At 41.4% G+C, this 144179-nt stretch overlaps 2 protein-coding genes, 2 long non-coding RNA genes and 1 pseudogene across 6 annotated transcripts; 3 read left to right on the top strand and 2 right to left on the bottom strand.

The window, feature by feature from the left end:
* The first annotated feature begins 24151 nt into the window (after positions 1–24151).
* Positions 24152–25867, top strand: LOC117718307 (transmembrane epididymal protein 1-like). Its single transcript, XM_034515899.2, has one exon. The coding sequence runs from the start codon at positions 24355–24357 to the stop codon at positions 25237–25239; it is 885 nt and encodes a 294-aa protein (XP_034371790.1). The 5' UTR covers positions 24152–24354; the 3' UTR covers positions 25240–25867.
* A 2022-nt stretch (positions 25868–27889) lies between these two features.
* Positions 27890–86668, bottom strand: LOC143444009 (uncharacterized). Of its 3 annotated transcripts, XR_013113471.1 has the most exons (5): positions 86413–86668; positions 71597–71767; positions 38070–38216; positions 33347–33502; positions 27890–28494 (listed from the first exon to the last, which is right to left on the bottom strand). It is a non-coding gene; the product is annotated as an uncharacterized LOC143444009 (long non-coding RNA). The 3 variants fall into 3 exon arrangements; XR_013113472.1 differs by lacking the exon at positions 71597–71767 and having other exon boundaries at positions 27891–28491; positions 86413–86662; XR_013113470.1 differs by lacking the exon at positions 71597–71767 and having other exon boundaries at positions 27891–28494; positions 86413–86662.
* LOC117718032 (G/T mismatch-specific thymine DNA glycosylase pseudogene) lies at positions 43001–46699 on the bottom strand (annotated as a pseudogene).
* Positions 86669–87248: 580 nt separating the features above from the next.
* Positions 87249–90558, top strand: LOC143444010 (uncharacterized). The gene is made up of 3 exons (XR_013113473.1): positions 87249–87349; positions 89687–89819; positions 89929–90558. It is a non-coding gene; the product is annotated as an uncharacterized LOC143444010 (long non-coding RNA).
* Positions 90559–123652: 33094 nt separating this feature from the next.
* LOC117717940 (transmembrane epididymal protein 1A-like) lies at positions 123653–125437 on the top strand. The gene has a single exon (XM_034515456.2). The coding sequence runs from the start codon at positions 123868–123870 to the stop codon at positions 124750–124752; it is 885 nt and encodes a 294-aa protein (XP_034371347.1). The 5' UTR covers positions 123653–123867; the 3' UTR covers positions 124753–125437.
* Positions 125438–144179: the final 18742 nt, after the last annotated feature.

The following is a 144179-nucleotide window of genomic DNA, read 5'->3' on the forward strand; positions in this document are numbered from 1 at the left end:
AATGTAGGAGAGGCAGTATCTACAGCCTACAAAACTCAGCTGACCCCACGAAACCCTGTACTTGGTACATGGTCTTAGGTGTCACGATGGCTACAATGTCTCTTTATGGGCTTGAGAAAGGCTTTTTGACTCCTGCCCCCTTGAGCTGGAAACCAAAGAATGTCACTTAATGTACACAGATCTGAGCCTTCTTGACTGAGACACTATACTCCAGTCCTTGCAGTGTTTCTGGAAGATACTTGGTTGCTTCCATTCAAGAGTCAACATCAATGTTAGCCAAAAGCAAATCATCCACATACTGGAGCAAAGAAATATGTGGCATAATCTGCCTGTACTTATGTAGGTGAAAAGCCTCATCAAAAATGTTGGGAGTTTTAATATCCATGTGGCAGTATCTGTATCCATTCTCCAGGTCTTGCCATTCAAAGGCAAAAAGTGTCTAGCTGTCCTTATCTAGGGGGATGCTGAAGAAAGCACCATTCAAGTCCACGACTATATAAATTTGTGCATCAGGTGGTAGGGATCTCAAGAGTGTATATGGGTTTGGAACTGCTGGGTGGATATCATCCACCCTTTTGTTTACCTCTCTCAGGTCTTGCATTTATCTATAATTTTATCTTCCAAGTTTTTTAATTGACAGCACAGGTATGTTCCAGGGAGAAGGAGAGGGAATCAGGAACCCATGATCGTGAAGGCTATTAATGTGGGGCCTGATTCCCTGGATGGCCTCATTCTGATAGGGCTTAGTAGTAGTTTTCAGACCTACCAGAACAGGAGGCAAGTGAGAGGCCAGACATGGAGGATTATTTTTCAGCCCATGCCTAAGGTATCAAGTTTATGTGTTCTTTTAGGAAGCACAATGGAAGACAGTTATTTCCACAGCAGCTAGGAGTGGTACGGTTTGAACTGCCCTCTTGTTATGTTGGGGCTGGTATTGAATCTATAACCAGAATTGGTAGAGACTCTTCTCCATAGATTACATGCAATTTAGGGAAAAGGAACACCAATGTACAAACTTGGCCATCTGGCAAGTAGATGATGATATACTTGAGTACCAAAGAGAATTGACATGTTTTGGGCTGCAGGGCACTGTGGCAGAGATGAGATATCAAGGGTTATGCTTCTGTTGCAGTCTAGGGAGCGTAGTATTCCTACAGAATATCTTAAAACAATCTGCTATGCCAAAAAAAGAGTGATAGAGGAAAGGTATGGGGTTGTGGCAATACCAGAGGTGGGCAGCTGATGAAATGTGAATGAAGTTACTTGGCTGGGTCACTAGAAATGTGGTAAGTGGCAATTGTGAGTTAGTTTCAGGGGGCACACATGGCTAGCAATATTTAAAGTGGTCAGGTTGGGTGACATTAAAGAGGGGGTAGGCTGAGGTCAGGGTCTCAAGATGAAGACGAAATGACAGATTAGTACCATTTATGAAGGGGGATGTCAAGAAGTAAGGACTTTGAAGGAGTGTTTGATTATGTCTCTTGTTTTTCCAATTCCTAGAGATTGGGTAATGAGACATGCTTTATCTGGATGTCAGTAGCCCTCAGTGGGGATCTGGGTTGGTTTTTAAGATAGAGCTTATTAACAATCATATTTCCCACCTGGGATTCCATTGGGTCTTGAATACAGAAGAAGGGCATCTTGCATTGTTGATAGAAGAGGTGATTGGTCTATGAGCCTAGCATATATATCTGGCAAGACCAATATGGGCAGCTCTCATATTCATCTGGCCATTTTTTACAATCATTTTTTTCTCTGATCAAAGAGGTGGTAATATTTGGATAAAGTGGTGGATATAGGGGTGACAGCAATTTGGATTGGCTTCTGCCCTCTGGCTATGGAACAGTTTCCTGACCCTATTTGGAAAGACTGTTATCAGTGGGGGTTTTTAAAACCTTGGATGTCCAGATAAACGGGTTACCCTGGATGGAAATGAACAGCAGGGGGAGGATGAGAAGCTCATGTCTAATTCTGTGAGGTGGAGCACAGCTGCTGAAGTGGAGTCTCATTTTTCTGGGATTGGAGACAATGTGGCTGGTTCTGACATGTTCCTAAGATAGCAGGGTCCTGTTGGGGGTGGATGTGTAGGAAGAAGAGTCATTTTGAGGTGGAGGGATAAAAGGTTTGAAGTGAGAAAAATGGATCTCATGAGGAATACCTTAAAAGGTTTCTTTCATTTAAGAGAGACATATTTGGGTCGATTATCTGAAGGGGAGAGAAGAACTTAGTCTCCAATGTTGACAGGCAGGAGCAGGGAACAGCATGCCATCTTGTAAGATGGTGGTCAAAAAAGTTCCATAGGAAAAAGTTGAGGTGACACAGTAATGGGGTAAGTATGTGATCAGGGATGTGGGAGCATTTTGATGAAAGACCAGGAGTTAGGATGGGATGTCTACATATGACTTTGAAAGGTGAAATAGAAAGAGGTCATTTGGGGTGAGCCCATAGCATAAGAAGGGTCAAAGGTTAGAGTTTTAACCAATCATGATGAAGCTCCTGTGACAGTTTGACAAAAGAAGTTTTTAAGGAACAATTAGTTCTTTCTCCCTTTCCTGAAGTTGGGGGGTGATAGGGAATATGAATATGCCAGGGGTTTCTGAGAGCTTTAGATAGAGTATGAGAAACTTGGGAGGTGAATTTGGGACCATTGTCTGACTGGAGGGAGGCTGGGACTCCAAATTGGGCAATGATGTCACAAAGGAGGAAATGAGAGACTGTCTGAGCTAGTTTGTTGTTGGGGAATGCCTCTACCCATCCTAAGGTGTGCATTAAAACCAGGGTACTTGGCACCTTTGACCATGGGCATGTGGGAAAAGTCAAGTTGCCAGTCAATTTTAGGAAGGGAATCTCTAGCCTGATGGGTAGGAATAGGGTATGATACCTTGAGTTGGAGTCTGACATCTGATAGATTTTGCAAGAGGCAGTAATCGATTTTAAAAAATGTATATTCTCAGGAGTAGGCTGTCGATTTTTTTTTTAACAGATTAAGACTGGCTGTTAGAATGAAAGAGCTAGTAAAGATAGGACAGAGTTTGACCAGTGTCAGGGGCTGAGTGTTTCACCAATGTCAGTGAGTAGAGAGGAAATGTAGATTGTAGCAAGAGAATATCTTGGGCAGGGTGAGACTAGTCTAGGCCCCTAAGGGCTGCAGCTCTAGCTGTGTCATTGGCTCAGTTATTTCCTTTGGAGACAATAGATGCATCTGTCTTATGGGACCTGCAGTGGACAATCCCAATAGCTGTGAGAAGATGGGAGGACTTTTGCATAGGCATAATTTGGTTTGCATTCATTACTGACCATCCTTTTGTTATAACTACCCAAGCTCCTCACTGAGAGAACAGGACCCTAGAGGGAGGTAGAGTCTGTAAGCCTTTGTAAGTTAGGAGCTGTGAGAGGTTATGACAAGAGAAGATTCTGATAGGTGACCCAAAGATTAGTCTTTTGGACTTTCAAATAAGGAGTTCAGTGGCTGCTAAAGTACATATACAAGGTGCCCAGACTTGGATGGTTAGGTCTAGTTGTGTTTTTTTGTTGTTTTGTTTTTTTGTTTTTATTGACAAGTATGTTAGAGGTGCAAACAAGGGTCCCAGTTGGTATCCCAGGACTGCAAGGGCAAATCTCTCTTTTTTTTTTTGATTACATAGAGGGAGAAGAGGCAGGTCAGGTCAGGGATGTGTAAGGCCAGGGTGTGAAGGAGAGCCTGTTGGAACCCTTGGAAAGGCTTGGTAACAGGTTTGAGACAAGGTTTGTGGGTAAAGCCTAATGCTGTTTCATATAAGGGGTGGGAAAGGAACATAAGGTAGGAACCTAGGAACGTAAAAATCTAGCTATTTCTAGGAATGATAAAATATCTTCCTTTGTATCGGGAACTGTTAGAGACTGAAATAGATTTTTTTCTACCTAAGGTAATGGCCTTCTGGATTGGGGTAATTGTTAGTTTCACATAGGTGTCCTGAGGATGGACAGTTAGACTTTAGAAGGTGAGATTCCGTAGCATCAACCGGACAGAAAATTTAGGAGAGCAGAGGTGTCAGCTTGGCTAATTTCTATAGAAGGACTGCAAAGAAGAATATCATCTACATAATGGGCAGTCTTAGATTTAGGGAAAGACAGAGAAAGTAAGTCAGAGGCAGGGCCTGGCCAATTAGGTGTGGGCTGTCCCAGAATCCCTGAGGTAGAACAGTCTAGGTGAGTTGGGTATAAAAGGGATTGCCAGGGTCAGTCCAAGCAAATGCAAAAATGTCCTGTGATTGGGCATCTAGAGGGATAGAGAAGAAAGCATCCTTGAGATCTATGACAAAGAAATGGGAAATTCCCAAGGGGATGGTCAAAAGAAGGGTGTAAAGATTAGCAAGACAGGATGGAGAGGAACCACTGAAAAATTAATGAGCTTGAGATCTTGAACCAGGCAATAGGTTCCAGTTCAGTATTTTTACTGCTATTATAGGTAGGGGTGTTAAAGGGGGAAAAGGTAGGATGGAAGAGGTTTTCTTTAGGAGGTCAGAGATGAAAGGTTTAAGTCTCCTGAGCCTCTGGAGAGAGGGGGGGGGGTTATTGGACTTGTGTAGTGTGCAATATTTAAATCTCTAATCCAAATATGACTGGTCAATGAAAACACAACTCAGTAATTATAAATATATTTTGTAAGCCTAGATTGGGCAGATACCCCTACTCTACTCTGTTTCCCAGCTATGAGACCCTTATAACTTGAGGATTTTCCAGACCCTGCACTTGTCCTTCTACCTCCTGCTTCCCAGTTATCCTCTTCTTCATCATCTTCCTCATTCATTGTCTTCTTCCAGTTTCCCTCTCTGCTCTCTTCCACCAACATTTATTTCTGCACCTCCCCTTCTTCTGCCCAGTCACTCACTCCAGCATTTATTTCAGAATTCACCTGTGTAATGACTCACACCTTCTCTGCAGCCCTTTACAGGAAAGGGGAGTTAGTATCAAAATACAAGACTGGGGCTATCCACAACAGACATCCCTTAAAGGAAGAACTGAAGATGGATTAGGCTGCAGACTCAGAGTGAGTGGTTGGAGGACTGAAAGTGGGTGCCAGTGTAGGATAGCTAGAGCAGCCTGTAGCTGGCAAAGGAGAGGAGGTGTCTGAGGAAGCAGAGTGAGAAGGCTCTGGAGAAGCCTGGTGAGAACAAGAAGCTGAGGATGCTGGGAAAGCAGCAGAGATTGTAGTGGCAGGTTGGGGATGGTCAGAGGGAGGTTCATTAGCTAGATCAAGAATAGTAGAAATTTCTTCTGATTGAGGTTTCATAGCTAATAGGAGTTGAGTTGAAGAACAAGAAGAGCAAAGAGAAGGTTTGGAGCAAAGATAAGGCCTGGGCATAGAGAACATTCTTCCATTTGTCAGATCTCTGGCAATAATTATAAAGATTCTTTAAAATGTTAGTTCCAAAAGTGCTGTTAGGCAAACACTTGGAGTGATTATCTAATGAGTAATGGGGCCAGACATGACTGAAGTGGTGGATAGGTTTGGAGGTCTTTGAGTCAGAGACTAGTTTTAGAGGTTTGAGGTTTCCCAGAGACATCCCAGTGAAGAGCCTGGAGACATGGTCACAGATGAGGCACCCACTGGGTGAGTAGAAGCTATCACTTTGACTGTTCTGGCATTCTGACGTGAAATGCAGTAGCTAGAAATGACAGACAAGCCAGGTCACAAGTTCATCACAAGGTAAACTGGGATACTGACCTTAGGCCAGCACCTGGGTGATGACAAGGAGAATGGCTCACCCAGGCATGGGGTTTCTCAGTAGTAAGAAAGGAATTGTTTCAGGGAAGAGAAAAAAAATCTCACCCAAGGGAAAGTAATAAGGAATCAGCAGGAAGGCCAGTCATAAAGACCCTGGATAACTCTATCCCTGGAACTACCAGAGGGTAGCTAGCTCTCTCTTGGGACCAGGGGCTCTGTATGCCAACTGGGTTGGGTAGCTTACCAAATTGCTGGTGTTTAGATGGAGGGAAGTAATCTGATGACCAGAAAGGGAGGCTGTGTAACAGGTCGACTTGTAAAGATGATATTAAGTCTTATGGGTGTAACCTACGTGGTGGCAGCTGCTCCATGAAGTGGCAGGTTCCACAACCCTCTGGACCTACATGGTCGGACTTCAAACACAGAGTGTCACAGCATCAATGTTAGAAATGGGCAGCTTGGTCCCAAGCAAACCACACCATGCAACAGGTCTCACATGGGAGGTTTGTTGGGAGGGGGTCAGAGGCAGCCTCTGGGAGAGGGTGGAGGGAAAGAGATCCAGGTCAAGGAAGATGAATCTTTTATCCTGGCTATAACACATGCACAAAGGAACATGCAGTAGGGGCCATTGTGCCCTTCCCCCAGGCTGGAGAGGGCCTGTGAGTCTTTTATCACAATAGACCAAGCAACAGTAGGACCTGAGATGCATTGCATTGCCAGCCTTAGCACCCTGCAGTCTGTTACCAGAGATGGAAGAGTGGACCACCTGCTGAGCTTGCCTTGACACCTTCCAGAGTACTATCTCCTTACCCAGCTCCTGGGCTGAACCGAGAAAAGACTCTGGGGGGTGGGGCTTACCCTTTATATGTGAAAGCAAAATATTAAAGTTCGGGCCTTGATCAGAATATGTTGTCTTGGTCCCACATTTCTCTCGCCCTCCATTTCCGTTCATTCCCAGGCTTCCTCTCAGGTGAACCTGGTTCCCATATCTGCTGGTGGCTACAGAATAGTGCCCACCCACCTGTGGAACCTGAGAAGAGAAGACCAGCTGAGGAACACTGTCTTGGTGGAGCTCCATGGAAAATGGAAGAAAAAGTAGAGTATCCGGAGCACTTGGTAAACAAGGAATGACACTGATGCTAGCTAAGTTATGGCTGTGTTTACAGGAAGTGTGATTAAGGTAGATACAGGTCTAGATTTGAGTGAGCATTGACCCTATGCAAGCTCTTCTAGGGAGGTGACAGTGAGTTGGGGATAGGAGAATATTTGGCAAGCCCAAGAGCAGCCTCAGGCGAGAGGAACAGGGTTTAAAAGAATTTGAAAACTAAAAAAGGCAGAGCACTGAGTAGTATTCATAATTCTGCCTTCTTTGTTTGCTTGTCCTTGGTTCGTCAATGTCCACATGTCTCAATGGTTTCTTGTTTTGTTGTGTGAATGATTGGTGGTCTATGTTTTGTGGTGTTCTATGTTTAATGTTCAAAAGATTGTTAAAATTGCTTGATTCAACCCTTGGTCTAGTTTAACTTGGTTTCAAAGGCAGTTTTAATATGCAGACCAGCGGCTGATAAGTTTTCTTAACACCTGTAGCTAAGAGTCAGAGCTGAGCTAGAAAGGCCTTTCTAACAGTTGATTGTCCATATAAGCTGCTTTAAAAGGGACCAGTAGGTTTTTTTAATTCAATAAGGAAGCTAAGAGTGGTTTGTCCTAGAAAAATCTCTGTGACAAGGTGCTTCTCTCTTGAAATTACAGCTAGAAAAAGCAAGAAATTTTGTTTGGTCTAAATATATAAGATATGTTGTCACTTCATTTTTGTTTCTAATTGGTTTTAAGGTATAAATATGTTCTGCATGTCTTGGTTATAGATTATCGGCCTATGATTAAAATGGGTATGATTAAAAATTTACAACCTTGATAACAAAAGTTGACTTAAGATTGGTAACTCAGGGGTGGAGTCATTCAGAAACCAGACGTATAAAGATAAGATTTAACAACAATGTCTCTTTAGTGAGATATTAAAAGCTACACTATCATGAATTCATATATAAGGATTGGCAACAAAACTTTGTAACATAAAGGTAATCTACTTGGTGTTGATTTTAGAGAAAATACATTGCTTACATCATTAAAAATTGGTTTTGTTTCTCAAAATTATGATTATACTCTAATGTTTCAAAAGAAGTTTAAAAACATAGTTAAACTGCCAATATTCCATTGGCTACAGTTGGCAGTTCAATTGAGAGTTTAAGATTTTTTGATTTGCCCATGTTTATGAAAAAAAAAAGATACAGCACGTAGAGTTAAAATTTTTAAAAAATTGCAGCACAGTTCAGGCCTACAAAAAGGTCCAGGCCTCAGGAAACAGGCCGAGATTAAGAATATTTACATTTGAATTAAGACAATTCAGACTGAGCTCTGCAGAAGCTCAGGTGCCAAGCACTCCTTTTGTCTTGGGTCTTCATGACCAGCTCCTAGAAATGGGTCCGGAATTTGTCTTTTGCCTTGCTTGTTTCTTGCGAGAGGAGGGGTAAACCCAAAGACATTCACAACAAAGAGTTTATGGGCCAGGAGTTATAACTGTACCTGCTGACAAAAATATTGTTCAATTTGTTTTTGTTCCTTTGTGTCTGTTTCCTTCCAAAGTCGTTAAAAATGAGATGCTTTTGGTTCCTCTAATGTATGTAACAATATTTAGAGGACAAGGTTGCCTTCAGCTTGGCCTTTATCTGATACTCTCACTCAGCTAAAAAAGATTGGTTATTAAATTAATCCAAAACAAAGTTTAGTTAAGATTTATACAGCCTGACTTGCCTATTCCAGCTGCCATTCCAGTAAATGCTTATAGAATTATTATAGATCTAAAAGATGTTTTTATACCATTCCTTTACATTTCTGGTAAAGGTGGGAGGTTTACATTCAGTAAATTTATTTGTAATTTTTAAGAGCCCATGAAGCGATATTGTTAGAAATGTTTGCCTCAAAGAATGGTTAATTGCTATTGTTGTTACTTTGATACTAGAAATTAAGAGTTTAAATCTTTTAGTGTATATTATTCATTGTGTGATACTTTATTAGCAGATTTCTCTAAAGGAGTTTTTCTGGAAGCCTTGCTCCAATATAACAAGCTTTAAAAATTTTGGAGTACTTGTTGCTCCAAAAATGATTCAAAGACAGTATCTTTTCAATATTTGAGACCTCAGTTATATCCTAAACAGATTGTGACACAGAAAATTTCAATAAAAATACATAGTTGGGGCTAGAGAGATGGCTCAGCCGTTAAAGGCTAGACTTATAATTAAAAATATAAAAATAGAATTTCCAGCAACCACATGGTGGCTTACAACCATTTGTGGTGGGATCTAGTACCCTCTTCTGGCTTGTAAGTGTACATGCAAAAAGAAAATCATTTGCCTTTAATTTGATTTGCATTTAATGATTTTTAAGAGTTATTAAGATATATTAATTGGCTAAAGTCTTATCTTAAGCTTACCATAGGAGGATTTAAACCTGTGTTTGATATTTTCAAAGGGATGCAAGTCCTAATTCCCCTTGACAATTAACTAATAAAGGAGAGATAGCTTTGCTAAAAATAGAATAAGCTGTTAGTTATCAACAGATACATTTTATAGACTATAAAAATTGTTGGCTGTTTGTGTTATTACTACTCATATGCCCACAGTAGCCCTTTGGAAAAAGAAACCATTAATGTGGATTTATCTTTCTTCATCTACAAGTAAAGTTTAAACATCCTATTATAAAAAATTCTTGTGTTAATACAAGATTATATGACAGAATCCTAAAAGCATTTTGGATAAAAAGTTTATTCCTTATTCCAAATAGCAATTAAATTGGTTATTAATAAATAATGATATTTGGCCTATTACATGACAAAATTTTTAGACAAATTTGATGATCATTATCCAAAAGACAAGTTGTTACAATTTTTATCTATGCATGCTTTTATATCTCCTAAAAATTTACTATGCATGCAGCCCATTGAAAAGATGTTTGCTATATTTACTATATTTACAGATGTCTCATCTATTGAGAAGACAGTATATGTAATTAAATCACATGTTTATTTTCTTGAGTTTCCCCTGCTTCAACACAAATAATTAAATTATGTGTTGTAGCCACTGTTTAAAATGCTGAGAAATCAAGCTTTCAATTTATATACTCATGGCCACTATATGGCTCATGATTTATAATTGCTTAAAATTGTTCCTTTCTTTAGATATAGCTAATTCTCAAATTTTATTTATAAAAATACAACTTAATTTAAGAAACATGTACTGTTTCTTAACTTTATAAGACATTTAAAAGCTCTTTAGATTGTCTGAACCCCAGGACAATGCCAGAGCAGATTGATATACTAGACATATTATAGGCCTTTCAAAAATAATTGGCCATACAGTCTTATTCTTTACAGCATCAAAATAATAATAACTTAAGATAACAATTTGATATTTCTAAAAAGTGTGCAAGTTAAATTGCAAAAACTTTTTCTCAATATCTTCAATTTTTTCATAATGGTGTTAAGCCTTGAGGACTTATATGTAATCAATTTTGACAAATAGATATTACTCATTTTTTATTTTAAAAAATTAAATTATGTATATGTGACTTGATGCCTTTTAGGCTTTCTAGTTGCAACTACTTTAACAAGAGAAGCAACTAAAAATATATTTAGTTATTGCCTATATTATTTTCCTGTGCTTGGTGTTCCATATCAGACTAAGATAGATAATGAAACTGGCTATTGCAGTTATTTGGCTGCAGTCAAACATTTGAGAATATTACTGATATTTCCTTATTATCCTCAAGGACAAAAAATTGTGAAAAAGAGATTATGAAACTTAAAATAATATTTTCATAACTCTCTAAATATGGGAAAAGCAACGAATGGTGCTTCTTCCCTGGTTTTGCAAGTAATTCTAAAAAAATGGCTTTTTTAAACTATAAAGGGGGAATTATACCCCACAAGGTCACCAAAAGCACACCTTGCTTTTGTTTTATTTGTTTTAAATTTTCTGCAAACTGATGCTAAGTGTCAGTCTGCAGCAGATTGCCACTGGCATCCAATTACTTCCAACTCATTTGCCAGGGTCTTGTGGAGAGACCCCTTAACTAATACTTGGTGTGATCCTGACCCTGTTTTAATTTGGGGCCATGGCTCAGTCTGTATTTTTTTAGACAAAGAGAACGAAGCCCGATGGCTGCCTAAAAGACTGGTCCTCAAGTGGACACAGATCTTGAGCCTAATAATTATGATTCTAGTGATAAAGATGGCTCAAAATCTTTATCAACCAGCTTATTTAACTTGGCATATAATCTCCACTCTTACTGGAGAGTGTTTTTTATCATTACTTAAAGCCACCCACTATATACCTGTTGGCTAAACTTGTGTCTGATCCCTGCTAATTAGCAGTTGGATTAGATACTGAAATACTTCTACTTCCAACCTTATTTTCTACATTGATTGGATGTTGCTTTTAACCTTTGAATCTTGTATTTTAAGCAGATTGATTGCCCTCACACAGGATTGCTCTCAGTAAGCTCAGCTATTCATCACGGCAGTTACACATCGCTGTGAAAAATTGCATCTAGTACATGCCCACAGGTCCTTTGGTCTGAATATGGTCTGGGTCTAAAGAGTGAGCCAAGGATGGCCAGTTAGTCGATGACGGGTAAGAGTGTTTTGAGCTCCTATAAACCTAAGACAGAGGCATACATCATTATGCTATGTATGTTTTCCTCAATGACGGGTAATTATAGGAGTAACTTTTAGCTCCTATAAACCTAAGGCAAAGGCATACATCAATATGCTATGTATGATTTACTCAATGATGGGTAATATAGGAGTAATATAAATGCCAACCTAAGCCAGGCACGGTCACCTGGCCACTCGAGACCCTAGACGGGATGAAATATTGTGCCCTGTCCAGATATTGGTACTGCCATCTTAAAAAATTAAGATTTTTAAGGGGGGGGGGGGGAACTGTGCCCTTCTCCCAGGCTGGAGCTGGCCTGTGAGTCTTTTACCACAATAGACCAAGCAACAGTAGGACCTGAGATGCATTGCATTGCCAGCCTTGGCACCCTGCAGTCTGTTACCAGAGATGGAAGAATGGACTACCTGCTGAGCTTGCCTTGACACCTTCCAGAGTACTATCTCCTTACCCAGACCTTGGGCTGAACCGAGAAGAGACTCTGGGGGTGGGGCCTACCCTTTATATGTGAAAACAAAATATTAAACTTCGAGCCTTGATCAGAACACATTGTCTTGGCCCTGTATTTCTCTTGCCCTCCATTCCCGTTCATTCCGAGGCTTCCACTCAGGTGAACCCGGTTCCTGTAGCTGCTGGCAGCTACAGGCCATGGCACATGTGCAAAGGGATGGACACAGGAGCGAGGCTGTCACCTAGAGTTGACTTATCTCATCACTGGGTCCCTCAGAGCTGGTTGTAAAGATGCCAGGTTGTTGTGAAATTACGTCTAGCTGTCCACAGATGTGCCTGATGCTAACAAGAACAGCAACTCTTGTTAAAGCCATGCAGCTCTCACAATATTTCCTGAAACATCAGCTACCAGGGAGGAATGCTTACCACAATCGTCATTATTCAACATTATTTTAAAGCTCAGTTGCACTGAGACAAGGGATGTGAATGATGGGTTTTCATATTGACAAGAATCTGAAAGAGAAAAAGTTCTGAATGTGGTCATTAGACCTATGTTCCCAACACTCAGGAATCTGAGGCAGGAGGATCAAGAATTTAAGATCACCCTACAGGAAGAACAATAACATCAACCAACCAGAACCCCCCAGAGCTCCCAGGAATTAAACCACCAACAAAGAAGTACATATGGAGAGACCCATGGCCCCAGCTACACATGTAGCAGAGATGGCCTTGTCAGGCATCAGTGAGAGGAGAGGCCCTTGGTCTTGTGAAGGCTCAATGCTCCACTGTAGAAGAATTCAAGGGCAGGGAGGTGGGAGTGGGTGGGTGGGGGAACACGCTCATAGAAGCAGGGAAGAGGGATAAGATAGGGAGTTTCAGGGGGGACTGGGAAAGGAGATAATATTTGAAATGTAAAGAATGAAAATTTCCAATTTATAAAAATACAAAAAAGAGTTTAAGATGAGGTTAGATTACAGAGTGACAGACCATCTCAAATAAAATAAGAATAATAAAAAACCCACGTACTGAAACAGAAATAAAATTAAATAAATATGCCAGATATTTAAGGATCATAGTAAACATTAAGCTGGAAATAATCAAATTGTAATTAGGCAAAAGCCAGAGTCTAGCTGGGCTGGGCCAGCAAGGCAAGCTGGAGGAATAAAACCCAAGCTACAGCCTGCAGCAGGGCAATGGCAATCCAGAGAGAGCAGGGTGTGTGTGTGTGTGTGTGTGTGTGTGTGTGTGTGTGTGTGTGTGAGAGAGAGAGAGAGAGAGAGAGAGAGAGAGGACACAGAGATATAGAAGACCAATTAAACAGCTAAGGCTATGGCCCAGCCAGGACTGTACCATGACGTGGCTTAAAGAACTCACTGGCATTGAAAGTGACTGGTTGGGGCTGGAGAGATGGCTCAGTGCTTAAGACCAGCTCTGATCCTCTGTAAGAGCAGACCATGCTCTTGACAGCTGACCCATCACAAAAGATCCAATCTTCTCTTTTTTAATGAGGGGAACGTAATCAATCTCTAGTAAGTGCAATCTGTGGTGGGCTTTGGTTTATTTTGCAGTGCCAGGAACTTGCAGAATAAACCACCCACTCAGTTATATCCATTTCCAGATCTCTTCTCTTCTCTTCTCTTCTCTTCTCTTCTCTTCTCTTCTCTTCTCTTCTCTTCTCTTCTCTTCCTCTGTCTCGCTCTCTCTTTCTTCCTCTCCCTCCCTCTCCCCACTGTGTCTCACCCCTCTTTCTCCCTACTTTTAAGATCATGATTTTCCTCCCATTCATTTTTTGCTTCTCTTTGACTTTGCTTTTTGTTCCTGGATCTTGAAGGGCCATTGGAGGTTGATGATTTGGAAATGGGTTTGTTTACTAGTTTTCCAGGGTCTGGGAGGAACCCATGGATGTATCTACACAGACTCCCAAGTCTGACCTCCTGGTTCCATCCTCCTGGTCTAGAAATTATCCAGGACTTAGGACCAATTTTAAATATTACCTTCAATCCCATCTACAGCCTGCCTTCCATTATTCCCTCACAAATCTTGTGGACAACTCTGTGTTTATTAGAAGTAGAGGATTTCCAGTAAGTGAAGCTGCTGGTGGCACAGCCTGGAAATTTTGTACCCTTGCATACCCTCAGGAGAGTGGAAAGGCCCAGCAGCAGGCTGTGTGGAAGGAGACAACTGACAGAGGGACAGCATGGCAGAGAGGACAGATATGACTTCAGGGTGTTCACAGCTGTGTCTGACTGAAGCCTGACTCCTGCAAGTCTGCCCCTGCCTCACTGAGCCCCAGTCTCCTGATCCACTGAGTTGAGGACCACCCAGTGAGATCCTCCAGCAGGGAGAAGACCTGTAGCAGAACTTCAGAGAAGTTAAAAATCTTCCCACTAGAGGGCACAGATGTGCTTCACAGAACCGAGAGACTTGGGAGGAGCTTCAGGTCTGAACCAGCAGCCTTCTGGGGTGAGGGGAAGGATCTGGTGCCCTTCTTCTTGGTGCAAAGACCCTCCAAGCACTTCCATAAACACAGCCATGCACCCTAGAGGCAGCAGGAGGCCAGACCCACAGGAGCTGAGTCAGCCCTTCAGATCGATGGGGTGACAGATGTCAGTCACCTTACCATCCTGCACTTGGTGTCTTTATGCCTCTCTAGTCTGCATTCTGAATGGTCCCTTTGGCTGAATGTTAACTCTTCTATTGAATTCTTTGTTGGCTGCTGCACTGTTTACAGTTCTATATCTAGGGAGCTCATTAAACACACACACAGACACACACACACTCCAATGTTGCTTTCTAATTTTCCATAACCTCACATTAAAATGTAAATTCAGCCTTTGTCACCATGGACACAGTCAGCATCAGTTCACTTAGCCAATATTGAATAAGCCGAACAGCTGCAATGCTCAGCCATGATTCTGTGGACCACAGCTTCTATTCATTTTGCCCCCCCCCCGTTTTTCTCACGTGCTTAATGTATCACATGCGTTCCAGCAGTTCATTTGGAATTACTATTTTGAGAACTAATTTGAGAGAGAATCTTTCTCTCTTCTCCCAACATGTGAGGGCTACATGGAATTGGCCTTGAGAATGTTCTGTAGAACTTTGGAATCAGTGCCACTCCCAAGCACAGAAGCAGCCCAGGTAAAGGGTTCACTTTGCTGGATGGCAAGGACTCCAGTCCTGTGGTTGCAGCAGCTTCTGTAAAGTGCAGCTCTTGACTTGTGGCAGGGGGCGAGCCAAGGCACTCCCCAGGGCACTCTGAAACTGAACCACAAGCTTGACCTTTCCCCCTTGTGGGGGATCTCACCACAGTAATGTTCCCCTCTTTCTGTTTTATTTTTCTGCTCCTCTTTTAAAAATGCCTCTGTTTTTGGACACTGTACACCTTTAATCGCAGCACTCAGGAGGCAGAGACAGGCAGATCTCTGTGAGTTCAAGGCCAGCCTGGTGTGCATAGTGAGTTCTATGACAGTCAGAACTCTGTGAATGACCCTGTCTCAAAGAACAAAAGAAGACACTATATTCTTCCCAGTATGTGTCTGTTGTCGGGCAATGAACTTGGTTATGACACCTTCATACATGTGCACAATGGATCTCAGTCACCTCCATACAGTACCTGCTTTTTTCCATTCCATTCCCCCTTTTTTTTTTCAACTGACCCCTGGTCCTCCTATGTGGCTTTTTAAAAACCAAAGTCCAGCTTATAGTGATATGTTTATATAAAGATAAAGGAAAAGAAGTATATGTTCTATTAGGGTGAAGTGAGGTATGGGGGAACGGGATGTCTTAGCTGGTCAATGACAAGGCATCTCTGCCACTTGGAGGACCAGCATTTATTCAGGACATGGGAAGGGGAGTTAAGAGGGTAGTAGATGCTTATAGAGGCAGAGAGAAAGTAGAGAAGTAGAGGCCAGCCATGAGCAGGTGGAGAGAGTGGGAAGGGAACGGGGAAGGGAAGAGCCCAGGATGGTAAGAAAGAGATCAAGAGAGAGGAGGGGTTATGCAACCCCTACTATAGTGGGTCAGGCCTACCTGGCTGTTGCCAGATAACTGTGGGGAGGAGCATACCTGATTGCTGCCAGGTAACTGTGGGGACGAGTTTGGACAGAATGCTAACATTCAGTGCCAAAACAAGGCTCTGTTGTCTCTAGCTTTTGTAGTAATCTTGGGAAGGACAGCTATTTCTAAGTTTCTAGTTGCAGGAAGCAGATGACAGGATCTCACACTGTGCAGGAATTGAAATTTGATCCCTTAAGTTGAAATGGATGGGATTGGTCATTTTATGAGTTATGGATATGTTGTCAGAGGCCAGATTCAGAGACTTCTCCGTTTCATTTTCTCTATACTACTTTCTTCCTTAGGATAGGGAAAAGGAGTTGAAAAGAAAATGGGGAGGATGTAAAAATATAAGAAATTAGACCAATAAGGGTAGATTATTGAATCTACTCTTAAACAACAACAACAACAACAAAAACCAAACCAAACCAAACCAAAACCAAAAAAAACATCTTATAGCCATAATCTTACAATGGTAGACTATAGCAGGATACTTATTCTACTTCACTGTATTTGCAGTAGAGCTCAGTGATGAGGCAGTAGAAGAGGAGGTGGAGCTGGGAGAGAAAGAGAGGAAGGGGAGAAAGAGAGGAAGGGGAGGGGAGAAAGAGAGGAATGTTTGGCCTTGGACGAGGTAACTCCATTTAACCTGTTACCTTCAGTCACGTAGGACACAGGTAGAGGGCGTGATTAAGAAGTCTCTACCTTCAGAGATTTAAATATTAATGAATTATCAAAAGGCCAGGGGTGTAGCTAATTAAGTTATTCCCTCCCCTTTTTCCTTCCCTATAAAATGAAACTCCCATGGCCTTTGGCGGGGGTGGGGGGGAAGTGTGTACCACTTACATCCATTAACCATGTCATGAACAATAAAGCTTTGGAAAACCGGACTCCACGTGTCGCATGGTCTCTCCGCCTGATTCCCAGCTTTTGGAACCCTGGAACCTCGCCGATGCAGCCGCTGGCCCACCCACCGACAGCTGAGTGAATGTGGGACCCTCCGCTGGCGATGCGGGAAGCCCACCCTGGACCCTGATGCTGGACCGCCCTGGGACCCTGCCGCTAGACTCCCTCCCCCCCCCCCCCTCGCCCACGAGATTTCTTCTCCACAGAGGAAGGGGAAGAGGAGAAGGAGGCTATCAGCCATGGAGAAACATGGATGAGTCAAAAGCTGTCCTAGGTAGAAACTTCTATCAAAAGGTTGGATATTGGGTAACAACTCTAATTGTGAGGGCTGTGAGTCCCTTGTTCCGGAGGGTATCTCCTGAAGATCTCCTGGCTGGGGCCAGGGTGAGAGCAGGGAGGATCCACTACTGTCTCTGCAGCTGCCTCCGCCCGCGTCCCCACTGTCTGTTGGTCATTCCCAGGTGCTGCACCTGTCTCTTCGTGCAGAGCTGGCCCAGGCTGGGCCAATAAGAAGCCAGCTAGCTGGCAAGGAGGCAACTTGGTGTTCCAGGAATATTCTGTTACAGCTCTCATGACAGAAACTCTCAAATACCAGGATGATTCTTGCACACCTTTTACTTCTCTTGAATAGAGCCCTTATATATAATTTCAGGGTGGGTTAGGGTCTGGCAGCAGATAATGCCTATTGGCTTGGTCTGAGAAGTTGGAGATACCTCATCTGCATGTGGGAGAGCCTGAGGCACTGTTCCTGATGACTGATGGCCATAGACCTCTCTGTGGAAGGGGCTGTGGAGGGCTGAAGCTAAATGAAAAGAACCAGGGCCTGGGAGCAGAGCTGAACACTTGCTGTCCAATAAGGGTCTGGGGTTCCAGGCCTATACTCGACCAAGCACCCAGCTGCTTCTCACAGCCCACTGTCCCACAGTGGGCATCTTGTTAATTGAGCATTTCTAAATATATAAATCTTTTAGATAATCATTAAGCTTTAAGAGTCCTCATTCTACTGGGTACTATGAGGACGGCAGATACTGTCTGGGGTTCAGCCGAGCTTTGTGGATGCAGCATGGTATATTGGCAAAGCCATCTCCCACTCTGGCATCTTGTGGGTGCCAGGGCCTGTGAACATAGTTGGCTGGAGCCCAGTCAGAGCTGAGGAGCAGCGGGAACATGGTGACTGCCCAGGACCAAGCCACACTGGGTGCTGTTTTCTAAGTATCACCCTTACAGTAGACACAATTGTATTTTAATGCACAATTGAGGGTATATTTTGTTACACTGATATAGAATTTAGTATATTGATACAGGTTTAAGGTTTTCATTGGCATAAGTCTTTGTATATTGATGCACATTTTAAGATTAATTTTGTTACAACATATATGTATGTTTCAACTCTTGTATAGGTATTATGCCTATGCAACTTACTTAAAATATAAGGTTTAGCCCAGTCCTGTTTAATAGCTGCTGCTACAATCTGTTTTGGACAATTAGGTCCTGCAAATTCATAGTCAGACAGTCAAACTCATGGTCATATTAGATACTTGCTTAGTTAATAATAATAAAATGTATTCAAAGTTATTCAGATAGTAAATTGCTAAGAATAAACAAAGTTTGACTATTCAAATATACTATAGATATATAGTTGGTCTTTTAAAAAACCTCAGAGAGCCACAGAACATGGCATTTGAAATTCTTTTTTTAAAAATTTTTTATTGGATATTTTATTTACATTTTGGATGCCATCCTCTTTCCCCTCCCTAGAAAACCTGTATCCCATCCCCCTTCTCCTTTTTGTTTTTATACATTTTTTAAAAACATTAATCAAAGGTTTTATAAGTTTGGTAATGCTCAATAACAAGATGCCCATACAATAAGAAGTGTAACCCAATATTCAACCTAGATATATCAACTACCTTTGACTGGCAGAGACATGTGAACATCTGCCTCCATGTCCACCCCCTCATCACCTAGCTCCTCCTCACCTTCTCATCCTCCTCTCCTTACTCCTCCTACCTTAGCTCATCCTACACATCACCCCTCCTTTTAAAATAAAACTTTTCTCCTAAAATACAATTAGAGTATAACTATACCAATTTGTGTCAGTAAGACACAAGATAGACCTAATAACCAGTCCATCATTTTGTTGACTAACCAGAACATCTGTTATCCCTCCTAACTAAAAGACCTAGTTCTGAACCTGGCTTTTTTTCTTGGTTTTTGAATGAATGTCAGATGAAAATCATCCTCGCAAATCTTTTCTCTCAAAGTAAATAGCTGGGATTAGCTATGAAACTATAAGTCTTCAACCCCGTTAGAAATCCAGAATGACTGAGTTAACTGAAAGTATGGGAAGCACAAAGCATAGCTTCTAAAACTTAGCCAATTAATAGAGAGCACTGAACACCTGGACAGATTCTATACTACAAAATGTTGGAGCATCCGATCTTCAGCCTTCTGGCCCAGAATCATCTGACAAACATAGTGATGCAGAATTATTAAGGGATGATTATTTGGTCTTGCCAGATATAATCAGTCAACTATTCCTCAAGTGTATCCTTTTCTGAACAATGATATGTCTGTAGATGAAAAGAGGCAATTCTTGCCTAGTGGCTAACTCACCACAACTGGAGTAACTCCAAAGATGCTCAGTTTCTTCTTAGAATCCAAGACAGGAAGCTGTCAGGAGCAGGTCTCTAAGCAAAATGAACATTTATATAGAAATGTTTGTAACATCAATTCTGTGTACTTCTGACATTTTGAAAACCAACTATCCATGTAAGGCAATCTGGACTGTTGTCTGTTAGCTCCTCTCAGCTATTTCTAAATAAAATATAGAAAACACCCTAACAATAAACTTTGAGCCATGAATTTGCTATAGGCCCTTAACTTACAGGCTAACCATCTCAAATCAGTTAGAAATGTTAAAGAAGGACTGGGTCTAAGCCTTGTATTCCTAAATGTGTTATACAGGCACAATGCCTATGAGAGTAACAATATTCATCTCACTTTTATATTAATAAAAAGTTCATACCAATGAAAACCTTAAATTTGAAATCAAAGTAAATTTTATACCATTTAAGAAATTATAACTTCATCTTAATAACAATTATACTTACTTCTACCAATAGGTTATGGCTATGAAATAAATCCTAGCTAATCCTCCCTGTTTCAACAAAACCACTACTTTCCCCTAGAAAAACAGCCCAATATTAACCACCTCAGTCCCCAAGCCCAGGGAATAGGGATGCCAACTCTTCATTAACTTATTCAAGCTGATTATGGGCATTGAGATATTAGAACAGGGGTTAGGGGAAAAGTAAATTGATAAGCCTCTGACGGTGTGTCTTCACTGCATCCAACTGGAATTCCAGGACATCAGAGGTTCAAGCAGGTCTGCTCAGCTTGCCTGATGAGTAGATACACCAAGGCTATGTATTCTGCAATATACAATTCTCAAAACAAATTTTAGTATCAAGATAATTGTTTGTTTGAATTCTGGAATCTAGTCTTCTGGCGGTCTGCCTCTGTCATGTCTAATCCATATAATTCTGGACATTTCTATGAGGGTGTGCTCCCATCATCCTCTCATTTTCGCCTCCCTGCTCTTGCATTTCCCCAACACTAGGGAATCCAAACTTTCAGGTACCAAGGCTGTCCACTTCCACTGATTCCTGGCAAGGCCACCCTCAACTACCTATACAGGTGGAACTATGAGTCCCTCCCTTTGTCTTCTTGAGCTGGAGAGTTTAGAATGGCAACTCCAGCTTGTTTCTTAGAACCATTTGCTTGAAAAATTGTTTTCTAGCCTTTTACTCTAAGGTAGAGTCTGTCTTTGCATTGAGGTGGGTTTCCTGTATGCAGCAAAGTGCTGGGTCCTGTTTACGTCTTTTAATTGGGGAATCAAGTCCAATGATGTTAAGAGATATTAAGGAACAGTGATTGTTGCTTCCTGTTATTTTTTTTTTTTTATTAGAGGCGGAATTATCTTTGTGTGGCTATCTTCTTTTGGATTTGTTGGAAGAGGATTTTTTTTTTTTTTTTGGTCTTTCTAGGGTATAATTTCCCTCCTTATATTGGAGCTTTCCTGCTATTATCCTTTGTAATGCTGGGTTTGTGGGAAGATATTGTTGTGTAAATTTGGGTTTGTCATGGAATATCTTGCTTATTCCCTGTATGGTAATTGAGAGTTTTGCTGGGTATAGTAGCCTGGGCTGTCATTTGTGATCTCTTAGGGTCTATATGACATCTGTCCAGCATCTTCTAGCTTTTATAGTATCTGGTGAGAAGTCTGGTGTAATTCTGATAGGTCTGCCTTTATATGTTACTTGGCCTTTTCCCCTTACTGCATTTAATATTCTTTCTTTGTTTTGTGAATTTGGTGTTTTGATTATTATATAACGGGAGGTATTTCTTTTCTGATCTAGTCTATTTGGCTTTCTATAGGCTTCTTGTACGTTTATGGGCATCTTGTTCTTTAGATTAGGGAAGTTTTGTTCTATAATTTTGTTGAAGATATTTATTGGCCCTTTAAGTTGGGAATCTTCACTCTTGTCTATACCAATTATCCTTAAGTTTGGTCTTTTCACTGTGTCCTGGATTTCCTGGATATTTTGTGTTAAGAACTTTGCGCATTTTGCATTTTCTTTGAGAGTTGTGTCAATATTTTCTATGGTATCTCCTGCACCTAAGATTCTCTTCTATCTCTTGTATTCTGTTAGTGATGGTTGCATCTATGACTCCTGATTTCTTTCCTAGGTTTTCTATCTCCAGGGCAGTCTCTGTTTAAGATTTCTTTATTGTTTCTACTTCCATTTTTATGTCCTGCATGGTTTTGTTCAATTCTTTCACTTGTTTGGTTGTGTTCTCTTGTAATTCTTTAAGGGAATTTTGTGCTTCTTCTTTAAGGGCTGCTACCTGTTTACCTGTATTCTCCTTAAATTCTTTGAGAGTGTTATTTATGTCCTTTAAGTCCTGTATCATCATCATTAGAAGTGATTTTAAATCTGAATCTTGCTTTCCTAGTGATATGGGGAATTCAGGTCTTTCTAGTGTGGGAGAACTAGGTTCTGATGATGCCAAGCACCCTGATTTGCTGATGCTTATGTTATTGTGCTTGCTTATTGCCATCTGGATCTCCTTAGTGCTACCTGCCCTGTCTCTGACTGTAGCCCTGACTTTTCTATTATTTTGGTTGTATCAGAACTGTGTGGGGTGGGTGTTACTACTGGGGTTAGAGCTGGGGCCAAACGATCTTCTCAGTGCTCAGGCACAGATAGAAAGGATTCAGTGGTCCAGGCCAGGAGTGACTTCCTAGGTCCTAGTGGGTCCCTATTACTCCCTGTTTGGGGCTGGTGTTGCTTTCTCCTTACCTAAGATACTGTCCAGGTTAGAACTCCTGAAAGGCCTGCTTCCTCTGGGTTCTGTGAGATTGGGGGCAGATTTTCCACCTGGGATCTGCTTAGTGTTTGGGCTCAGACCAGAAGGAACCAGTGCTCTGGGCCAGGAGTGACTTCCTGGATCCTAGTGGGTCCCAGTTACTCCCTGTTTGGGGCCAGTGTTGCTTTCTCCTTACCTAAGATACTGCCCTGGTTAGAGGTCCTCAAAAGGCTGCTTCCTCTGGGTTCTATGACATTGGGGGCAGAGCTGCTGACCGGGATCTGCTCAGTGCTCTGGCTCAGACCAGAAGGCTTAAAATTCTTTCATTATTAAAAGTTCTTTTGACTATGAACAGGTCTGGTCCTGACAATAGCCCCATTCCACTTCAGAGATGATAAGCATCAGTAACCATAGGAGTTGCTTCAATTGCAGTAGGCTAGCCACTGGGCAAAAAAATGCCCATGCCTCACCTACAGATAAATTTGTTCAGAAAGAACAAATGAACACAGGGAAGTTGATTGCCGAGCTCTGTCAAGACAGGGTAAGGAAGTCCTTCATAATTTCTGCTTCACAAAAGGTCCATCAGATATGAGAAGCCAGAGGCTAAAGATGTTATACAGATGATATTGGGGACTGTCCAGGTAGTCAACTGTTTCTGTCATTTTTATAATTTTTGAAAGCTGTGTCCCTGCACTTCCTGTGTATTGATTCCTTCTGAGGTCTCTGATTGGATAATCATACTCTTACAATGAAACTTAAGTTGTTTAATATCTAGGAAGGTATTTTAAGTTTAAGAAGATATTTAAGTTAATAACGCAAGTTGGAAAAAAAATTGATTTAGATAGAGAACTCTGAACTTATGAGGATAGGATAGATAATAAATACTTTCTTCTGAGTTCCCAAATACAAGCAGACTGAAATTTTTGAATGTATCTTACCTAATAATTTTCATAATTATTCCATAATTGATCTTACTGTATCTTGTTTGTTATTATAAAAGAAAGACCTTTTCTATTTAGACAAAAAGGGGAAATTGTTGAGGTTTGGTCTTTAGCTATGTATTGTAATGATAAGTACAAAGTCTGGTTGCTCCCAGGGACAAGGAGATCATCGTGTATGCTATGTGAACTTGCTTCTTAATTTAAAAATATTGATCAAATAGAAATGCAGGCAACCTACAGCTGGGCAGAAGAGAGGTAGGTGAGGTGTTGGTTCCTGGGCTTCGGGGTCTGGGGAGGACCACATGAGAGGAAGAGGAAGAAGGTAGAGAGAGAAGACACCATGGGGTAAGGGATTGTACGAATGGTCCATGAAGGCTGGCCAGTCAGAGTAAGAGCAGCCTAGGCAGAACATGCCATGTAATTTTTCAGGGTTATCAGAAGGGAAGTAGACAAAATCATCATATAATAAATATAATAATATAATAAATATGTTGTGTTTTTTATCTGGGACTGAATGGTCAAAGGTGGGGTAGAAATGACTGAGTGAGATGAAATATTTACTACAATAGATCTCCTGGAGCTGAAGTTACAGGGAGTAGTGAACTGCCCCAGGTGGGTTCTAGGGACCAAACTTAGGTCCTCTGTAGGATCTGAAAAAGCTCTTGACACTGAACCATTTCTACATTTCCCCTATTGAGGGATTTAAATGAGAGAATAATTAATATGTAATGAGATTTAATTTTGTTTAAATTTTAATTGAATTTAAATATTAGTAATTAATATTTAAATGAGAGAAATATCCCATGCCTAGCACCAGCAGTCAATGGTAGTCAGCTCATAGTTCCTCTGCCAAAGCAGTTTTGTTCTCCTTTCCCTTCCCTGTCCCTGATGGGCTGGGGCACGGTGCTTAATGAAAGGAAGGGCAAGCCCAATCTGTATTCTCTGCCACATGGTATAGAAGCTGTAATCTCTGCCCCAGTAAGCCTCAAACAGGAACACGCTGAGATGACTAACAACCACATTACTTAGATGCCCCATGCTAAGAATGTCACAGATCTTCTTTCTTACAAGTGGCTGTCAGCAGCAGGTTGTTGCTGCAGGCCCCAAGACTCTCTTGTGAGACTTCTAAGGAGAGCCAGTGAAAGTCTATCATCTGCTGGCTCTGCTCTTCTCTGAGTCTTCACTCAGAAGAGCCATGGGAACCTTCGAAGGACACCTGTTGGTAGGAACAGGCTTCTTCCTGTTAGCTGTCTACTATTCCTTGCTAACATCCTTGGCCCTGCTCCGGAAACAGATGGTGCTCAAGCACCCCTTGCTCCCGAAGAAGCTGCTGGGACACAGGCTGTTTTGGAAGGTATCCTATGAAGCACTGACAAAGGTGGTTGTTCTCTCTATTTGTATCATTGATGAATACTTCTACCCCCCAGGAGTCAACCGTCTGAAGATGATAGACTGGGAGGACCCTTGGCGAGTGTTTATTTTCAAGGACAACTGGGAGCATATAACCATGTTTGGGTTCTTTTTGCTCAGTGGCATAGTGGACATTGTGAGCCAGGCACATCTGACACGTTGGAGTGTGAAGCTGGAGCGTGCAGCCGAAGCCCTGGCTTTCTATGTGATGGTACTGCTGATGATAACCCACATTGAGAACAAAAGCGCCTTGGAAATCCGAGTGCATCTTCTGTTAGTCTTGCCTGCCTTCTTGCTTGCTCTGGTGCTCACTGTGGAGATCTGGATCCCTGACAATGTCCCACTCTGGGTCTTCAAGAGCTGGATGGCACTGGTGTTAAGCACTTGGATGATGCAGATCTGTGAGATGTATATACCTTTCACTGGACAGCCCTGGAGGGCAGACAGCCTTGTGGACCTGGGATTTCTAACCATCTTCTTCTGCTGGCACCTGGCCTTAGGGATGGCCTTGTTCATTGCCATCTATGGCCCCTGCAGTCTCTGGCACTGTCACCATTCTTCCTGGACAAAGCCTCTTGAGATGAGGTACCATCGGTGCTCTATGGGATCCAGTGGTGAAGAACTAGAAAAGCTCACTGCAGAACCTGTGCCACAGAATGGAGGTGTATAGGCACAGAAACTGTCTTGAGTGTGCATGCACAGTCTGGAGCCCACAGCATAGCTTTTCCATCCTGGATCCAGCTTGCTTATCCCCAAATAAACCTGTAGCTCTGAGGAAAACTTCTTAGTTATCATGGTTCCATCCAGGTCAGTCCCCCACCTTTTTCCTTATCTGTAGGGTTTCTGGTCATTCATCTGGAAAGAACAAAATGGTGCTTTTCTGTAATAGCTTTTGGTAAAATTTCTTAGTAAAAATAAAGAAAGAAAAAAAAGAAAGGAACTTAAACTGAGTAAGTCTACTTCTGACTTCTGGGAAAGTAGGGAGAAAGAAGGGGAGGCAGTTTACCAAGGGTTGAAGTCAAGAGAGCAAAGATTCCTGAGTGGGATTCTTGAAGATGGTTGTAATAAGGTGATTACAATGTAATTTTAGGGATGGTGACTTGCTCAGTGTGTAGAGGCACCAGCCACAAGCCTGAGGACACGAGGTCTATCCCTGGGAAACACAATGTCAAAGGAAAGACTTGACTTTGACAATTTTGTGGCAAACATATACTAAAAATAACAAGATATCAATAATATGTTTAAGCAAGTTTAAAGTCTGTGTGTATATTCCACAGGTAGAGTGTGGGCTTAGTGTTCCTGAGAATCTGGGTTCACTAGTCCTGCAAAATAAAAAAAGCAAGCCAATAATTTGTACTGCCTTGGTTTTTGCTGTGACTCAAAACAACTTGTTACAGCTCCTTCAGAAAATCTATTGCATGTATTGTATCCTTTGTGACTGCTTCTGGGGAGAAAGCAAAGAAATGCTTGGATCTCACCTGAGGAGAATGGGCTGGGGAAAGAGTCCCATGAAGTGGAGATGGATATAAATGATCTTTATGGATGTCTTCAAAGGAGATGCAGACACCAAACATCTGGAAGTTTACAGACATGGCAGTATGGAAGGAGGTGGAGAAAGGAAAGCTGGGAGAAGCAGACACATGAAACCACTGTGTTTACCTTCCCATACAGCCAGAAATGCTCTCCTCCAATCAGGGAAAGCTTCTAGAAGCACAAAGGTTTGCAGGCAGCAGACAATGCAGCTATTTTAAAATGCCATAGGCATCCAAAATGAAGCAGTGATAAGCAGAGCCTGGACCATGGTCTCTGGAGACCATCAGAGGGGGAGCCAGGACTCTAGCAGTCTACACTGGCTAGGAGTGAATCTTATAAAGGGGCCTATCATCCTGAAACACGATCCAGGCCTCTGGCCCACACACCCCAAGCCTTCTCTTCCCAGTGGGGCATGAACCAGCTCAAGCAGAAACTTTTTCTACCAAAAAGTCCCAGAGCCAGAACCTGCTTCTCCCTATGACTAAGAAACTTAAGCTTTGGGTCTCCTTGTGTTATACTCTGCTCATGTCCGTGGGGGCAGTGTTCATATTACCACTGATAATTTACATGTCATAGAACATTCACAAAAGTGAGGATTTAAATTCTTTTCTCTAAAGATTGTTCTCAAAGTTGCATTAGCTTTGTAGTTGGATGAACCTGGCTCTGCCTCACTCCCCAGGCTTATCAGAGCTGTGCTGTCAGTCTGAGTCACACAAATCCAACTATCTGAGTTGACAGCACATTCTCTGTAAGAGGGAAGTGTTAAAACATGTCCTCACACCACCTGAGAGCAAAAGCGTAGGATGTGAACTGTATCTCACACAAGATGAGAGGCACTTGCAAAATTCAGTTCCTTGGTCAACACGTATACATGGGCGACTTTGGCAGTAGTTCAGGAGTGATGTACTTGCATAGCATGTCAGGAGGCCTTGGCTCCATTCCTTGCACCACACAAACAAACAAACATGAGTGTCAGCAGATCCTGAGCGTGGTTTACAAAAGGGAATTAGAGTTTGTGGGTAGTTTCTTGGAAAACGCAGAGAGGGTTCCTCCATGCTGGAAGTTAGGCATCGCTGCTGTCGCTCCACAGTTTCTTATGGTGTGGCCCCAGTGACAGGAGAAAGTCCATGGGCTTTTACTGGCTTTAATGTCATGGCGGATTGTAGATGGATCTGGATGCAACTCCCCAAAACCCAGGGCAGACCTGAGTAAAATAGGGAGGGAAAGAGGGGAGGCTAGGGAAGAATGCTTAGTTGGCTCCACCCTCTGGCTTTCAGGTACCTCATTAGTATGTAAATCTCCTTAGGGTCTGAGGCCATAGACCTCTCTGTGGGAGTGGTTGTTGGAGGGCTGAAGCTAAATGAAAAGAACCAGTGCCTGGGAGCAGAGCTGAACTCCTGCCATCCAATAAGGTTCAGAGGTTCTAAGCTTGTGCTTGACCAAGCACCCAGCTGCTTTTTACAGCCCACCGCCCCACAAGAGTTAACAGATGAGTCTCAAACAGGAGGCAGAAATACTTTACCTAGGCTGACTACTTATCTCCCTGTGCTTAGTGTGGGGTTTGTCTGCACATCTGGACCCTGAGGATTGCATTGGTTACTGTTTTCTGAAGAGAACAGGATATTTAGATGGAAATATAGATAGATAGATAGACAGACAGACAGACAGACAGACAGACAGATGACATAGAAAAGCCTAGCTGTAGCCACCTGTGGCCACAAGTCAACTGGATTCACCTGAAAGGGGGCCTGGGAATGAAAGGGGATGGGGGGCGAGAAGAGATGAAGCCAAGACAAAGTTCTCTGATCAAGGCTCAAAGCTTTAATGTTCAGCTCTCAATTTAAAGGGGAAGACCCAACCCACAACCCCTCCTGGTTTCAGATGGGTGGGATAATCCATAGTCTGCTCCAGGTCATGGCCGGAGATGTCTCAAGGCAAGCCCAGGGGCAGTTCTGCTTCTGTGTTCTGGGCAGCCTAGGTGTGTAACTCCACTTAGATCCTATCACTTGGTCTTGTTGTGGTTAACAGGGTCTCTCAGGCCTGCTCATGGTGGGGGGAAGGGTACAGTTCCCCCATTTTGGTTAACTTAAAAAGAAAAGTTAGAGAGAGGTGAGGCAGGAATAGGGTTGTCGTGATATCTGGCTACTTCCTGCTGACATTGGGGGTGAAGTGTCTCTAGGGGGAACCTAGAAGAATGGGTATGGGGGATGTTTGTCCAGTCTTAGAGTTGGCTGTGTCCTGCTGTCCAGGGTTTATGGAACCCATCTGAGGATAGGTCAGGAGGAACAGGTCCAGTAGAAGCAGCTGTGTGGGGTACACGATTTCATCCCATCTGGGGTACCAAGTAGCCGGGCTTGTTGGGAGAGATCTTTGTGTGAAGGCAACCTATCTGCTTGAGACACAAGGTTCAAAAGTTAACAGCAGCATCATTATCCAAGCCATGTAGGGAATAAGGTTGAAAGTGGAAATGTTTTAGTATCTAATCCAACTGCTGGTTGACAAGGATCAGATACAAGGTCTATGACTACTTAAGCTGGTAGATTTCAACAAAAGCTGTCTGTTTACAATAGTTTATAGCCCTCTGTTTCAGTGTTTTTCCATGGAGACCCAAGAGTTTGAGCAGGCAAGTAAATCAGGCTTATTGTTGATTTTAGGCCCCCAGTGTACAGGCAGGGCTGTCCCTGACATCTCATCTCTTCTCCAAGTATGGAAGGACCATGGCGATTCTAATCTTTTCAAGGAGGGGATAGAGGCCTGACCCACAGTAATTAAAGGGGACCTTGTAATGGCTCCAGTCCTCCTGTCGTTGTCCAGTAAGGCATGAGGGCCATACCTGTCCCGATGTCTTTTTCCAGGAGAGGGGATACTTTGACATCAACTCCTATGCAGTCAGGTTGTCCCTCAGGGAACCCAGAAACATATTTTTAACTTTTATTTATATTCCCTTGCAGTGCTTCGCCTCGCAGCCTACGCAAGAATTCAGATCGCCAGACAGAGGGGGTTCTGGGTGGCCCCTCTCTTCTTGGTCTAGGGGCGGAAGTCCCCTCTTTTAGGTTGGGTGGAGATGCGACTTGGGAATACCCTGGATAGAGTAACAACCTTATCTAGAGTCTCGTGTTCCTCCACAGCTAACATATGATAATGTATCTGACTAGATTTGTTATCAGATTCTTCATTATCAGAATCATAATTATTAGGCTCAAGATCTGTGTTCACTTGACAGACCAATCTTTCAGGCAGCCATAGGGCTCCATTTTCTTTTTCTGAAAAAATACAGACTGAGCCACGACCCCAAATTAAGACAGGGTCAGGACCATTCCAAGAATTAGTTAGGGGGTCTCTCCATTAGACCCTGGAAGTGACTGGATGCCAATGGCAATCTGCTGCAGACTGACCTTTAACATCAGTTTGCAGAAAATTTAAAACAAATAACACAAAAGCACATCTTGCTTTTGGTGACCTTAGAGGGTATAATTCTCCCCCCCCCCCTTTTAGTTTAAAAAGCCAACCTTTTAGAGTTTTTGTAAAATCATGGAAGAAGCACCAATAGCTGTTTTTCCCACACTTAGAGAGATATTAAAGTTTCATAATCTCTCTTACACAATTTTTTGTCCTTGAGGATAATAAGGAATCCTGGTAGTAAAGTTGTCAAAAAACATCTCAAATGTTTGACTGTAGTCAAATAACTGCAATAGACAGTTCCATTACCTATCTTAGTCTGGTATGGAACACCAAGCACAGGAAAATAATATAGGCAATAACTAATATTTTTAGTTGCTTCTTCTTGTTAAAGTAGTTGCAACTAGAAAGCCTAAAAAGTGTCAACTCACATGTACATATTTTAATTTTTTAATCAAAAATGAGTAACATCTATTTTCCAAGATTGATTACATGTAAGTCCTCAAGGTTTAACATCATTATGAAAAAATTGAGAATACTGAAAACAAGTTTTTGCAATTTAACTTGCACACTTTTTAGAAATGTCAAATTATTGTATCAAGCTATTACTATTTTGATGCTGTAAGAATAAGATAGTATGGCTAATTATTTGTGAGGCCTATAATCTACCTAGTATACAAATCTGCTCTGGCATTGTCCTGGGGTTCAGGCAATCCAATGAGCTTTTAAATGTTTTATAAAGTTAAGGAACAGTACATGTTTTTTTAAAAATTAAGCTGTATTTTTATAAATAACTATAAAATTTGAGAATTAGCAATATCTAAAAAAGGAACAATTTTAAGCAATTATAAATCATGAACCATATACTGGCTATAAGTATATAAATTGAAAGCTTGATTTTCTAGTATTTTAAACAGTGGCTACAACACATAATTTAATTATTTGTGCTCAAGTAGGGGAAACTCAAGAAAATAAACATATGATCTAATTACATATACTGCCTTCTCAATATATGAGGCATCTGTAAATACAGTAAATACAGCAAACATCTTTTCTATGAACTGCATGCGTAGTAAATTTCAGGAAATATAAAAGCATGCAGAGAAAAACTGTAACAATTTATCTTTTGGATAGTGATCATCAAATTTGCTTAAAATGTTTGCCATATAATAGGCCAAATATCATTATTTTTCAATAACCAATCTTTTTTAGCTGAGTGAGAGTATCAGATGAATGCCAAGCTGAAGGCAATCTTCTAATAATTGTTACATAACTTAAGATTAGGTCTCTTGCTAGTAATAGACTGAATCCGATATATATTAGAAGAACCAAAGCAATCCTGTCTTCTCTCATTCTTAACAAACTTGGAAGGGAGTGGATGCAAAGAAACAAAAACAAGTTGAACAATTCTTTTTCCAGCAGGTAGTTACAATGACATGGGGGAAGCAGCCATTATTTAAATTTCTCCAGCATAATCATTACAACTCTTGTCCCTGAAGACTGTTGTGAATGTCTTTGGGCCTGAGGTTGACCCTTCCAAGGAACAAACTAGGCAATAAACAAATTCCAGAAAAAACCCTTCAAGGGGCTGGTCAGGATGACAGAGGCAAAAAGAGTATTTGTCACACAAGCTTTTGCTGCACCCATTGTATATCAACTTAATTCAAATGTAAATGTTTTTAATCATGGCCTATATCCTGAGGCCTGGCCCAGAGATTATCTTTCCTGCACCAAGGACAAATGTGTCATGTGACTGGATTATTTGTTTGTGCCTGTTTTTGGGACAGTCATTTTAAAAATGACTTGAATCTCCACATTTAAAACATCTTTTATCTTTACGGTTCTGTGCAAGCATTGCTTGTGCAGTGGTCCCTTGTAAGGCGGCAGCCATGGACAGACCCTGATTGTAAGAGGGCCCAATTTTAGCACAAAGACGAATGTATCCATGTAAGTCTGCCTTTGCTTTGTGCAACAGGCTGCATTAGCATTCTCATAAGCCAAATGAGTAACAAAAGGAATTCCTGTTTGAGGATCTCCAAAAATTCTACCAGCTGCTTTCGGCAGCCTGTCCACAAATTTCTAGAATGGTTCCTCAGAACCCTGTTTAATACTGAATAAATTTCCACTAAGATCCCCTTTAGTAGGTAATTGATTTCAAGCACAGCAGGCAGCCATTGCAATCTATGTATACACTCCTGCAGGCAGTTTAACCTGATTAGCATTACCTTCATATTAACCTTCTCTTAGAAGCATGTTAAGATCCCAATCTGCATTGCCTGCCTGGGCATTCATCATGGTGGTTTTCTTACTGGTATCACGACATTTTGAGTTCCAAAGCAAATAATCTCCTACTGACAAAGTAGCCTTACATATAGTTTTCCAATATTTGGGCATTAAATTTGCTTCTACCACAGTATCCAATAAAGCTTGTGTGAAGGAGTCAGTAGACCCATATTGTGCCACAGTTGTTTTTTAACTCCTTTATTTAACTCTACCTGCTCTAGCCTTTCTTCTATAAACATAAGTGAGTCAAAAAATCTCAAGCTCACGATTGAACTGCCTGTCAGCTGCAGCCAAAGGAATGTTGGCAGTTAACCACATTTTTAAGTTTCCTTTGCAATATTAGCATATAACCATAATTTTTGGAAACAAAACCAATTTTTAATGATGTAAGCAATCTATTTTCCCTAAAATCAATACCAAGTGGATTACTTTTATGTTACAAAGTTTGGCTGCCAGTTCTTATATATGAATGCATGATAGTGCAGCCTTTAATATCTCATTAAATAGACATTACTTTTAAATCTTTTATACATTTGGTTTTTGAATGACTAACCCTGTGTTACCAGTTTTAAGCAAACCTTTTGTTACCCAAGTTGTAAATTTTTAATCAAACCCAATAACTTTAGGCCAATGATTTATAACCAAGACATGTAGAACATATTTATACCTTAAAACCAATTACAAACAAAAATGAAGTGACAACACATCTTATATATTTAAACCAAACAAAATTTCTCGCTTTTTCTAGCCATAATTCCAAAATAAAAGCACCTTGTCACAGAGATTTTTCCATGACAAACAACTCTTAACTCCCTTATTTAATCAAAGAAACCCGCCTGTCCCTTTAAAAGCAGCCTTTCCAGCTCAGCTAGACTTTTAGCTACAGGTGTTAAGCAAACTTATCAGCTGCTGCTCTGCATATTAAAACTGCCTTTGAAAACCAAGTTAAACTAGACCAAGTGTTGAATCAAGCAATTTTAACAATCTTTTAAACATTAAACATAGAACATAAAACAAAGACGACCAATCATTCATACAATGAGACATGTGGACAGAAAACACAATGAGACACGTGGACATTGGTGCACCAAGGACAAGACAATAGACAAAGAAAGCAGAACTAAGGATTTCTCTTAGTTTCTCTTGGTCTAAGATGTCTCCTGAATTTTCTCTTGTTCCTAGGAGAGCTCTGAAACAGCCTTTTCATTCTTTTTTGCTGGCATAACCCAGAGAGAGAACAACTGCTTTTCAAAACCCTTTCTCTCTCTGATATTCAAGATCTAACACTTTATCCCTTTCTTTAGGAGATGTAGCTGTGGCTGCTTTCTTAGTTTTCCAATTTCTTCTAACCCTGCTCCTTTCACCTGAAGCAGCTCTTGCAAGCTGCGGGCAAATGCCTGTTTAGAATTCTCCTGTCCCAAAATTCACTCTCACCTCCTAGGCAAGATTAGGCATCGGATCAACACCTATTCAACCTAGACCGTATCCCCTAAAACACACTTCCTGCAAACATGGCCTCCAAAAATTAACTAGCGCTAGTATCAATACTGTTTGCTACTTACCAAGTGTGCGGGATACTTTCCTTCTTGTTCCATTTTCCGTGGAGCTCCACCTAAGACAGCGTTCCTCAGCTGTTCCCCCATTTTCAAGCTCCATGTTGGGCACCAATCTGTAGCCGCCTGTGGCCACAAGTCAACTGGGTTCACCTGAAAGGGGGCCTGGGAATGAAAGGGGATGGAGGGCGAGAAGAGATGAAGCCAAGACAAAGTTCTCTGATCAAGGCTCAAAGCTTTAATGTTCAGCTCTCAATTTAAAGGGGAAGACACAACCCACAACACCTTCTGGTTTCAGATGGGTGGGATAATCCATAGTCCACTCCAGGTCACGGCCAGAGATGTCTTCAGGCAAGCCCAGGGGCAGTTCTGCTCCTGTGTTCTGGGCAGCCAAGATGGGTAACTCCACCTAGATCCTATCACTTGGTCTTGTTGTGGTAAACAGGGTCTCTCAGGCCTGCTCATGGTGGGGGGAAGGGTACACATAGCAAGTCCAAAATCTGCATGATAGGATAGATAGGCTGGAAACTAGGGCAGGTAGAGGCTGCATTTTTAAATTCCTAAGTTTTATACAAATAGAAATCTCTAGGTGGTGGTGACTGGTGTGGCTGGTCTTTCCTAGGACCTTCAATGGCTGCATGAGACCTGTACTCACTGTAAAGACCAATCTTCTCATTCAAATGCTGGGTTTTTGTTTGTTTTTGTTTTGTTGTTGTTTTGTTTTTTGTTTTTGAGACTGGGTTCTCTGTATAGTCATGTCTGTCCTGAATCTCACTCTGTCACCAAGTTGCCCTTGAACTCGGACCCAAACTGGCTAATCCAGCCAAGCCCAGTTGAAATAAAATTTACTGTCATACCCAGCATATCAGAATGTGGGTACTAAGGTGTTGTGGGTGATATTAGAAAATGAGCCCATGATCTTCCCGCACTAACTCTGGACTACTCTCCTCCCACCAACTCTCAGGCAGGGCTGGAGTTTCTGAGCTAGTTCTCCCAGGCTGTTTCCCAGTTTGCTCCTGTAGTAAGTGGTCACTGTGTTTCCAGTTCCAATTCATTCATCCCTGGAGTTGCTAATTTCTTCACAGACCTAAGCACCTGGTTGTTGGTCGACCCACTTGCCAGTAATCCAGTAAAGTAAAACTCTAAAGTTTAAGATTAACCAAAGAGATTTATATATCAGCAAATACTAAAATCACAAGATGCCCACACAATTAGAATTCTTGTCCCAATTATCTAATGTTGATATGAATAACTACCTGAGACTGCTAGACACATGAGGGTATCATCAGCCACCATCTCTCCTCTCTTCTCTCCTCCCTCATCCTCTCCTTTCTCTGTGTGTATATTTTTCTCTCCTCCCAACTCGTAGCTTCACCTCCCTTTTTCCTGTCCTTTGACATGGCTGCACTGTAAATACATTGGACAGGAAATTTCTGCCAGACATTGGCATGTCTTCTATCAGCTTATCACTTTTGGAAAATTTCCAAAATAAAAATAGTAATTTAATTTTAGAGAAATGTCATCAATAAGCAAGACTCTGATTGCTGTATTGATGCACATGTCATCTGAGTTAAACTTTCTTCCCAAGCTCTATCTAGTGGGGAAGGACTTATAGCACAAATGCTGAGCTTCTGGTTCAGTGAGAGTCGCTGTTTCAGAACAAGGAGGTGGAGACTGACAGAGGAAGACACCCAATGTTTGCTCTGGTCTCTGCATGGGCACACATGATTACAATACTCTCTCTCTCTCTCTCTCTCTCTCTCTCTGTCTCTCTCTCTCTCTGTCTCTCTCTCTGTCTCTCTCTCTGTGTGTCTCTGTCTCTTTCTCTCTTTCTCTCTCTCTCTCACACACACTCTCACACACACATAGACACACACACTCACTCACACACTTACACACTCACTCACATGAATGTAGTATGCACACACACACACACACACACACAAACACTGCTTATATTTTACAACAAATACTAGACAGAAAAGATTCTAGCCAGGAAGCATTGCAGACCAAAGAGGTCTAAGAATGTCTCCCTCCCATTATAGCTTATACCTGTAGCTAGAAACTAGGAAATGACATACAGAACTAACCTGGACTCAGTCAGTAGCATGCCTACCATGCAGCATGAGAGTCTATTTAGAGACCCTGCATCCAGAGAGAAACAGAGATGGCAGCACATGTCTGTAAACTCAGAATGTAGGGCTGAGACAAGTAGATCCTTGGAGCTAACTGGCCAGGGGATCTAGTGAATTAGCATGTTCCAGGGTAAGTGAGAGACCCCATCTCAAAAGGTAAGGTGGAGAAGAAGACACAAAGTTAGCCTCTGGCCTTCAGATGCATATGTACATACATGCAAATAGACCCACATGTACACACACAAAAAACATGTGTGTATACACTGCCCTCCCAACATACAAGAAGGCAATAACCTCATTGGCTGAAGTTGCCACTCACTTCATAAGGGCATATTTTAAAACAGTTTTGTTACATTTCCATGTTGATTTGTATGTGCACACTCATGCACAAGTAGTTGCCATGTGCATATAAGGACAGAGGAAGACTTTGAGGGGTCGATTCCTGGGAATGAATTCTCTCTTCTTACCTTGTGGGTCCCAGGATTGAACTCAGGTCATCAGGTTGGTGGCAGGCACTTTACCCACTAAGTCATGTCATGGGCTCCATGTATAAATGTATTTGGGCAGCGTTTAGCCTCTAATTGGTTGGAAGTTCAGCTGCTATGATTGGCTAAATCTAAGTGGCTTGGTTACAGATTTATAGTCAGATTATATATCAGTTTGTTTATAGATCAAGTTGGGTTGGTTTTTAGTATCTAATAAGTCTGTTTTATTTTTATATTTTTAAAAATTTAATTTAATTTTTTACTTATTCACTTTACATCTCACTCACTGCCCCCACCCTGGTCACCCCTTCCCACAATCCTTCCCCCATCCCTCCTCCTTATCTCCTCTGAGTAGGTGGAGGACCCCCAGTTATCCCCCGACCCTGGCATCTCAAGTCTCTGTGAGGCTAGGCATATTATCTTCCACTGAGGCCAGACAAGAGAGGCCAGCTAGAAGAGCATATCCCATGTACAGGCAACAGCTTTTGGGATAGCCACCACTCCAGTTGTTCAGGGCCCACTAGGAAAACCAAGCTGCACATCTGCTACATATGTGCAGAGCAGCCTAGGTAAAGCAGGTATATGCTCTTTGTTTGTTGGTTCAATCTTTGAGAGCCCCAAGGGTCCAGGTTAGTTGACTCTGTTTGTCTTCCTGTGGAGTTTCTGTCCCCTTTGGGGTCCTCAATCCTTCCCCAACTCTTCCATAGGAGTCCCCAAGCTCAATCCATTGTTTGGCTGTGGGTGTTTGCATCTGTCTTAGTGAGCTGCTGGGTGCAGTATCTCAAAGGATAGTCATGCTGTGCTCTGGACTACAATCATAAGCAAAGATTGTTAATAGTGTCACGGAGTGGTGTTTGCTCATGGGGTACATCTCAAGTTAGGCTGGTTATTGGTTGGCTATTCCTTCAGTCTCTGCTCCAGCTCCTATGCCTGCGTTTCTTGAATTGAAAGTTCTGTGAGTGGCTTGGTGTCTCTATTGTTCTACTTGGGGATCTGACTGGCTACAGGAGGAAGCCATTTTATGTTCTATATCCTTAATGCTGTGAGTTACACCTAAGGTCAATCCCCAAGTCCCCTTCTTGGGAGAGTCTTCTTTAGGTAAAGCCTATAGCCAAAATTTAAAGGCTAAATTTATTTGGTTTTATTGTTGAATATCTGTGACAGTTATGTTTTCATTTTGATTGGTTTGGAATTCCTAGAGGACACACTTCTAGGCATGTCCATGAAGGTGTCTTTCTCTAGAGATTAAACTGAAGTTAAAGACATACCCTAAATGTGAGGGGCAGCATCCAGAATAAACTCCTCCTCCCTTAAGTCTCTTCATCAGGTGCTTTGTCACAACAGTGAAAAGTAGCTAATGCATTGCTACTTTTGTGGGAAGTAAAGGATACATTTCATTTAAACATTTTAATTTAGAAATCATGACATAAAACTGCCTCAAAACTATGATTTGAAATGTGTAGGAACTAACATAGTCAACCTGCTACCCAACACAGCCAGCCCCATGAGTTAACCCACAACCCATAGTAGTCAGCTGCTGTGTGGTGGATCCCCTGTAACCAGAATGGCCTCCATGTTAGCTTATTCAGTGATGAAGACATCAAATCCAGGACTTCATGCATGCTAAGAAAACATACCAACTGAGCCACAGTCCTCCTCTTTCAAAAAGGAAACATGGAAACAGACTATAAGGTTTGTTCAGGTGAAGTGGTATAGTTTTTAATCCTAGCACTTAGCCTGAGGAAAGAAAGCTCAAGTCAGGCCAAGAAGAAAAATTTTGCCAAGGCCTTAGAACTAGTTTTTGAGTATTGCAAGACTCAGTTTAGTCAGGCTCTCCTTGGCTTTGTACCCATTCTCTACACTCTCTTGTTAAAGAAGGCATCTTGCCTGAGAATGAGTGGTTCTCCCAGGCCCTCAATAAAGTGAGCAGGCTCTCAACTCACTTCTGCTCAAAGGATTGGCTGAAGGTTGAAGTAATGCTTAGCCCTTAAAATGTGAGCTGTTACCCAAGAATAGACTGCATTCCACCCTGCCTTGGAATGGACCACACCTGCTGACAAGTTTTGGAAATTAAAATGGGGTAGCAGATTCATTACATAATGTGAACCTTGCCTTTCATCCTGGAGTGGCTCCAAGGACCTACTCCACACCGGGCGAGATAAAGGATGCAGTGTAGAAATGTTGCATATTCTGCTTGAGGGCCCAAGGAGACAAGTCCTTCCTCATGTACCTTTGTGAACAAAGGTTCACACACCCAACCTGAGAGGAAGAAGGAAGACAAATTGATGGTTTAACTGATTGCTTCAGTGATTACGAAATGCAATATTTACTGATGTGTAAGCTCTTGGGAGACATCAAAGTAGAAACCAAGTCCCTGCCCTTAAGGAGTTAGAGAAAGAGAATGGTTCAGTGGTGAGTGGATGGACTTCCTAAATCTTGTGGACACATAGACCTGCATGTAAACCACCTTTTCCCACACAGTGTTGACAGCTGAAATTCTTTGACAAACTCACAAAGGAACCACAGGTATCATGGGAATACAGGATGGTTGTAAGCAGGGAGGGCACATAGTTGTAAAATGAAGCCTCCCTAAGGAGCTATTTTTTCCATGTATAAAATATAATTTTTCCTTAATCCCTGATACTGGCACTCTGTGAATTCATGTATGTATGTGCAACAGGAAAGCACCATAGTCTCAAAATTGCCTGGCTAACACTCACACATTAGGAACTCTCATTATCCATATCCTACCTGTAATAAAAGAAGAAACAAAATGATTATGGATAAAATGATGTGAACTTTCCATGCTGATGATCCAACCTGCTGTACCAGGACAATACAACATTGGCAAAACAGTTGCTTGAATTAGTCTGGACTTAAAAGTAATAATCTTGGAAGGGTTACCTTATTAAAATATAAAGATTGAGAGGTAGAGGTTCCTGGATATAGAAATTAAAATTAATTTAAATATATTTGATAACAAATGAGGATCATTAGCATATAAGAGAAAGGAAGAATGACTACCAGGGAAACTGATAACATGCCAAGCAAATTACAGCTACCAAAAAAGGAAACTGAATTCAGTGTACTGAGAACAGCATGGTCCTTATTGCTAACTTCTTGTTGCTATCTCTGCATATGACAAAGAATAAGATAATGATTAAATCCCTTGGAAGTCATATATAGTGACAAGTCTATTTTTCAGTGTTTTTAAGTCTCAGAAGCATGCTACTTCATCATTTTTAGAAATGTGTTTCTTTGACAGTGTTCACTTGGTCTTGGTGAGGTCACTGGTCAGAGTAGGCCTGTGGAAATGGTTCCTCAATGGTCAGAATGCATGACCAGCTTTGTGCAGTCCACTGGATATTGTGGTCCCTATTGTCTAATTGATACTTCTTCATAAGGATGAAGTCAGTATATAGAGATGTAAACAGAGAGCTACTGCATAGCTGACTGCTGCCATGCAGGTAGATTGCTGACCAGACAATTCCAACAGGACCATCAGTGGTTTTGGAAATGGTGAACTCTGGGAAAGATTCAGATGAACTGAGGCAATCTTTTCTTGATGTAGAACATTGATTCTTCCTTAAACAAATTGGTTCTTGAAGATGGAGAGTTGGACTGCCATATTATAAGCACTGGCTGCTCTTCCAGAAAACCTTGTTCAATCCCCAGCATCGACATGGTCAATCAGAAGCATTTCTAACTCCAGCTTCAGGGGATATGATTCCCTCTTATGCTCTCTGGGGGCAACAGGCACACATGTGGTACACATACATACATGCAGACAGAACATGTGCACACTGTTACACCTGAAAATTACTAGGACAAAGACCAAATCCATGACTGTCTAATTAAAGCAAGTTTTATTTTAGAGATGTAGCCAGGACTGGCCAGCCAACTGTCTCATCCTAAATTGGGATTTTAGATAGCAGCCCCTTAATGACCTCTTAAGGTTGGTTTTGTTTGTTTGTTTGTTTGTTTGTTTGTTTTTGCTTTTGTGCGTGTGGGGAGATCAAAGGTTAATTGAAAACAGTTGCAAGTGTGTTTATAGGGAAGAGAGAATTGGCTGTTAGATACTGTTAGAGAAATACAATGGAAGAGGAAGACAAGGAAACAAATTGTGTAAACGGAGTCATATGTTTTGCAGGAAACAAAATATATCAAAAAAGTAACTTGATAAGGTTCCCTTCTCACCTGCTGTACTCCCTGGAGACCATACTTTCTTCCAGTGGTGACCTATGGTCTCCTAAACTCCTAGATACCCTTTCTTCTTTCTCATGTCTACAAACTTCTGGAGCTGGGTTTGGGGCAAGAACTACCAAATGAAGCTGTAGGTATCTTAACCAAAGGCCTCCAGCTTCAGAGTTCCACAAGCTTTGGTAGAATTCTTTCCTTTCAGGACCTTGGCTGCTGCTAAGCTGCTGTCTTAGGGTTTCCAATGCCATCAAGAGACACTATGACCAAGACAACTCTTATAAAGGCAAACATTTAGTTAGGCTGGCTTACAGTTTCAAGGAGTTTAGTCCATTAAGATCATAGTAGGAAGTTTGGCAGCATGCATGCTGACATGGTGCTGGAGTTCTGCATTTTGATTTGAAGACAAACTAGAGGAACTGGTATCCTCAGGCAGCTAGGAGGAAGCTCTTTTCCACAACACATAGAGCTTGAGCATAGGAGGAGACCTCCAAAGCTCACCCCAACAGTGACACACTTCCCTAAACCAGGCCACACCCCATAACAGTACCCATCCTTATGGGACAAGCATAATTATATGAGCACTTTCCACTCCTTGACGCCCATTGTTAAAACATGAGTCTGTGGGGCCAGACTTAAACATAGCATAATGCAAAATAAATTTTGTCTAACTTCAAAGATCCCCATAGTCTTTCAGAATCTCATCAATGTTTAAAAGTTCAAAGTCTGTTCTGATGCAAACTTTTAACTGTAATCCCCTATAAAACCAAAATAAAAAAGGAGATCACATACTTCCAACATAATTATGGCACAGGATAAACATTATTATTCCAAAATGTCATAGAGAGGGAGTACTGAAACAAAGCAAGACCAAAAACCAGCTGGTCAAACTCCAAACTCTACATCTCAATGTACAATGTCAAAGCCCCCTTCCAATCTCTAACTATAGTGGGTTTGACCTAATGTTGCTGGTATTCTAAGGTTAATTTTTGTACTCCAGATTGCTTACACAAGTAAGCATGTCAGATACTGAGGGACACTGCTCCCTGTTGGTTCTGATTGGTAAATAAAGATGCTGGCCACCAGTGGCTGGACAGAGTACAGGGGCAGAAGTTTTAGGGTTTCCAGGTTTGGGATTGAGAAAGCAGAGATCCACCATGTGGGAGAAGGAGAAGGAAAGGAGATGACATGCCTGAGAAGAGTGAAGAACAGAAAGGCATAGCCACTGTTTAGGAGCCAGGAGAGTTCGGCCCAGATTGCTGTCAAAGTAGGTCCAGGGCAGCCAAGAGAAAATATAAAAATTAGTAAGTAATAATTTGGGATTATCAGCTGGAGGTGGATTAACAACATGGAGGTTAGAAAGTGGCTCAGCTGCTATGCAGTTTAAGGTATATCACAATATAAAGGCTTTGTGTGTGTGCCTTTCATTAAGGAATATAAATCTTTGGGGTGTGTAGAAGAATGTTGCCATTGGGATTTATTAATTGATAAGTGTGGCTATAGATTTTGCCCAATGTGGATAAAGAACTCGCTCTTAAAAATTAATTGGAGATTACCCAATGGAATACATGAGCCTTCCCTTTAAGATTAAAAGGCAGGGAGAACTGTGTTCTCAGTGGAGCCAGCCACATAGTTCTCTCCAACCTGAGGGAATTCTGAGATCCTACTGGGACAATCAGGCCACAGAGAACAGGAAAAGATAGGAATGGAGGTGTTCATAATTTAAAAAATCAAGGCTTCTCAAGTAACTGAATTCTTGGAACTTGGGAATTCTGGGATATCTTATCATAGCACGCATTCATAAATCAGCCTAATAATAGGTTCATACAGAAAATAGGAGTGACTTTGATAAAAGTTAAATATATAGGAAAGGAAGTTAATCCAAATTATATAAAAAGAAAGGGGGCATAAATATATCCACAGATACTAATCTTTTTAGGAGGGAGGAATGAAAGAAATCCAGGCCTTTGGTCTCAAATGTAGGAACAAAGTCGTGGAGATAGGGAGAAACCATATCTTAACATAATAATAAAGAGATAGTAATCTCCAGAGAAGGGAGGAATAAAGGAAAATGACATTGTTTTAAGGATAGAAGGGAGAAATAGTGGTAATTGCTTTAAATGTTTTTAAGTAATAAATGTTTTATAGGGTGTTAAAGGGATACTAATTTCCATAGAAGGGAGGCATAAGGAGAAATTATATTGTCTTAAGGATAGATGGGAGAAATAGTGGTAATTGTATGAGTTATACAAAGAGAAAAGGGTTATAATTATATATCCATAGATACTAATCATCTTAGCAGGGAGGAATCAATGCCTTTGATGTCAAATGTAGGAACAAAAGCATGGGAATAGGGAGAAACCCTATCTCGACAGATAGTAATTGTTCAAAATTGTTTTAATTGCTTTGATTTTATCAAAATGAAGGTGACTATAAGTTTGGTGGTAGTAATGACATTACTAATCCTGGGACAGAGGTCAGAGTAGAGCAGGGCATAAGAAAATAAAGGTTGATAAACTGAACCAATTTATTTTCGGTTGCTAGACCAAGGATATGCTATTTTGAAAGAGAGACTATGTATTTGTGTTAACAGGAAAGGAGAAAAGGCTTTAGACCCCTTCTTAGTAATATGGATCAGATATGATAGGGAGAGACTCCATGAAGATCTTGGCTACAGACAAGAAAGAAATATTCAAAAGACCAAAGAGGACAGGTAACATAAATTGCTGATCAGCCCTGAAACTGATTTAGACATAAAAATGTCTCTAGTCAAAACTTCAGCTATAATTAGACAATGAATCTTATTGATTACAAACTCCTTAAAATTCATCATGTCATCTTTCAAGTGGCATAAATGAAGATTTATTACAATTGGTTATTGATCAAAGTAACTCATAAAAAAGACAGTTGTCTTTCACCTGCTCAAGCAAGGAATAAATATTCATCCTTAGCTGATTTGTGCACCTTGTGAAATCCATACAAATATATTTATAGAACTAAAAGTTTAGTTGTAAGATTCATATATTGCAGAATGAAGCACCAAGATACAGCTCTGATGAGATTCATCCTTGAGGATGCTGAGATGACCGGCTTTTCCAGCTCCCTACCTCAACTGATGCTGTTTCCAGAGACTTGTTCCCAGTACACCTTCAGGAATAGGTGCTGATTCCCAATGATATCGGTTCATCCAGCCTTTCAGACAGTTCCAGTCAGGACTTCAGTAAAGCCCTGAACCTTCTAAACACACAGAGACTGGATAACGAATGCCAAAGCTAGCCTCTTTTAAGTCTAACCAAAAATTTCAATTTTCCTACCCCTCCCTGACCTTTAAAAAAATACTCATTGCCCCAATTCAGCAGGAAGAAGCCATGGAGAGTCATCATCCTGATTCCTTGATTTTGGGTATCTAGTTATGGATATTTTTATAAATTATAAATAGGTTGACATTTTAAAGAATAATTTGAAAACAATCATTATTTTGGACAGGATGGAATCTAAATAGAGAACTCAGATTCAGAGATTTCTGTCTTTCCTTTCCTCTTCTCTATCGTTTCTTTCTTAAGCAAGGAAAAGGACTTGAAAAGATAAAGGGGGATAAATATGAGACATTAGATATATGGGGATGGATTACTAAATTTACTCTTTTTTTTTTAAATCTCAGTATTATTTAATGAAAACAAACCCACCCTGTCACGTACAGGGAGCACCTTACAGGGGGCACCGGCACTCACAACTCACCACGTTCAAGGAAAAGCACCAGGACAGTACTCAGAGGCTCCTCGCAGTGCTCTCCAGAGTTATAATTTAAAGGTATTTCTCCATGGTAAAGCTACAGTAGTTACCTACTAGCAATACTACATGCTTTCCATGGTCCCATGGAAAAAAATAGTTCACTTGATCCTAATCCCTGATGCAAGGCACTTGAAAGCACCTGCATAAAACGCCCATGTAAACAGCAGTGCAGTGCACCTTTCAAATAGCAGGGCTTGTACACAGCCTGACCAGACAGAAGGAGACATTGCCACATCATTGCCACAGCTAAAGGCATGTTAAAATTTCTACCAAGAAACTGCTTCTCTCATTATTCACAGAACAGGCTATATAACCTCAGTAAAAATACAAAACCCTCATGGACATTTCATACTGCAAAGCCAGCATGCTCCAGGGGTCTGCATGAAGTCGGAGTACAGGCGAGAGGTCACAAGTGAATGCACTAGGCATTTCTGAATACCCATGTTTAACAGCCACTGCCCTGGTGGGCTATCTGTAGCACCATTGAAAATGCATTAGCAACCTCAAAGGTACAAATTCCAATCAACTTTTTCATGAGGCTCACTTAGTCTGCAGTAATCAATAGCAGTAACAATAAATTTTAAATTATTGACTAATGATTAGCTTTTCTTAGCAAGAAAAGTTCTGTATTAGTACATCCCATGTACACAGCACCAGTTTAAACAGGATTATCAAACACCTGCAGCATTTCATTGCTCACTGGAAAGTTCATTTCTTATCACTTTCCATGTCAAGCATAAAATTAAAACAGTGATGAACACTGACGGGGAATTCAGTAAAACAGACGAGTGGCAAGCTGTCCAAGTTCCACTGCGTTCTCAGGAACCTGTTTCTGCCTCTGAGAGGATTAACACACAAGGGGCAGAGGCCAACGGCAGGCCCCATCAGGTATGGTACGGCCATACTGTGTTTCTATTATCAAGCAACTGGCACATACACTACGGGGAGAGTAAGGGGGTCTGTGTGTGACGCAACCCAGGGGGTTGATTTTGAGTTCACCCCCAGCTTCAAACACTAGACATCTGCCTTTCCACCAGCTTGATTCTTACTGGCATGCCCTTCCTAGGCATTTAAAGGGATAAGGGCATATATAGGTATGCACAGTGAAGAATCAACTATAAATATTCAAACTGTTGCTTTTTTAAAATTATAGACCAAAGTGATTTCTCAAAGAAAACCAGTTTCTTCATAAATGAAATATAGTATATAAAAAGCTGGAATGATGGGTAATTCAAATACAAAACTCAAGTACAAAACACCCTATTTTTTCTTTCCAAACTACATAGATTCATACAGTTGACTCTACCATAGAACTGTTCCGTATATAATTACACTACTAGCGTAAAGTACTATCAACACTAAAACACTTCAGTTTGTCAACTGAGGGTCTACGTTCTGACATCTGCATTAAAACTGCAGCACTGAGCCAGAGCTGAGAGGCATCTTCCTAAGCATGGCTTCCTTCTTCCTGCTCTTGTGTCCCACAATTATTAAAAGAAGGGATCTGCTCTGCAAACGACTGCGCCATCAACTGTCCATTCGGAATGTCGCCAGGAGCTGATTCTTCTCCCGGCTGCGTACTGTTGGCTCTTAGCCCATTTGAAGCAAAGCCGCAAGGTTCACAATTACATGGGTTTTCACCATAGGCGCCACCGTACGCTGCCTCATAGCCTGGATCATACTTTTCTTCTTTAACAGCCATCTTCTTTGCATCCTCTTGTGCAAGCTGTAGGTCAAATGTATACTGCACTTCCTGAATGTCCGTGTTGCGTTCGATGCCTTTCAGCTGGTCTCTCAAGTCCTTCAGCTTAATGTAGTAATGAACTTTGTCCTGGGCCCGAGGAAACTGAGCGCATCTGGCACTGGAAGACAGCATGACGTAGCAAAGAGTTTCTGTGGGATCTTGTGGGGCTGAAGCCCAAATTCCAAGTTCTTAACCTTTACTCCAAAAACCTCTTTACTGAAAATTTCATAGATACATTTTCCATTAAACACCGCTATTCTTGGCTGGTATTTCTGCAGTTTCTGCACTAGGATACGGCCTCTTTCCCGAAACTCTTTACTAGACAGATCCTTGCTGCCTGGCGTCGTCCTTTCTACCATGTTGGTGAAGCCAATGCCGTATTTCCCAGGTAAGGTGTGGTCATCCATGTGATTCAGCTGCACCTCACTCAGCCCTGACACGAACAGACACTTCCAGAAGTGATTTCCAGGCCCAGGGTAATGATGTCCTTTGTAAGCAGCCATTAATCCTGGGTTAATGCTGATAATCACAATATCCAGACTGAAGGTCAAAATGTCAGGAAGAGTCTTGGTCAGAAGCTCGGCCTCAGAGACGCCGTTGAAACGGTCCACTTTCCTTTTCACTTTAAACTTGTCTGTGATTTTCTCTTGCTTTTCTTTCGCTTTTGTGGACTTGCAGGATTTCTTTGTCGCAGCAGGTTTTTTGGGTTCCACTGGCTCCTGGAGCTCTGCTGCCCTGGTTTTCCTTTTCCTTCTCTTTGGAGCCTCTGGTACCGGGTCCTGGGCAGGAGCTTCTGCGGGCAGCTGCTGTTCAGTCATGGCTGCCATGTTAGGAGCTTCTGCTAGCACCTGCTGTCCAGTCGGGACTGCCATGTTGGGAGCTTCTGCCATCATTTGTTGAAATGGAAACTAATACAAAGCTTGAACGTGCTCCAGGGAATAGCTGCGCACGGTCTCCGCTGATGCGGCTACTCCTGCGGAGCCCACAGGCGCCCGATCGATCGGGGCGGCTGGTGGACAAATGGCGCTGGCCTCGGCCCCTCCCACGCTGCTACATCAGGGCGGCGAGTCCCCAGCGCACTTCCGTCCCCCTCCGAGGAAGCCAGGGGGCTCCCTAAATTTACTCTTAAACAAAACATTTTATAGCTACAATTTTACATTGGTAGAACTCTTTACATTTAGATGATGCATTGAAGTTATATTTTCTTACATTGGTACAGAATTTATATATTGATACAGGTTTAAGGTTTGCATTGGTATAAATCCTTGTATATTAATACAAATTTAATTTTGTTGTTCTCAGACAGGCATTATGGCTATGCTACTCATTTAAGAATACAAGGTTTAGGCACAGTCCTTCTAATAGTCCTTCTAATAGCTGCTATTACACACTGTTTAGGATGATTATATAATACAAGTAAAAGATCAGATAATAAATTCATGGTAATATGAGATTCTGATTTTATTACAATAAAGGGTTTTCAATGTTATTCAAATAGTAAATAGGTAAGAGAAGTCAAGGTTTAAAAGTTCAGATATGCCAGGTAGTGGTGGCGCACGCCTTTAATCCCAGCACTTGGGAAGCAGAAGCAGGCAGATTTCTGAGTTCGAGGTCAGCCTGCTCTACCGAGTGAGTTCCAGGACAGCCAAGACTATACAGAGCAACCCTGTCTCAAAAAAAACAACAAAAAAGCTCAGATATATTATATATAGTTAAATAGTCTTTAAAACCATCAGAAAACCAGAGAATATGACATTTAAAATCATTTTATTAATAGATCTTTTGATTAGGAAATATGTCTGTCCTCGACAGTGCCCCATCCCACTTCAAAGAAGATATTGAGCATCATTACCTCCAATTGGACTTGATTCAATTGTGTCAAGCTAGCCACTGGGTAAGAAATACCTTACCTTCATTCTGTAGACAAAATACTGCCTGAAAAAGTACAAATTAAATTCAGGATAGTTGATTGCTAAGCTCTGTTAAGACAGAGTAAGCTAGTCCTTCATAAGTCCTGCTGCATTTAAGGTCTATCAGATGGTTCTGGATGAGAAGGCTAAAGACAGATGCTCTAATGTTATAAGAAATTGAGGACTGCCAGTATTCAGCTATCTCTATAAATTGTACAAGTTTTGGAAGCTATGTTTTTGTGCTTTCTACATATTCAAGTAATATGTAAGTCCTTCTTAGATTTCTAATGGGGTTGAAGACCAGTTATAATCTCATAATTGAACTTAAATTGTTTAGCATTAAAGAAGATGATCTAGATTTGAAAGAATGGTTTTCACTTGATAATACAAGGTAAACTCAAACCTAATTGAGGTATAGAATTGCAAACTCTTTAAGTTAGGATAGATGATAGAATGCTTTATATAAACTGCCAAATATGGTGGACTGGATGTTATAAGTATACATCATGCTTTACATTTTACAAAATTGTTATAATTATGTTCTCTCTCTCTCTCTCTCTCTCTATATATATATATATATATATATATATATATACACATACACACATATATACACATGTATATATACGTATATGTATACATACATATATATGTATATATACGGCACTTTTTAATTGGTCAAAAAAAGAGAAATGTAGTGAGTCTGACCTAATGCTGCTCATATTTTAAGGTTAATTTTAGCTCCCAAAGTGGTTTACACAACTGTCTGCATGTAAGATACTGAGGGACTCTGCCCCCAGTTTGTTCTAATTGGTAAATAAAGATGCCCACTATTAATGGCTGGACAGGGTAGACAGAGGTGGAACTTTTAGGATTCTCTTGTTTGGGATGGAGAGAGCAGAGAGTGAAGATCCACCATGTGGGAGAAAGAGAAGGATAGGAGATACCATGCCTGAGAAGAGTAGAGGACAGAGAGGCATAGCCACCACATAGGAGATGGGAGAGTATGGTCCATAGTGTTGCCTTCTGAGTACAGGGAAGCCAATGAAAAATATAAAATTTAGTAAGTAATAACTTGGGATTATCAGAAGGAGGTGGATTAACCATGTGGAGGCTAGGAAGTGGCCCAGCTGTTGCACAGTTTAAGGCATATCAAAATATAAAGACTGTGTGTGTGTGCCTTTCAGAAATGTAAACCTTTGTGGTGGGTAGCAGAAACTTGCCATTGGGATTTATTAATTGAAAAGTATTGCTATATCTAATATCTAACTCCTTGCATCCTGTTGGCTGCTGTTGGCTGATCTGGCATTCAGCAGCAACAAACTTCACCTTCTTTTGCTGGTTCCACTTGCTGTTAGCAGCTTTCCTCAGTAGGTATCCCACATCTCTGACATCTCTAATGTCTTAGGGTATTCAAGGTAACTTCAATTTTATAGCTTCTTGTTCCATTGCCTGGGATCCACACAGGATCTTCTGGGTTCCTCCAAATGGCTTGAATTGCTTCTCCAGCTCTGGTCTCTGTAGCACTTTAGGCTCTGGTTGACTCCACTATAATGCTGCTGCTGTTCTTGGTGATCATCCCATGGTACTGGTATTTCTAATACCCTGGGGTCTTGCACTGCAACTAGGCTTTATGCCCTTCCCCCAGCCTTGAGCAGGCCAGAAAGTCCTTGTTTACCACAACAGAACAAGTGATAGGATCTAGATGGAGTTACCCACCTTGGCTACATGGGATTTTGAAGCAGAACTGCCCCTGGGCTTGCCTTGAGACATCTCTGGCTGTGACAAAGAATGGGTTCCTCCACCCATCTGTGGCAGTGACCAAGGATGGGTTCCCCCACCCATCTCCAGCTGAAACAAGAAAGGGTTTTGGTGGGGCTCCCCCTTTAAATTGAGAGCTAAACATTAAAGGTTAGAGCCTTGATAAGAGAAGTTTGTCTTGGCTTCATCTCTTTTCACCCTCCATGCCCCTTTCATTCCCAACCTCCCTTTCAGGTGAACCCAGTTGATCCATGACCGCAGGCAGCTACAGGTGGTGCCACAATAAGCGACCTAGAAAACAGGGGACCAGCTGAGGAACACTGTCTTAGGTGGAGTTCTATGGAAAACAGAAGAAGTAGAGTATCCCACACACTTAGTAAGCAGTGAACAGCATTGATACTTGTCAGAAGCCAGGGTCCCAGCCCCCTACCTACCTTACTCCTTGCCTTTCTCAAACCACTCCCTATTACTCCCTAATGGCCATATACTGCTTGGCGACTACAAGACCTGGCTTGGTAGCTACAGATTGTTCTACAAGCAGTGTACCGTGTCTTCTGAGAGAAGCAGTTAGACCACCATTGTTTTAGGGCACAGACTGAGAAGATTCTGTACTTTCCCACCACCTGAATCCCTCTTACCCCTCCCTTTGCAAACTGAGGCAATGCAGATTGAGTTCTTAACATGCTTCTAGGAGAAGGTCAATATGAAGGTAATGCTAATCAGGTTGAACTGCCTGCAGAAGTGTTTGCACAGATTGCAATGGCTGCCCGATGTGCTTGTAATCAATTACCTACTAAAGGGAATCTTAGTGGGAATTTATCTGATGTTAAACAGAGCCCTGATAAACCATTTCAGGAATTCGTGGACAGGCTGCTAAAATTGGCTGGTAGAATTTTGGAGATCCTCAAGCAGGAATTTTTTTTTTTTGTTACACAATTGGTTTATGAGAATGCAAATGTAACCTGCCACACAGCTACCAGGCCATACAAAGCAAAGATAGACTTACATGGGTACATTCATCTTTGCACACAAATTGGGTCCTCATACAATCAGGGTCTGGCTATAGCTGCTGCCTTACAATGGACCACTGTACAAGCAATGCTTGCACAGAACCATAAAGATAAAATATGTTTTAAATGTGGAGAATTCGGTCATTTTAAAAATGAATGTCCCAGAAACAAAGGCATGAGCAAACAATCAGTTCACATGACAAAAATTTGTTCTCGGTGCAAGAAGTGTTATCATTAGGCTAAGGAATGTAGATCTAAAAACAGATATTCAGGGCCATCCCTTGTTGGGAAACAAGTGGTGGGGCCAGCCCTAGGCCCCCAGGAATCCACAGCCAACAGCTTGTGGTGCCATGAAGCTGTTGCCAAGCCAGGGAAATCCATTTTTGAGCAACCCCAGGAAGTGCAGGACTAGACCTCAGTTCCACTACCTATGCGGTACTGACATCAGAAATGGGAGTTCAGACACTGCCTACAGGAATTTTTGGGTGTTGAGGGCCGACTTTAGCAGAAAGCGGCTATCAGCTTTGCAGCCATCTTGAGCCATATACCCTGACATGAGACTTGTATTACAATAGCCTACAACAGCTGAACACACTCCGATAATCTTGCTTTAGATACCTTGGGTGTGTGAGATTAAAGGTGTGTAACTTAAGAGAGTGACTTAGAAGTGTAGAGATTAGATTTAGAGACAAGACCTAAGGACATGATTAAAGGGTTGACCAAAAAGCATGGCTTAGAAGTGAGACATCTAAAGGCAAAAGGTAGACAGAAGAGAATCAGACTATAGATGAGAGAATCAGACACTTAGAGAAAGAGAGACTGAAGAATAAATGGGATTGAAACACACTTTGTCTGGTCTCCATTCTTCGAGTCCGCCCTCACTCTCTCTCTTGCTGAACCCCAACCCGCGGGAAGCCGCAGCTTGGGCCAGGATACATTTTGCTCGGGCCGTGACATTTTTGGCCACCCGAACGTGGGGCTAGTGTGGTCTCAACATTTGGGCCCTTGCCTCCAGGGACATGGGAATTACTTCTGAAGCAGCAGTATTGTAAAAGAATTACAAATTTATCCTGGTGTTATAGATAGTGATTATGAGGGAGAAATTTAAATTATGGCTGCATCCCCCTATGGCATTGTAATTGTACCTGCTGACAAAAGACTTGCTCAACTTGTTTTAGTTCCTTTGCATCCATTTCCTTCCAAATTTGTTAAGAATGACAGAGGACAAGATGGCTTTGGTTCCTCTGATGTGTATTGGGTTCAATATATTACTAGCAAGAGACCTAATCTTAAGCTAATAATTGAAGGAAAAAGTTTTGAAGGAATAATATATACTAGGGCTGATGTAATAATTATTAGAGAACAAGAGTGGCCTTCAGCCTGGCCTTTATCTGATACTCTCACTCACCTTCAGGGAATTGGTTATGCCAATAACTCAAAACAGAGTTGTAAACTTTTAACTTGGAGAGGTGAAGAAGGCAATTCAGGATAAAGTCAACCCTATGTCATGCCGAATTTACCTGTAACCCTCTGGGGAAAAGATCTCTTGTCACAGATGGGTCTTATGATGTGCAGCCCTAATGAAGTAGTGACTAAGCAAATGCTAAGACAAGAATTTTTGCCTGGCCAAGGACTAGGAAAAAAGGACAAGGATTTAAAACATTTGAAGCACCTAAGCCTCATTCTAACACTAGAGGTTTGGGGTATTTTCCATAATGGCCACTGTCTTACTTGCATCCCATGCTGATAAAATTCAATGGCTTAATAATGTTCCAGTGTGGGTTGATCAGTGGTCTTTATTTAAAATAGAAGCTGATTCATTGCTTGTGCAGGAGCAATTAGAGGCAGGGCACATAGTAGAATCTCAGTCACCTTGGAATACTCCAATATTTGTTATCAAGAAAAAATCAGGAAAATGGCAATTGTTAAAAGATCTAAGAAAGGTTAATGAAACCATGGTACCTATGGGAGCTTTACAATCTGGGCTTCCATCTTCAGTAGCCATTCCTAAAGGATATTATAAAATAATAGTAGATTTGAAAGATTGTTTCTCTTGCATCCTCGGGATTGTAAAAGATTTACTTTCAGTGTTCCTTCTATTAATTTTAGAGAGTCAATGAAAAGGTATCAGGGTAGTTCTTCTTCATGGCATGGCCAATAGTCCTACATTATGTCAAAAATTTGTGGCACAAGCCATTGAGCCTGTAAGACAGCAATGGCCAATGATGTACATCATACATTACACAGATGATATTCTTCTAGGAGGATAAGATCTTCAGGACTTGCTTTTATGTTATAGAGATTTATAGCAGACATTCACTGATAAAAGACTACAAATAGCTACTGAAAAGGTACAACTCAGGATCCTTATAATTATTTAAGTTTTAGGCTTACAGATCAAGCCGTTTGTCCCCAGAAAATAATCATTCATAGAGACAGTTTAAAATTTTTAAATAATTTTCAAAAGCTGTTAGGTGATATCAATTGGCTTAGTCCCTATTTAAAGCTTACTACAGGGAAATTAAAACCCCTATTTTGTATTCTCAAAGGGAGTGCTGATCCTTCCTCCCCTCGATCTTTAAACCCAGAAGGATTGTTGGCCTTACAACAAGTAAAAAGAGCTATTGAGAAATAATTTGTTACTTGTATAGATTATTGCTTGCCTCTACATTTGTTGATTTTTAATACAACTTATACACCTACAGGATTGTTGTGGCAAAAGACTCCACTCATGTGGATACATTTAAAGATATCCCCTAAACGTAACATCCTACCATATTATATGGTGTTGTGGCCTGAGCTGCCCCAAGCTTGGGGGGGGGCCAGAAATGTTGAGAACTGCACTAGCCCATGTTTGGGGGCCAAAGTGTCTTGGACCACTCTGTCAATGTTGGAAACCCACACTGCCAAAAGCCTTGGGTGCTAAGTTGTCCCGCATTGCCCCAAGCAGCTCCGGTCCACGGGTCAGGGTTTAGCAAAAGAGAGAGCGAGGACAGACTTGAGGAATGGAGACCAGACAGAGTGTGATTCAATCCTGTTTATTCTTCAGTCTCTCTTCTTAGTCTAAGTCCCAAGTCTTGAGTTCCTAGTCCCTAGTGCCTCCAAGTTCCAAGTTTCTTCTTCCAAGTGCTAAGTGCCTAATACCTAATGCCTAATAACTAACTCCAAGTTGTACTCAACTCTTCTGTCTGCTTCTCACCTTTTATATGTCTCACTTCTAAGCCACGCCTCTAAGTCATGCCCTTAAGTCATGCCCTTAAGTCTTAGCTCTAAATCACACCTTAAGTCTCACACACCCAAGGGAAGATCCTGGGTATCTAAAACAAGATGTTATCAGAGTGTGCTCAGCTGTTGTAGGCTATTGTAAACAAGACTCTTGTCAGGGTATATGGCTCAAGATGGCTGCAATGATGATAGCCACCTTCTGTTGGCTCCCCACAATATGGCAGTAGCCCATATGATTATACTTGGAAGAAAACAGTTACTGACTTATTTTGGCAAAGAGTCAGATGTCATTATTCAGCCTTTTAATGCAGATTAGAATACTTGGTTAAAGCAGCATAGTACAGATTGGTTGCTTGCTCAAATAGGATTTAATGGCATTATAGACAATCATTATCCTCCAGATAGATTGATACAATTTTTAAATGTGCATAAGGTTATAATTCCTAACATGACTTCTTTGCAACATCTACATGATGCTCTTTTAATCTGTACTGATGGCTCCTCTAAACAATGAACAGGGTATCTCATAAATAATCAACAAGTAGTCATAGAAACTCCTGGACTCTCTGCTCAGTTAGCAGAACTGACAGCAGTTCTGAATGTTTCTCTGTCTGTTAATGATGCTTTTAATCTTTTTCCTGAAGGCCTATATGTGGCTCAATCTGTCCTCTTGTTAAAGACAATGGGCCACCCTATACTGGAAACAACTTTACATCATTTTGTAAAGAATTTGGTATTGAACATAAAACTGGAATTCCTTATAACCCAATGGGGCAAGGAATTGTTGAACATGCACATTGGACTCTGAAAATTTGGCTCATTAAAACTAAAAAGGGAGAATTATACCCTCCAACGTCACCAAAAACACACCTTGCTTTTGTCTTATTTGTTTTAAACTTTCTGCAAACTGATGTTAAAGGTCAGTCTGCAACAGATCAACACTGTCATCCAGTCACTTCCAGCTCATTTGCCAGGGTCAAATGGAGAGACCCCCCCCCCAACTAATACATGGAATGGTCCTGACCCTGTTTTAATTTGGGGTTGTGGTTTGGTCTGTATTTTTTGAGAAAAAGAAAATGAAGCCTGATGGCTGACTGAAAGATTGGTCCGTCAAGGGGACATATATCATGAGCCTAATGATTCTGATTCTGATGATGAAGATGGCTCAAAATCTTTATCAGCCAGCTGATTTAACCTGGCATGTAGTCTCCATTAATACTTAAAGCCACCCACTATATACCTGATGACCAGACTTTGTGTGATTCCTATCAACCAGTAGTTGGATTAGATACTGGAACATTTCCTCTTTCAACCTTATTTTCTACATTGCTTGGATAATAATGTTGCTTTTAACCTTTGAACCTTGTCTCTCAAGCAGATAGGTTGCCTTCACACAGGATTTCTCTCAGCAAGCCCAGCCATTCATCATGGCAGTTATCCATCATTATGAAGAATTGCATTGAGTGCATGCTAACAGGTCCTTTGGTCTGAGTGTGGGGTTTGTCTATATGGGAAAGAGTGTGCCAATGATGGCTGGTTAGTCAAAGACGAGGAAGAGTGTTCTTGAGTTCCTATGAACCTAAGGCAGAGGCATACATCAATATGCTATGTATGTTTTCTTCGAGGATGGGTAATATAAAAGCAAAATAGATGCCAACCTAAGCCATGCATGATTGCCTGGCCACTCTTTACCCTAGATGGGATAAAATCTTGTACCCCATCCAGCTGCTGGCACTGCTCATTTTTAAAAAAAAAAACTAAAAAGGGGGAATTGTGCCCTTGCCCCAGCCTTGAGCAGGCCTGAAAGACCTTGTTTACCACAACAGAACAAGTGATAGGATCTAGATGAAGTTACCCACCTTGGCTGCATGGAACTTAGAAAAGGAACTGTCCCTGGGCTTGCCTTGAGACATCTCTGGCTGTGACAAAGAATGGGTTCCTCCACCCCTCTGTGGCAGTGACCAAGGATGGGTTTCCCCACCCATCTCCAGCTGAAACAAGAAAGGGTTTTGGTGGGGCTCCCCCTTTAAATTGAGAGCTGAACATTAAAGGTTTGAGCCTTAATCAGAGAAGTTTGTCTTGGCTTCATCTCTTTTCACCCTCCATCCCCCTTTCATTTCAAGCCCCCCTTTCAGGTGAACCCAGTTGATCCATGGCCACAGGTGGCTACAAGGCTTCACCAATAACCTCTCGTAGACACTCTTCATGATGCCAATCCTCAATTTTTTGCATGACCCCTTCAAGTCTTGGCCTTTTAACTTCAAGTGAGGGTACACCTTCACCCGTGGACTCCCAACCTTAGCTGCTCTCCATGCCTTCAAAACCAGTACAACCTTGGCTGGTTATTACCCATTAAGAATGTCTGGCTGCAGTATGAGATCAAAACTTATCTATCATACATAGATATGATATAGCTTATTTGTGCTCTCAGAAAACACTTTCCAGAAGTTTTCACCCCAGTAAGTGCTAGTCTCTTCTTAATCACCACTAATTTCTTAGCAGTAGCTAACCAGCATCAGTTGTCCCAGTAGCCCCTTCTATTCTCGACACTAAAGCAAATGAGCCTTATGACCAAGCTGCTGAGTTCTGATGCTTGCTGGAGCTAGAGTAGGGCTTATTCTATTACATTATCACCAGATTTCTGTTTTTCAACCCCTTCACTGCCTAAGCTTGGCTGTTCTGGAAACTTTCTTTGTAGGTTGACCTTGAACTCATAGATCTACATGAGTCTGTCTCTTGAATGATGGTATTAAAGGCAGTACCACCACACTTGGACTTAAGCTTTTCTTTAATTGAAACTTGCTGTGTTCCAGGATGGCCTTGAACTCAGATCTGCTCACCTCTGTCTCCTAAGATTAAAGACATTGTTTTAGTGTTTTCATTTCTATGAAGAGACACCCTAAACAAGGCAACTCTTATAGAGGACATCATTTAATTTGGGTTGGCTTACAGGTTCAGAGGGCTTAGTCCATTATTATGGCAGGATGCATGGCAGCATTTAGGTGGGCCTGAGACTTCTTTGTTTTGTTCTGAAGGCAAACAGGAGAAGACTGTCTTCCAAGCAGCTAGGACCAGGTTTCTAAAGCAATAAGTAATTAAACCATAACTTCTTGGCTATTGATAACATTTTTTAGTGACACTTAAAGATAATTCTTAAAAAGTGGATGAACTTAATTTCAACTTGTGAGCAAAATGGAGTCTACTTACAAAATGGCTACAGTTATGTCAGACCACATCATTCCCTCTTGAGCTTGCAACTTAGAGTCAAATTTTTGTTCTTTAAATAACCATAGTGAATTTTAAACTATGAGTTTAACTGTTTAGATCCTTTTCCAGATGCAGGATTTGAGGTCATTGATAAGACATGGGCCACAGGTTAGAATTAACAGTAGAACACACAAGGGCCTATTAAGGCAGTAATTAGGAATGTTAAGCAAGAAGACCAATTGAATAATCTTTCAAACCAATTCATATTTTGTTGTCTGTCCTGTTCCTTATTGAGGAGGCTGGCTTTAACTTCTGCCAAAGTGTTTCTAATTACCCTAGAATGATTGGCATGGAAAAGACAGTGCTCCCCTAGGGCCATACATAATTCTCTTTCCCAATGAACAGCAAGTCTAATGCTTGTCTGTTTTGCATGACCACTTAAGCTAAGGAGTCTGCTTGTTCTAAAAATGAGATGGCTGAATGTAATTGAGCCAGATCTTTATCTACCTGCTCACTTAACATCTGGAAATTCTGTTTCTCTGTAACTAGAACAGTGGTTCCTATTCCTGTTGATCCTACAATACTCATCCCAGTCAACATTGGCATTAAAAAGGGCACAGCCCTCCTAGAGGGAGGGCTAGGAGAAAGATCCATGTGATCCCACCCTAATGTCCCTCCATAAAATTAGGTTTGTGGTTCCACATGAAGATGCATACATAATTTAGGCTCTTGCTTATTTGTGAAATGAGCCACAGATTGACAAAGAGAAAAGCCTGTGGTCCATGCAAATCAAGTGCCTTTGAGTGCTGTTAGAAGATTAGTCTTTATTATTCTAAGGGAATCAGACAAGTTTATCATATATACATTATTAGCTTGAATAGAGTGAACCACCTGAATAGAGTGATGTTGTCAGTGGATATTTATAAGACCTAACACAAGTACCATTTCCTTGTATGTCCAGCAAGGAGATGGAAGTCTCCCAAGGATAGGTGTCAGTGTAATTTGAAAAGTTGGAAGGTCTAAGGGTCAATAGTAGCTATTCCTATATATTCAGGGGGCTTAGAGCTAAACAAACGCAGCAATCCTTAGTCATATTTGGTCTAGAAGCATTAAGCCACTTGAACGTGGCTTCTATGGTGGTGACTAAGGAACCCCATGTAATAAAGGATCTCAGGGACCTCAAAAGGATGGAGCACAATCTGAGAAGGTGGCCTGATCTGAGGAAATGCCTGGGGTGATAGTGGTAATATTTGTCCCTGGGCCCAGGGTTTTGGTATTTGTGCCAGAGGTCCCATTAGGCATGGAAAACTGGGTTTTGCCAATCATTGGATCATAAAAATCATTCCAGGGTCTAGTCCTATTATATAAGTTTTGAATCCCCAGATGTATTCAATTCTCCAGTCAGCATAGGGAGAGAAAATGTTCCAAGATTTGAGAGTCATAACCAAGGGATTACAAGTCTTCGGAATCTTACAATCTGAATTACAAATGAGCTCTATATCAGTATAAGGATCACAGTCCATTTCCATCTCTGGGCCCATGTTTCACATACCCAATGAAGGCAATTATGATCACCACAATATTGAGTGCATGTGGACCCTGTTCCTGCCAGGAATGCATAAAATTTATCTTGTCCTAAGAGCAGTTCATCTGTTACACTGTTAGCCTTGTACTTAGTACATTTTTAAATTGTCAGATTTCAAGTCTGCAGGAGTTCCAAATGGAGATATTATTTCCTTGATGAATTTTTTACTTACAGTTTGATTAGTTTCCTTCTTAGTAGGGAATGCTTCAGTCCATCCTGAGAAGAAATCTATAAATACTAAAATATATTTGCAACCAAATTTTCCTGGTTTTATCTCAGTGAAGTCTATTTACCAATAGACTCCTGAGGAGATTCCTCTTTCTCTTTTAGCATGTGTTATTTTTGGACCTGGGACTGTCAATTGACAAGAATGACATCTAGTAACAATGTCTTGTAATTCCTTGTGTAGCCTTGTGATAAAAAAAAAACTTTTTAGATATTAATCTTTTCATCTTATTTATTCCAAGATGTGTGGTGGCATAGAGATTTTGAGCAAAAGTTCTGCCCAAAGTTTTTGGTAAAATCTTTCTTCTATCTGTTGTATGTTGGCATCCATCCTTTGTGTACATATTAGGTAGGAGTTGGTGAGCCTGGTAGTTTTCTTTGGAGTAGGTTGTATGTTTAGGTAGGATCAGGTCTGGGAAGGTCACTGGCAAATGTAGGAGAGGCAGTTTGGTGGCCTTACTAGCCAGAAATCTGCTTTATAATTACCAATGGTCTCTGGGGTCTGTCCCTGTTGATGTCAGGGACAGTGTATGATTTCCCAATTTCTTTGGGAGCCATAGAGCAGCTAGGATATCTACGATCTCCTGTTTGTTTTTAATTGTCTTTCATTCTAAAGTCAATTGTCACCTTTCATGATATAGTACCCCATAATATGCACACTGGAAAATGTGAATTAACTATCAGTGTAGATATTAACCACCTTGTCTTTGCCTGATTTAAGTGCCACAATAAGGGTTATTAATTCTATCCTTTGGGCTGATGTCCCACTTGAGAAAGGAGCTGTCCAGAATGTCTTATGCAAATACATCACTCCTGGCACTGCATACTTGTTGCTGTCTTCCATGTAGCTGTTTCCATGAATGTCCATGGTGAAATCTTCACTAAGCCAGGGCCTACCAGTTGGGTCTGGCTGGGTTTCATGTACATGTTGAAGGGTTTCAAAGCAGTCATGTATTGGTGGGATTCCCAAGTCCAGAATAGATAGCTGGGTGGCAGAGTTCAGTGAGGTACTAGTGGCCAAGGATACTCAGATGTGGTTAAGCAATAGAGACTGATAGGAAATTAGCTGGGCATTTAAAATCCAACAGTAAAGGGGCTCTTGAGAATGCCCTTTATGACATGATGGGTGGTTGTGGTTAGAGGCTGTCCCAAACTTAATTTACCTGCAACTTTAGTTAGCAGTGCAGTAGCCACTATAATCCTCAAGCAGTTTGGCCACCCTACAGCTACTGGGTCCAATTGCTTACACAGGTAGGCTACTGGTTTCCAGGGGCCCAAGATTTATGTCAGTACCCCTTGGTAATGCCTGGACTTTCATCCACAAACAAATGGAAGGTCTTAGTCACATCAGGCAGAGCCAGAGCTGGGGCAGATAACAGTGCTAATTTCAATTCTTGGAAAGATTTCTCATTTTCATTTGTCCATATGAAAGTTTCTTCCTGCCCACCCGCAACCCCGTGGCCTTATACAGTGGTTTAGCTATCTCTGCAAAACCTAGTATCCAGAAAAACCGACTGATCCCAGGAATTCTTGTACTTCACACCTGGTCTTAGGTGTCAGGATGGCTAGGATGGTTTTTTATGGGCTTGAAAAAGGCTTCCTTGACCACCTTGAGCTGGAAACCAAAGAAGGTCACTTCAGATACACAGATTTGAGCCTTCTTGACTGAGACCTTATTCCCAAGTCCTTGCAGTGTTTCTAGAAGATACCTGGTTGCTTCCATTCAAGAGTCAACATCAGTTAGTTAAAAGCAAATCATCCACATACTAGAGCAAAGAAACATGTGGCATAGTGTGGGAAGCCGACAGAAGGAGGCTATCACCCTTGCAGCCATCTTGAGCCATATACCCTGACAAGAGACTTGATTACAACAGCCTACGACAGCTGAGCACACTCTGATAGCATCTTGTTTTAGATACCCAGGATCTTCCCTTGGGTGTGTGAGACTTAAAGGTGTGATTTAGAGCCATGACTTAAGGTGTGACTTAGAGATAAGACCTAAGGGCATGACTTAGAGGTGTGGCTTACAAGTGAGACATATAAAAGGCGAGAGGTAGACAGAAGAAATTATTATTAGACATGAGACAGAAGAAAGCAACAGAGAATTAGGCACTTGGCACTTGGAGAAAGAACTTGGAACTTGGAGGCACTGGGGACTAGGAACTAGGGACTTGGAGAGAAGAAGAGAGACTGAAGAATAAACAGGATTGAATCACACTCTGTCTGGTCTCCATTCCTCGAGACCGTCCTCACTCTTTCTCTTGTTGAACTCCGACCCACAGACCTGAGCAGCTTGGGGCAGTGCAGGCTCTAACATTGATAGAGTGATCCCTGACATTTTGGCCCCCAAGCTTGGGGCAGAGCGGTTTCCTACATTTTTGGTGCCCAAGCGTGAGGCAGCTTGGGCTGCAACAGCATAGTCTGCCTGTACTCATGTAGGTCCTGGTGGAGAGCCTCATCAAAAATGGCAGGAGAGTTTTTAAATCTGTGTGGCAGTGTTGTCCAAGTCATCTGTTTGCTGAATCCATTCTCCAGGTCTTGCCATTCAAAGGCAAAAGTGTCTAGCTGTTCTTATCTAGGGGAATGCTGAAGAAAGCACCTTTCAAGTTGAAGGCTGTATAAATTTGTCTGTCAGGTGGTAGGGATGTCAAGAGTATATATGGATTTGAAACTGCTGGGTGGATATCATCTACCCTTTTGTTTACCTCTTTTAGGTCTTGTGCTTATCTATAATTTTGTCTTCCAAGTTTTTTAATTGACAGCACAGGTATGTTCCAGGGAGAAGGAGAGGGAATCAGGAACCCATGATCGTGAAGGCTATTAATGTGGGGCCTGATTCCCTAGATGGCCTCACCCTGATAGGGCTTAGTAGTAGCTTTCAGACCTACCAGAACAGGAGGCAAGTGAGAGGCCAGACCTGGAGGATTATTTTTTAGCCCATGCCTGAGGTATCAGGTTTATGTGTTCTTTTAGGAAAGGCAATGGGAGAGAGTTATTTCCACAGTAGCTAGGAGTGGTACGATTTGAACTGCCCTCTTGTTATGTTGGGCTGGTGGTATTGAATCTACAACCAGGATTGGTAGAGGCTCTTCTCCATGGATTACTTGTAATTTAGGAAAAAGGAACATGAATGTACAAACTCCTAGCCACCTGGCAAGTAGATGATGATATACCTGAGTACCAAAGAGAATTGACAGGTTTTGGGCTGCAGGGCACTGTGCAGAGATGAGGGCTATGGTTCTGTTGCAGTCTAAGGAGCTTAGTGTTCCTACAGAATGTCTTGAAACAATCTGCTATGCCAAATAAAGAGTGATAGAGAAAAGGTATGGGGTCATGGCATCACCAGAGTTGAGGCAGCTGATGAAACGTGAGGTGAGGTTACTTTGCAGGGTCACTGGAGAAGTGGTAAGTGGTAATTGTGAGTTAGTTTCAGGGAAACACATAGCCAGCAATATTTAAAGCGGCCAGGTTGGGTGACATTAAAGAGGTGGTGGGCTGAGGTCAGAATCTCAAGCTGAAGACAAAATGACAAATTAGTACCATTTATGAGGGGTATGTCAAGAAAGTAAGGACCTTAGAGGAGTGTTTGATTACTTCTCCTATTTTTCCAATTCCTAAAGATTGGGCAATTGAAACATGTCTGGATGTGAACAGTCCTCAATGGGGACCAGGATTGGTTTTTAAGAGAGCTTATCCATCCCACCTGGGATTTCACTGGGTGTTGAATACAGAAGAAGAAGAAGGTCTTGCATTGTTGATAGATGAGATGACCCTAGCATATGTATCTGGCAAGACTATATGGGCAGCCATATTTGTCTGGCCATTTTTTACAATCATCTTTTGTCTGGTCAAAGAGGAAGCATACAAAAAGATGTATTTGGATGGAGTGGTAGATATAGTGGTGACAGCAATTTGGATTGGCTCCTGGCCTCCTGCTATGGAGCAGTTTCCTGACCCTATTTGGAAAGACTGTTATCAGTGGGGGTTTCTCAAACCTTTGATATCAAGATAAAAGGGCTGCCCTGGATGGAAATGAACAGCAGGGGGAGGATGCGAAGCTCATATGTAATGCAGTGGTGTTGAGAACTGCTCCCAGAGTGGAGTCTTATTTTTCTAGGATTGGGGACAAGGTGGGTGGTCCTGGAGTCCTCTTAAGAGAGCGGGGTCTGTTGAGGTCGATGTGTAGGAAAAAGCGTCATTTTGAGTTGGAGAGGTGCAATGTTTGAGGTGAGACATGTGGACCCAGTGAGAAAGACATCATGAAGATTACCTTGAAAGGGCCCTGTCATTTAGGAGAGAGAGATGAGGGTCAATTATCTGGAGGAAAGAGAAGAACTCATTCTCCAATGTTGACAGGCAGGAGCAGGGAACAGCGTGTCACCTTTGAAGATGGTGATCAACAAAGTTCCATAGGAAAGAGCGGAGGTGACATAGTAATGGGGTAAGTAGATGATCAGGGATGTGGGAGCATTTGGGTGAAAGACCAGGAGTTAGGACTGGATGTCTATACATGAGTTTGAAAGGTGTGATGGAAAGAGGTCACTTGGCCCATAAGTTAAAAAGAGTCAGGGGGAAGAGTTTTACCCAATCAAGGTGAAGCATCTGTGACAGTTTGACAAGAAAAATTTTTATGAAACAATTAGATCTTCTACCTTTCCTGAAGACTGGGAGTGATAGGAAATATAAATATGCCAGGGCATTCTGATGGTTTTAGATAGAGTTTGAGAAACCTGGGAAGTAAATTTGGGACCATTGTCTGACTGGAAAAAGGTTTGGACTCCAAATTGGGGAAGGATGTCTCAAAGGAGGAGATGAGAGACTGTCTGAGACCTTTTGTTGTTGTTTGGGAATACCTCTACCTACCCCAAGGTGTCCACCAAGACCAAGAGGTATGTGGCATGCTTGACCATTGGCATGTGGAAAAAGTCAAGTTGACAGTTGGTTCCAGGAAGGGAACCTCTAGCCTGATGGTTAGGAAAAGGGGTGCTAGGATATCTGGAGTTGGAGTCTGACATCTGACAGATTTTGCAAGAGGCAGTAATAGATTTTAAGAAATATAAGTCCTCAGGAGTAGGCTGTAGATTTTTTTTTTAAACAAAATAATGCTGGATGTTAGCATGAAAGAGCTGGTGAAGATAGGACAGAGATTGACCGGTATCAGGGGCTGAGAGTTTGATCAGTGTCAGGGACTGAGAAGGGGAATGTAGGTTGTAGGGCAAGAATATCCTGGGCAGGGAGAGACTAGACTAGGCCCCTAAGAGCTGCAGCTCTAGCTGCCTCATTGGCTCAGTTATTTCCCTTGGAGAAAATAGAGTCATCCATTTTATGGGACTTGAGGGTCCTGAGGCTCAGGAGAGGGGGGGTATTGAACTTGGGTGATGTACCAGTAGGAACAACAGGAGAGTGTAATCAGACAACAACAGGAGAATGTTGTTTAGCAACAGAGGTATTCTGAACATTCCAGACTCGGGGGTCTACCTGAGAGGCTGGGAAAGGAAAGGAAAGAAAATGTTAGAGTTAGTAAGTGGGGTGGCTAGAAGAAAGAGGAGAGGGGTTGCTGTTAACTTTGGGTTTAGGTGAATGGAGGGAGCAAAGGAAATAGAGGCTGCCAGTTTAGCTGGAAGATCCCTTTCCAATAAGGTGACAGGACACATTGGTGCTACCAAAAAGGAATGGGTGAAAGGAACACTCCTAAAAATGCAACTAAGTGGTGGGGTCTGGTAAGGTTGGTAAGGGACTTAAACAATAGGAAAATGAGAGTGAAGGGTGAATCTCCAAAACCCTGTCAGGACCAATTAAGTGGCCCCAGTGTCCAAGAGGACAGAGATGAGGTGCCCAGTTACTATAATGACCATCCTAGGCTCCTTGGTGGTTTTGGAAGTAGCCGGGTCAGAGGAGGTCAGTCCCCTTCAGTTGGCTGGAGGATGATCTGGGAGTGATGTTCTTCTGTCTTGAGCCGCATAAGGGCAATCAACAGCTCAATGTCCCTCTTGATGGCACTTTGTGAATGGCCTTGGTGGCTTGTGGGGGATAGGGCACCAGTGACTCTTTGACCACATTTGAAACAGGGGCCCGGTGTCTCCTGAGTCTTAGAAGGTCAGAAAGTCTGAGTAGTGGCAAGAGCTGGTTGTGCACCCTTTACCAGCCTTTGTCTGTGGGCCTTTTCATCTCTCTCGTGGTATACTTTAAAGGCCAACAGCAAGACTTCGGCCTGTAGAGTTAGGTGTACCTTCTCCAAGCATCTGAGGTTGGCCTTAATGTTGGAATAGCTTTGGGAAGAGAGTAGGTCATCAGGAGTTGTTTACTTTGTGGGTCCTCAGGGTCTAAATTAGTGTATTGTAACAGGACATTTGTAAGGTAGGTTTTCTTGTTTATCCTGGGTGACCTCTTGGAGTTTTAAAAAATTTACTGTTTTTTAAAAAAAGATTTATTTGTTTATTATATATGAATACACTGGAGCTGTCTTCAGACACACCAGAAGAGGGCATCAGATCTCATTACAGATGGTTGTGAGCCACCATGTGGTTGCTGGGATTTGAACTCAGGACCTCTGGAAGTGCAGTCAGTGCTCTTAACCTCTGAGTCATCTCTCCACCCCACTGGTTTTAAGGAAGCCTTGCAGAGACCAGCCAGGAGGCAGGTTATGAATTGGTCACTAGCTAAAATACACCTGGGGTATTATAAGTTAATTGAGGATCCTGGTCAGGTACTGCCTCAGGCCCAATCCAGTATGATGTGCTGGTTTGATGAACTTAGTCTGCATGTATCTACACAGACTCTCAAGTCTGACCTCCTGGTTCCATCCTCCTGGTCTAGAAACTATTCAGGACTTAGGACCAATTTTAAATATTACCTTCAATCCCATCCACCACCACCTTCCATTATTTCCTCACAAATTTTTGTGGGCAACTCCGTGTTTCTTAGAAGTAGAGGATTTCCAGTAAGTGAAGCTGCTGGTGACACAGCCTGGAAATTTTGTACCCTTGCATACCCTCAGGAGAGTGGAAAGACCCAGCAGCAGTCTGTGTGGAAGGAGATGACTGACAGAGGGACAGCATGGCAGAGAAGACAGATGTGACTTTAGGGTGCTCACAGCTGTGTCTGACTGAAGCCTGACTCCTGCAAGTCTGCCCCTGCCTCATTGAGCCCCAGGCTCCAGATCCACTGAGTTGAGGACCACCCAGTGAGATCCTCCAGCAGGGAGAAGATCTGTAGCAGAACTTCAGAGAAGTTAAAAATCTTCCCACTAGAGGACACAGGTGTGCTTCACAGAACCGAGAGACTTGGGAGGAGCTTCAGGTCTGAACCAGCAGCCTTCTGGGGTGAGGGGAAGGATCTGGTGCCCTTCTTCTTGGTGCAAAGACCCTCCAAGCACTTCCATAAGCACAGCCATGCACCCAGGAGGCTTCAGGAGACCAGACCCACAGGAGTTGAGTCAGCCCTTCAGATCAATGGGGTGACAGATGTCAGTCACCTTACCATCCTGCACTTGGTGTCTTTATGCCTCTCTAGTCTGCATTCTGAATGGTCCCTTTGGCTGAATGTTAACTCTTGTATTGAATTCTTTGTTGGCTGCTGCACTGTTTACAGTTCTATATCTAGGGAGCTCATTAAACACACACACACACACACACACACCCTCCAATGTTGCTTTCTAATTTTCCATAACCTCACATTAAAATGTAAATTCAGCCTTTGTCACCATGGACACAGTCAGCATCACTTCACTTAGCCTATATCAAATAAGCCCAGCAGCTGCAATGCTCAGCCATGATTCTGTGGGCCACAGCTTCTATTCATTTTGCCCCCTTTTTTTTCTCTCACATGCTTAATGTATCACGTGCTTTCCAGCAGTCCATTTGGAATTACAATTTTGAGAACTAATTTGAGAGAGAATCTTTCTCTCTTCTCCCAACATGTGAGGGCTACATGGAATTGGGCTTGAGAATGTTGTGTAGAACTTTGGAATCAGTACCACTCCCAAGCACAGAAGCAGCCCAGGTAAAGGGTTCACTTTGCTGGATGGCAAGGACTCCAGTCCTGTGGTTGCAGCAGCTTCTGCAAAGTACAGCTCTTGACTTGTGGCAGGGGGCGAGCCAAGGCACTCCCCAGGGCACTCTGAAACTGAACCACAAGCTTGACCTTTCCCCCTTGTGGGAGATCTCACCACAGTAATATTCTCCTCTTTCTGTTCTATTCTTCTGCCTCTCTTTTTAAAAAATACCTTTAATCCCAGCACTCAGAAGGCAGAGACTGGCAGTTCTCTGTGAGTTCAAGGCCAGCCTGGTGTGCATAGTGAGTTCTACAACAGTCAGAACTCTGTGAATGACCCTGTCTCAAAGAACAAAACAAGATACTATATTCTTCCCAGTATGTGTCCGTTATCCAGGGCAATGGACTTGGTTATGACACCTTCATATGTGTGCACAATGGATCTCAGTCACCTTCATACAGTACCTGCTCTTATTCCTTTCATTCCCTTTTCCTTGTCAACTGACCCCTGGTCACATGGTCTTCCTAAGTGGCTTTTTAAAAACAAAAGTTCAGCTTATAGTGATGTATTTATAAAAAGATAAAGGAAAAGAAGAATATGTTCTATTAGGGTGTAGTGAGGTATGGGGGAATGGGAGGTCTTAGTTGGCCCATATCAAGGCATCCCTTCCCCCTGGAGGACCAGCATTTATTCAGGGCATGTTAAGGAGTGTTAAGAGGGTAGTAGATGCTTGTAGAGGCAGAGAGAGAAAGTAGAGAAGTAGAGGCCAGCCATGAGCACGTGGAGAGAGTGGGAAGGGGATGGGGTGAAGACCCCCATACTCGGGACACCCTTCCTTAAGTCTCAGGAAATCATGACCACCCAAAGATCACAAGAAACCATACCTGGATGCAATCAGCAGAGGCTTTATTAGGGAAGTTGGCCAGTGGTCAAACCATAAGCTCTCTCTCAAGAACAAGGTTTGGCCCCGAGTGACGGGTTAAGGGGTCTTTTAAAGAGGAAAACCACAAACCAGGGGAGTGGGGAGGGTGTGAGGGGTTGCCAAGGATACATAACATAAGAATAGTGAAACATTCCAGAGAAACCCACCCTGAAAGGTTAATAGCCATGGAAATTACTCAGTACAAACATTTTTCTCAAAAATGTAGTCTTACCAAGTCACTGTCCCCTATACCTTCATTACAAAGTATTTCTCACTTCCTCCAGTCACAGCCCCACCTAGATGGCTTGTATTTTTTTATGGTCAGGAATGTGTCTTCCTGCTTCGGGCCCCCCTCACACACACACAGGTGGGCCTGCTGCCTGAGGCTTGAGGAATGTAATCCAGCAAGTGTCCTCTGATTCAGGGGCAATGTCCTTCACCCCAAATGTGCCCTGGGGTAGTGAAGGCCTGAAATCTTATTTTCAGTTCCTCGTTCTGGAATCTGCACTTTTCCTGCTCAGGTCTAAGGCAAAAAATCTACACATATTTCATAAAATGGCCTTTATAATTTTTCACTCTACAGGGGAAGGGAAGAGCCCAAGAGGACAAGAACGGAACAAGAGATCAAGAGAGAGAGGAGGGGGTATGCAACCCCAATTATAGTGGGTCAGGCCTACCTGGCTATTGCCAGATAACTGTGGGGAGGAGCATACCTGGTTGCTGCTGTTGGAATGTTGGATTTTAATATCCAAACCAGGGGATGTGCTCTCCCAGAATCACACACGGACAGCGGATTCGCTGCAACATGAAGTTTAATGATTCTGGTGCACCAGGACTCTCTCAAAAGCCAGCAAGAGAGCCCCAAAGAAAGGCTGGGAGTGGTTCTTATACAGAACACAGGAGGGCAACCACGAAGGCTGACTCAGGTTCCAGATTCACACATTACTTTCTTCCGTTTGCCCAGGTTTATTACATTTAGGGTCTGGCTTTCTGACCACCTCCCATCTGGAATGTGTCCCCACCCACAGGTGGGTTCCCTTCCCTGTGATCTGAGGAATGTTAATCAGCATCTCCCTTCCTCTTCTGAATGTTAACTCAGCAAGTGTCCTCTGACTAAGGAACATGCCCCTCCCAGGATGTGACCTGGGGCAGTGGGATCCTTTTAATCTTAAATTCAAACTGAGACCCAAAAGTCCTACATTTCCCTGTTTTCTTGAGGGTGATTTCAATCCTGGAATAACAAGCTGTCATTTATTCTAAGGCCCACCCTTTAAGGTTGCTTCTGGGACATGGTTTAGATTCAAAAGTCTCTTATCTCTGACATTTGGGTAATCTCTACCCTTGTGTCTCTAGGGTGGGGATATCTAAGGAGTCAAGGTCTGTTGCTCTTTGGCCTTGTAGAACAGCAGGTGATCTTTCACTTGAGGGGTAGCCTGAAAAGTCATTTCTGAGGAAAGGGGGTGAGTCAAGAGCTGGAGTATAAAGGTAGTTTGGGTCCCACACAAGAGGGGCATTCTGGGTTTGGAACAGAGATGGGACAAGGGACAACCCCCAGCCAACACCAGTTTCTGAGGGCAATTTAGTTAAGATCTCTTTTTAGGGTTCTGTGCATTCTTTTTACCTGCTCTGAGCTCTCGGGACAGTACAAACAATGGAGCTTCCAATTAGTCCCCAATATCTCTGACAATTTCTGACTTTCCTTAGAAACAAAAGCAAGATTGTTTTCTGATCTAATTATCTCTGGCACTCAAAACTTTGGGAAGATTTCTTCTAAAATCTTACTATCTCTCTGGCCCCAAACCTGAGGTTCATTATACACCTTAGATCTCTGGACTGCTTGGATGTGCTTATTTTTCAAGAGTCTATCTGTGCCTTTAGCCTAGTCAGTCTTTTTGTTTGTTTGTTTGTTTTCTAGGGAGTATAGTTTTCTCTTCTGGTGTGCACCATTGCCCCTTTTTATCTAGGTAATAGTTGGCAGAATGGCTAGCAATCTGGGTCCTTTCTTTTTCTGTGTGTTTTAATTGAGGCCATCCCTTAATCTAGTCTCAATTTCCAGTGAATGTCTCTTGTAGGCCCATAACTGGGACAGGCTCTTGTATAGCCATTTTTAAGTCACTTGATCTGTCTGGTTATTGCCTCGGGTCACTGAGTCTCCTCCCTTCTGGTGTCCTGGGCAATGAATACTCACAGTTGCTGGCTTCATCAGAGCATCCAAGAGATCTAAGATTTCTTCTAATGTGAGCAGTCCTCTCTCTTGGTATCATAGCCCTGTGGACATGGGCTGTGGCAAAGGCATACCTGTTGTCCATGTAGATGTTGATTTTCTTGGTGGCCCCAAGTTCTAAGGCTGCTTTCTGTGCCAATGAGCTCATGGGTGGAGAGTAGAAGTTCAGCCCAGGTGACATTTGTGCAGTCCACCACAGCAGCACTGGTTTGTCTCTTACTAGCCTGGAGAAAACTGCTCCCTTCTTGTAAAGCAGGTTGTCTTGGCTCCCGGCATGAGTCAGTAGGAGAAGTGTTTCCTCTACCCGTGGGTTCTCCTTTTGGGCCAGTTAGTTGCAGCCCATCGAGTAGGAGTATATCTGGGCCTCCATCCTGAGGAGTAAGTCTCGACCCAACAGAGGGTAAGGACAGTCTGGGATGACCATAATTGAATGGGATACCCAGTCCATTTCTTGGTTCACCAATTTTCAGGTAGTCCATGAATATATTTTGGTATCAGTGGCTCTTTGGAACCAAGATCTTTTCTTGGAAATGGGGCCATCGTCTTGGAGGAGAACCAAATGTTGAGGCTCTGTGTCCACCAAGAGTTGGGTGGGTCCATGCCCCGTCTACCCCTGTTGGGAGCTGACTTTTAGCAGAAAGTGGCTATCAGCTTTGCAGCCATCTTGAGCCATATACCCTGACACGACACTTGTTTTACATCAGCCTACAACAGCTGAGCACATTCTGATAACATCTTGGTTTAGATACCCTGGGTGTGTAAGACTAAAGGTGTGTGACTAAAGGTGTGACTTAGAGATCAGATTTAGAGACAAGACCTAAGGGCATGACTTAAAGGCGTGACCTAAAGGCAGGGATTAGAAGTGAGACATATAAAAGGCAGAGACAGACAGAAGAAATAGAGGAATACAACTAGGAACTAGAATGAGTACAACTAAGAACTAGGAACTAGGAACTCAAGACTTGGGACTTGGACTAGGAAGAGAGACTGAAGAATAAACAGGATTGAATCGCACTCTGGTCTCCATTCTTCGAGACCGTCCTCACTCTCTCTCTCTTGCTGAACCCTGACCCACAGACTGGAGCGACAGCTTGGGCTGGGAAACAGTGGCTGCCAAGCATGGAGTGGAGAGGGCCTCAACATTTTTGGCCGCCCAAAGTGGGGCAGCTTGGGCCTCAACATTTTTGCCGCCCAAACGTGGGCTAGTGTGGTTCCTGACATTTTTGCCGCCCAAACATGGGCTAGTGCAGTTCTCAACATACCCCAATCACTGTCTTCACACAGAGCTAATACCTTCACCATTTGGGGGTGTTTTCCTCAAGGCCTGAGATTTCCTGACCCTGGATTCTATTTGTTAGGGCACTCTCAGGCTCAGCAACTGGCTCCTTTACTTGCAATGTGCACACTGGTCTTTTTCAAGGAGTTTTCTATCTCCCTTTGATTGGAGTCTCTTTTTTCTACCTTCTCTTAACTACTATAGCCAAGATTTTCTGTAAATTCCTTTCCTGTCACCTTTCTTTTTCCTCATCTCTCTTTTATCTTCTTTCTTTTTCTTTCTCTGTTCTTTTTCTTTCTCCCTGATATGGTAGACTTCCTCAGCAACTCACACTAAACCTTTTAATGACTTATCTTGTAGTCCATCTAACCTCTGAAGCTTTTTTCTGGTATCTAATAGCCTTGTCTATACTGACAGAATGTCTCTGTAAGCTATTCTAGAAAAGCTGTGAGCAACTCATCTGATCCCTGCTTAACCTCACGTGCCTTGGTCAAAATTAGTGGGGTCTCATGTAGCTCTCTCAAGATCTGCCAATAGAATCTGGTGTAGGCTTTCAGGTGCCCCTTACCTTCTGCCACATGAAGATCTCAGTCAGATCTGGTCAGAAGTAACCCACTTTTGACCACGGCCTGGTCAATTGACATGGTCCCCATGTCTGAGGGAACATTCTTTCTTTTTGGTATCTTCTCTTGCTCTTTAGTCTTAAAGAGCACTCCTGACAGCCAAAACCTACAAGGGTCTTGGGGAAGAAAGGCTTTTATGTGGGTGGGAAGATTGTTTTTCTGCTAGATTCATCTAGGTAACTATATTGGGCACTTGGTCTGGGTGCCATATGTCTTGTGTATTCCTAAGGGTAATGCCACACTTCCCGAACAATGATGTCTATGTCCATCATCCCCAAGTCTCTGGTGTCCAACATTCTACTCTCTGTCTCTATGGATTTGGCTGATTTAGGGATTGTTCATGAGTAGGATCATGACCTAGGCATGGTGGTGCAATCTAGTAAGCCCATCACTGTGAAGGCTGAGATAGCAGGATTTCTGTGCATTTAAGACCAGCCTGGACTACACAGTAAGTTCCAGACTGGCCTGTACTGTACTGTATTGTACAGTATGTGACCCCTTCTAAGGAAAACTACTTGAAATGATACAGAAGTTATCCTTTGTATCTTTATGGAAAGTCTAAAAGCATAAATACTTAAATCTAGTCTTAGGCCAGTCACATGATAATGTCAGAGGGTGACCCTCAAACCCTGCTGGTATCATTAAATGCTCCCAGTGAGTCCAATGGGCATCCATGGAAACAAATGGGTTGGAGAGTTTGAGTCACATTTACTTCCAGTGAGTCCTCCCAGTTAAAAGCTTGCCTGAGCACCTGCTAACAGGTGCCTGAACTCTCTTATCTGTGGTTGATCCTTCCCCATATTTAAGCATTTGTTACAGCAATGTGATTGTGCTTTGACTCTGCAATGTCTTCACAGGCTGTGATTTAAACCACTGCTCCATGGTTGCTATCTGAAGGGACTGTGGAACCTAATTGTTTACCTACCCTACAAAAGTAAGGGGATATTGGGAGCCGCGTGAGCATGACAACATTCGCCATTATAAGATGGCGCAGGCATCCTGTCCTCCCACTAGTAAACAACTGACTGCGCAGGTGCAAAAGGCAAAAAGCGCGCCAAAGTCACTGCCCATCCTGGGGCGTATTATGGGTAATGAGTGAACAGCCAATCAGAAGTGAACACGTCACTCTAGGGTGTATATAAGCAGTGCCTTTTCCAGGCTTTGGGTCTTTCCGCTTCTGCATATACAAGAATAAAGCCTCGCTGTAGTAACCACCTGAACACCGCCTCACGTGTCTCTTCCGCAGGTGAAGGGGACACGGAGGGGCACGGAACATCTGGTGCCGAACCCGGATCTTCAAGGCGCAGCAGAGACCCCCCAAGTTTTGGGGCGGGTTAAAAGACTACAGGAACGAGGTACATCTCTGAGAGATATGCCTGGGGTGGAAGCCTTCATTGCGAGCGGACTTTCACTCACCGCCGCCGCTCCACTAGCTAGCCTTTTGTTTGCATTGCTTTTGCTTTCAGCTATTAGTGCAAGTCAAGAGGTTTCAGAAGAGGGCCACCCTAGCATACCAGAACCAGAGCGTGTTAGCCGGCATCAGGCCAAGGAGCCTGGGGATCAGGCCAAGGATCCTGGAGAAAAAGATCAGGCCAAGGAGCCTGGAAAGGGGAAGCAGGCAAGAAGGCCTGGACAAAAGAAGCAGATCCAGGAGTCTGGTAAAAAGAGAGAGTACTCAAAAGAAACAAGGGCTACTGCAGAGCCTGTTAAGGTTAAGGACCCTCCACTGGCTGGTGGAGAGAGAGTGGAGGACAAAAGGACCCCACTTTATGGCAGAATCTTTGGGGAACCAGAGCAAGCAATGCCAGTGATAGAACAGATGATCTTTGAAAATGCCACAGCTGAATGCTGTGCAGCCATTGTCCCTTGTAGGAACAAGGGGCTACAAGACTGGCTGAGAGCCTGTTGCGGCCTGGGAGGCCTCCTCACTAAGGCAGGACTTGCTTCGGCCCTTCTCCAAGGTCAGGGACTCGATAGGCCCCCACCATGGCCAGGGAGGGGAGCTGTTTGTGTTTATTCCACAGGTGAAGACAATTCAAATTGGGTCCCTACGCGGCTGGTGCAGATTGTGAAGAATGAAGCTAGATTGCAAGATGACGGCTCTGATTCTCCTGATACTGATGTTCGATTTGGGGATAAGTATACCACTATGGGCCATAGTTAGATCTTGGCCTGTTCCCATGCCAGTACATTCAAATTCTGCAGTGCTGCTATTGTTTACAGCTATTGAGTGTTACTTGGTTGCCCTGTTTCACAGAACACCTGCCAGCAGCCTGAGTTATACAATGCTACAAGTTTTCCATTAAATTTTACACTTTGTTTTGTGGCAGCAAAACTTTATAACATAAAGGTAATCTACTTGGTGTTGATTTTAGAGAAAATAGATTGCTTACATCGTTAAAGATTGGTTTTGTTTCTCAAAAATATGGGTATACTCTAATATTACAAAAGAGGCTTAAAAACATAGTTAAACTGCCAATATTCCATTGGCTACAGTTGGTAGTTCAACCGAGAGTTTGAAAATTTTTGATCTGCCTATGTTTATAGAGAAAAGATACAACACGTGTCTTTTAAAGTTTACAGTTTAAACTTAAGGTTTAAAGTTAAAGTTAAAGTCAAAATCGCACAGTTCAGGCCTAGCCAAGCCTCAGAGAGCAGGCTGGAGGGAGGTTAAGCACATTTACATTTGAATTAAGACAATGCAGACTGAGCTGCAGAAGCCCAGGTGCTAAGCATCCCTTTTGTTCTGGGTCTTCACTACCAGGTTCTAGAAATGTGTTTACTGGAATTCATCTTTTATCTTCATTGTTTCTTGTGAGAAGAGGGATAAATCTAAGACCCAAAGACATTACAACAGTCTGTGGGCTAAAAGTTATGATTATGTTGGAGACATTAAAATTATTCCTACTTCCCTCCATGAGTATAACTGTACCTGCTGATAAAATATTGTTCAAATTGTTTTAATTCCTTTATATTCAAAGTTGTTAAAAATGAGATGCTTTGGATTCCTCTAATATATGTAACAATTATTAGAGAATAAGGTTGGCTTCTATCCGATATATTCATTGGACTAAAAAAGATTGGTTATTAAATTAATCCAAAATAAAGTTCAAATTTAAGATTTATACAGCCTAACTTGCCTACTCCAGCTGCCGTTTCAGTATATGCTTATAGAATTATTATAGATATAAAAGATGTTTTTATACCATCCCTTTACTTTTCTGGTAAAGGTGAGAGGTTTACAGTCAGTAAATTTATTCATAATTTTTAAGAGCCCATGAAGCGATATTTGTTAGAAATAATTGCTTCAGAAAATGGTTGTTTTACATTATATATATATATATATATATATATATATATATATATATATATATTTGTTGCTTTAATACAAAAGATTAAGAGGTTAAATCTTTTAGTGTATATTATTCATTGTGTGATACTTTATTAGTGGATTTCTCTAAAGAAGTTTTTTCTGCAAGCCTTTGCTCCAATATAACAAGCTTTAAAAAAAATTTTTTTAGAGTACTTGTTGCTCCAGAAAGGATTCGAAGACAGTGTCTTTCAATATTTGAGACCTCAGTTATATCCTAATCAGACTGTGACACAGAAAATTGTAATAAAAATAGATAGTAGGGGCTGAAGAGGTGGCTCAGTGGTTAAGAGCACTGACTGCTCTTCCAGAGGTCCTGAGTTCAATTCCCAACAACCACATGGTGGCTCACAACCATTTGTGGTGGGGATCTAACACCATCTTCTGGCTTGTGAATGTACATGCAAAAAGAAAATGGTTTACTTTTAATCTTGATTTGCTCTTAGTGATTTTTAAAAATTGTTTAGAGATATTAATTGGCTAAAACCTCATCTTAAGCTTACCATAGGAGGATTTAAACCTCTGTTTGATATTTTCAAAGGGATGCAAGTCCTAATTCCCCTAGACAATTAACTAATAAAAGATAGATATCTTTGCTGAAAATAAAGTAAGCTGTTAGTTATCAACAGATAAATTATATAGACTATAATAAATTGTTGGCTGTTTGTGTTATTACTACTCATATGTCCACAACATCCCTTTGACAAAAGAAACCATTAATATGGATTTGTCTTTCTTCATTTACAAATAAAGTTTATATGATAAAATCCTAAAAACATTTTAGATAAAAGGTTTATTCTTTATTCCACATAACAATTAAATTGGTTATTGAATTATTAAATTTGGCCTATTACATGAGAAACATTTTAGACAAATTTGATAATCATATGTTACAGTTTTTCTCTATACATGCTTTTATATTTCTTAAAATTTACTATGCATGCAGACCATAGAAAAGATGTTTGCTATATTTACTATATTTACAGATGCCTCATCTATTGAGAAGACAGTATATGTAATTAAATCATATGTGTATTTTCTTGAGTTTACCCTGCTTCAACACAATTAAATTATGTCTTGTAGCCACTGTTTAGACTGTCAAAAAAAGGTGTATCTGCCTTTGTCTTGTTGAATGGTATATTTCATGAAGTACAAAATGTTTCAGCTACACGATCTAATATCTCTAGCCATTTGAATAACATTAAAATTAATAAGGTGTTTAGGAATGCATCTGCACAACCAGTGTCGGTGTGTGTGGACTCCCCATTTTTCTTTATGTTATCCAACTTTCAAAATAATTCTGATATGTTGGATTGTAGGAATGTTGCATGCCTTTTGGCACAATGCTGGAATGGATCACTAGACCTAGCCTTGGTTGTGCACGTGCCTACCTTTGTGCCCATCCCAGTAGAAGCTGATCCTGAAACTTTCCCTACTATATCATTATTGAGACATAAAAGAGACTTTGGCATTACTGCAGCCATTATCACTGCTATTACCATCTCTGCAGCTGCAGCTGTGACAGCCGGCACAGGCATGGTTAATAAAGTTACAGCAGCTACTGTTGTTAATCAAATTTCAGAAAAGACCTCTGAGGTTTTGACCATTCTACAGAAAGTGGATGCATACCTGACATCAGGCATCCTGTTGGTCAATCAGAGAGTTGATTTGCTCCAAGCCCATGTGGAGCAGCTCATGGATGTGGTTCAAACGAGCTGCGTGTCAGCAACCCCACATCTAGGTATTATACCTCTGAGATTTATGAATGATACATTTATTCAAAGCCATAATCTTTCTGCTTATTTACAAGGGAAGTGGACTGGGGAGCTGGACCAGGTACAGCAGCAATTGCAGATCCGGATCTTGAGCCTTGATGGAGCACGAGTGGACCCTGTTACCCCTGGCGATTTTACTTCTTGGCTTACCTCTGCCTTTTCCTTCTTTCTTAAAGGGTGGGGATAGGCCTGTTTGGTGCAGCCCTATGTTGTGGATTAGTGTTCATGTTATGGTTGGTCTGTAAGCTCAGAGCCCAACAAAAACGTGACAAGGTCGCTATCGCCCAAGCACTCATAGCCTTGAGCAAACATCTCCCTCTGAAATTTGGCTATCTAGGCTAAGAAAGTAGCTGATGACTGAGACCCTCAGGCGATGCACCCCAAGGGTTCAGCCCATTGCACTGGGTCGATGAGAGGTCTAAGTCTAACCAGCCCTTGTCTGAATAACTGTGGTACCTGAATATCTAGAGGTGTTGCGAGTGGGTACTGGACAGGGAATGTTACACGAGTGTGGATAGATTTCCCGAAAGTATGCCTGATTGCACAGAGGTTTGATGCCGAGAAACCTCCCCTGGTGGTGCCCCAGGGTGGAGGCTCCCTTTCCCCGCCAAAAGGCATCGAGATGGGTATGGGAAGTATCCCTCATTGCACGACTACGAGAGAAGAAACCCATTAAAATATCTCATTTTGCACAGGGGATCAGGCCTCTGCTTTCCCTCACTGAGTTGGTGCTGCGCTTGATAGGCAATAGGCTGTTCCATCTTAAATATATAGATAGGGGGAGATGTTGGGAGCCACATGAGCGTGACAGCATTCGCCATTACAAGATGGCTCAGGCATCCTGTCCTCCCACTAGTAAACAACTGACTGCGCAGGTGCAAAAGGCAAAAAGCGCGCCAAAGTCACTGCCCATCCCGGGGCGTATTATGGGTAATGAGTGAACAGCCAATCAGAAGTGAACACGTCACTCTAGGGTGTATATAAGCAGTGCCTTTTCCAGGCTTTGGGTCTTTCCGCTTCTGCATATACAAGAATAAAGCCTGGCTGTAGTAACCATCCGAACACTGCCTCACATGTCTCTTCCGTGGGCGAAGGGGACACAGAGGGGCGGGGAACAAGGGGAAGGCCTTTAAAGGTTTTACCATGTTTTCCTTTGATCTGTGCATCCTCTGGTCAGCTGTGATGTGAACAGCCTCTGCCACACATTCTACTGCTGAGATCTGAGCTGCTCGATCATGCTACCCCACCATAATGGACATACTTCTTTAGACATACATTTTTCTCAATCTGCTTTAATATGGGTTCAAACTCTCTTCTAGCTCACTACCCACCAGAGGCAGTGGAAAAGAAAGGTTATTATGATACAGGGAAGTGGACCTGTGTCCTGGCCCAGAGGGGATTCAACGAGACCCTAGGGAAGGGGGCGAAAGAATGAAAGGACAAGAGACACAAAGAAGAAGCAGTAGTCAGAATGTCTGATCAAGTGCTTAACCTTTATTGTTCAGGCTGCTATTATAAAGACAAGCAGGTGGGAAGATCATCTAACAGTCAGGGTCCAGGGCCATCCTGTAATGGCAAAGTTCTCTAGTCCCATAAGCTTTCCTTAGCCCATACCACTTATCTAAATATATTCTCACAAGCAAGAGGGCAATAAAACATTTCTGGGCTCAAGTTGCTTATCTGATTAATATTTTCTCTCAGGCAGGAGAACAATAAAGTATTCCTTAACTCAGGCTGTTTACCTAACTGGCATGTGCCCTTAGGCAGGAGGGCAATAATGTCTTGGCTCCCAGCATCTCCTCTTTTTTTAACATTTTTTTTAAAGAGACTGGTCTGAGAAAGCAGACATTTGGAAATCTCATCAACAGATGAGTGGGCATTAATCAGAGGGGGGAATTATTGATCTGATCCTCCTAGTATCATTCAAAATGGTGCTTTTGGGGAGGAGAGGATTAATTGTCTCATGGGCTTTATATAATATGAAGGGTCCTAGTTGGCCACTTTGAGACACAAGAAATCAACCCCAACCTCTATGCAATCAGGTTTGCTTCAAGGGAGACTAAGATGCAGACAATTTGGGTTATCCCCCTGATGTACCTCATCACATACCTTTGCAGGTACCCATGCTGTGTTTACACCATGCTGAACCAATGTGCACAGATCTGAGTTCTATGCAGCTTCTAAAAGAGATATGCCAATGCAAGGCTCAGCCAAGCCTTTATCAGCCAGATCAAGTCTATGATAATGTACTTGTAAAGGTTTGGATGCAAAGGAGTCAATTTGTTGTTTTATAAAGCCAATGAGTCTGTTAAAGGCCCAAGGGCTGAAAGCCAAAAGGAGAAGGAGACCAACAACAGGACCCAGGATGGAAGGGAGAAGGCTTGTAAGCCAAGGAGAGGCAGAGAACCAGTTTTTAAGCCACCCCTCTTCTTGTTCTCATTGTTTCTTTCACCATTCTAATCGCCCTCTGATCTTGGCCGTATTATTTTTAACTATCCTGGTATGGTCAGTATAAAAACAGCATTTCTCCTTGATGCAGCACAGAACCCCCTTTGCTGAAGGAAAAGCAGGCAAAGACCTCTGCAATTTTGGAAGACTGCTTCAGACAGTGAAACAAGGGATTTTTCCAGATTAGTGATGCCAATCATCTCTAGCTGTTCAATGTCATTGTCAAAGTTCTGAGTTATGCAAGTCCTAAGGCTGGCATCAGGATTATACCCTCCAACAGCAAACAGCACTGGAGTCTCATTTTTACCTGAAAAGAAAATAGGAAGGGAATTCTCAGGGAGATCTCTCTTCCCTGGATCTCAATTGTTATTCATTTTATCTACAATTGGTCCCGGCTTTGTGGAAGTATCTATTTTTTTCACTAATCTTTCAGGCAGTCATCTAGCCATACCTTCTTTGGTATTAAACAGACATATCAGTCCTCAACCCCATATGAGAACTGAGTCTGGGCCATTCCATTTAAAGTTAAGAGGGTCCTTCCACATAACTGTAGCATAATTTCTATTGGTCTCAGTATGCCAGAGGTGATCGACAGCAGATTTGCCATGAACATCCAGATTTAGAAAATTGAGAAAGAACAAAGGCATGATGGAGAGTATTTCTGGGAGACCCCTTCTGGGTATATAACTCCCCCTCTTTTGTTTTTTAAAAGCCAATTTTTCAGATTTCCTTGTAAAACCAGAGCAGAATCACCAGTAGCTGCTCCTCTCACACTCAGAGAATTATGAAGATATTATTTTAAAGTTCTATAATATCTGTTTCACAATACCTTGTCCTTGAGGATTATAAGGAATCCCAGTAATATGGGAAATATTAAATTGTGAACAAAACATCTCAAATGTCTGACTGCAATAGCCAGTTCCATTATCTATCTTAATCTGATATGGAACACCAAGCATAGAAAGATAATGTAGGCAATAACTAATTAAATTTTTGTTGCTTCTCCTGTTAAAGCAGTTGTAACTAGAAAGCCTAAAAAGGTGTCAAGTCACATGTACATGTTTTAATTTTCCAAAATCAGAAATGAATAACATCTACTTGCTATAATCGATTAGGTATAATTTCTCAAGGATTAACACCATTTTGAAAAAAATTGAGGACACTGAGAACAAGTTTTTGCAATTTGACTTGCGCACTCTCTAGAAATACCAAATTATTGTCTCAACCTATTATTATTAAACATATGTAACAATCACTAAGCAATAGCACACCCCTTTAGAGTAGATCTCTGCAGATCCACAAAGATGTACTGTCTTGTGGTGATGCTATATAGACAAAGAGATGACTTCTTAAGTCTTAATGATGATCCTATAGGAATTCCTAAACTTATATCAATGATTATTAAGCTCTTTTATAGTGGGACTGCTATCAGGTCCCTTTCTGATAGTCAAAACTGCAATGAGAACTCTGCCAGTATTCCAAGTGTCATCAGTTAATTGCTCTTAGATAGAAACCAGACTTTCTCCTACACAGAGCACATTTCAAGAGGTTGTAAAACAATTAACCGAAGTCATTAAAAGGGAACTAATGATTTATTATAGGTTCTAGGACAGAAGATAAAATATTGCCTGGGTTTATCAATACAAAACTTCACTAATAACTTAGTTACAGTTTTAAACCTTCAGTGAACCTGTGGAGCTAGACAGGTGATAAATGTTTAGCCAGATAATTACTCCTAATAGATATGCATGTAAACATTTTCTGTTATAAACTTCTTTTTCAATTTATGATTTGATTTTTGGTATGAACTTGTGATGAACTTTGTAACATGTGATCATGTATTCTGAAAGATGTATAAGTACTGAGGACAACGAGATGAGAGGCAGATACAATGGAGAAATAGAACAGAACTCTTTGCCTTTCCCCACTTAGAGTAGCATGTAGGATAGAACTTTTCCCTTTTCCCAGATAGAAGTTTTCCTTTTCTCCACTTAGGACTTTCCCACTTCTCCCCTTAGATAGCTTTCATAGGAAACTTTTTACACTTAGTAATAAATTCTATGATAACTTCTCTAAGGTTTTTTTCTTCCTGCTACCTCAGACTAGCAGGCATAAGTTAGAGCCCAGCAGTTTCTGCTGAGATAAAACAAAGTCTGTTTACTTAATCCTTGGCTGTTTTTAGGATGAGGTACTAAGTGCCAGAAACTGTAGTTTCTGGCCTCAGAGAAGGCAGATTTCTGCCATCACAGAAGGCAGGTCAGCTACAGTAGCATAGTAACTTAGATAAGTAAACTGTCATTATACAGCAACCCTAAATATCTTGTAAGACAAAGTCTTACCCCTCACCGATACTCTTCCCCCTCCACTGCCTGAAGAAGAACCAACAAGAAGAAAAAAGACTCCACACCCCAAGCCAAGGCTGGCCCCCCAGCAATATAAAGAATAAGATTGTATGGCCAATCGTTTCTGTAAGGCCTATAGTCTTCCTGGTATACAAATCTGCTGTGGCATTTTCCTGGGGGTCCAGACAACCAAGCATGAGCTCTTAAATGTCTTATAAAGTTAAGAAAAAGTACATGTTTCTTAAATTAAGCTGTATTTACAAAATTTGGGAATTAGCAATATGTAAAAAAGGAACAATTTCAAGCAATTATAAACCATGAGCTATATACTTGTCATGAGTATAAAAATGGAAAGTTTGATTTTTCAGCATTTCAAACAGTGGCTACAACACGTAATTTAATTATTTGTGCTGAAGTAGGGGAAACTCAAGACAATGAACATGTAATCCAATTACATATACTGTCTTCCCATTAGATGAGCTGTCTGTAAATACAGTAAACATATTTTCTATGGGCTGCATGCATAAATTTACAAGAAATACAAAAGCATGCATAGAGAAAAACTGTAACAACTTGTCTTTTGGATAATGATTATCAAATTTGCCTAAAAAGATGGTCATGTAATAGGCCAAATATCAGTATTCTTTAATAACCAATTTAATTGCTGTTTGGAATAAGGAATATTTCATTAAGTTCTTTCTCAAAATACTTTTGTGATCCTGACCTACAATTCTGTATTAACACAGCAAGAGCTTCAGAACAGGGTGTTAAAACTTTCTTTGGAGATGAAGAAATATGAATCCACATTAATGGTCTCTTTTTCCAAAGGGCTGCTGTGAAACAGCCAACAACTAATCAGTCTGTATAATGCATCTACTGATAACTAACAGCTTCCTCTACTTTCTGCAAAGCTATTTCTCCTTCATCAGCTAATTATCAAGGGGAATTAGGATTTGCATCCCCCATGAGAACATCAAACAGAGGGTTAAGTCCTCCTGTGGTGAGCTTAAGATGAGGTCTTAGCCAATTAGCATCTCCTAGAAGCTTTTGAAAATAGTTTAAAGTAAGTAAACTATCTTTTCTTATTTGAATTTTCTGTTGCAGTAATTATTTAAAAAAAATTTTTAAAAGCCACCAGTCATGCCGACTATCTAAGCTGTGGCGGGTCTGCCTAGCTCAGCCACCATGTTCTGTGGCCAGAGGCCATGTGTACGCCACAGTTAGAAACAGTCAGCCAAAATCATCAGCCCTGCCACTCACAAGACACCAGGGTGGGAAATGGCTCTGTCAATCTTCCACACTGTCTCCATGAGGCTGGGCATAGCCCAGACCATCCCGCCATCCATGTGGGCTTGGTACAAAAATGAGACTCTAATGCTTAAATATCAATCAAAGGCTTTATATATTTAGTAATGCTCAATAACAATATGCCTGTACAATTAAAATTGTTTCCCAATTAGCTAACCTAAATATAAGTTGCTACCCATGACTGCTCTCCATACCTGTGTGGTTCTCCATAACTCTTACATCTCTGCTCTCTCTACCTCCTCCTCTTCCTTTTCCTCATCCTCTCCTTACTCCTCTTCTTCCTCTCCTTACTCCTCCCACCTTATCTCCTCCTACAATTTTCTGTGCCACAGTTTGTTTAGGAATATAACTGGTGTCTCAAATATTGAAAAGATATTGCCTTTGAATTTTTTCTGAAGTAACAAGCACTCCCCAAAATTTTAAAGCTCATTGTATGAGAGCAAAGGCTTGCATTAAAACACTTTCAGAGGGATCAGCTAATAAAATACCATACAATGAATAATAAACACTGAAAGATTCAAACTCCTAACTTTTTGTATTGAAGCAACAACAATTTTTTTTTATATAATAAAGGGTGATTAGCAATTCCTTGAGACAAAATTTTCCAATGATATTACCTCATGGGCTCCTAAAAATTATAAGCAAACTCACTGAATGCAAATCTCCCACCTTCACCAGGATGTAAAGGAACTGTATAAAAGCAATCTTCTAAATCCATAATAATTCTATATGCATTTCCTGGAATGGCAGCTGGAGTAGGCAAGCCAGACTGTAATGTCCCACAAGTTTCATAAATATTGTTTGAACTTTGTTTTGGATTAATGAAATAACCAATCTCTCATAGCTGAGTGAGAGTATCAGATAAAGACCAAGTTAAGGCCAATCTTGTCCTCTCTTACTCCTTGAGCAATTCTTTTATTAGCAGGCACAGCTATGCCATGGAGGGAAGCAGGCATAATTTTAATTTTTCTAGTATAATCATTATCTATTACTTTTGACCCATAAGCTGTCTGTTGTGAATGTCTTTGGGTCTGAGGCTGACCTTTCCTCCCCAAGGTCCAGAAAATACCTTTCTAGGGGCTGGTCAGGATGACCAAGACAAAAGGAATGTCACACAAGCTTCTGTTGAGCCCACTCTGAGCTTTGTCTCAACTCAAATGTAAATGTTCTTACTCGGGGCCTAAAAAAGTCTGTTATTACCTTTGTTTGGGGGACAATCATTTCTACAATGACCCAGATCTTCACATTTAAAACATCTTTTATCCCTTCACTTCTGTGAAAGCATTGCTTGCACAGTGGTTCCTTGTAAGGCAGCAGCCATAGCCAAACATTGATTGTATGAGGGCCCAATTTTAGCAAACATGAATGTATCCAGGTACGTCTGTCTTTGCTTTCTATGGCTGGATAGCTGTGCAGCAGGCCACATTAGCATTCTTATAAGCCAACTGTGTAACAAAAGGAAGTATTCATCAGGGCCTTGTTTAATCCCAGATAAAACTCGCACTGAGATCACCTTTTCAATCTTGGGGGGCTAATTTTGCCTCTACCATTGTATCTAATAAAAGTGGCACCAGGCCTGTAATGTGTTAGGGGCAGCCCTACTTATACACTGAAGGCCTGGGGTCAGCTACAGGCATGCTAACACAAAGTCTTGGAAAAAACCCTGAAACAGATGGCTAGAAGCTATTGTAAACAAGCAGCTTTGGTGGAAAGTTGCCAAGTCTTAGTCATAGACCTTGTAGATCGGTAACCTTGATGAATAGTACCAACTTAGATAAGGAACAAGTAAATCATAGGTGGTGTCATAGTGACCTGTCCTCTGAAGCTTCACCCAGCTGACACTCTGTTCTGGAAGATATCTGCATTCCCCCTGAACACCTACACTCCTGTGTCATCCCCTTCTTCACATCCTGCCTTTTTCTGTATATAACCCCTGTGTGAAAAAGTAAAAATTGCGATTTGATCAGATTATAGACAGATCACCATTCTTTGCATCTTTACCTGTTCCCCTCCCCCTCTCTTTCAGGTGACCTCCTGGACCCCTGTTAATGCCCTGCTGGACAGGACAGTAATGTGCCACAGCTGTTTTTAACTCTTTTATTCAACTCTACCTGCTCGATCCTCTTCTCAACTATAAACATATGTGAGTGAAAAAAACCTCAAACTCACAATTGAACTGCCAACCACAGCCAATGGATTACTGGCAGTTTAACTATATTTTTAAGTTTCCTTTGCAATATTAGAGTATAGCCATAATTTTGGGAAACAAAACCAATTTTTAACAATGTAAATAATCCGTTTTCTCTAAAATCAACACCAAGTGCATTACTTTTATCTTACAAATTTTGGCTGCCAGTTCTTATATATGAATGCATGATAGTGCATCTTTTAATATCTCACTAAAGAGATATTGTTTTAAATCTTATCCTTTATACATCTGGTTTCTGAATGACTCCTATCCTGAGTTACCAGGTTTAAGCCAGCTTTCTGTTAGCAAAGTTGCAAATTTTTAATCATACCCAATAACTTATAGGCAAATAATGTATAACCAAGACACATAGAATATTTGTATACTTTTAAAAGCAGTCAGAAACAAAAATGAAGTAGATGCAAATCTTATATATTTTATCCACACTTTTTTTTTTTTTTTTTTTTTTTTTTTTTTTTTTTTTTTTTTTTTTTTTTTTTTTTTTCTTTTTCTAGCTGTAATTTCAAGAGAAAAGCACCTTGTCACTTGTTGGACCCAATAAACACAAAAAGTCACAGAGACTTTTTAAAGGAAAAACAATTATCAGCTTTCTTGTCATATAAGCCAAAAAGCTGCTGACCCCTTTAAAGGCAGATTATGTAAACAATCAGTTCCAGGCAGGGCTCCTCCTGCAGTGCCTTACTCCCAGCCACAGATCAGGGTAACTTATCCATCAGCTTCTGTTGAATAAATAGAAACTGCCTTTTAAACAAGTTTTACACTAAATCAAGGGGATGGATAGCCAGCAGTTTTAACCATTTTTTTCTTTTGAACAAGAAACACAGAACAATAATCATTGAAAAAAACAAACAGAAAACAACCCCAAACCAGACAACTGACACCCTTGGACAGATTGGTGCTCCAAGGACAGACAATAGGCAGAAAAAGCAGAACTAAGGATCTCTCCAGTAAGAGCCAGAGAAAAAGCAGAACATCTCCTGATTTTCTCCTGCTCCCAGGAGGGCTTTGAAAAAGCCTTTTCCTTTTCTTTTGCTAACATAGCTGGAGACTAGACAACTGCTTTAGCACTTTCTCTCTCTCATCTTCAAGATTTAACTTTTTATCTCCTTCTTAGGAGCTGTAGCCTTTTCTCATCAATATTCCCCTCTTGTGGAAACCATGGACAAACATCACCAACAAAATCAAAGAATCTTTTAAGATCCTTTTTCTTAACCTTAGTCCTCGTGTCTTGAGGGACTCCTTAAGACCCTTTAAGAATAAATCATGTTTGCTTAATGCTTGTCCCAGAATTGCGTTGCTTTTTTCTTACCTTAACTGGATCAATCTCACAGGTGGGTGATTCTGTGGTGACCACAATACAAATCTCTCTTCACTCGTGTTCACAGTGAAGCCACGATCCTATGTTTGAGGTACATCCATGTGGAAGCAATGTTCAATCAGACCCTGACCCCAAAGGCCACATGTCGGGTGCCAATGGCCTGGCCTGTGGGGTATTTCACCCCTAGGGAAGGGGGTGAAAGAATGGAAGGACAAGAGACACAAAGAAGAAGCAGTAGTCTGAATGTCTGATCAAGTGCTTAACCTTTATTGTTCAGGCCACCGTTATAAAGACAAGAGGTGGGAAGGTCATCTATCAGTCAGGGTCCAGGGCCATCCCATAATTTCAAAGTTCTCTATGCCCACAAGCATTCCTTAGTCCATACTGCTTATCTAAATATTTTCTCACAAGCAAGAGGGCAATAAAACATTTGTGGGTTCAAGTTGCTTATCTGATTAATATTTAATCTCAGGCAGGAGGGCAATAAGTTATTCCTTAACTCAGGCTGTTTAACTAGCTGCCATTTGCCCTCAGGCTAGAGGACAATAAAGTCTTGGCTCCCAGCAGATCTGTTTAAGAATAGTTCTTTGGGATGATTCCTATCTTTGTTGTTCTCAATCTAGTCCACTAGCAAACACCAAACATAATCTTCAGCTGCAGACAAGTTCACTCAGCAGATACCATATGAATCAGCAATTGCAGTTCAATCCAGAAGAAACCTTGAGGCTTGCCAACCGCCTGAGCTTGAGGCAGCAACAAGAAATCACAGGAACCTCATGAGAAGTTCTTTGGCCAGTTTGTCTCTATGAAGTCACCACAGTGAAGCTCAGCAATCCAATGTAAGGTGAACCAATACATGCGTGTCATCAGCAAAGAATAGTGAGGCAGAGCAAAGTGAACCAATGCCTGAGCTCCCACTGATAGTGAGGTAATATTTAAATTACTCCTAAACATCACTTGTCCTTTTAGCTGTATGCTATAGTACAACTTCCTTTCACATGTGTCTGCTTCAGGTAAACATTCTTTTACCTGTGTCCCTGTTGGGGCCTAGACTGGCCCACTTTGGGCAGTCTAAAATGTTGAGGCCCTCTCCACTCCGTACTTGGCGGCCACTGTTTTCCGGTCCAAGCTGCCGCTCCTGTCCTCGGGTCAGGGTTCAGCAAGAGAGAGAGTGAGGAAGGACTCGAAGAATGGAGACCAGACAGAGTGTGTTTCAATCCTGTTTATTCTTCAGTCTCTCTTCCTAGTCCAAGTCCCAAGTCTTGAGTTTCTAGTTCCTAGTTCCTAGTTGCACTCCTCATTGTACTCTTCCAAGTGTCTAATGTCTACTCCTACTCCTAGTGTCTGAATCTCTGTTACTCCAAATTGTTCTCTAAGTTGTACTCTCTAAAGTGTCTGATTCTCTCTCTCTCTTCTGTCTGCCTCTCCCCTTTATGTCTCACTTCTAAGCCACGACTTCAGGTCACACCTTTAATCATGCCCTTAGGTCTTGTCTCTAAATCTGATCTCTAGGTCACACTCTTAAGTCACACACCTTTAATCTCACACACCTTTAATCTCACACACCTTTAATCTCACACACCCAAGGAAAGTCCTGGGTATCCAAAGCAAGATGTTACAAAGCAGAGTGTGCTCAGCTGTTGTAGGCTATTGTAATACAAGTCTCATGTCAGGGTATATGGCTCAAGATGGCTGCAAAGCTGATAGCCGCTTTCTGCTAAAAGTCGGCCCCCAACATGTCCCCAGCAAAACATTGTTTGACATAGCTGACTTTCCAAAGAAACCAGAATTTTCCACTTCACTTCTGCTGCTAAGATCTGAGCTCTTTCCTCAGCCTGCTTCCCCACTGCAATGGGCTGAGCCCTCTGAAGCCTTGAAGTAAAATTAACAAAAAACAAAAACAAACAAAAAGCTTGCCTCTGTTATAGGGAGTTGGAAGTGAGTAATATGAGCAGCTCCATGGTTAAAATTCTATTTTCATCAACATGGGACTCAATTATGAAATGAGAGTGAATTGGTCTTAAACAGAAGCTGGTAACTTTTTAAAGTTCTGGGGCCAGAAGTCCAAGCTCAGGGCAGCATCAGATTTGTATTCTGTGGAGAGCACTTCAGACTTCATGGTTGGGTTCTGGTGAGGGCACTTCAGACTGCATGGTTGTGTTCTGGTGAGATTGCTTCAGGTTTCATGGTTGGGTTCTGGTGAGAGCACTTCAGACTGCATGGTTGTGTTCTGGTGAGGGCACTTCAGAGTGCATGGTTGTGTTCTGGTGAGATTGCTTCAGGTTTCATGGTTGGGTTCTGGTGAGAGCACTTCAGACTGCATGGTTGTGTTCTGGTGAGGGCACTTCAGAGTGCATGGTTGTGTTCTGGTGAGATTGCTTCAGGTTTCATGGTTGGGTTCTGGTGAGAGCACTTCAGAGTGCATGGTTGGGCTCTGGTGAGAGTGTTCTAGGCTGCAGGCAGCCACCTTGTTGCTGTGTGCTCCTGGCTTTTCCTTAGCTAAGGATTCCTACTCTTCTTAATGCTGATTAGATTTTTTTTGTTTGGTTCAGTTTTGGTTCATTTTTTTGTTTTCTGGGGTTTTTTTGTTTGTTTGTTTGTTTTACAAACAGATTGACACAGCTCAGGATTGCCTCAGACTTGCTAATGCTGGCCTTGAACTCTTGATCCTGTTGCTTCCATTTCCCAAGTGCTAAGATTAACCACCTTGCCTGGTGCTAACTGAATCTTGAGAGTCCCACTCTTATGACATTATCTAAATCTAAATCAAGTTGCCTTCCAAGAAATCTCACAAATAAGTATTATCATTTTGGGAGGCTCAGTTCCAGGGAGTCACAATTAACCAGTCGTTTTCAAGTATTTGCTACTCACTACTTTACCAGTGAGATTTAATATCCTCAATGTCGTATGTATTAGGAATAGTTTCTCCAGATACTTATATTCTTATATTCTTTGCCGATTTATCTGTTACAATGTTTAGGTTTTTTTTTTTTTTTTTTTTTTTTTTTTTTTTTTTTTTTTTTTTTTTTTTTTTTTATGTGCGAGAGCACACTATGCTGCAAGAAGGCCAATACTTTTGTTACATATGGGGTAAAGCACTACAGCTTGATTCTATTTTGAAAATATTGCTTTTAGATTTTTAATAGTTCTCTGTGTGTGGTGTATGTACATGCTTGTACAGGTATATGCACATATATGTGCAGATGTGCATACACATGTGTGGAGAGATCAGAGGACAATGTTGGCTATCATCCTCTATTGGCAGCAGTAGGTTCTCCTTAGGATGGATGCCCTCACCAGCCATGGGTAGTTGGCTGGATTTACAGTGCTCAGCATGAATTCCCTCCTACTGAGCAAGTCTGAAGTTCAATCTCACAGCTGTTGGTTATCCCCAAGAGGTAAGTGACTTTAATGCACCTTTGGGTATATGTTTTCGTTCTGTCCATTGTTGTAGTTCCTACACTTTACAGCTGGATATGGTCATTTATGACTTCTCTCCCTTGATAGGTCACACAGCACCTTCATGTACTATGAGAGCTCTTCCTTAGGGAGGAGGCTTTCAGGTCAGTCCCATTTCATTTTCTCCAAATCCTGTGTCTGAAATGCAGGTGTCATCAGCATTAGGGTCTCCAAATTCTGGGAGGAGCCAAGGGCAGGAACAGTAGCCTGTGTTGTTTTGAGAAACTTTTGGGTTCCCCTGACCAAAATCTCAAAGATAAATTTCCCATGTGTAGTGGTTTGAATATGTTTGGTCCAGGGGGTAGCACTATTTGAAGGTATAGCCAAGGAGTAGGTGTGTCACTGTGGGTGTGGGCTTTTAAGACCCTCATCTTAGCTGCCTGGCAGCTAATCTTTTTCTGTTGGCCTTTGGATGAAGATGTAGATCTCTCAGCTCCTATTGCACCATGCCTGTCTGGACACTGCCATGCTCCTGCCTTGATGATAATGGACTGAACCTCTGAACCTGTAAGCCAGCACCAATTAAATGTTGTTTTTAAGAGTTGCCTTGGTCATGATGTCTGTTCACAGTAGCAGAACCTGAACTAAGACACCATGCCTGATCCTAAAGCTTTTATTAAATAGTCTCTAGGGGGAAATCTTTATTACCTCAAGTGCTATAAGTTCATTTAAAACACACACACACACACACACAGACACACACACACACACATTTTTAAGTAAACATACAATAGCATATTTCCGTAAGGCATTTCAAGCATCGTTATTTCTCCCTCCCCTCCCTCTCCACTGTATTGCCCTTCCTGCCATCTCCATTTTCCAGTGTCCTTCTATGCCCTTTTCTAGTTGTGTGTCTGGGTATAACAACAATAATTTGAGAAAGAATGGGAAGGGGATACAGCAGGAGTAGGAGAGGGGTGAGAAAGGGGAAGAAATGATATAAATACAATGTTCATGTATGAAACTCTCAGAAAAGTAACATTTAAATAAAAACATAAAGCTGGGCAGTGGTGGCACACATTTAATCCAAGCCCTCGGGAAGCAGAGACAGGTGGATTTCTGAGCTCGAGGCCAGCCTGGTCTACAGAGTGAGTTCCAGGACAGCCAGGACTACACAGAGAAACCCTGTCTCAAACAAAACAAAACAAAACAAAACAAAACAAAACAGCATAAGTAATTAATAACTTCTACCATCTAACAAGTTTTTACCACATACAGTATCCTAGCATAAATAACTAACATCAGCTGTGCAGTAGTGGCTTACACCTTGAGTTCCAGCACTAGAGAAGCAGAGGCAGGCAGATCTTTGAGTTTGAGGACAGACCTGGTTTACAAAGAGACTTGCAGAACAGGCAGGGCTGTTATACAGAGAAACCCTGTCTCAAACAAACAAAACCAATCAGCCCACAGACATATATTGAGTGTTTTCTATGTATCATACACAACATATATCATCTCATTTAATTTTCACAAACCTATTACTATTGTATAAGTTAAGAAATTGAGATTTGCCAGGCTATGGTGGCACAATCTTTTTTTTTCCTTTTTCTTTTTTATTTATTTATTTTTTTCTTGGATATTTTGTTTACATTTCAGATGCCATCCTCTTTCCCCATTTCCCCTCCCTAGAAAACGCCTATCCCATACCCCCTTCTCCTTTTTGCTTTTATATAATTTTTTTAATGTTAACCAATAGCTTTATAAATTTGGTAATGCTCAATATCAATCAGAAGTGTAACCTAATACCCAACCTAGATATATCAACTATCTTTGACTGGCGGAGACATGTGAACATCTGTTTCCATGTCTGGCCCCCCTCTCTCTTTCTCTCTCATCACCTAACTCCTCCTCTTCTTCTCCTCCTCCGCTCCATACACCTCCTCTTTTTACTCCTCCCACCTTAGCTCCTCCTACATATCACTGTTCCTGTTAAAATAAAACTTTTCTCTCAAAATACAGTTAGAGCATAACTATACCAATTTATATCAGTAAGGTGCAAGATAGACCTAATACCTAGTCCATCATTTTGTTGACTAAGCAGAACCTCTGTCATCTCTCCTAGATAAAAGACTTAGTTCTGAACCTGGCTTTTTTTTTTCTTGGCTTTAGAATGAATGTCAGCTGAAAACCATCCTCTCAAATCTTTTCTCTCAAAGTAAATAGCAAGGATTGGCTATGAGACTATAAGTTTTCAACCCCATCAAAAATCCAGAATGACAGCCGGGCGGTGGTGGCACACGCCTTTAATCCCAGCACTTGGGAGGCAGAGGCAGGCGGATTTCTGAGTTCGAGGCCAGCCTGGTCTACAGAGTGAGTTCCAGGACAGCCAGAACTACACAGAGAAACCCTGTCTCGAAAAACAAAAACAAAAAAACAAACAAAAAATCCAGAATGACTGAGTTAACTGAAATTATGGGAAGCACAAAGCATAGCTTCTAAAACATAGCCAACTTATAGAGACCGCTGAATACCTGGACAGTCCCTATACTACAGAACATTGGAGCATCTGATCTTCAGCCTTCTAGCCCTTCAGGCTAACTTCAGCCTTCTAGGATCATCTGACAGACCTAGTGATGCAGAATTATTAAGAGCTGCCGGGCGGTGGTGGTGCATGCCTTTAATCCCAGCAGTTGGGAGGCAGAGATAGGCGGATTACTGAGTTCGAGGCCAGCCTGGTCTACAGAGTGAGTTCCAGGACAGCCAGGGCTATACATAGAACCCTGTCTTGAAAAACAAAACAAAACAAACAAACAAAAAAGAATTATTAAGGGCTGATTACTCTGTCTTGGCAGATATAATCAGTCAACTATTCTGCAAGTGTGTCCTTTTCTGGACAGTGATTTGTCTGTAGATGGAAAGAGACAATTCTTGCCTAGTGGCTGACTCACCACAATTGGAATAACTCCAAAGATGCTCAATTTCTTCTTAGAATCCAAGACAGGAAGCTGTCAGGAGCAGACAGGTCTCTAATCAAAATGAACATTAATACAGAAATGTTTGTAACGTCAATTCTGTGGATTTCTGATGTTTTGAAAACCCATGCCTTACTATCCATGTAAGGCAATCTGGACTGTTGTCTGTTCACTCCTCTCAGCTATTTCTAAATAAAATTTAGAAAACACTCTAACAATAAACTCAAAGCCATGAATTTGATGTAGGTCCTTAACTCACAGGCTAACCATCTCTAATCAGTTAAAAAAGTTAAAGAAGGATTGGGTCTAAGCCTTGTATTCCTAAAGGTGTTATATAGGCACAATGCCTATGAGAGTATCAATATTCATCTCACTTTTATATTAATAAGAAGCTCGTACCAATGATAACCTTAAATTTGAAATCAAAGTAAATTTTGTACCATTTAAGAAATTATAACTTCATCTTAATAACAATTATACATATTTCTACCAGTAGGTTATGGCTATACAATAAATCCTAGCTAATACTCCCTGTTCCAATAAAACCACTACTTTTTCCCTAGAAAGACAGCCCAATATTAACCACCTCAGTCCCCAATCCCAGGGAATAAAAGCACCGACTCTTCATTAACTTCTTCAAGCTGATTATGGGTGTTGAGATATTAGAACAGGGGTTGGGGGAAGAGTAAATTGATAAGCCTCTGACACTGTATTTTCACTGCATCCCAGGACATCAGAGGTTCGAGCAGGTCTGCTCAGCTTGCCTGATGAATAGATACACCAAGGCTATGTATTCTGCAATATACAATTCTCAAAACAAATTTTAGTATCAAGATAATTGTTTGTTTGAATTCTGGAATCTAGTCATCTGGCGGCCTGCCTCTGTCATGTCTAATCCATATAATTCTGGGAGTTTCTATGAGGGTGTGTCTTCCGCGTACCTCCCACGTCCCTTTTCACCCACGAATAAGGACACAAGAGGCAATAATCGGGTATTACTGCAAACGAGGATTTACTTCTTGAAACGGTAAAGCGGAAAGACGGAAAAAGCCGGAAGCGGCCTAGCTTAAATACACCCTAGAGTGATGTATTCACTTCTGATTGGCTGTTCGCTCACCACCCAATATTACGCCTCGGGATTGGCAGTGACTTTGCCGGACTTTCTGTCTTTGCAGCTGCGCAGTTAATTGTTTACAAGTGGGAAGACATGAGGCCAGCGCCATCTTGGAATGGCACATACTGACTGCGGCTCCCAACATCTCTCCCTGTTTAAATTATTAATATGAAACAGCCTTTTGCCTAATAAACGCAGTACCAATCAAGATTCGAACTCAAGCCCGATCAAGCAAACTCCATCTTGGTTGGGGGAATAAGCGATCAAGAGCTTATAGCCCGAAGATTTTCCCTTACCCTTCCAGGTGCAATGGAAACAAGTCCTCTGGGTGCAAGGGCTAAGGGGATGTAAAGAGGAATTGACACCCATTCCTGTGCAATGGAGTATAGCTCCCAGGAGTGCAAGGGCTGTCAACCTACTATTCAGGTACCACAGCTATTTAGGCAAGGGCTTGCTGGACTTAGACCTCTCATCGACCCAGTGCAATGGGCTGAACCCTTGGGGTGCATCGACTGAGGGTCTCAGTCATTGGCTACTTTCTTAGCCTAGATAGTCGAATTTCAGGGGGAGATGCTTGCTCCAAGGCTGCGAGTGCTTGGGTGTTAGCGGCCTTGTCATGTTTTTGCTGGGCTCTGAGCTTACAGACCAACCATCATGAACACTAATCCACAACATAGGGCTGCATCAAACAGGCCTACCCCACTCTTTAAGAAAGAAAGAAAGAAAGAAAGAAAGAGGCAGAAGAAATTCAAGAAGTAAAATCTCCAGGGGTAACGGGGTCCATCTGTGCTCCATCAAGGCTCGAAATCCGGATCTGCAATTGGTGTTGCACCTGGTCCAACTTCCTAGTCCAATTTCCTTTTAAATAAGCAGAAAGATTATGGCTTTGAATAGATGTATCATTCACAAATCTCAGAGGTGTAATACCTGGATGTGGGGTTGCTGACACTCAGCTTATTTGAACCACATCCATGAGCTGCTCCACATGGGCTTGGAGCAAATCAACTCTCTGATTGACCAACAGGATGTCTGATATGCATCCACTTTCTGTGAAATAGTCAAAGCCTCAGAAGTCTTTTCTGAGTTTTGATTAACAACAGTAGCTGCTGTAACTTGATTAACCATGGTTAGGTCTAGTGATCTATTCCAACATTGTGCCAAAAGGCATGTAACATTCTTACAATCCAATGTATCAGAATTATTCTGAAAGTTGGACAACATAAAGAAAAATGGAGGGTCCACACACACCGACACTGGTTGTGCAGATGCATTCTTAAACACCTTATTAATTTTAATGTTATTCAAATGGCTAGAGACATTAAATCTTGTAGCCGAAACATTCTGCACTTCATGAAACATACCATTCAACAAGACAAAGGCAGATACACCCTTTTTTTTTAACATTTTAAACAGTGGCTACAACATGTAATTTAATTGTGTCGAAGCAGGATAAACTCAAGAAAATACACATATGATTTAATTTAGGACTTGTATTCCTTTGAAAACATCAAACAGAGGTTTAAATCCTCCTATGGTAAGCTTAAGATGAGGTTTTAGCCAAATAATATCTCTTAACAACTTTTAAAAATCACTAAGAGCAAATCAAGAGTAAAAGTAAACTATTTTCCTTTTGCATGTACACTCACAAGCCAGAAGATGGCGTTAGATCCCCACCACAAATGGTTGTGAGCCACCATGTGGTTGCTGGGAGTTCAGCTTTTATATTTTAAATTAAGTCAGCTTTTAATGGCTGAGCCCTTTTTCTAGCCCCAGCTTGTCTCAAATATTGAAAGACACTGTCTTTGAATCTTTTTTTTTGGAGTAACAAGTACTCTAAAAATTTTTAAAGCTCGTTATATTGGAGCAATAGCTTGCAGAAAAAACTTCCTTAGAGAAATCCACTAATAAAGTATCACACAATGAATAATACACACCAAAAGATTTAACCTCTTACTTTTTTGTATTAAAGCAACAACAACATATATATATATATATATATATATATATATATATATATATATATATATATAAAATGTAAAACAATTAACCATTTTCTGAAGCAATTATTTCTAACAAATATCACTTCATGGGCTCTTAAAAATTATGAATAAATTTACTAACTGTAAATCTTTCACCTTTACCAGAAATGTAAAGGGATGGTACAAAACATTTTTTATAGCTATAAAATTCTATAAGCATTTATTAAAATGGCAGCTGGAGTAGACAAGTTATGTTGTATAAATCTTAAATTTGAACTTTATTTTGGATTAAATTAATAACCAATCTTTTTAGTCCCATGAGAATATCAGATAAAAGCCAACCTTAATCTCTAATAATTGTTAAAGGAATTAAAACAATTTGAACCATATTTTTATCAGCAGCCACAGTTACACTCATGGAGGGAAGCAGGCATAATTTTAATTTCTGTAGCATAAACATAACTTTTAGCCCACAGACTGTTGTAAAGTCTTTGGTTCTAGGTTTACCCCTCCTCTCACAAGAAACAATGAGGACAAAAGACGAATTCCCTTAAGCACATTTCTAGGGCCTGGTCTAAAGACCCAGAACAAAAGGAAATGCTTAACACCTGGGCTTCTGTAGTTCAGTCTGCATTTCTTAATTCAAATGTAAATGTACTTAACCTCCCTCTGCCTGCTCTCTGAGGCTTGGCTATGCCGAACTGTGCTGTTTTGATTTTAGCTTTGAACCTTAAATTTAAACTGTAAACCTTAAAAGACACATGTATCTTTTCTCTATAAACATAAGCAAATCAAAAATTTTCAAACTCTCGGCTGAGCTACCAACTGTAGCCAATGGAATATTGGCAGTTTAACTATGTTTTAAAGCCTCTTTTGTAAGTAACACTCAAATAGCTGTAATCAAAAGGCAGTACTTTAGCATTTGAATGCACTGGCAAGAGAACAGTTCAGGATCTGAATATGGCCCACAGCGGTATACTTATCACCAAATGGAACTTCAGTATCAGGAGACTCAGAGCTGTAATCTTGTAGCCTAGCATCATTCTTCGCAATCTGCACCAGCCACGTAGGGACCCAAATTAAATTGTTTTCACCTGTGGAATAAGCACAAACAGCCTCCTTTCCTGGGCCACAGCAGGCCCTTAGCCAATTTTGTAGCCTCTTGTTCTTACGAGGGACAATGGCTGCACGGCATTCAGCTGTGGCATTTTCAAAAATCATCTGTTCTATCACTGGCATTGCTTGCTCTGAGCTTGCGAGGCACTCCCCGTGTGCTCGCCGCCCCGCACCCTTGCTCTGGCTCTGTCTTGTTGCAAGCCGCCACAGGTAGCAGAGTGGAGACGCTTTTGTAACCGGTCTGACCGCGTCGCTGCATCCCTGTTCCCACAGCCTGAGCCGAGAAGCACGGCAGGGGACCCTCGAACCCCAGCGAGCCGCTAGCTTTCTTAGTCTTATCTCAGCACCGCTACCCTTTGTATAGGCAGCTGCTTCCTGCCCCAGGCTCTCTTCCTCGGAGCTGCCCAGTTCTATGGAGTCAGGCTCCTTAATGAAGTACAGGGGGGTCTTTTTGACCTCCACTCTCCCCTTAAACTTAATGGACTCTGCAGTAGCCCTTGTTCCTCTTAAATACTCTTTCTTATAACCAGACTTCCTTGTCTGTTTCTCTTTTCCAAGCCGTATGGCTGGATGCCGGCTACCACATCCTGGTTCTGATAGCTTGGAGCAGACCTTTTTTGAAACCTCTTGACTTGCCCTACTAGCTGTGCTTTGGACTGGATCCTCACAACACAAGTAGACTAAAAGCGAAAACCACACGAGCAAGAGGCCAGCTGCTGCAGTAGCGGCAGTGAATGAAAACTCGGTCACAACGAAGATTTCCACCCCAAGCATACCTTCCAGAGATGTACCTCGACTCCTGCAGTTTGTTAACCCGCCCCAAAACTTGGGTGGTCTCCGCAGCGCCTTGAAATTCCCGGGTTCTCGGCGCCAGATCTTCCGCGCATCTCCCACGTCCCTTTTCGCCCGCGAATAAGGACACAAGAGGCAATAATCGGGTATTACTGCAAACGAGGATTTACTTCTTGAAACAGTAAAGCAGAAAGACGGAAAAAGCTGGAAGCGACCTAGCTTAAATACACCCTAGAGTGATGTATTCACTTCTGATTGGCTGTTCGCTCACCACCCAATATTACGACTAGGGATTGGCCAGTGACTTGGCGGTCTTTCTGCCTTAGCAGCTGCGCGGTTAATTGTTTACAAGTGGGAAGACACGAGGCCAGCGCCATCTTGGAATGGCACATACTGACTGCGGCTCCCAACAGGTGTGCTCCCACCATCCTCCCATTGTAGCCTCCCTGCTCTCAAATTTCCCAACATCAGGGAATCCAAACTTTCAGGCACCTAGGCCCTTCACTTCCACTGATGCCTAACCTCTTACCCCATTCCCAATTACTATGAGGGTATGCTCCCACCATCCTCTAATTCCCGCCTCCCTGCTCTTACAATTCCCCAACACTAGGGAATCCAAACTTTCAGGTACCAAGGCTGTCCACTTCCACTGATGCCTGGCAAGGCCACCCTCAACTACCTATACAGGTGGAGCCATGAGTCTTCCCCCCCCCCCTTTGTGTTCTCACGGCTGGAGAATTTAGAATGGCTACTCCAGCTTGTTTCTTAGGACCATTTGCTTGGAAATTGTTTTCCAGCCTTTTACTCTAAGGTAGAATCTGTCTTTGCACTGAGGTGGGTTTCCTGTATGCAGCAAAATGCTGGGTCATGTTTATGTATCCAGTCCATTAGCCTATGTCTTTTAATTGGGGAACTGAGTCCATTGATGTTAAGAAATATTAAGGAACAGTGATTGTTGTCTCCTGTTATTTTTGTTATTAGAGGTGAAGTTATCTTTGTGTGGCTATCTTCTTTTGGATTTGTTGCAAGAGGGTTACTTTCTTGCTCTTTCTAGGGTATAATTTCCCTCCTTGTATTGGAGCTTTCTTGCTCTTATCCTTTGTAATGCTGGGTTTGTGGAAAGATATTGTGTAAATTTGGTTTTGTTATGGAATATCTTGATTTCTCCATCTATGGTAATTGAGAGTTTTGCTGGGTATAGTAGCCTGGGCTGGCATTTGTGTTCTCTTAGGGTCTGTATATCATCTGTCCAGCATCTTCTAGCTTTTATAGTATCTGATGAGAAGTCTGGGGTAATTCTGATAGGTCAGCCTTTATATGTTACTTGGTCTTTCTCCCTTACTGAATTTAATATTCTTTCTTTGTTTTGTGCACTTGGTGTTTTGATTATTAGGTGACGGGAGGTATTTCTTTTCTGGTCTAGTCTATTTGGCATTCTATAGGCTTCTTGTATGTTTATGGGCATACAATTTCTTTAGATTAGGGAAGTTTTCTTCTATAATTTTGTTGAAGATATTTATTGGCCCTTTAAGTTGGGAATCTTCACTCTCATCTATACCTATTATCCTTAGGTTTGGTCTCCTCATTGTGTCCTGGATTTCCTGGATATTTTGTGTTAAGAACTTTTTGCATTTTCATTGACAGTTGTGTTTATATTTTCTATGGTATCTTCTGCACCTGAGATTCTCTCTTTTATCTCTTGTATTCTGTTGGTGATGCTTGTGTCTATGACTCCTGATTTCTTTCCTAGGTTTTCTATCTGGAGAGTAGTCTTCCTGTGTGATTTCTTGATTGTTTCTACTTTAATTTTTATGTCCTGGATATTTTTGTTCAATTCCTTCACCTGTTTGGTTGTGTTCTCTTGTAATTCTTTAGGGGATTTTTGTGTTTCCTCTTTAAGGGCTTCTACCTGTTTACCTGTGTTCTCCTTAAATTCTTTGAGAGTGTTATTTATGTCCTTCTTAAAGTCCTCTATTATCATCATTAGAAGTGATTTTAAATCTGAATCTTGCTTTCCTGGTGATATGGGGATTTCAGGACTTTCTAGTGTGGGAGAATGAGATTCTAATGATGCCAAGTACCCTGGGTTACTGATGCTTATGTTCTTGTGCTTGCCTTTTGCCATCTGTATCTCCTTAGTGCTACCTGCCCTGTCCCTGACTGGAGCCTGTCTTTCCTATTATCTTGGTTGTATCAGAACTTTGTGGGGTGGTTGTAACTACTGGGGTAAGCGCTGGGGCCCAAAATCTGCTCAGTGCTCAAGCACAGACAGGGTGCTGCCCAGGTCAGAGCTCTGGGAGCCCCGTTTCCTCTGGGTTCTTAGAGATTGGGGGCAGAGCTGAGTGGTACAATCTTTAATCCCAGCAGTGAGAAGGTAGAGGTAGGAAAATCTTTGAGGACAATGCCACCCTTGTCTACAAGGTGAATTCCATGATAGATATTGTCTACATAGAGAAACCCTGTCTTGAAAAACCACCACTACTACTACCACCACCACCACCAACTGATGTGTTTATAAAAAGATAAAGAAATAAAGAGAATATGTTCTGTGGGTATGTCTGGTGAGGTATGGGGGAAGGGGGTGTCTCAGCAGGCCCATGCCAAGCCATTTCTTCTCCCTGAGGGACCAGTCATACGCCAGTATAGTATAGAATAGAGCTTATTCAGGGCATAGGGAGAGGATCCAGGAAGGTAGTAGAGGCAGAGGGAGGCAGAGATGCAGGGAGGGAGGGAGAGAGAGAGAGAGAGAGAGAGAGAGAGAGAGAGAGAGAAAGAGAGAGAGAGAGAGAGAGTAAAGGAGTAGAGTCCAGCCATGAGCATGTAGAGAGAGGGGGAAGGGAAGGTGCAAGGGGTGAGGGGACAGGGAGAACTAAGAGACAAGAGAGGAGCAAGAGAGAAAGGAGGTGGCAAGAAGCTCCTTTTTTTGGATTCTAAGAAGAAATTGAGCATTTTTGGAGTTACTCCAGTTGTGGTGAGACAGCCACTAGGCAAGAATTGCCTCTTTTCATCTACAGACAAAATACTGTCCAGAAAAGTACACACTTTCAGAATAGTCTACTGATTATATCTGCCAAGACAGAGTAATCAGCTCTTAATAATTCTGCATTACTATGTCTGTCAGATGATCCATCAGAGACCTCAGAATGAATCAATATGCAGGAAGTGCTGAGACACAGCTTCCAAAAATTATAAAAATGACAGAAACAGTTGACTGCCTGAGCAGTCTCCAATATCATCTCTATAGCATTAGAAAATTCATCTTTAGCCTCTGGCTTCTCATATCTGACAGACATTTTATGAAGCAGGAATTATGAAGGACTTTCTTACGCTGTCTTGACAGAGCTTAGCAGTCAACTTCTCTGTGTTCATTTGCCCTTTCTGGACAGATTTGTCTGTAGGTGAGGCATGGGCATTTTTTTAGCCCAGTGGCTAGCCCTGCTGCAATTGAAGCAACTCCTATGGTTACTGATGCTTATCATCTCTGAAGTGGAATGGGGCTATTGTCAGGACCAGACCTGTTTCATAGTCAAAAGAACTTTTAGTAATGAAAGAATTTCAAGTGCCATAATCTGTGGATCTCTGAGGTTTTTAAAAGCCCAACTATGTATCTATAGTATATCTGAATAGTTAAACTTTATTCTCAGCAATTTACTATCTGAATAACCTTGAATACATTTTATTATTATTAACTAAGCAAGTATCTAATATGACCATGAGTTTGACTGTCTGACTACGAATTTGCAGTACCTAATTGTCCTAAACAGTTGTAACAGCAGCTATTAAACAGGACTGGGCTAAACCTTATATTTTAAATGAGTTGCATAGGCATAATACCTATACAAGAGTTGAAACATATATATATATATATTATGTTGTAACAAAATTAATCTTAAAATGTGCATCAATAGACAAAGACTTATGCCAATAAAACCTTAAACCTGTATCAATATACAGAATTTTGTATCAGTGTAACAAAATATACCCTCAGTTGTACATCAGAATATAATGTTGTCTACCATTGTAAAATTATGGCTATAAAATTTTTTTGGTTTAAGATTAGATTCAATAATCTGTCCTGTCCAGCAGGACATTAAACAGGGGTCCGGGGAGGTCACCTGAAAGAGAGTTGGGGGATACAGGTAAAGACGCAAAGAATGGCGATCTGTCTATAATCTGATCAAATTGCAAATTTTACTTTCTCACACAGGGGTTGTATATACAAAAAAGCAGGATGTGGGGGAAGGGGATTACACAGGGGTATAAGTGTTTAGGGGGAGTACACATATCTTTCAGAACAGAGTATCAGCTGGGTGAAGCTTCAGGGGACAGGTCACTCTGACTTCACCTATGATTCACTTGTCCCTATCTAAGTTGGTATTATCCATCAAGGTTACTTATCTACAAAGTTTATGACTGATACTTGGCAACTTTCAACGAAAGCTGCTTGTTTACAATAGCTTCTAGCCATTTGTTTCAAGTTTTTTCCACAGAGACCCAAGACTTTGTGCTAGCAGGCTGACTTTAAGCCTAAGGCTGATTCTAGGCCTTCAGTGCACAAGCAGAGATGCCCCTGACATCTCCCACCTTCTCTAAGTATAGAAAGACCGTGGTGATTCTAATTTTGCAAAGGCAGGGATAGAGGCCTGACCTCCAGTAATTAAAGGGGACTTTGTAATGGCTCTGTCCTCCTGTCATTGTTTCAGTGAGGCATGAGAGCCATACCCATCCAGATGCCTTTTTTCTGGAGAGGGGATATTTTTGACATTAACCCCTATGCAGTCAGGCTTGTCCCTCAGGGAACCCAGAAAGATATTTTCAATTTTATATTCCCTTGCAGTGCTTAGCCTCACATCCTAAGCAAGAATTTAGATCACCAGTCAGAGGGGGTTCTGGGTGGCCCCTCTCTGCTTGGTCTAGGGGTAGTAGTCCCCTCTTTTAGGTAGAGCGGAGATGTGTTTTGGAAACACCCTGGATAGAGTTAACAACCTCATCTTGAGTCTCATGGTCCTCCATAGCTAACTTATGATAATGTACCTAAATATGTTTTGCTACCAAATCATCTATCTGTTGTTTCACAAATTTAGTAAGCCTATTTAAGGCCCAGGGACCAAAAGAAATAAGCAGAAGTAACCCAGTTAATGGTCCCAAAATTGTAGAATTGTAGGAAGTATGGTTGACTACCATGGAGAGGTTAAAAACCAATTCCTGTACCAGCTCTCTCTCTCTCTCTCTCTCTCTCTCTCTCTCTCTCTCTCTCTCTCTCTCTTTCTCTCTCTCTCTCTTTTCAAGGCTTTCTCTGACCTTTTTCATGCTCTCTTTAACTATCTCTCTCTTATCTATGTAAAAGCAACATTCTTCTTTAAGGGCTGCCCACAGTCTAGAGCTATACACAGTTTTTTCTATTGTTAATGAATAAATCAAGTCCAATAAAGTCCTTTGCAATTTTTGGAGATCACTTCAGACAGCAAAATGAGGGATTTCTTCAGATTAGTGATGCCAGTCTCTAGCTGTTTGATGTCCTTGTCAATGGCCCAGTGAAGGTCTGAGTAGTGTAAGTCCAGAGGCCAGCATCAGGATTAGAATTTCCAACAGCAAACACCATGGTTGATTCATTTTTACCTGGAAAGGAAAAAGCAGGGAAATCTCAGGGAGATTTTTCTTCTCTGGATGTTAATTGTTATTCATCTTATTTATAATTGGGCCTGGCTTTGTGGAGGTATCTATTTATTTCACTCATCTTTCTGGCAGTCATTTAGCTGTGCCTTCTTTGGTGTTAAACAGGCATATCAATCATCGGCCCCATATGAGAACTGGGTCTGGGCCATTCCATTTAAAGGTAAGAGGATCCTTCCACATAACTGTGGCATAGTTTTTATTGGCCTCAGCATGCCAAAGGCAATCAGTAGCAGGCTTGCCATGAGCATCCAGATTTAGAGAATTGAAAATGAGCAAGGCATGATGGAGAGTATTTCTGGGAGACTCCTTTTGGGGGTATAGCTCCCTCTCTTTTGCATTAAAAGCCAATTTTTTAGAGTTCTTAGTAAAACCAGGGCAAAAGTGCCAGCAGCCACTTTCCCCACACTCGGAGAGTCATGAAGACACTATTTTAAAGTTCCACAATATCTGTTTTGTCCTTGAGGATTACAAGGAATTCCAGTAACATGGGTAATACCAAATTGTCAAAAAACATCTCAAATGTCTGACTGCAACAGTCAGTTTTGTTTATTTTAATATGAAATGGAACACCAAGTATAAAAATATAATATAGTCAATAACTAATTTTACTTTTGATTGTTTTTCTTGTTAAAGTAATTGTAACTAGAAAGCCTGAAAAGGTATCAAATCACATACACATATTTTAATTTTCTAAAATAAAAAATGAGTAACATCTACTTACCATAATTGATTAAATATAAGTCCTCAAGTGTTAACACCATTATTAAAAAATTGAGGACACTAAAAGCAAATTTTTGTAATGTAACTTATACACTCTCTAAAAATATCATATTGTTGTCTCAAACTATTATTATTAAACAGGTACTGTTTTGTGGTGATGTTATATAGACAAATAAATGACTTTTAAAATCTTAATAATGATCTTATAAAAAATTTTAAAATTATATCCATGATTATTAAGCTCTTTTATAATGAGACTGTTACTAGGCCTTTTTTCTGATAGTTAAAGCTGTAATAAAAATTTTGTCAGTCTCTCAAATAATATCAATTAATTGTTTTTAGATAATAACCAGATTTTTTTTTTCCACTTAGGGCACATTCTAAGCGGCTATAAAACAGTTTGCCAAAGATCAATAAAAAGGGAACCAACAATTTATGTAGGTGTTAGGATAGAAAATAAAATATTGTCTGGGCTTCTCTACACAAATCTTCACTGATAACCCAGTTATAGTTCTAAACCCCCAGTGAACCTGTGGAGCCACACAGGTAATAGATGTTTAGCCACACAATCACTTCCAACAAATATGTATATTATTAACATTTTTCATTATAAACCTTTGTCTCAATTTAAATTTTGGTATAAACTTGGAACAAACTTTGTAATGTGTGATCATACACTCTAAAAATATATACGAATACCGAGGACAAGAGGATACAAGGGCAAATATAATGGAGAGATAAAACAGAACTCTTTGTCTTTTTCCACTTAAAATATAAAATAGAACTTTTTCCCTTTTCTCAAATAAAATACAAGTTTTCTTTGTACTTTTTCTTTAGATAGCTTTCATAGAAAACCTTTTTTTTACACCTAATAATAAACTCTTTAATAACTTTTAAGTAGCCTCAGACTAGCAGGCATAAGTTAGAGCCCAGCAGTTTTTGCTGAGACAAAACAAAGGCTGTTTACTTAATCTTTGACTGTTTTAAAATGAGGTGCTAAGTACCCAAAAAACCCTGCAGTATTTGGTCTCAGAGATCACAAAAGGCAGATCAGCTACAGTGGCACAGTAATCTAGATAGACAAACTTCTATTATATAGTAACCCCAATGTAAAGAATAAAATTGTATAGCCAATTGTTTTTGTAGTGTTTGTAACCTATCTGATATACAAATTTGTATATTATCTTCTTAGGGTCTAGAAAATCTAGTATGAGCTCTTAAATGTCTTTTAAAAATTAAGGGAAAATACATGTTTCTTAAATTGAGCTGTATTTGTAAACTTTGAAAATTAGCAATATCTAGAAAGGAAACAATTTTAAGCAATTATGAACCATAAGCCATATACTGGCTAGAAGTATATCGTTTAAAAGCCTAATTTTTTGCATTTTAAATAGTGTTTACAGCAAGTAGTTCAATTATTTGTACTGAAGTGGGGGAACTCAAGAGAGTAAATATGTAATCTAATTATGTATATTGTCTTCTCATTAAATGAGTTGTCTATTAATACAGTAAACACACCTTTTATGGGCTATATATATAAATTTATAAGGACTATAAAGGCATATGTAGGGGGAAAACTATCATGTATTAGGCCAAATATCAGTATTCTTTAATAACCAATTACATTATCATTTAGAATAAGAAATATTTCATTAAGTTCTTTCTTAAGATACCTTTGTGATCTTAACCTATAATTTTGTATTAACATAGCAACAGCTTTAAAACAGGATGTCAAAACTTCTTTTGGAAATAAAAAATATAAATATATATTAATAATCTCTTTTTATCAAAGGACTGTTATAAAACAGCCAACAACCAATCAATCTATATCAATAATAACTTTTTCTATTTTATATAAAATTGTTTCTCTTTTATCAGCCAATTATAGAAAGAAATTAGGGTTTGTATCTCTCTTGAGAACATTAAACAGAGGCTTAAATTCTTTTCTGGAGAGCTTAAAATAAGATCTTAGCCAATTAGCATTTCCTAAAAACTTCTGAAAATAATTTAAAATAAGTAAACTATCTTTTCTTATTTAAATTTTGTGTCACAATTTATTTAGGAATATAGCTGATGTCTCAAACATTGAAAAGATATTGTTTTGGGATGTTTTCTGGAGCAATAAGCACTCTCTAAAATTTTAAAGCTCATTGTATGAGAGCAAAGGCTTGTATTAAAAATTACTTTACCCCGGATTCCACCTGAGACATACTGGAAGGTCCAGTCAATCCAGAGCCACAGAAGAACAAATGAACTCAGAGCTTCAGACAACATATCCTGAGATATTCTAGAGGAGACACTGCAACCAGAATAGCAGACACCTAGCTGGACTACTACCTTGGAGGCACCATATCCTGAGGCATCCTAGAGGTACCACTGTAATCAGTGCAGCTGGAAAAGATCACAGAGACATCTGGATCCCTAGGAGATCAGACACAAGCTAGATAACTAGAAAGACAGGCTTCAGTCAGAGACAGCAAGTACAGGCAGCACTAGAGTTAACCAGATGGCAAAAGGCAAGAGCAAGAACGTAAGCAACAGAAACCAAAGTTACATGGCATCATCAGAACCCAACTCCCCCATCAGAGCAAGCCCTGAACACCCCATCACACCAGAAAAGCAGGAATCAGAATTAAAATCACTTCTCATGATGGTGATAGAGGGCTTTAAGAAAGACATAAATAACACTCTCAAAGAAATTAAGGAGAGCACTGGTAGACAGATAGAAACCCTTAAAGAGGAAACACAAAAATCCCTTAAGGAATTTCAAGAAAATGCAACCAAATGGGAAAAAGAATTAAACAGAACCCTGCAGGATCTAGAAATGGAAGTAGAAACAATAAAGAAATCACAAAGGGACAATACCCTGGAGATAGAAAACCTAAAAAGATCAGGAGTCATAGACACAAGTATCACCAACAGAATACAAGAGATGGAAGAGAGAATCTCATGTGCAGAAGATACCATGGAAAACATTGATACAACTGTCAAAGAAAATGAAAAAAAAAAAAAAAAAGCTACTAACCCAAAATATACAGGAAATCCAAGACACAATGAGAAGGCCAAACCTAAGGATAATAGGTATAGATGAGGGGGAAGACTCCCAACTAAAAGGACCAGTAAATATCCTCAACAAAATTATAGAGGAAAACTTCCCTAACCTAAAGACAGAGATGTCCATAAATATACAAGAAGATTACAGAACTCCAAATAGTTTAGACCAGAAAAGAAATACTTCTGGCCATATAATAGTCAAAACATCAAATGTACAAAACAAAGAAAAAATACTAAAAGCAGTAAGGGAAAAAGTCAAAGTAACATATAAAGGCAGACCTATAAGAATTACACCAGACTTCTCACCAGAGACCATAAAAGCCAGAAGATCCTGGACCGATATCATACAGACCCTAAGAGAACACAAATGCCAGCCCAGACTACTATACCCAGCAAAACTGTCAATCATTATTGATGGAGAAACCAAAATATTCCATGACAAATCCAAATTTACATAGTATCTCAACACAAATCCAGCACTTCAAAGAATAATTGGTGGAAAACTCCAACACAAGGAGGGAAATTACAACCTAGAAAAAGCAAGAAAGTAATCTTCCAAAAACCCCAAAAGAAGATAGTTACACAAACATATCTCCACTGATGTTAGCCCAAAAGCTTGGATTAGCGAAGACTCAACCCACAGACCACATGAAGCTCATGAAGAAGGAAGACCAAGAGGGGATGCCTCAGTTCTACTTAGAACGAGAAACAAAAATGCTCAAGGGAGCAAATAGGGAAACAAAACATGGGACAGAAACTGAAGGAGGGGCCATCAGGAGACCATTCCACCTGGGTATTCACCCCATGTACAGCCACCTAATCTAAACACTGTTGTGGATGGCTGGAAGTGCATAATGTGAGGAACATGATATAGCTGTCTCCTTAGAGGTCAGCCAAAGACTAACACACTCAGAGGACAATGTTCACAATTAACCACTGATATGATCAGGGGTTTCCCAATGGAGAACTTAGTGAGAGGACTGAAGGAGCAGAAAGGGTTATTGACCCCAGGTGGAAAGCAACAATACCAAACAACCAGAGCCCCCCAGGGTCTAAACCACCAGCCTGGGAACACATAGGGAGGGACCCAAGACTCCAGAGGTATATGTAGGGGAGGATGGCCTTGTTGGACATAGGTGGGAGAGGAGTTTCTTGGTCCCATTAAAAAAAAATGAACACACAGTGGGGGGGGAATGTGAGGGCGGGGAGGGGATAGTGAGGGGGGCTAGGTGCGGTCACTGCCTCATAGAAGCATGAGGAGGGGGATGGGATAAGAGGTTTCTGGGTGGTGGGAGGAAGTAGGGTAAGGGGATAAAATCTGAAACGTAAATACTACAACCAGTTTTAACAAGCGGGGAAAAAAAAAAGTCTTCAGAACCAACATCTTTTAAAAAAAAATGTCAGCCCCCTGGGGGTAGGAAATTTTTTTTTCTCTTGATACTAAAACTTGTTCTGAGAATTGTATATTGCAGAATACACAGCCTTGGTGTATCTACTCATCAAGCATACTGAGCAGACCTGCCCAAACCTCCGATGTCCTGGAATTCCATCTGGATTCAGTGAAGACACAGCATCAGAGGCTTATCAACTTACTCTTCCCCCCACCCCTCTGCTAAAATCTCAACACGCTTAATCAGCTTGAAGAAGTTAAAGAAGAGTCAGCACCCCTATTCCCTGAGCTTGGGGACTAATGTGGTTAATAATGGCCTGTCTTTCTAGGGACAAGTAGTGGTTTTGTTGGAACAGGGGAGATTAGCTAGGACTTACTGCATAGCCATAACCTACTGGTAGAAATCTGTATAATTATTATCAAGATGAAGTTATAAATTCTTAAATGGTACAAAATTTACTTTGATCTCAATTTTAAGGTTTTCATTGGTATGAGCCTCTTATTAATATAAAAATGAGATGAATATTGATACACTCATGGGCATTGTGCCTGTATAACACATTTAGGAATACAATGCCTAGACCCAGCCCTTTTTTAACTTTTTTAACTGATTTGGGACGGTTAACCTATGAGTTAAGGGACTATAGCAAATTCATGGCTTTGAGTTTATTGTTAGGGTGTTTTCCATATTTTATTTAGAAATAGCTGAGAGGAGTGAACAGACAACAGTCCAGGTTACCTTACATGGATAGTTGATTTTCAAAACATCAGAAGTCCATAGAACTGATGCTACAAATATTTATATATTAATGTTCATATTGATTAGAGACCTGTCTGCTCCTGACAGCTTCCTGTCGTGGATTCTAAGAAGAAATTGAGCATCCTTGGAGTTACTCCAGTTGTGTGGTAACAGCTACTAGGCAAGAATTGCCTCTCTCCATCTACAGACAAATTACTTTCCAGAAAAGGACACACATGCAGAATAGTCGACTGATTATAACTGCCTAGACAGAGTAATCAGCCCTTAATAATCCTGCATCACCAAGGTCTGTCAGATGACTCTGGGCCAGAAGGCTGAAGATTTGATGCTCCAACGTTCGGTAGTATAGGGGCTTTTCAGGTGTTCAGAGGTCTCTATAAATTGGCTAAGTTTTAGAAGCTATGCTTTGTGCTTCCCACAATTATAGTTAACTCAGTCATTCTGGATTTCTGACGGGGTTGAAAACTTATAGCTATTTACAGTAAGAGAAAATATTTGAGTGGATGGTTGTCAGCTGACATTCATCCTAAAGCCAGGTTCAGAACTAAATGTTTTAGTTAGGATAGATGACAGAGGTGCTGGTTAGTCAACAAAAGGATGGACAGGGTATTAGGACTATCTTGTACCTCACTGGTACAAATTGGCATAATTATGCTCTAATTGTATTTTGAGAGAAAAGTTTCATTTTAACAGGAAGGGTGATGTGTAGGAGGAGTACTGAGAGGAAGAAAAGGAGTAAGAAGAGGAGAAGAAGAAGGAGAGGAGAAGCTAGGTGATGAAAGAGAGAAAGAGGGGGGAGACAGGGAGGCAGATATTCATGTATCTCCACCAGTCAAAGATAGTTGTTATATCTAGGTTGGTCAGTGGGTTACACCTCTGATTGAACAATTCCAAACTTATAATGCTTATGCTTAACATTATTTTAAAACAATGTATAAATGCAAAAAGGAAAAGGGGGCATGGGATAGGGGTTTTCTAAGGGGGGGAATGGGGAAAGGGGATGGCATCTGAAGTGTAAATAAAATATCTAATAAAAAAATTAAAAAATTAAAAAAAACTCCTTTAGAGGGCTGGAGAGATGGCTCAGTGGTTAAGAGCACTGACTGCACTTCCAGAGGTCCTGAGTTCAAATCCCAGCAACCACATGGTGGCTCACAACCATCTGTATTGAGATCTGACACCCTCTTCTGGTGTGTCTGAAGACAGCTACAGTGTGCTCATATATAATAAACAAATCTTAAAAAAAAAAGATTTCTATAATAAAAAAAAAACTCCTTTAGAGGGATCAATTAATAAGCCAATTGTATAACTGAAGAAGGTGTTCATCCAAGCCTTGTTTGATCTCAGATAAAACTCTTACTGAGATCTTTTTTATATATCTGTTTTTTGAATGACTCCAACTTGAATTACCAGCTTTAATCCAGTTTTTTGTTACCAAATTTACAAATTTGTAATTATACCCAACAATATATAACCAGAACATGTAGAACATATTTATATATTATTTTTTAAACCAATCAAAAATAAGAATAAATGCACATCTAAACAATTTTTTTTACCTTTTTAGCTGTAATTTAAGAGGAAAGCACCCTTTCACTTATCAAACTGGGAAAGACCACTATTAACTCCCTTACTACAGAAGCCAAAGAACTGTTAGCCCCTTTCCAAGAGCCACTTATGAAAACAGTTAACTCCTCTCAAGGTTCTTTCTACCAATGCCCTTCTCCTGGCCACAGAGCAGGGTGAATTATCAGTTCTACTTGTGTAAATTGAGACTGCCTCCCAAGCAAGCTTTAAACTAAATTAAGCAAGCAGTTTTAACCAATTTTTCTTTTGAACAAGAAACATAGAACAACCAATCATTCAGACAAGACAAAGAGACAATTGACACACATGGATAACATTGGTATACCAATGACTGACAATAAACAGGGAAAGCAAGACTAAAATTTTTCCCAATGAGAGCCAGAGAAATTAGGGTATCCCCCATCATCTCCTGCTCCCAAGAGGGCTCTGTAATAAGCTTTTTGTTTTTCTTTTGTTAACATTCCAGAAAGCAGGCAACTTCTTTCTCTTTCTCCCTTCCTCTCTCTCTCATTTTCAATGTTTATCTCCTATCTCCTCCTTAAGAGGGAAAACATTTTTAATGAATATTCTCCTTGTAGGAAAACAATACTAATGAAAGCAAAGAATTTTTAAAAATCTTTTTTTCTTAACCCTAGTTCCCCATGTTCTGAAGATAGGCTCCTGGAGCCGTGTCACAAAGAGTGACTGCTTAGAAAATATTTGTCCCACATTTTGTCTTTAACCCTAATTCTTTGCGCCCGGGGTGATTCACTCCTTGAGTGTCAGGAGATGCCTGTCACAAGGGGCCTTCCACCTTGAGGCTGACACCACTCTGATCTTCCAAGGATCGTCCCACAGTTGGGTGGACTGTGGTATCCTTCTAAATGGGAATTCTTTATCTTTTGGATGATGGTGAGGGAGATGGTGAAGAAACAGTCTTTAAGATCTATCACTATCTTATAAAATCCAGCAGGAATGGCCACAGTGGTGGGCAATCCAGGGTGTAAGGCCCCCATAGTGAGCACAGTATTATTAATTTCTCTCAGATCTTGTCATAATCTCCACTTGCCAGATTTTTTCTTAATCACAAAAAATAGGTGTGTTTCAAAGGGAGGTGGTGGGTACAATATGGCTGGCAGCAAGTTGTTCCTGTACTAATGCTGTTGCCACAGCCAATTTTTTTTTTTAAATTAATGGCCATTGATCAACCCACATGGCTTCATCTGATTTCCATGTAATTTTGTCTGCATGGGGTACAAGGATGTCAACAGCCACTATGGTAAATTTTCAGCACAAAGTCCCAGGCAGTTAAATTTTTCAGTCACTGAGATAGGTTCTTTTATTCCTTGTGATGTTTTCCTAGCCCTTGTCCAGGTCAAAATCCTTGTTTTAACATTGGATGAGTAACTATCTCATTGGAGCTACACATAATAAGACTTAACTGGGCAAGAATGTCCCTACCCCCATAGATGAACAGGTAAACCAGGCACAACATAAGGCTGTACATTACCATGATTGCCCTCCTCATCTGTCCATGTGAGGACTTTAGAACTTGTTGGGGGTTAGAGGTCTGTCCAATGCCCTGCAGATGTGTCAATGAAGCCATGAGGGGCCAGGAGGGAGGCCAGTCTTTATCTGATATCACTGTGGCATCGGCTCCAGTATCTACAAGGCCTTCAAAGGCCTTTCGCTCTAATTTTAATTTAAGAAGAGGTCTGTCTTGGGTAATTTGTTGGACCCAATAGGCATCAGATGAACCAAAGTTGTTAGAGCCCCTAGACTCTCGAAGGAATCTTTGATTAGGATGTTTAAAGGGGACTAAAAGCAATTGAGCAATTCTCTGTCCTGATTTCACAGCCAAGGGACCAGAGTGGACAAGGCCAAGATATTTATTTCACCTGTATAATCATTATCAATTACTCTGAGGGAAATATTTAAACCCCTGAGAGTGGAGCTAGCATGCCCAAGGAAATGTCCAAAGGTATTAGAGGGCAAGGGGACAGAGACCCCAGTATGTATGACTTGTGTCCATCTCAGGTGTCAATATTGTATCAGTGGAGGAACAGAGGTCCAATCCTGTGCTGCCTGTGGTTACTTGGTGGAGGGAGGCAACACCTGAGTCTAAGGGGTTAATATTAAAACCTGACAGCCCCAGGGTTTTGTCTCATGTTTGGAGCCATGGCCCCTATGGAAGTTTTCCTGGCTAGGAGGCAAGGCATTATTACCTTGTATACCTGTCTTGGAACATCACTCTGAAGCCCAATGCCTCCCTTACTCACAGCGGGGACACAAGGAGGCATAGGGTGTACGTTCTGCCTTAGGGAACTTGCACTCCCTAGAGAAATGCCCTGGTTGTTTGCAAGTTTTTGGGTGGCCGCCCTGAGTAAAGTCTTTAAGGACAGCTCTGATGGCAAGTCCCATTGCATGAGCTGAACCAATGCCTGCACAGTTTTATATAATCAGAAATTTCGCCACCATTATGGTGGGGCCATATGGTGGCCTGACAAGCAGGGTTTGCATTCTTCAATGCGAGGTGTTTTAGAAGGGCGCTTTCATTTTCATCATGGCCGACAAGCCTTTCAGATATGTCAGTAAGACAGCTGATGAAACTGATGTAGGACTTGTCAGGACCTTGGCGGACTTTGGCTAGAGAAGTGGTCGCTGACCTCTTAGGAGGGAGTTGTTTCCAAGCCTTAAGACTTGCATTTTGAATTTGGGCTAAAAGGCCAGGAGGAAACCAAGCCTGTTTTTTGTTAGTATCATAAGGGCTCCATCCCAAAAGTTTACCTTTGGTCCACTTTTTTGAGGTTTTACTTTCAGAATTTCGAAGCACTATTTTTCTACAGTTTTCAGCAAAATTGGTCTTGCAAAGAACATAATTGCCTCCTGCCAAGGTGACACAGGCCAAAAAATACCAATCATTGGGGACAAGCTGTTGAGAACCGCAGTAGCCCCACGTTCAGGTGGCCAAAAATGTCACAGCCTGAGCAAAATGTTGAGGCCTGGGCTGCCCTGTGTTTGGCGGCCACTGTGTCCTGGCCCAAGCTGCTGCTCCAGTCCACTGGTCGGGGTTCAGCAAGAGAGAGAGTGAGGATGGATTCGAAGAATGGAGACCAGATAGTATGATTTAGTCCCATTTATTCTTCAGTCTCTCTTCTTAGTCTAAGTCCCAAGTCCTAAGTTCCTAGTCCCTAATTCCTAGTCCTGTTCCGCTCCCCTTTTCGAGTCCCCTTCACCCTCGAAAGAGACACGTGAGGCAGTGTTTGGGTGGTTACTACAGCGAGGCTTTATTCTTGTATCAGCAGAATTGGAAAGACCCAAAGCCTGGGAAAGGCACTGCTATATGTACCCTAGAGTGGCGTGTTCACTTCTGATTGGCTGTTCACTCATCACCCCGGGGATGGGCAGTGACTTTGGCGCCTTTTTGCCTTTTGCACCTGCGCAGTTAGTTATTTACTTGTGGGAGCACAGGATGCCCACGCCATCTTGTAATGGCGAATGTTGTCACACTCACTGCGGCTCCTAACATAGTCCCTAGTGCCTCCAAGTTCCAAGATACTTCTTCCAAGTTCTCTTCCAAGTGCCTGCTACCTAATGCCTAATTCCTACTCCAAGTTGTACTCTCTGAAGTGTTTGATTCTCTACCGTCTGCCTCTGCCTTTTATATGTCTCACTTCTTTGTTTTGTTTTGTTTTGTTTTGTTTTGTTTTTTTTCGAGACAGGGTTTCTCTGTGTAGCCCTGGCTGTCCTGGAACTCACTCTGTAGACCAGGCTGGCCTTGAACTCAGAAATCCGCCTGCCTCTGCCTCCCAAGTGCTGGGATTAAAGGCGTGCACCACCACTGCCTATATGTCTCACTTCTAAGCCATGACTTTTGGTCATACCTTTAATCATGCCCTTAGGTCTTGTCTCTAAATCTGATCTCTAGGTTATACTCTTAAGTCACACACCTTTAATCTCACACACCCAAGGTATCTAAACCAAGATTATTGTAGTGTGCTCAGCTGTTGTAGGCTATTGTAATCCAAATCTCATGTCAGGGTATATGGCTCAAGATGGCTGCAAAGCTGATAGCCGATTTCTGCTAAAAGTCGGCCCCCAACAACAAGCCACTCAAATTTTCAATTAAAGATATAGTGAAAGGGGCTGTTGGGCCATAATTAATCACTGCTATTTATTTATTTATTTATTTATTTATTTATTTACTTCTTTATTTAATGTATAGGAGTACACTGTAGCTGTCTTCAGACACACCAGAAGACGGCATCAGATCCCATTATAGATGGTTTTGAGCTACCATGTGGTTGCTGGGAATTGAACTCAGGACCTCCAGAAGAGTAGTCAGTGCTCTTAACCACTGAGCCATCTCTCCAGCCCTAGTCACTGCGATTTTTGGCTCTTTCACATGTTTAAAACCTAGATGGCGATACTGTTGATCTTTTGTCTCATCCTCCTCACCCTTGGAGTCTCCCGAGGCCTTGTGTTCATTATCACAGGCCTCATCTCTGGAGGGCGTTGTATCCTCATTGCCCTCCCTATCAGGGGGGTTATTCTCTCCTTCAGAGGGTGCGGCAGATTTCTTAATTGTGCCATCTGGAGGGACAGTGGATTTGCTCCTAGTAATGGGGAAGGCCAATATAGGCTTTTGAGATTTTGGTTTCATTTTGGTTTTGGAGGTGGCAGGCATCCTAGAAAGAGAGGTTAATTCTAGATCAAGGTCTCCTAGTTCTCTTACTAATTGCAAACATTTCCATTTTTCCTCTATTAACTTTCTAAGGGAAGCCTTTTTTGTGAAAGTTGGGCTTTAGCCTTGGTAGTATAATCGGTAATATTGGCCAAATCAAGAACTGAGGCACAAAATGGGAGGTGGGCAGTAGCATAAGGAGTTGGACCTGGCAAAAAGGAACGTTGGGATTATGACATTTGGCCGCCTCCTCTTCAAGAGATGTCAAATGTCAGGATTATGACATTTGGCCGCCTCCTCTTCAAGAGACAATGTTTCTTGGAAGAGAGACCATCGTCTAGCTCATTCTTGGCCAGGGATTTTAACTTTGCAAAGGAGGGATAAATTTTAACAGGAGGAATTTTTGCAGGTGCCATCTGGCTGCAGCAGCCTCAAGGGGGACCTCTGAATCTGGCATGGGAATAGAAACAGATTCACAAACAGAAGGTGGTCAGGAGTGTCATAGTAGAACGTTTTCTCCCTCTTTTACTACCTTCTGAATGTCTGGCCATTGTTTATAAATCCTAAGTATATCATTTACTAGGTTCCAATAGGAAAAGGCCTAAACAGGGACTCTCTCAGGACAAAAAGTCCCATAAAAGTCTTTTAAGCAATCTCCAATCCTAGCCCGTCTTTTCACATTAATAGTCCCATCTTGAGGGAACCATGAACAAACATCACCAATGAAATCAGAATTTAAAGATTCTTTTTCATAACCCGAGTTCCTCATGTCTTGAGGGACTTCTTGAGATCCTTTAAGAATAACTCATGCTTACTTAATGCTTGTCTCATGATTGCATTGTTCTAACATATCTTAAATGGACCAGTCTCACACAGGTGGGCAACTCTGTGGCGATCACAATATGGATCTTGAGTTCATGGGGAAGCAGTGATCCTATGCTTGAGGGATTTCCATGGAAAAGCAATGTATGATTGGACCCCTGACCTAATTGCCCAACGTTGGGCACCAATTGCCCCGGCCCTCGGGGAATTCAATGAGAACCTAGGGAGGAGCGGGAAAGAATGAAGGGACAAGAGACACGAAGAAGGAGAGCAAGTTGAAGGTTTTGATCAAGCTCTCAAATTTTAATTTCAGGCAACAGGTTATAAAGGCTTAACAAAATGGGAAATTTAGACAAGGATCATTGCTTAAGGCTATCCCACTATCATATTCTCATTGTCTAAGACCATCCCACTATAATAACTGTCTTCCAGGAAATACCAGGCATTCTTTAAATTCCTGAGATCTGAGACCGTGAACATCCTTTCTTAACCTTGTAGTTTAACTGACTAGGTTTTTCCAGAACAACAGGTAATTTCATGGGTTTGCCTCTCGGCAGTGTCCTGGAAGCAAGTCTTCAGTTAGTATTCAGTTGAGATAGGATCAGATAAAGAGCTGGAAAAGTGAGTCTCACCATCTCAGCATCCCTGAGAGTAAATCCTGTCAGAGCTGCCTTGTGGCCTTCCATTCTGCAATATACAAATCTTACAAGCAATGAATAGTTCTATAAAGACATTTGTATGAAATGTGTAATGTGAACAGATCAATTAAAGATGATTTCCTGCTCCTTGTTTGAGCAGATGAGACAACCGTCTTTCTTCAGAAGTTAGATTGATCATATAATCAAACTGCAGTATAAATCTCCATTCATGCCATATGAAAGTATGGTATGTAATAATAAGTATGAGAATTTTGTAGCAAACAATATCTATTGGCCTTGGAAAGACATTTTATATGTCTCAGTCATTCTCAGAGCTTTTCTCAAGTAGCAGCATCAGTGCATACATTGTCTTATTGATATTGCCAATCTTCTTATTTTCATCTATAGCCAAGATCTTTAGGGGTCTACCCTGATGAAATCTTATTTTCAATAATTTAGATGGAAAATAGAGCTTTTTTGTTATTCTTGTTCAACAAATGCAAAAATCTCCAGTTGTAATCTGTAAAGCCTTCTCCAATTACAATAATTACAATAATTACTGTTGCAGTAATTATCCAACCCAAATATGACCAGTCAAAGAAAACACAACTCAGTAATTATGAATATAAGCTGCATGCCTAGGTTGGAAAGATTCACCACTACACCACTCTATTCCCCAGCTATGAGACCCTTTTAACTTGTAGGTTTTCCAAGTCAAGCACTTGTCCTTCTATCTCCTGCTCTTCTGTCATCTACCTCCTTTGTCATCTTCTCCTCCATTGTCTTCCTCCTGTGTCATCCTCTCTCCCTCTCTCTCTCTCTCTCTTCCCACCAACATTTACTTCTCCACCTCCCCTTTTCTGCCCACTCACTGGCTCTAGCCTTTATTTTACAAATTAAGGTGGGCAGAAGGTTCAAGAGAAGTCACCTGTGTACTGATTCACTCCTTCTCTGTAGCCCTTCTCTGGAAAGGGGAATTAGCATCAAAATACAAGGCCAGGGCTATCCACAACACTTCCCCCTTTCTGTCCAATTAAAAGACTCTTTTCTCCCAGATATAAATTGAACACAATTATATTATCATATTATAATTGTTAAAGTACAAGATAGACCTAACACCAAGTCCATTATTTTTTTAACTAAATAAAACCTCTGTCATCTCTCCTAGATAAAAGACTTGGTTCTGAACATGGCTTTTTTTCCTGGCTTTAAAATGAATGTCAGCGGAAAACCATCCTCTCAAATGTGTTCTCTCAACTTAAATAGCCTGGGTTGGCTATGAGCCTGTAAGTCTTCAACCCCATCAGAAATTCAGAATGACTGAATTAACTGAAATTATGGGAAGTACAAAACATAGCTTCTAAAACTTAGCCAATATATAAAGACCACTGAATACCTGGACAGTCCCTATACTTCAAAATGTTGGACCATCCGATCTTCAGCCTCCTGGCCCAGGATTATCTAGTAATGCAGAAATATTAAGAGCTGATTACTCTGTCTTGGCAGATATAATCAGTCAACTCTTCCACTATTTTTTCCAGTATTTTGTCTGTAGATGAAAAGAGGCAATTCTTGCCTAGTGGCTGTCTCACCACAACTAGAGTAACTCCAAAGATGCTCAATTTCTTCTTCTTCTTCTTCTTCTTCTTCTTCTTCTTCTTCTTCTTCTTCTTCTTCTTCTTCTTCTTCTTCTTCTTCTTCTTCTTCTTCTTCTTCTTCTTTTTGGTTTTTCGAGACAGGGTTTCTCTGTATAGCCTTGGCTGTCCTGGAACTCACTCAGTAGACTAGGCTGACCTCGAACTCAGAAATCCACCTGCCTCTGCCTCCCAAGTGCTGGGATCAAAGGTGTGCGCCACCACCGCCCGGGGCTCAATTTCTTCTTAGAATCCAAAAACAGGGAAGCTGTCAGGAGCAGACAGGTCTCTAAGCAAAATAAACATTAATACAGAAATGTTTGTAACATCAATTCTGTGGACTTCTGACATTTTGAAAACCAACTATCCATGTAAGGCAATCTGGACTGTTGTCTGTTAACTCCTCTCAGCTATTTCTAAATAAAATTTAGAAAACACCCTAACAATAAACACAGAGCCATGAATTTGCTATAGGCCCTTAACTCACAGGCTAACCATCTCAAATCAATTTAAAAAGTTAAAGAAGGACTGGGTCTAAGCCTTGTATACCTAAATGTGTTATACAGGCACAATGCCTATGAAAGTAAGAATATTAATCTTACTTTTATATCAATAAGACACTCGTACCAATGAATATAGTAACTTGAAATCAAAGTAAATTTTGTACAATTTAAGAAATTACAACTTCATCTTAATAATAATTATACTGATTTCTACCAATAGGTTATGGCTATGCAATAACTCCTAGCTATTCCTCCCTGTTCCAACAAAACCACTACTTTTCCATATAAAGACAGCCCAATATTAACCACCTCAGTCCCCAAGCCCAGGGAATAGGGGCACTGACTCTTCATTAAGTTCTTCAAGCTGATTACAGGCATTGAGATATTAGAAGAGGGGTGAGGAGAAGAATAAATTGATAAGCCTCTGATGTCTGTCTTCACTGCATCCAGCTGGAATTCCAGGACATCAGAGGTTCGAGCAGGTCTGCTCAGCTTCCTTGATGAGTAGATACACCAAGGCTATGTTTTCTGCAATATACAATTCTCAAAACAAATTTAGTATCAAGATAACTTTTTGTTTGAATTCTGAAATCTAAACTTCTGGTGGCCTGCCTCTGTCATGTCTAATCCATATAATTCTGGGAGTTTCTATGAGGGTGTGCTCCCACCATCCTCCCATTGTGGCCTCCCTGCTTTCAAATTCCCCAACAATAGGGAATCCAAACTTCCAGGCACCAAGGTGCTCCACTTCCACTGATGCCTGACAAGGCTACCCTCAACTACCTATATGGGTGGAGCCATGAGTCCCTTCCTTTGTGTTATCAGGCTGAATGTTTTAGAATGGCTACTCCAGCTTGTTTCTTAGGACCATTTGCTTGAAAAATTGTTTTCCAGCCTTTTACTCTAAGTTAGTGTCTGTCTTTGTCACTCAGGTGGATTTCTTGTATGCAGCAAAACGCTGGGTCATGTTTTTGTATCCAGTTCCTTAGCCTACGTCTTTTAATTGGGGATCTGAATCCATTGATGTTAAGAGATATTAAGGAACAGTGATTGTTGCTTCTTGTTATTTTTGTTATTAGAGGTGGAGTTATCTTTGTGTGGCTATCTTCTTTTGGATTTGTTGGAAGAGGATTACTTTCTTGTTCTTTCTAGGGTATAATTTCCCTCCTAGTATTAGAGCTTTCCTTCTATTAAGCTTTGTAATGCTGGGTTTGTGGAAAGATATTGTGTAAATTTGGTTTTGTCATGGAATATCTTGTTTTCTTCATCTATGGTAATTGAGAGTTTTGAGGGATATAGTAGCCTGGGCTGGCATTTGTGATCTCTGAGGGTCTGTATGACATCTGTCCAGTATCTTCTAGCTTTTATAGTATCCGATGAGAAGTCTGGTGTAATTCTGATGGGTCTTCCTTTATATGTTACTTGGCCTTTCTCCCTTATTGAATTTAATATTCTTTCTTTGTTTTGTGCATTTGTGTTTTGATTATTATGTGATGGGAGGTATTTCTTTTCTGGTCTAGTCTATTTGGCAGTCTGTGGGCTTCTTGTATGTTTATGGGCATCTCGTTCTTTAAGTTAGGGAAATTTTCTTGTATAATTTTGTTGAAGATATTTATTAGCCCTTGAAGTTGGGAATCTTCACTCTTGTCTATACCAATTATCCTAACGTTTGGTTTTTTCATTGTGTCCTGGATTTCCTGGATGTTTTGTGTTAAGAACTTTTTGCATTTTGCGTTTTCTTTGAGAGTTGTGTCAATGTTTTCTATGGTATCTTCTGCACCTGAGATTCTCTCTTCTATCTCTTGTATTCTGCTGGTGATGTTTGCATCTATGACTCCTGATCTTTTTCTTGGTTTTCTATCTCCAGAGTAGTCTCCCTTTAAGATTTCTTTATTGTTTCTACTTTATTTTTATGTCCTGGATGGTTTTATTCAATTTCTTCACCTGTTTAGTTGTGTTCTCTTTTAATTCTTTAAGGGATTTTTATGTTTCCTTTTTAAGGGTTTCTACCTGTTTACCTGTGTTCTCCTCAAAGTCTTTGAGGGTGTTATTTATGTTCTTCTTAAAGTCCTCTATGATCATCATTAGAAGTGATTTTAAATCTGAATCTTGCTTTCCTGGTGATATGGGGACTTGTTGCGTCCCGCTCTGCCCACGCTTGGGGGCCCAAGTGTTGTGGCCTGAGCTACCTCATGTTTGGGAGCCAAAATGTCATGGGCCGCTCTGTCAGTGTTTAAACCTGCACTGCCAAAAGCCTTGGGGGCTAAATTGTTAGAGCCCACACTGCCCCAAGCTGCTCTGGTCCATGGGTTGGGGTTCAGCAAGAGAGAGAGTGAGGACGGATGTGAGGAATGGAGACCAGACAGAGTGTGATTCAATCCCGTTTATTCTTCAGTCTCTCTTCTTCTCTCCAAGTTCCAAGTCTTGAGTTCCTAGTTCCTAGTTCCTAGTCCCTAGTGCCTCCAAGTGTCTCAAGTGCCTACTCTCTACTTCCAAGTTCTTCCTCCAAGTGTCAATTGCCTAATACCTAATAATAATTTCTTCCGTCTGCTTCTTACCTTTTATATGTCTTTCTTCTAAGCCACGCCTTTAAGTCATACCCTTAGGTCTTGTCTCTAAATCTGATTTCTAAGTCACGTCCTTAAGTCACACACTTTTAAGTCTCACACACCCAAGAAAAAATCCTGGGTATCTAAAACAAGATGTTATCAGAGTGTGCTCAGTTCTTGTAGGTTATTGTAATCAAGTGGGTTGTCAGGGTATACGGCTCAAGATGGCTGCAAGGATGATAGCTGCCTTCTGTAGGTTTCCCACAGGGACTTCAGGACTTTCTAGTGTGGGAGAACTAGGTTCTAATGATGCCAAGTACCCTGGTTTGTTGATGTTCTTGCTCTTGCCTTTTGCCATCTGGATCTTCTTAGTGCTACCTGCCCTCACTGTCTCTGACTGGAGCCTGTCTTACCTATTACCTTGGTGGTTTCAAACTGTGTGGTGTGGGTGTTACTACTGGGGTTAGAGCTGGGGCCCAGGATCTGCTCAGTACCCAGCCACAGACTGGAAAAAAACAGTGCTCCAGGCCAGGAGTGAATTTCTGGGTCCCAGTTACTCCCTGTTTGGGGCGGGTGTTGCTGACTCCTTACCTAAGATACTGCCTGGGTTAGAGCTCCTGGGAGGCCCACTTCCTCTGGGTTCTGTGAGATTGGGGGCAGAGCTGCTGCCACGGATATACTCAGTGATCAGGCTCAGACCAGAAGGAACCAGTGCTTCTGGCCAGGAGTAAGTTCCTGAGTCCTAGTGGGTCCCAGTTATTCCCTGTTTGGGGTAGTGTTGCTGACTCCTTACTTAAGGTACTGCCTGGGTTAGAGCTCCTGGGAGGCCTGCTTCCTCTGGGTTCTGTGAGATTGGGGACAGAACCTCCACCAGGGCTCTGCTACATGTTTGGGTCTAGACTGGAAGCCATAATTATTTTATAATTGATCTTACTGTATGTTGTTTGTTATTATAAAAGAAAGACCTTTTCTATTTAGACAAAAAGGGGAAATTGTTGAGGTTTGGTCTTCAGCTATGTATTGTAATGTTAAGTACAAAGTCTGATTGCTCCCAGGACAAGGTGATCATCATGTATGCTATGTGAACTTGCTTCTTAATTTAAAACTAATGATCAAATAAAGATGTAGACAACCTACATCTAGGCAGAAGAGAGGAAGGTGAGATGTTGGTTCCTGGGCTTCGGGGTCTAGGGAGGACCACATGAGACGGGGAGAAAGAATGTGGAGAGAGAAGACACCATGGGGTAAGGGATTGTAAGAATGGTTCATGAAGGCTGGCCAGTCAGAGTCAGAGCAGCCCAGGCAGAACTTACCATGTCATTTCTCAGGGTTATTGGAAGGGAAGTAGACAAAATAGTCATATAATAAATATTTTGTGTCTTTTATCTGGGACTGAATGGTCAAAGGTGGGTAGAAATGACTGAGTGAGATGAAATATTTACTACAACAGATCCCCTGGAGCTGAAGTTACAGGAAGTAGTGAACTGCCCCAGGTGGGTTCTAGGGACCAAACTTAGGTCCTCTGTAGGATTTGAAAAGCTTTTGACAGAGTCATTTCTACATTTCCCCTGTTGAGGGATTTAAATGAGAGAATAATTAATATATAATGAAATTTAATTTTATTTAAATTTTAATTAGATTTAAACATTAGTTATTAATATTTAAATGAAAGAAATATCCAATGTCTGGCACCAGCAGTCAGTGGTAGTCAGCTCATAGTTCCTCTGCCAAAGCAGTTTTGTTCTCCTCTCCCTTCCCTGTCCCTGATGGGCTGGGGCACGGTGCTTAATGAAAGGAAGGGCAAGCCCAATCTGTATTCTCTGCCATGCCACGTGGTATAGAAGCTGAAATCTCTGCCCCAGTAAGCCTCAAACAGGAACACCCTGAGATGACTAACAACCACATTACTTAGATGCCCCACGCTGAGAGTGTCACAGATCATCTTTCTTATAAGTGTCTGTCAGCACCAGGTTGTTGCTGCAGGCCCAAAGTCTCTCTTGTGAGATTTCTGAGGAGAGCCAGTGAAGGTCTATCATCTGCTGGCTCTGCTCTTCTCTGAGTCTTCACTCAGAAGAGCCATGGGAACCTTTGAAGGACACCTGCTGCCAGGAGTAGGCTTCCTCATGTTAGCTGTCTACTATTCCTTGCTAACATCTTTGGCCCTGCTCCGGAAACAGAAGGTGCTCAAGCACCCCTTGCTCCCGAAGAAGCTGCTAGGACACAGGCTGCTTTGGAAGGTATCCTATGAAGCACTGACAAAGGTGGTTGTTCTCTCTATTTGTATCATTGATGAATACTTCTACCCCCCAGGAGTCAACCGTCTGAAGATGATAGACTGGGAGGACCCTCGGCGAGTGTTTATTTTCAAGGACAACTGGGAGCATGTAACCATGTTTGGGTTCTTTTTGCTCAGTGGCATAGTGGACATTGTGAGCCAGGCACATCTGACACGTTGGAGTGTGAAGCTGGAGCATGCAGCTGAAGCCCTGGCTTTCTATGTGATGGTACTGCTGATGATAACCCATATTGAGAACAAAAGCGCCTTGGAAATCCGAGTGCATCTTCTGTTAGTCTTGCCTGCCTTCTTGCTTGCTCTGGTGCTCACTGTGGAGATCTGGATCCCTGACAATGCTCCACTCTGGGTCCTCAAGAGCTGGATGGCACTGGTGTTAAGCACTTGGATGATGCAGATCTGTGAGATGTATATACCTTTCACTGGACAGCCCTGGAGGGCAGACAACCCTGTGGACCTGGCATTTCTAACCATCTTCTTCTGCTGGCACCTGGCCTTAGGGCTGGCCTTGTTCTTTACCATCTATGGCCTCTGCAGTCTCTGGCACTGTCACCATTCTTCCTGGACAAAGCCTCTTGAGATGAGGTACCAGCGGTGCTCTATGGGATCCAGTGGTGAAGAACTAGAAAAGCTCACTGCAGAACCTGTGCCACAGAATGGAGGTGTGTAGGCACAGAAACTGTCTTGAGTGTGCATGCACAGCCTGGAGCCCACAGCATAGCTTTTCCACCCTGGATCCAGCTTGCTTATCCCCAATATACCTGTAGCTCTGAGGAAAACTTCTTAGTTATCACGGTTCCATCCAGGTCAGTCCCTCACCTCTTTCCTTATCTGTAGGGTTTCTGGTCATTCATCTGGAAAGAACAAAATGGTGCTTTTCTGTAATAGCTTTTGGTAAAATTTCTTAGTAAAAATAAAGAAAGAAAAAAAGAAAGGAACTTAAACTGAGTAAGTCTACTTCTGACTTCTGGGAAAGTAGGGAGGAAGACGGGGAGGCAGTTTACCAAGGGTTGAAGTCAAGAGAGCAAAGATTCCTGAGTGGAATTCTTGAAGATGGTTGTAATAAGGTGATTACAATGTAATTTTAGGGATGGTGACTTGCTCAGTGTGTAGAGGCACCAGCCACAAGCCTGAGGACACAAGGTCTATCCCTGGGACCCACAGTGTCAAAGGAATGACTTGACTTTGAAAATTCTGTGGCAAAATTACACTAAATATAACAAAATATCAATAATATGTTTAAGCAAGTTTAAGGTCTGTGTGTATATTCCACAGGTAGAGTGTGTGCTTAGTGTTCCTGAGAATCTGGGTTCACTAGTCCTGCAAAATAAAAAAAGCAAGCCAATAATTTGTAATGCCTTGGTTTTTGTTGTGACTCAAAACAACTTGTTCCAGCGCCTTCAGAAAATCTATTGCATGTATTGTATCCTGTGTGAATGCTTCTGGGGAGAAAGCAAAGAAATGCTTGGATCTCACCTGAGGAGAATGGGCTGAGGGAAGAATGCCATGAAATGGGGATGGGTATCAATAATCTTTATGGATGTCTCCAAATGAGATGCAGACACCAAACATCTAGAAGTTTACAGACATGGCAGTATGGAAGGAGGTGGAGAAAGGAAAGCTGGGAGAAGCAGACACATGAAGCCACTGTATTTACCTTCCCATACAGCCAGGAATGCTCTCCTCTAATCAGGGAAAGCTTCTAGAAGCACAAAGGTTTGCAGGCAGCAGACAATGCAGCTATTTTAAAATGCCATAGGCATCCAAAATGAAGCAGTGATAAGCAAAGCCTGGACCATGGTCTCTGGAGACCATCAGAGGGGGGAGCCAGGGCTCTAGCAGTCTACACTGGCTAGGAGTGAATCTTATAAAGGGGCCTATCATCCTGAAACACGATCCAGGCCTCTGGCCCACACACCCCAAGCCTTCTCTTCCCAGTGGGGCATGAATCAATCCAAGCAGAAACTTTTTCTACCAAAAAAATCCCAGAGCCAGAACCTGCTTCTCCCTATGACTAAGAAACTTAAGCTTTGAGTCTCCTTGTGTTATACTCTGCTCATGACTGTGGGGTCAGTGTTCATATTATCACTGATAATTTATATATCACAGACTATTTACAAAAGTGAGGATTTAAGTTCTTTTCTCTAAAGATTGTTCTCAAAGTTGCATTAGCTTTCTAGTTGGAAGAACCTGGCTCTGCCTCACTCCCCAGGCTTAGCAGAGCTGTGCTGTCAGTCTGAGTCACACAAATCCAACTTTCTGAGTTGACAGCACATTCTCTGTAAGAGGGAAGTGTTAAAACATGTCCTCATACCACCTGAGAGCAAAAGCGTAGGATGTGAACTGTATCTCACACAAGATGAGAGGCACTTGCGAAATTCAGTTCCTTGGTCAACACGTATACATGGGGGACTTTGGCAGTAGTTCAGGGGTGATGTACTTGCATAGCATGTCAGGAGGCCTTGGCTCCATTCCTTGCACCACACAAACAAACAAACATAAGTGTCAGCAGATCCTAAGCGTGGTTTACAAAAGGGAATTAGAGTTTGTGGGTAGTTTCTTGGAAAACACAGAGAGGGTTCCTCCATGCTGGAAGTTAGGCATCGCTGCTGTGGCTCCACAGTTCCTTATGGTGTGGCCCCAATGACAGGAGAAAGTCCGTGGGCTTTTACTGGCTTTAATGTCATGGCGGATTGTAGATGGATCTGGATGCAACTCCCCAAAACCCAGGGCAGACCTGAGTAAAATAGGGAGGGGGGGGTTAGGGAAGAATGCTTAGTTGGCTCCACCCTCTGGTCTTCAGGTACCTCATTAGTATGTAAATCTCTTTAGGGCCTGAGAGCTGTTCCTTCTGACCTTTGGCCATAGACCTCTCTGTGGGAGTGGTTGTTGGAGGGCTGAAACTAAATGAAAAGAACCAGGGCATGGGAGCAGAGCTGAACTCCTGCCATCCAATAAGATTCCAGAGTTCTAAGCTTGTGCTGGACCAAGCACCCAGCTGTTTTCCACAGCCCAGTGCCCCACAAGAGTTAACAGATGAGTCTCAAGCAGGAGGCAGGAATACTTTACATAGGCTGACAACTTATCTCCCTGTGCTTAGTGTGGAGTTTGTCTGCACATCTGGACCCTGAGGATTACATTGGTTACTGTTTTCTGAAGAGAATGGGATATTTAGATGGAATGATAGACAGACAGACAGATAGACAGACAGACAGACAGACGAGATAGAAAAGCATAGAAAGCCCCAAATCTGCAGGATAGGATAGATAGGCTGGAAACTAGGGCAGGTTGGGGCTGCATTTTTGAATTCCTAAGTTTTGTAGGAATAGAAATCTCTAGGTGGTGGTGACTGGTGTGGCTGGTCTTTCCTAGGACCTTCAATGGCTGCATGAGACCTGTGCTCACTATAAAGGCCAATCTTCTCATTCAAATGCTGGGTTTTTGTTTGTTTTTGTTTTGTTGTTTTGTTTTTTGTTTTTGAGACTGGGTTCTCTGTGTAGTCATGTCTGTCCTGAATCTCACTCTGTCACCAAGTTGCCCTTGAACTCAGACTGAAACTGGCTAATCCAGCCAAGCCCTGTTGGCATAAAATGTACTGTCATACCCAGCATATCAGAATGTGGGCACTAAGGTGTTGTGAGTGATATTAGAAAATGAGCCCATGATCTTCCCGTACTAACTCTGGACTACTCTCATCCCACCAACTGTCAGGCAGGGCTGGAGCTGCTGAGCTGGTTCCCCCAGGCTGTTCCCCAGTTTGCTCCTGTAGTAAGTGGTCACTGTGTTTCCAGTTCCAATTCATTCATCCCTGGAGTTGCTAATTTCTTCACAGCACTAAGCACCTGGTTGTTGGTGGACCCACCTGCCAGTAACCCAGTGAAGTAGAACTCTAAAGCTTAAGATTAACCAAAGAGATTTATATATCAGCCAATACTCAAATCACAAGATGCCCACACAATTAGGATTCTTGTCCCAATTATCTAATGTTGATATGAATAACTACCTGAGACTGCTAGACATACCAGGGTATCATCTGCCACCATCTCTCTTCTCTTCTCTCCTCCCTCATCCTCTCCTCTCTCTGTGTGTATATTTTTCTCTCCTCCCAACTCCTAGCTTCACCTCCCTCTTTCCTGTCCTTTGACACGGCTGCACTACAAATACATTGGACAGGAAATTTCTGCCAGACATAGGCATGACTTCTATCAGCTTATCATTTTTGGAAAATTTCCAAAATAAAAATAGTAATTTAATTGTAGAGAAATGTTATCAATAAGCAAGACTCTGATTGCTGTATTGATTCACATGTCATCTGAGTTAAACTTTCTTCCCAAGCTCTATCTAGTAGGGAAGGACTTATAGATAGGTGACAGTTACCTTTAAAAATTCAAAATTGAAGTTTAAGAAATTTTTAATTAAATTAATTATAATTAATTAGTCATGGATAAATCTAAATAATTTTCAATTTAATTATTAAATTAACGGTTAATAACTCTCTCATTAAATCAAATATTCAGTAATTTAATTATTAGATTAAATAATACATTTAAATAGTTAACAAAATTATTCTAAAGCATTTTACATTTTAGACATCTTAGAAAATGTTGAAAAGTGTTCTGAAACTTATTCAATACCATAATCCCAGACCAGTTAATGCCAAGAGGTTAGACAGGTAGATAATACAGCTCTCTTGGTGACAACTTAGATCCTGCTTGGTGACTAAGACAAGATAAGTCAAGAGGCTTAGACTGATGCTAAAGATGAAGAAACCAAGAGTGAGAATCTAGTGTTGTGGGAAGGAAGTGAGAAAAGATGACCATAAGACCGGGAAATACAGCCCTAGGTGGGAGGGGGGTCCCTGTATCTCAGAGGTCACTTTTGACACACCAAGGAGGATGGGGGGGGCACTATGTTGTATGACCTTCAGAGGAGGAAATGATTAGGCTTCAGCAAGGAGAATAACAGTGAAAGACAGGCATGCTGGTTCACACTTGTAATCCCAGCAGCTGACAGGGTCAGCCTTTGTGGTCACTCACTCTCAGCTTCCTGAGCACCTGATTCAAAAATAGCAAATAGAAGGAGCCAGGGAAATGATGGCTCCTTGAGCTTGCCAGCATGAGGCCTAGTTTAAACCCTCAGCATGCATGTAAAAACGTGGACACAGCTGTGTAGCCTGTAACCCCAGCATTCAGGGCCAGAGACAGGCAGACCTCACTGAGCAGGCAGCCTAGCACAAATGCTGAGCTTCTGGTTCAGTGAGAATCTTTGTTTCAGAACAAGGAGGTGGAGATTGACAGAGGAAGACACCCAATGTTTGCTCTGGTCTCTGCGTGGGCACACATGATCACAATATACACACATTCTCTCTCTGTCTCTGTCTCTCTGTTTCTCTCTGTCTCTCTCTCACACACATACTCTCTCTGTCTCTGTCTCTCTGTTTCTCTCTTTGTCTCTCTCTCACACATACACACACTCTCTCTCTCTCACACACACACATACACACAGTAATACTCTCTCCCTCACACACTTACACACTCCCTCCCATTATAGCTTATATATGTAGCCAGAGACTAGGAAATGACATGCAGAACTAACCTGGACTCAGTCAGTAGCATGCCTACCATGCAGCATGAGAGTCTGTTTAGAGACCCTGCATCCAGAGAGAAAGAGAGATGGCAATACATGTCTGTAAGCTCAGAATGTAGGGCTGAGACAAATGGATCCCTGGAGCTAACTGGCCAGGGGATCTAGTGAATTAGCATGTTCCAGGGTAAGTGAGAGACCCCATCTCAAAAGGTAAGGTGGAGAAAAAAAAGACACAAAGTTAGCCTCTGGCCTTCAGATGCATATGTACATACATGCAAATAGACCCACATGTCCACACTCACAAAATCATGTGTGTATACACTGCCCTCCCAACATACAAGAAGGCAATAACCTCATTGGCTGAAGTTGCCACTCACTTCATAAGGGCATATTTTAAAACAGTTTTGTTACATTTCCATGTTGATTTGTATGTGCACACTCATACACAAGTGGTTGCCATGTGCATATAAGGACAGAGGATGACTTTGAGGGGTCGATTCCTGGGAATAAATTCTCTCTTCTTACCTTGTGGGTCCCAGGATTGAACTCAGGTCATCAGGTTGGTGGCAGGCACTTTACCCACTAAGTCATGCCATGGGCTCCATGTACAAATGTATTCGGGCAGCATTTAGCCTCTAATTGGTTGGAAGTTCAGCTGTTATGATTGGCTAAGTCTAAGTGGCTTGGTTACAGATTTATAGTCAGATTATGTATCAGTTTGTTTATAGATAAAGTTGGGTTGGTTTTTAGTACATAGGAATTCTGTTTTTTTATATTTTTTAAAATTTAATTTAATTTTTTACTTATTCATTTTACATCCCACTCACTGCCCCCACCCTGGTCACCCCTTCCCACAATCCTTCCCCCATCCCTCCTCCTTATCTCCTCTGAGTAGGTGGAGGACCCCCAGTTATCCCCCGACCCTGGCACCTCAAGTCTCTGTGAGGCTAGGCACATTATCTTCCACTGAGGCCAGACAAGGCAGGCCAGCTGGAAGAGCATATCCCATGTACAGACAACAGCTTTTGGGATAGCCACCACTCCAGTTGTTCAGGGACCACTAGGAAAACCAAGCTGCACATCTGTATACGTGCAGGGCAGCCTAGGTAAAGCAGGTATATGTTCTTTGTTTGTTGGTTCAGTCTCTGAGAGCCCCAAGGGTCCAGGTTAGTTGACTCTGTTTGTCTTCCTAGATGTCCCCAAGCTCAATCCATTGTTTGGCTGTGGGTGTTTGTATCTGTCTTAGCTGCTGGGTGGAGCATCTCAAAAGATAGTCATGCCGTGCTCTGAACTGCAATCATAAGCAAGTATCATTAATAGCATCAGGGAGTGGTGTTTGCTCATGGGGTGCGTCTCAAGTTAGGCCAGTTATTGGTTGGCTATTCCTTCAGTCTCTGCTCCAGCTCCTATGCCTGTATTTCTTGTAGACACAATAAATTTTGGATTAAAAATTCTGTGGGTGACTTGGTGTCCCTATTGCCCCACTGGGGGATCCTGTCTGACTACAGTAGGTGGCCTCTTCAGATTTTATATCCCAATGCTGTGAGTCACAGCTAAGATCAACCCCTTTGTTGGGTACCTTAGGGAGTCTATTTTAGGTCAAACTTAAAATTTAGAATGGTGTTCGAGGCCAGGGTCTCACAGGGTCTCACTAAATAACCAAATTCATGCTCCTCCTGCCTGAGCCTCGGCTGAGATTATAGGGATGAGCAGCAAAATGCAGCACACACCTAATTTTTCCTGGGAATTCTAGGTTCAATTATACTTGAGAATCAGATTTTCACAAACAGTTTAAAAAAACAAAAACCTCTGTTTGAAAGTCTTGAATGTAGCTGGAGTGGTGCCATATGGCTATAAACCTAGCACTCAGGAAGCTAAGACACGAGAATCTCAACTTTTGACAGTTACATGGGCACAATAAAGAGTCTTTAAAACCTAAGTAAAGGCCGGGCAGTGGTGATGACCGCCTTTAATCTCAGCACTTGGGAGGCACAGACAGGCGGATTTCTGAGTTCGAGGCTAGCCTGGTCTACAGAGTGAGTTCCAGGACAGCCAGGGCTACACAGAGAAACCCTGTCTCAAAAAACCAATAAAATAAAATAAAATAAAATAAAATAAAATAAAATAAAATAAAATAAAACCTAAGTAAATGAAATAGTATTTGGAAGGACACCAGAGAAGTTTCTGCTGTTCATAGCTGGCCCTGCAAAAATGTGAAAGTAGCCTATCCACATTATTCCTATTATGAGTTAAGTCAAAGAGTCAGCTGTAGTCCCAAAGGCTGCAGAAAGCAGGCAGCCTACAGACAGCCAGTCAGTATACAATGCACACTCACACATCTCAGGCTTGTAATCCTAGTTACACCTGATTTACTTAAAAAAAAAAAAAAAAAAAAAAAAAAAACAGATTCATTCAAACATGGCAGGTCTATTTTAAGGTCTCAATGAGACAGACTGAAGCACTCTTGGTTTGAGAGGCTTTATTTTAAGAAGCATATTAAAGCATATCCTCATCCTACAGAAAATGTAATAATGGCTAGATTTGTTACATACAATATATGGAGTTATAACCATGATGGGCCTTAACAAAGAGAGGGAGAGGGAAGGTGGGGGAGAGACAGAGACAGAGAGAGAGAAAGCCACCATGAGAGAGCTGGCTTTACATGTTTCCTTAGGTGAGGGAGAAGGTAGCACTCCTGATTTGGTTCAGCACAGTACATGTGACAAGGAGCACAGTGGAACTGGCTACCACATATTAAGAACTCTGGAGTCACAACACAGACCATGTATTAACTCTATCCCAGAGAGAACAGCATGGAGTTATTACCTGATTCAGGCTATGGGATCTAGCCTAAAGGTGTAGGCCTGTGTTCACACACAGAGAGAGGAAGAGTGCCCAAAATTACACAGTAGTGAGTCAAAATACAAATATTAACAAAAATTCAGTTGCCATCTGTGAGTCATTTGAGCTACATATGACTTCTTATCTCTCCTTTGTAAATTCCAGTTGTGTTTTTCTTCAGTATTTTGAACTAATCATCTAACTTAGAATCTCTAATATTACTTTAAAACTGAGGGTACAGAGCTGTGATCCCTGTACTTGCCAAGGCAGAAGAATAGTTCAAGGACAGCCTAGGTTTATGGTAAGATCTTGTTCCCCACACAATCTCTGAGCACCAAGCCTGTACCACCTGTTACCTACAACACCACCATTACGTGGGATTCCCCCACAGGATTCTCAACATGCCCACCATGCTCCACGCAAACTTCGTCTCAGTTTATGGGCCAGAAAACTGGTGCCAGATGATTATGTACATGATTTGCCTACTGCTCAGTGTGTGGGAAAAAGAAAAACTTAATCCTTCTCTTTATGAGTGCAAGGACTCTTCCTCTGCCCTGCCTCTAATGGGCTCTGTTCTGCCATTTGGGTCTTCTTGTCTCTCCACCTAACATTCTCCTCCCAGTGACATGAATCCAGCAGGCTTCCACTTGCTCTGCCACCAGTTCCTCTGAGCAGAAGCCTGGCAGAGACTGGTTCCTCTCTGGAGTGGTTCAGCCTGTTCCAGAAGTGGCTTAAGTCTTCATACTCTTGTGAAGCACAGGCAATTTCAGAGAGTCATGCTGGCTCAGGATCTCTGGGCAGAATCCTTAGTGTCAGGCCTTGTCAGGTCCTTTGTCTCGGGTCTGAATCACGCATCAGTTTCCCTGTTATATATCTCTGACAATCCAGGGCCATGACTGGACCAAGTTGTACCTAAGTCCAATTGCCTGGATCTCAGAGGGCCTGGGGCATGAAGGGTGAAAGTTACTACCTGTTCTCCTCATTTGAGATCTTTTTACCTGGGCCTCAGAGAATAGGAATTGGCAGGCACATTTTATCTGGCATGAGAAATAGAAAAGTAAAACCAAGGGGCTGGCTCTCTCTCTCTCTCTCTCTCTCTCTCTCTCTCTCTCTCTCTCTCTCTCTCTCTCTCTCTCTCTCGGAGAGGGTGGTCTTAATATAAAATATAAGAGAAAAATACTTGCCTTTCTGGTTCACCATACAGTCTGCCAGTATCCTTCTTGTACCACAAAGCCCCCCAGAATACCTGCTAAGCCCCTGGGCAGGGGCCATGGAAGTTTACCATCACATCCATCCAGCTGCCCCTGCCCACCATACTGGCACTGAGGTGAGCTGCCTGAGGGCCTTGCCACATGGCCATCTCACAACTCATTGGCCCCTAGAGGCTTACCTGGGTGTCACTTGCTTCTAAAACAGAAAGCGTTGAGGTGTGCAACTGCCTTATGGGCCCTTCAGTCTGCCCCAAGATCCTCCCCAGTCTCTGTAATATCAGCTTACTGTGGACCAGTGCCCTGTGCTCCAGATATGCCCTGTTTGTTTAGCTCTGGGCCCCCTTTCTATATTCATCCTGCCATCTTCATATTCAGAGGTGACACAAACATTTCAAGGTCTGCCATGACCCACCTACCAATGACTCAGAGATTTCTCTGCTGCTCTATTTATTTATGTAGACTGTAGGCCTACACAATAAAAAAAACATACAAAAGGAATGTGACATTAGGGAGCAAATATGAAAACAAAACACGAGACAGAAACTGAAGGAGGGGCCATCAGGAGACCATTCCACCTGGGTATTCATCCCATGTACAGCCACCTAAGCTAAACACTGTTGTGGATGGCTGGAAGTGCATACTGTCAGGAACATGATATAGCTGTCTCCTTAGAGGTCTGCCAAAGACTAACACACTCAGAGGACGATGCTCACAGTTAACCACTGATATGATTAGGGGTTTCCCAATGGAGAACTTAGAGAGAGGACTGAAGGAGCAGAAAGGGTTTGTGACCCCAGGAGGAAAGCAACAATACCAAACAACCAGAGCCCCCCAGTGTCTAAACCACCAGCCTAGGAACACATAGGGAGAGACCCAAGGTTCCAGCGGTATATGTAAGGGAGGATGGCCTTGTCAGGTATAGGTGGGAGATAAATTTCTTGGTCTCATAAAAAAATAAACACAGAGGGGGTGGGGAATGTGAGGGCAGGGAGGGTATAGTGGAGGCGGTAAGTGTGGTCACTGCCTCATAGAAGCATGAGGAGGGGGATGGGATAGGAGGTTTCTGGGTAGTGGAAGGAAGTGGAGTAAGGGGATAAAATCTGGAATATAAATATTACAACCAATTTTAAAAAGGGGAAAAAAGAAAAGTTGTTAGAACCAACATCTTTAAAATAATGTCAGCCCCCTAGGGGGAAATTTTTTTTTTTCTTGATACTAAAACTTGTTCTGAGAATTGTATATTGCAGAATACACAGCCTTGGTGTATCTACTCATCAAGCATACTGAGCAGACCTGCCCAAACCTCTGATGTCCTGGAATTCCATCTGGATTCAGTGAAGACACAGCATCAGAGACTTATCAACTTACTCTTCCCCCCACCCCTCTTCTAATATCTCAACGCCCTTAATCAGCTTGAAGAAGTTAAAGAAGAGTCAGTGCCCCTATTCCCTGAGCTTGGGGACTAATGCGGTTAATAATGGTCTGTCTTTCTAGGGAAAAGTAGTGGTTTTGTTGGAACAGGGAGGATTAGCTAAGACTTATTGCATAGCCATAACCTATTGGTAGAAATCTGTATAATTATTATCAAGATGAAGTTATAATTTCTTAAATGGTACAAAATTTACTTTGATTTCAAATTTAAGGTTTTCATTGGTACGAGCTTCTTATTAATATAAAAATTCCCTTTTTCCCTTCCTTTTTTCACCTTCCCTTTCTTCCCTTCCCTTTTTCCCTTTCTTTTTTTCACCTTCCCTTTTTTCCCTTCCTTTTTTTCACCTTCCCTTTTTTACCTTCCCTTTTTTACCTTCCCTTTTTTACCTTCCCTTTTTCCCTTCCCTTTTTCCCTTCCTTTTTTTCACCTTCCCTTTTTCCCTTCCCTTTTTCCCTTCCTATTTTTCCCTTCCCTTTTTCCCTTCCCTTTTTCCCTTCCCTTTTTCCCTTCTTTTTTTTCACCTTCCCTTTTTCTCTCCCCTTTTTCCCTTCCTTTTTTTCACTTTTTCTTTTTTCCCTTCCCTTTTTTCCCTTCCCTTTTTTTACCTTTCCTTTTTTCTCTTACCTTTTTCCCTTCCCATTTTCCATTCCTATTTTTCCCTTCTTTTTTTCCCTTCCCTTTTTCCCTTCCTTTTTTCCCTTCCCTTTTTCCCTCCCCTTTTTCCCTTCCTTTTTTGCACCTTCCTTTTTTTCCCTTCCCTTTTTCCCTTCCCTTTTTTCCCTTCCTTTTTTTCACCTTCCCTTTTTCCCTTCCTTTTTTCCCCTTCCCTTTTTTCCCTTCCTTTTTTTCACCTTCCCTTTTTTCCCCTTCCGTTTTTTCCCTTCCCTTTTTTCCCTTCCCTTTTCCCTACCCTTTTTCCCTACCCTTTTTCCCTTCCCTTTTTTTCTTCCTTTTTTCACCTTCCCTTTTTTCACCTTCCCTTTTTTCACCTTCCCTTTTTTCCCTTCACTTTTTTCCCTTCACTTTTTTCCCTTCACTTTTTTCCCTTCCTTTTTTTCACCTTCCCTTTTTTCCCTTCCCTTTTTCCCTTCCTTTTTTTCACCTTCCTATTTTTCCCTTCCCTTTTTTCCCTTCCCTTTTTTCCCTTCCCTTTTTCCCTTTCTTTTTTTCCCTTCCCTTTTTCCCCTCCCCTTTTTCCCTTCCTTTTTTCACCTTCCCTTTTTTCCCTTTTCCTTTTTCCCTTCCCTTTTTTCACCTTCCCTTTTTTCCCTTCCCTTTTTACCTTCCCTTTTTCCCTTCCTATTTTTCCCTTCTTTTTTTTCCCTTCCCTTTTTCCCTTCCCTTTTTCCCTCCCCTTTTTCCCTTCCTTTTTTTCACCTTCCCTTTTTTCCCTTCCCTTTTTCCCTTCCCTTTTTCCCTTCCCCTTTCCCTTCCCTTTTTTCCCTTCCTTTTTTCACCTTCCCTTTTTTCCCTTCCTTTTTTCCCCTTCCCTTTTTTCCCTTCCTTTTTTCACCTTCCCTTTTTTCACCTTCCCTTTTTCCCTTCCCTTTTTTCCCTTCCCTTTTTTCCCCTTCCCTTTTTCCCTTCCCTTTTTTTCTTACCCTTTTTCCCTTTCTTTTTTCCCTTCCCTTTTTTCCCTTCCTTTTTTCCCTTCCCTTTTTTCCCTTCCTTTTTTTCACCTTCCCTTTTTTCCCTCCCCTTTTTTCCCCTTCCCTTTTTCCCTTCCCTTTTTTCCCTTCCCTTTTTTCCCTTCCCTTTTTCCCTTCCCTTTTTTCTTCCTTTTTTTCACCTTCCCTTTTTCCCTTTCTTTTTTTCCCTTCCCTTTTTCCCTTCCCTTTTTTCCCTCCCCTTTTTTTCCTTCCCTTTTTTCCCCTTCCCTTTTTTCCCTTCCCTTTTTTCCCCTTCCCTTTTTTCCCTTCCCTTTTTCTCTTCCTTTTTTTCTTTTCCTTTTTTTCACCTTCCCTTTTTTCCCTTCCGTTTTTCCCTTTCCTTTTTCCCTTCCCTTTTTCCCTTCCCTTTTTACCTTCCTTTTTTTCACCTTCCCTTTTTTTCCATTCCCTTTTTCCCATCCCTTTTTCCCTTCCCTTTTTCCCTTCCTTCTTTTCACCTTCCCTTTTTTCCCCTTCCCTTTTTTCCCTTCCCTTTTTTCCCCTTCCCTTTTTCCCTTCCCTTTTTCCCTTCCCTTTTTTCCCCTTCCCTTTTTCCCTTCCTTTTTTCACCTTCCCTTTTTTCCCTTCCTTTTTTTCACCTTCCCTTTTTCCCTTCCCTTTTTCTCTTCCCTTTTTCCCTTCCCTTTTTCCCTTCCCTTTTTTCTTCCTTTTTTTCACCTTCCCTTTTTCCCTTTCTTTTTTTCCCTTCCCTTTTTCCCTTCCCTTTTTTCCCTCCCCTTTTTTTCCTTCCCTTTTTTCCCCTTCCCTTTTTTCCCTTCCCTTTTTTCCCCTTCCCTTTTTTCCCTTCCCTTTTTCTCTTCCTTTTTTTCTTTTCCTTTTTTTCACCTTCCCTTTTTTCCCTTCCGTTTTTCCCTTTCCTTTTTCCCTTCCCTTTTTCCCTTCCCTTTTTACCTTCCTTTTTTTCACCTTCCCTTTTTTTCCATTCCCTTTTTCCCATCCCTTTTTCCCTTCCCTTTTTCCCTTCCTTCTTTTCACCTTCCCTTTTTTCCCCTTCCCTTTTTTCCCTTCCCTTTTTTCCCCTTCCCTTTTTCCCTTCCCTTTTTCCCTTCCCTTTTTTCCCCTTCCCTTTTTCCCTTCCTTTTTTCACCTTCCCTTTTTTCCCTTCCTTTTTTTCACCTTCCCTTTTTCCCTTCCCTTTTTCTCTTCCCTTTTTCCCTTCCCTTTTTCCCTTCCCTTTTTTCCCTTTCCCTTTTTCCCTTTCTTTTTTCCCTTCCCTTTTTCCTTTCCCTTTTCCCTTCCCTTTTTTCCCTTCCCTTTTTTCCTTCCTTTTTTTTCACCTTCCCGTTTTTTCCTTCCCTTTTTACCTTCCCTTTTTACCTTCCTTTTTTCACCTTCCCTTTTTCCCTTCCCTTTTTCCCTTCCCTTTTTCCCTTCCCTTTTTCCCTTCCCTCTTTCCCTTCCCTTTTTCCCTTCCTTCTTTTTATCTTCCCTTTTTTCCCCTTCCCTTTTTTCCCTTTTCTTTTTTCCCCTTGCCTTTTTTCCCTTCCCTTTTTCCCTTCCCTTTTTCCCTCATCTTTTTCCCTTCCTTTTTTTCACTTTCCCTTTTTCCCTTCCCTTTTTCCCTTCCCTTTTTCCTTCCCTTTTTCCCTTCCTTTTTTCCTTCCCTTTTCCCTTCCCTTTTTCCCTTCCCTTTTTACCTTCCTTTTTCACCTTCCCTTTTTTCCCTTCCCTTTTTTCCCTTCCCTTTTTTCCCTTCCCTTTTTTCACCTTCCCTTTTTTCCCTTCCCTTTTTCCCTTATCTTTTTCCCTTCCTATTTTTCCCTTCCCTTTTTTCCCTTCCCTTTTTTCCTTCCTTTTTATCCCTTCCCTTTTTCCCTCATCTTTTTCCCTTCCTTTTTTTCACCTTCCCTTTTTCCCTTCCCTTTTTCCCTTCCCTTTTTTCCTTCCCTTTTTCCCTTCCTTTTTTCCCTTCCCTTTTCCCTTCCCTTTTTCCCTTCCCTTTTTACCTTCCTTTTTTTCACCTTCCCTTTTTTCCCTTCCTTTTTTCCCTTCCCTTTTTCCCTTCCCTTTTTTCCTTCCCTTTTTCCCTTCCCTTTTTACCTTCCCTTTTTACCTTCCTTTTTCACCTTCCCTTTTTTCCCTTCCCTTTTTCCCTTTCCTTTTTCCCTTCCCTTTTTCCCTTCCCTTTTTCCCTTCCTTCTTTTCACCTTCCCTTTTTTCCCCTTCCCTTTTTTCCCTTCCTTTTTTCCCTTTCCTTTTTCCCTTCCCTTTTTCCCTTCCCTTTTTCCCTTCCTTCTTTTCACCTTCCCTTTTTTCCCCTTCCCTTTTTTCCCTTCCTTTTTTCCCTTCGCTTTTTTCCCTTCCCTTTTTCCCTTCCTTTTTTTCACCTTGCCTTTTTTCCCTTCCCTTTTTCCATTCCCTTTTTCCCTCCCCTTTTTCCATTCCTTTTTTTCACCTTCCCTTTTTTCCCTTCCCTTTTTTCCCTTCCCTTTTTCCCTTCCCTTTTTTCTTCCCTTTTTCCCTTCCTTTTTTCTCTTCCTTCTTTTCACCTTCCCTTTTTTCCCTTCCCCTTTTCCCTTCCCTTTTTCCCTTCCCCTTTTCCCCTTCCCTTTTTCCCCTTCCCTTTTTCCCTTCCCTTTTTCCCTCCCCTTTTTCCCTTCCTTTTTTCCCCTTCCTTTTTCCCCTTCCCTTTTTTCCCTTCCTTTTTTCCCTTCCCTTTTTCCCTTCCCTTTTTCGCTTCCCTTTATCCCTTCCCTTTTTTCTTCCTTTTTTACCTTCCTTTTTTTCCCTTTCTTTTTTCCCCTTCCCTTTTTTCCCTTCCCTTTTTCCCTTCCTTTTTTTCACCTTCCTTTTTTTCACCTTCCCTTTTTTTCTTTCTTTTTTCCTTTTCCCTTTTTTCCCTTCCTTTTTTTCATTTTCCCTTTTTCCCTTCCCTTTTTCGCTTCCCTTTATCCCTTCCCTTTTTTTCTTCCTTTTTTTCACCTTCCTTTTTTTCCCTTTCTTTTTTCCCCTTCCCTTTTTCCCTTCCCTTTTTCCCTTCCTTTTTTTCACCTTCCTTTTTTTCACCTTCCCTTTTTTTCTTTCTTTTTTCCTTTTCCCTTTTTTCCCTTCCTTTTTTTCACCCTCCCTTTTTTCCCTTCCCTTTTTTCCCCTTCCCTTTTTCCCTTCCTTTTTCCCTTCCCTTTTTTCCCTCCCCTTTTTTCCCCTTCCCTTTTTTCCCTTCCCTTTTTTCCCTTCCCTTTTTTCTCTTCCCTTTTTTCCCTTCCCTTTTTTCTCTTCCCTTTTTTCCCTTCCCTTTTTTCACCTTCCCTTTTTTCCCTCCCCTTTTTCCCCTTCCCTTTTTTCCCTTCCCTTTTTTCCCTTCCCTTTTTTTCCTTCCCTTTTTTCCTTCCCTTTTTCCCTTTTTTTCACCTTCTTTTTTTCCCTTCCCTTTTTCCCTTTCTTTTTTTCACCTTCCCTTTTTTCCCTTCCTTTTTTTCACCTTCTTTTTTTTCTCTTCCCTTTTTTCCCTTCCCTTTTTTCCCTTCACTTTTTCCCTTCCCTTTTCCCTTCCTTTTTTTCACCTTCCCTTTTTTCCCTTCCTTTTTTTCACCTTCCCTTTTTTACCTTCCCTTTTTTACCTTCCCTTTTTTACCTTCCCTTTTTCCCTTCCCTTTTTTCCTTCCTTTTTTTCACCTTCCCTTTTTCCCCTTCCCTTTTTTCCCTTCCCTTTTTTCACCTTCCCTTTTTTCTCTTCCCTTTTTCCCTTCCCTTTTTCCCTTCCTATTTTTCCCTTCCCTTTTTCCCTTCCCTTTTGCCTTTCCCTTTTTCCCTCATCTTTTTCCCTTCCTTTTTTTCACCTTCCCTTTTTTCCCTTCCCTTTTTTCTCTTCCCTTTTTTCCCTTCCCTTTTTTCACCTTCCCTTTTTTCCTTCTCTTTTTCCCTTATCTTTTTCCCTTCCTATTTTTCCCTTCCCTTTTGCCTTTCCCTTTTTCCCTTCCTTTTTTTCCTTCCCTTTTTCCCTCATCTTTTTCCTTTCCTTTTTTTCACCTTCCCTTTTTTCCCTTCCCTTTTTCCCTTCTCTTTTTCCCTTCCCTTTTTCCTTCCCTTTTTTCCTTCCCTTTTTCCCTTCCCTTTTTCCCTTCCTTTTTTCACCTCCCCTTTTTTCCCTTCCCTTTTTCCCTTCCCTTTTTCCCTTTTCTTTTTCCCTTCCCTTTTTCCCTTCCTTTTTTTCACCTTCCCTTTTTTCCCCTTCCCTTTTTTCTCTTCCTTTTTTCCTTCCCTTTTTTCCCTTCCCTTTTTCCCTTCCCTTTTTTCCCTTCCCATTTTCCCTTCCCTTTCTCCCTTCCCTTTCTCCCTTCCCTTTCTCCCTTCCCTTTCTCCTTTCCCTTTTCTTTCCCTTCCCTTTCCCTTCCCTTTCCCTTCCCTTTCCCTTCCCTTTCCCTCCCCTCCTCCTCCTCCTCCTCCTCCTCCTCCTCCTCCTCCTCCTCCTCCTCCTCCTCTTCTTCTTCTTCTTCTTCTTCTTCTTCTTCTTCTTCTTTGTTTTTCTTCTTCTTCTTCTTCTTCTTCTTCTTCTTCTTCTTCTTCTTCTTCCTTCTTCCTCTCTCTCTCTCTCTCTCTCTCTCTCTCTCTCTCTCTCTCTCTCTTTCTTAGGTAAGGGAAAGACAGTTGAAAAGAAAAAGGTGGGATATAGAAATATTGATAGAAATTAGAAAATGGGGTAGATTATTGAACTCTTAAACTAAAAATCATTTTATAGCCATAATCTTACATTGGTAAAGATCTTTATATTTTAATGCAACATTCAGGTTATATTTTGTTATGTTGGTACATATTGATACATAAATAAGGTTATTTTATTGATACATAAATAAGGTTATTTTAACATTTAGTTTGAGGCATTGTGCTTATATAATTCTTAAAGATGTAATATAAGGTTCTAGTCCTTGTGAAAGTTCCTATTACAAACTGTTAGGGGTGATAAAAAACAAGTTATAAAATATTTGGGATGGCAAAGAAATACAAATTAGTAGTCAGATAGTCAAACTCATAGTCATATTAGATACTAGTTTAGTTAATAACAATAAAATATTTTCAAGGTTATTCAGATAGTACATAGCTTAAAATAAACAATATTTAACAATTCAGATATATTATAGATAAATGGTTTTGAGAACCTCAGAGACTCACAGAATAAGGCATTTAAAGACTTTTTAAAACTTATTTAAGGCTTTTTTGACATTGAGACATGTCAGCTCCTGGCAATACCCCATTCTACCTCAAAGAAGATGGTGATCACCAATAACCTCCATATGGAGTGGCTGCCGACCTCTACCAAGACAGGGTAAGCAAGTCCTTCATAATTCCTGCTTCGCAAAATGTTTGTCAGATATCCTGGGCCAGAAGGCTGAAGATAGATCTCCAACCTTATAGAAAATATTGGGGACTGTCAGATGGTCAGCAGTCTGTCATTTCTATAGTTTTGGAAGCTGTGTTCCTGTACTTCCTGCACACTCAGGTAATATTTATCTCTTTTCAGATCTCTGATGGGCTTGAAGACTAGATAGTCATAATCTTATTATAAGCTTAAATTGTTTAGGATTTAAAAGGATGTTCTAGGTCTAAGAAGATGGTTTTAAGATAGTAATATAAATTAGGATAGAAACAAAGTTAGGTACAAAACTTTGAATACTCAAAAATAGGATCAATAATAGAAATTTTTTCTTAATTGCCAAATATTATGGACTGGACATTTTAAATGTATATAATACCTTATAGTTTTCATAATTGTCCCATAATTTTTATATTATATTCTATTTATATTTGAAAGAAAAAGAGCCTTTTATTGGAGTAAAAAAGGGGAATTGTAGAGAGAATATCTTATGTCTGCATGAAGGCATCACCTGTCAATTAAAAAACCTATGGCCTATAGGAAAGGGTAGAGTAGAAGATAGGACATCCAGGAGGCAGAAAATATTCTGAGAGAGAGCTAGGTGAGAAATCCATTTGTGAAGATGTGAGGAAACAGACACATGGGACCTGACTCACCACATATGGCAAAACGTAAGTTAAAATAATTGGGTTGTTTCAGTTATGGTCTAGTCAGAATAGAGCCTAGCTTTATGACCAAGGTATTTGTAAGTATATTTTGAGTCTTATTTCTGAGAGCATGGGGATAGAAGGAAGAAATAGGACTACCTTTTCCAAGTTACCTTAGTTTGGGTCAGTTACCTTATCTTGACCTATTTACCTTATTCACCTACTTACTTTTTCTTGAGCTAGTTACCTTATCTGGAGCTAGTTACTTGAGCTAGTTATCTTATCTTAGGCTACTTACCTTATTATGGATTAGTTACCTTATCTTATGCTAGTCACCTTATATTTTGTAAGTTACCTTATATTGGGCTAGTTACCTTACTTTGAGATTGGTACCTTATCTTGATTTAATAACATTATTCTTGAGCTACTTACCTTACCTTAGGCTGGTTCTCTTATCTTGAGCAGGTTACCTTTACTTGGCTAGTTACCTTATCTTAGGGTAGTTACCTTCTCTTGAGCTAGTTATGTTATTTTAGTCTGATAACATTATTTTGGATTAGTTACCTTATCTTGGGTTAATCACCTTACCTTAAACTGTTGCAGGATAGTTTCATGCTACATTGTATTTGCAGTAAAGTTCGGTGATTGGGCAGTAGAAGACATGAGTGGAGCTAAGAGTGGGAAGGAGGAAAAGAAGAAGAGGAGGAGAGCTAGCAACCATGGAGGAAGACTGATGGGTCAAAAGCAGTCTTGGGTGACAATTTATATCTAAAGGTTAGGTGTTGGGTGAAAATTCTCTAATTTTGTGGGCATCTTGTTAATTGAGCATTTCCAAATATATAAATTCTTTGGGTAATCTTTAAGTTTTAAGGTTCTTCATCCTACTGGGTACCTCGAGAATGGTGGGTATTGTCTGGGGCTTAGCAGAGAACCATGAGGGTGACGGGATTGGCCCAGATCCATGCATTGGAGCATGGTCTCTATGGAGCTGATGGGAAGAACCAGCTGCCACAGTAATGTCTTGTGGGGTGTTCTTGGCCTCTGGCAGCTTCTAGTGTGGGAACATGGCAGGCAGCCCAGACAGCTAGCAGAGCTAGACCGTGCTGTAGCAGTTCCAAGTCTGCCCATATCATTAGGCTAGTCTCATTTCTTGACCTACTTAACTTTTCTTGAGCTAGTTACCTTATTTTGGGCTGGTTCTCTTATCCTGGGCTAGTTCTCCCCTACCCCATCCTTCCCCCAAACACACCTCTGTGTCAGAATGGACATCCTTTGAGTAATAAATTTAAAACCTTTTAGAATTTATTAGCTTAGCAGTCTACTATCTTCTCCCAATCCAAAACCTAAGAATACCACCAAAGAGCATTTGGCCCTAAAAAAAATGTCCTTTTTGGGGTCC

Source organism: Arvicanthis niloticus, chromosome 12 (assembly GCF_011762505.2).
Source record: "Arvicanthis niloticus isolate mArvNil1 chromosome 12, mArvNil1.pat.X, whole genome shotgun sequence".
Classification (NCBI taxonomy): domain Eukaryota; kingdom Metazoa; phylum Chordata; class Mammalia; order Rodentia; family Muridae; genus Arvicanthis; species Arvicanthis niloticus.

What these genes read in the sequence shown, in the direction of transcription:
- LOC117717940 (XM_034515456.2), top strand. Translation starts at nt 123,868, where the DNA reads ATGGGAACCTTTGAAGGACACCTGCTGCCAGGAGTAGGCTTCCTCATG.
- LOC117718307 (XM_034515899.2), top strand. Translation starts at nt 24,355, where the DNA reads ATGGGAACCTTCGAAGGACACCTGTTGGTAGGAACAGGCTTCTTCCTG.